This window comes from Lepidochelys kempii, chromosome 1 (assembly GCF_965140285.1).
Source record: "Lepidochelys kempii isolate rLepKem1 chromosome 1, rLepKem1.hap1, whole genome shotgun sequence".
In the NCBI taxonomy this organism is placed as follows: Eukaryota; Metazoa; Chordata; order Testudines; family Cheloniidae; genus Lepidochelys; species Lepidochelys kempii.
This window is the reverse complement of record NC_136380.1, coordinates 20978377-21122555: the sequence shown is the minus strand read 5'-3', so window position 1 is coordinate 21122555 and position 144179 is coordinate 20978377. Positions and strand designations below refer to the sequence as shown.

The window sequence follows — 144179 nt, the reverse complement described above, 5'->3', positions numbered from 1 at the left end:
AATGTAGTGCCAATCTTTAAAAAAGGGAAGAAGGAGGATCCTGGGAACTACAGGCCAGTCAGCCTCACCTCAGTCCCTGGAAAAATCATGGAGCAGGTCCTCAAAGAATCAATACTGAAGCACTTGCATGAGAGGAAAGTGATCAGGAACAGCCAGCATGGATTCACCAAGGGAAGGTCATGCCTGACTAATCTAATCGCCTTTTATGATGAGATTACTGGTTCTGTGGATGAAGGGAAAGCAGTGGATGTATTGTTTCTTGACTTTAGCAAAGCTTTTGACACGGTCTCCCACAGTATTCTTGTCAGCAAGTTAAGGAAGTATGGGCTGGATGAATGCACTATAAGGTGGGTAGAAAGCTGGCTAGATTGTCGGGCTCAATGGGTAGTGATCAATGGCTCCATGTCTAGTTGGCAGCCGGTATCAAGTGGAGTACCCCAAGGGTCGGTCCTGGGGCCGGTTTTGTTCAATATCTTCATAAATGATCTGGAGGATGGTGTGGATTGCACTCTCAGCAAATTTGCGGATGATACTAAACTGGGAGGAGTGGTAGATACGCTGGAGGGGAGGGATAGGATACAGAAGGACCTAGACAAATTGGAGGATTGGGCCAAAAGAAATCTGATGAGGTTCAATAAGGATAAGTGCAGGGTCCTGCACTTAGGACGGAAGAACCCAATGCACAGCTACAGACTAGGGACCGAATGGCTAGGCAGCAGTTCTGCGGAAAAGGACCTAGGGGTGACAGTGGACGAGAAGCTGGATATGAGTCAGCAGTGTGCCCTTGTTGCCAAGAAGGCCAATGGCATTTTGGGATGTATAAGTAGGGGCATAGCGAGCAGATCGAGGGACGTGATCGTTCCCCTCTATTCAACATTGGTGAGGCCTCATCTGGAGTACTGTGTCCAGTTTTGGGCCCCACACTTCAAGAAGGATGTGGATAAATTGGAGAGAGTCCAGCGAAGGGCAACAAAAATGATTAGGGGTCTAGAACACATGACTTATGAGGAGAGGCTGAGGGAGCTGGGATTGTTTAGCCTGCAGAAGAGAAGAATGGGGGGGGGGGATTTGATAGCTGCTTTCAACTACCTGAAAGGTGGTTCCAAAGAGGATGGCTCTAGACTGTTCTCAATGGTAACAGATGACAGAACGAGGAGTAATGGTCTCAAGTTGCAGTGGGGGAGGTTTAGATTGGATATTAGGAAAAACTTTTTCACTAAGAGGGTGGTGAAACACTGGAATGCGTTACCTAGGGAGGTGGTTGAATCTCCTTCCTTAGAGGTTTTTAAGGTCAGGCTTGACAAAGCCCTGGCTGGGATGATTTAACTGGGAATTGGTCCTGCTTCGAGCAGGGGGTTGGACTAGATGACCTTCTGGGGTCCCTTCCAACCCTGATATTCTATGATACCTGAGGGACCGTCTCCACCGCTCCTAGGGCGAGAAGAACCTGAACCTTCTGGATGAGGAGTTGCTCATGAGAGGGGTCCCTGAAGAGAGACAGGAAAGGGGGTGGGAAGGTGGGGAAGAACAGAATTGGATAGAATATCCTGCCTCTACCATGTGGAGCACCCATCGGTCTGACATAATAAGGGACCACCATGGTAGAAGTGGGATAGACCATTCAAAAACGGAGAAGAGGCAACCAGGGAGTCGACTGGTATTCCATCCTTGGGTGCACCTTCAAAACGGGTGTTTGGGGCCCAACGGGGGCTTGGGCTGCCCTTGGCTCTGCCCAGATGGAGGGCGAGATGGCTTGCGCAGGCTGTATCTGCTTCTCCTACGCGAGACGTCCTGTCTGGGCTAAGGCAGGAAGGACCACTGCTGAGTGGTCTGCGGTTTAAAGGGCTTTCTTTGAGTCGCTGGAGTGTGCATGCTGAGGGACTTCACTGTATTCCGGGAGTCCTTTAGGCTATGCAGCCTATAATTTGTCTGTTCGGCAAACAGACCCTGCCCATCAAAGGGGAGGTCCTGTAAGGTCTGTCTCCTGGACCTCTAGGGAAAGGCCAGGGAACTGGAGCTAAGCATTGCATCTCATCACTATCCCCGACGCCAGAGTACATGGTGCAGAGTCCACGGCATCAAGGGAGCCTTGGAGGGAAGTCCAGATGACTGCTTTACCCTCTTCTGCAATGGCTCCAAACTCCAATCACAACTCGGATGAAAGGAGCTCCTTGAATTTAAGGATTGAGGACCAGGCATTATAATTGTACCTACTCAGAATTGTGAGCTGGTTTGTGATCCTGAGAGAAAGATCCCTGTGGAATAAATCTTCCTGCCAAACAAATCTAGGCATTTTGCATCCCTTCATTTGGGTGCGGGAGCCTGTTGACCTTGCCTTTCCTTTTCAGTCACTGCCTCTACTACAAGAGAGTGGGGGAGGGAGGGGAAATGGGTGAAAAGGTACTCATATCCCTTGGTGGGAACAAAGTGTTTACATTCAGCACCCTTGGCCATAGTGGGGATGGAGGCAGGCGATTGCCATATGGTCTTCGCATTGGACTGGATGGTCTTTATGATGGTTAAGGCTACCCTAGAGGGGCCCTCTGGTGCCAAGATGTCCACCATTGGGTCCTCCTGTTCAACCACTTCCTCCACCTGAAGGTTCATATTTAGGGCTACTCAACGGAGGAGGTCCTGCAGCATCCTATAATCCATGGGTGGGGGCCCAGATGTTGAGGTGACTGCCACTACCTCATCAGGGGACGACGAGGAAGCTACTGGTAGCATCAGTTACATAATAACCACTTGTTCCTTAGGGGTTGGGTCCTCATGGGTACCAGGTGTAGCCTTGGTCGGTGAATGTGGTGCTGGAGCTGGGTTTTGCGAAAAGTCTGGGGTGGGCAGCTGAGAGTTGCCTCTGGGAGGCGAGATCCTGATCGGGGTGGTGGAGGGATTCCCGATGGGGCACCCTGGGACTGATGGTATGCACATGGTGTCCAAAACTGCCATTCTGGTGGCCATTGGGGTGCTGAGTGTCCTGCCTTAAACTCCCCGGCCCTGATCTGGGTGTCTCAGATGCCCCCAATGACCTGCCTGAATGAAAGTAGGGCAACCTTGAACGGGACGGCCAAGGGGGAGCGGCATGAGACTGCACTGGAGGTACATCCTCCTGAGGGGGGAGTGACGGCTGTCTGATTGCCATGAACAGTAGCGGTGCCGTGATGTAGAGCGGTGCCACATTGGGGAATGATGCCAGGGTGTGGAGCGGTGCCGCAATGTAGGATGGTGCCAAGAGTGAGAGTGGTGCTGCGGTGAGGAGCGGTGCGGTCAACCGTGCGATGCCTGGAAGCTGAGCAGTGCGTGGGCTGAAGTCGGTGCTGGGACTGGTGCTGTGAGGTCACAGAGCGGGACCTGGAGCTCGAACGGGACCACTACCTATATGCCAAAGACCACCTCGAGCGGGAACAGCTCCGAGGGTCGGGGCTATGGGACCAGCGCCGTGAGTCGGACCCATGGGAACAGAGTAAAATGCAATAGAATTATAATTTGAAAGTATCATATAAATTAAAGTGGTGCAGCAAAATAAGACACAGACTACATAGGATATCTTAACACATACGAGAAATACAGTGGTTTCAATGTAACAAGCACATAGAGGTTCCGTACGTACAAAGGCTTTTAGTCTTAATGTTAGAATTTAACCCCATACTTAATGCAATGTAGTTAGTATACGTGGCCTCCATAGACACATATAAGAAATCATCACTGTGTTCACAAATTAAAAATAAAACATTTACTTAACACTAATATTTAACATTTAACATCCTGTGAATGATCGGCCAGTCGCAGGATGGGTAGGAGAGATTTCACTCAAGACGCAGGCATCCAGTTTTATTGACAGACACACCCAAGCATTTCTTAATAAGAGATGGAAAAATTAGGCTTACACTCTCTTCGCAATCCCTCTGATTCCTCTATAGAAAGGGATACTTCTGCTCTGTCACAGAAAAGCTGGTGTCAGTGTTGTCTCAGAGGGTTGTGGCTTCTGCAGCCATTATCTGCCAGATCTGAGGTGTTTAGCTGCTTGTTCATTGCTGCTACTAAGGTAGCTTGCTGGCAGGCAGTTGCTCATTGCTACGGCAACCTTAGAATTCTGCCCCTGCTGCTGCTGCTGCTGCTTTTCCAGGTAGCTGCTGCTTCTTGCAGGTATCTTCCAACTTCTGTTTTCCACAAAACCCCAAACCCCTACAAGTTCAGCCTGCTGGCTGTTGGCCTTATATACTGGTTGCTCTCTCAGGGTCAGCCAATCAGCTTGCAGAAATTAGCATATTTCTGGATCTTTCCCAGTTTATTAGCATATGTCACTCCTAGGAGTGCTCCTCCCCCATGTCATCATCCTTATTTTTAGGTAAGAGAGCCCCACCCCTGACACCATCTTGGATTCTAGAATTTTCTACTACCAAAATTTAGACTTCATCATCCTCGTCACCACCATTTTGGTCAGCCATGTTGGATTTTCTAAATTTAAACTATCATTAATTTCTACTTAATTAAAGCCCCAATCTTAAAACTACTTACTATTTTATGCAAACCAAAGTGTCCTGATACTGTCACCACCCTAAGTATGTCAATTGGGGAAAGTGAATATTTGCAATATATAAACCCCTTGTGAGGTTTTTCTGTAAGCCTTTATTAAGGTGCTGCAAGGTATTTCAGAACATTCAGAGCAAAAATCTCTCATCACAGAGAGACAATGACAAGTTGTGACCTGCAGGATACAAGCATTGTCCTGGGTGCAATAATCCCCTTCTAAAGCTCTATGATCACTGAATCTTGTTGATTTCACCGCAATTCTCCAATTTGTCAAGGGCATTGAATTCTAATCCTGTGCTCCAAAGTGCTTGGTGTCATCTACAAATGTGATAAACATACTGTCCACTCCATCATCTAAATCATTAATGAAAATATCAAATAGTGCTGGACCCAGACTGACAGCTGCAGAACCCCACTAGATACACTCTTTCATTTTGACAGCCAAACATTGGTAAACGTACTCTTTGAGTATGATCTTTCATCCAGTTCTGCACCCACATTATAATAATTTCATCTAGGTCACATTTCCCCAATTTGTTTATGAGACTGCCACGTGGGACTGTGTCAAAACCCTTATTAACATCAAGCTATATCATGTCTATTGCTTCCCCGCATCCAGTAGACCAGTTACCCTGACAAAGAGGGAAATAGGGTTGTTTTGGAATGATTTCTTCTTGACAAATCCATCTTACTAGTCCTTATAACCCTAGGTGCTTACAAACTGATTGTTTAATGATTTGTTCCGGTATCCTTCAAGGTATCAAAGTGAGGCTTGACTAGTCTGTATGTCCCAGGGTCCTTTTTGTTCCCCTTTTTAAACATAGATACTATCTTGTTAATGGATATGACGATATTCTTTTTCTAGGATCTCAGAAGAGAACTGGTGTACAGCACCTGGTTTGTTAAGGAAACAAACACTGAGCCAGGAACCAGTGGTTAAAATTTGTCCCCAACCATTTCTTGTTTCTTTAGACAAGACATTTTAGCAAATTTTACAATGCCTTGGCACTCAGCACACCTTGAAACTACCCTTTCTCCTCCACAAAGTGCTTTAATGCCTATTATCTCACCCAGACTCACTACGGCCAGGAGTTAAGAGAAGTGTCCCTCTTCCCATTGGACAGATTGGGATCCTGAAGTACAGAGAAGGGAGATGACCTACCCCAGGTCACACAGCAAGGTGATGGCAGAGCCAGAGAGAAAAGCCAACAGTTCTCACTCTTGCTCTAACCAACAGACAACGAACTCTGCAGAGGAAGGGATAGAGCCGAGGAATTGAGATGGTGGGAAAATTTTCATCAAAACAGTTTTCTGTTCGAAAATCCCATTAAGATTAAATAAATAAGTTGCAGTGGGGGAGGTTTAGATTGGATATTAGGAAAAACTTTTTCACTAAGAGGGTGGTGAAACACTGGAATGCGTTACCTAGGGAGGTGGTAGAATCTCCTTCCTTAGAGGTTTTTAAGGTCAGGCTTGACAAAGCCCTGGCTGGGATGATTTAACTGGGAATTGGTCCTGCTTTGAGCAGGGGGTTGGACTAGATGACCTTCTGGGGTCCCTTCCAACCCTGATATTCTATGATTCTATGAAATAGGTTTTTTTGAAATCATAAATTGATTTGGATGTAAATTCTTTGCAAAAAATTTTTTTGCAAAACAAAAGCATCTCCTGTTTGTCACATACTGTTAAATTGTCTCATCGCACACAAAGAGGAGACACTTTGATCTAGAAAACTAGATGAGATGATTCAGTCTGGGCTAAGTAGTTGCTCCTCTTAGAGATTTAAAAATAATAAAATACAAATAAAATAGAATATTTCAGCTATTATACAGCAGAATCCCGTTTATTGAATCTAATTGGACCTGGGGCCAGATCAGATTAATCAAAAATTCGGATAATCTGGAGAATAGGAAGGTGTGAGACTGAAGCGTCATCTAGTGGCCACAGGAGAAATCGCCTGATTCTGGACCTGTGTGCACTGGTTATTCAGTTAATATGGAAAGCTGGATAATGGAGGGTTGAATGAACGGGGTTCTACTGCATTACATCAAAATCTGCCATGACTCAACGTGATAAAACATCTCATATTATACACTGCTACTAATGACATTCTCAAATGGATCTTCACAGCTTCCCAACCTCCACTCACCATGAGGTAGGTATAAGAGGATTGTTATCCCTAATTGACAGAGGAAAAAACTAAAGTTGAGAAAAGTGAAGGGACTTGTCTTATGTCACGCTGCCAGTGGCAGAGTTAGGAATAGGACCCAGTAGTCCTGACTTTGAAACTAACCATCAATTTTGAATTTCATGCACTGAATGATCAGAATAAAGTGATCTCAAATGAGATTCAGACCATCAACTGTTCACAGTTATTATTCAGCAAGTATTTTAGAGGAACTAGAATATTAGACAGACTCATGAACTGCTCAGAGACAATTAATGGAGAAAAGCAGCAACATTCATCAAGCATCTGATTGATTATGGCTTATTTGCTTGATCTTAAAAGAGAACAATGAAGTCCTGAGTGTAGAAGTGAGAAGCAGGAGGCTGAGGGTTCTCACCAGATGGCCCAAAGGATGGCCAAGGCCACCAATGGGAATCACTGTCAGAGCACTCTTCCAGCCCCGGCTCTCTCTGAGGGCCTCCCAGAATGAGGGCTGGAGAACAACCCCCTTCTCGCTAGTGGCGGGAGGGAAGAAGGGAAAAGGGAAACCAAAAAAGACAAACCCCAGTGTTCCCAGTGATTCTAAGGGACAATGGCCTATGTGGGGGAAAAAATTCTCCCACCTTCACCTGGTGTTTTCCATGCTGGCCAGCACCAGATGGATCAGGCTAAATAGCTATCAGACTTCTCTGAGGCTCTTACCTTCTCAGCAGGGATGTCTGTTTTCTAGCAAAATTAGTAGTAGGAAAGGGAAAAACTCCGAAGGGGCTCCTCCTTGTGCTCACATACGTGCACCTGAATTCTCTCTCAGTCCTCAAGGAGAGACCTTGAGAAGGAGACATGCTGCAGCAAAGCCACAGGGGTCTCTGAGATTGCCCCTGCCCTGCAGCCTGTCCTGCCTAGCCGTTGTCAGGTTCTCTCTGTGAGGTCACCACCTCCCATACTATTTTGACCAATAAGCTGAGGCCCTACAAAAGGCCCTTGTGATGTCACTGCCACACCCACCCCGCCCTGCAGGGCTCACATATTGCCCCTGGCCAGTCCCTTTGGATGTTTGAGCTGCTTCCCCGTATCATCCCACTCACTCGCTGTTAGTTCTGGGGAGCAAGCAGGCTACACGTGAAAATATGCTGCTCAACATGCCATGCTCAGTTTTTCAAAGACTTGTACACTTTAAGACCAGAAGAGACCATTAGATCATCTAATCTGACCCTCTGCACATCACAGGCGCCCGTTATAGCCCAGGAGCTAGTTTTTGACCAAAGCACATTCCAGAAAGGCATTAAGTCTTCATTGGAAGACATCAAGGGATGTAAAACCACCGCTTCCCTTGGTAATTTTTAAGAAACTGGTGCAGTGAGGGGAAGAGAATTGACCTCAAGGCCACACTTGTGAGTCTTAATACATCCATGCACAATAGAACTGCACTAAGGTGGTACAAGCAACCTTAATTCTGGTGTTTCCTAACATGTAAAGGCCTGCTCTACACATCGTTCTTTATACGTATATAGCTATTTTGGGTAGGGATGCATTCATGTATTTATTTTTAACCTAAATAGTTGTCCCGGCACAACCTCTAGTGTGGACACATATACATCTTTATAAAAGTGCCTTACACCAATATATAGCTTATTCCCCTGTCTGTACTAGAATAGCTATACTGGTACAAAGCACTTTTACACTGACATGACTGTGTCCATAGTAGGGGGATTGTACTGCTTTAACTACACGAGTAGAGCTCAAGCCGTACAACTTTCTAGTGGGAACAAGCCCTTGCTCACCAACACACGTGCACCTTTATGCTGAATTAAAACAAAAAAGTAAAGCTCTTAAGAGAGAGGAGACATTGCCTCTCACAGGAAAAATGACACTCAGACACTTCGCCCTCAGATACTATGGTGATGGAGATCAACTGAAAAACCTAGATAAATAGCTCCCGTATTCTATGTAGACTAATGAATGCCAGCGCAGAGGTGTCATGGGGTTGCTGGCCCCTTTAAGGGGAGCCAGGGCTCAGGCTACATGTGGGAAGCTAATTGAAAAGGAAAGAGCCCATGTAGGCAGTTGATTGTCTATCAAGCACCTGACTTTGACCAAAGGCCATCAGGTCTCAGTTGCAAGGAGGTGCTCTTGGGGACAGGAGCTCTATGTTGCTGCAGGAGAAGGAGACCTACAGCCTGTAAAACACTCTAAGCTGTCAGGTAAAATGATGCAGTAGAAAGGGTACAGCTTTAGCCCCCAGCTCAGCCAATCAGCATTGAGACTCTGAGGGGCAGGAAGCGGAGGGCTCTCACCAGTAAGTCAAATCATCAGAAGATCTGATCATTAAATGAACATATCATGGATGGATTAGCTTTGGCTGTAACGCTAGCATTTAGATGCATCATTTATAAGCACAATAATCAGATCTGTATATACTTCAAAGGACTTAGTATTATCTACTGAGCTGCATTCACTATAGTTAGTTTATGTTGCTTTCCGGACTTCTCTTCTCCTTATTTGTGGTTTAAATTAAAAGGTCAGACAGCCCAAGTTTTAAAAAGCTGTAGTCCTGGCTGCTGTAGCCCATTGGTTATCCTACTCTGAATTGCATTTTGGAATGATTCATTCCCTAAAGATATTATGATCATTTTTCAGCTACAACCACTATTCATTCATTTTCTCTGGAGACTCCTTGGTCCACTTTCAGCCTATCAAGTACACATAGAAACATAGAATATCAGGGTTGGAAGGAACCTCAGGAGGTCATCTAGTCCAACCCCCTGCTCAAAGCAGGACCAATCCCCAATTTTTGCCCCAGATCCCTAAATGGCCCCCTCAAGGATTGAACTCACAACCCTGGGTTTAGCAGGCCAATGCTCAAACCACTGAGCTATCCCTCCCCCCAAAAGGGACATGTGAGATCCCATTTCAAAGAGGCATGTATCCCTGAAATTCTTCTGCAGACTTTTCATCTACTAATTGTAAGCAGGGAACTAGTTCTCTTTTTTCAAACAAAGCCACAATTTTAAAATCTTCCCTGAGTTTAGCTGTGGTTATAGAACCATATAGTGCATTAATTGTGAGAGGTAGCAAACTGTGTCACATTTTGCTACCTCAACCAGAAAATGGGAAAGGTGAGAGGTAGCAAATTGTGACAGAGCAGCAAAAGAGAGCATACCTAGGTGTCAGTAACTGTTTCTGGAAGCAAACCCTGTCAGTGGTAGGTTTTGACATCACACCCTGGCACCTGGCAGGAGGCGATGGTTTTCAAACTGTGGGGTGTGTGTCCCCCAAGGGAGGCACACCCCTCATTTGAAAACTGTGCTAAATGGAAGGCAGAAATCTGGGGAGGTACATGCCCCCACAAGCCCCCCATGCATTACCTCTAGGGGGCACAAATATACTTGCTTGCTTGGGCGCTAAAATGCTCTGGTCATATGCACTTACATCACACTGAATGACAGACTTCATCTATGCACCAGCCATGGGAAGTTGAAATCTGTACATATACCTAACAGTCATCACATAGACATGAGGGTACAAATCCCAGAGAAGTCCTCTCATCATTAAATTGGTGGAAAAACCCTCTCCAGTATGCAAAGGAGTAGAATTTTTCCTGCCTTCCGTGACATTGGATGGGGTGCTTGCCTAGACCATCTTCAGACTCAAGGTGTCTAGACTCCCAAAGACACCTGCCTTCACATAAATGTCCTAGAACATAAGAATGGCCATACTGGGTCAGACCAAAGGTCCATCCAGCCAAGTATCCTGTCTACTGACAGTGGCCAATGCCAGGTGCCCCAAAGGGAGTGAACCTAACAGATAATGATCTAGTGATCTCTCTCCTGCCATCCATCTCCACCCTCTGACAAACAGAGGCTAGGGACACCATTCCTTACCCATCCTGGCTAATAGCCATTAATGGACTTAACCTCCATGAATTTATCCAATTCTCTTTTAAACCCTGTTATTGTTCTAGCCTTCATAACCTCCTCAGGCAAGGAGTTCCACAGGTTGACTGTGCACTGTGTGAAGAAGAACTTCCTTTTATTTGTTTTAAACCTGCTGCCCATTAATTTCATTTGGTGGCCCCTAGTTCTTATATTATGGGAACAAATAAATAACTTTTCCTTATTCACTTTCTCCACACCACTCATGATTTATATACCTTTCTCATATCCCCCTTTAGTCTCCTCTTTTCCAAGCTGAAAAGTCCTAGCCACTTTAATCTCTCCTCATATGGGACCCGTTCCAAACCCCTAACCATTTTAGTTGCCCTTTTCTGAACCTTTTCTAATGCCAGTGTATCTTTTTTGAACTCAGAGCTATTCATCTAGCCTGCACAGCAACTCTTTCCATGTTACACAGACTAACAGTCCAGGTCACGTGAGACAACACAACAGCAAGGTTTTATGTCAACAGACAGGAGCACGTTCACCCCACCTTTTGCCAAGAAGCTGTTAGTTTCTGGAACTGGTGTGATCATCACCAAATCACACCAGTAGCTCTGCAGGTATACAGCATGTCCATGTGGACCAGCTCAGCAGGCAATTGTCAAGTAACCATGAACGGACCACCAGGGATACAGTTCCACACGTGGGTTTCCCACAGTAAACCAATTCACTATAGACTGGAACAAGAAGCATCAAATGTTCCATTCCATTCTCTGGCAGATGTTTTCCTCATCTTGTAGATTCCAAGGATAACACATGCTTGTCTACCAATCCTGTTTATGCTGTGGGTCTTGAGGAGACTCAGGACTCATCAATAATGATCATGCTAGCACCAGCTTGTCCCGCAGTTCTTGTACTCAGACCTGATTTACCTGTCAACTTAGCCCCCAATAACACATTACCTGCCTTAGCCAATGCGATCTCCCAGAATGAAGATCAGATGCTTTATCTAGACTCAGCATTGTTGCATTTGACAACATGGATAGCAACATGGCTACCACAACACTGCAAACAACATGGACAGTGGCGAGTTATCTACTGTTGGTAGATGCTGCTCAGCCGACATCCACTATATATTAGTGCACAATAGGTAGGACTCTACTAGGCTGCCCTACGTAACTAAATGAAAAGTCCTCTGTTTGGACAACACACCACCACTCGTCTTCCTTAGAAACTCCAAATTCCTCTTATTTTGGACTATCTGCTATCCCTCAAGAATTCAGGATGATCAGTAAGCTCCATAAGGGTAACCTTGTCCGCAATACCACTACATCATCAGGATTACACCATCTGATCCCTCCCTACAGTTTCTAGTTTCCTCAAGGTCCTCGTTCATGTGTTTCCCCCAGTTCAGGAGTCCCCTCTTCCTTGAAATACTAATATAGTTTTTAGCCAGGTTAATGGGCCCTCTTCTTGAGCCCCTTCCTCATTGCTACATCTGTCAACGAAGACAGCCTTTTTAGTAGCTAGAACCTCAACCCAAAAGGTACGAGAAATACAGGCACTTCTGGCTGATCACCTTACATCGTGTTCCATAAGGACAAGTTGATCTCATAGGTCTCACCCTAGATTTTTACCTAAGATTGTTTTGAATTTTCTTACCCTAGCCCCATTCCAACCCGGGGGGCGGGGGGGGGAAGAGAGGGAGAGGAGAGAGAAACTGCACATCCTTGAGGTAGTTACAGCTCTTTTGTGTTACCTTGACAGCATATTGTCTTTTGAGAACTGCCCTATGCTGTTAGTAGCGTTTGCAGATACAGTAAAAGGCCAGGCAGTACTTACCCAAAGACTATCTAAATGGCTTTCTAGTTGAATTAAATCATGCTAGATTGGATTCACGCAAGCTGGTTAGAGCCGACTCCACCAGAGCTCAGGCAGCCTCTGAAGCAAGAGTCATACCCATTGCAGAATTCTGCAGAACAGCTGTATAGGGATCAGTCCACACTTTCACCCAGCACTATTCCCTCTACAAAGCTTCCATATCTGACAGCTGCTTTGGCAGAGCAATAACTGAACAGGTCCAACCTCCTGATTATGAGGTCACTGTTTGCTCGTCACCAGAAGTGGAATACATGTGGACAGGCTCTAGTTAGTTACTCAACAGTAACTGTGGTTGTTTGAGGTGTGTTGGCCATGTGTATTTCACAATCTAGTCTCCTTCCCTGCTCCTGCAGTCTTAGAATACCTAGATTCTGTATTGGTAAAGGAACTGAGCAAAGGTTGGGCCCACTCCATTTATACCTTCAGGTGAGGTGTTGGGATGGGCATCAAGGACACTGACATGGCCCCAACTGGCACTGCTTGCCAAAAGAATCCAATTGTGTGGATGGGGCTGGAATACAGGTGGACAATTACTCAAAAATGAAATACCTAAGCACCCTAAATACATCCATGGTCAATTACCCACTGTCAGGGTTCCCTCCCCACTCTGAACTCTAGGGTACAGATGTGGCGACCCGCATGAAAGACCCCCGAAGCTTATTTCTACCAGCTTAGGTTAAAAACTTCCCCAAGGCACAAATCCTTCCTTGTCCTTGGGTGAGTACTGCTGCCACCACCAAGTGAGTTAGACAAAGATTCTGGAAAAGGACCACTTGGAGTTCCTGTTTCGCCAAAGTATTCCCCCAAGCCTCTTAACCCGCCTTTCCTGAGGAGGCTTGAGAATAATCTACCAACCAGATAGGTAAACAAGGTGAGCACAGACCCAAAGACTAAACAGAACTTATTATAAAGAAGAAAAAAAGTAAAAGAAGCACCTCTGTAAAATCAGGATGGAAGATAATTTTACAGGGTAATAAGACTTAAAACACAGAGGATTCCCCCCTAGGCAAAACTTCAAAGTTACAACAAACAGGGATAAACCTCCCTCTTAGCACAGGGAAAATTCACAAGCTAAAACAAAAGATACTCTAACACATTTCCTTGCTATTACTTACTATTTCTGTAATATTAGATGTATCATTTCAGTAGGAACTGGATTACTTGCTTTGTCTCTGTCTCAGAGAGAACACAAACAGAGCACAAAAACAAAGCCTGTCCACCCCCACCCCCCAGATTTGAAAGTATCTTCTTTCCCCATTGATCCTTCTGGTCAGGTGCCAACCCGGTTAATTGAACTGATTAATCCCTTACAAGGGGATTCTGTACCTCTGGCCAAGAGGGATTTTATTTTACTGCATACATAAAGGTTGTTACCCTTCCCTTTATATTTATGACACCCACTATGTAACAGAGGCACATCAGATGTTGAAGAGGTTTTTGAGAGGGGTTTTCAATCCAGAAAGGTTGTCTAGATCTGGAATTGATAACCTCCATTAGTAATTGTACCAGTTCATATTATGGTTTAGTAATATGCTGGTAGTGTCTTTTGTCCCTAGTGATTAATACAAGTGACCATGAATAGACTGGTCTCCATGGGAAAAAAAATGTTTTTAAATGTTCACAAGTCAAACAGTGATTTGTAGACTTAAAAATTCCAAGCACTTCTACAGTTTTGATGTCACTTATATCTTTATGTACCTAGGAAAGCCTCATGTCAAGGGTTCCTTTTAAATAATGAAAAACATCACCTCAAACTCAAAGGGATTAAGGGGGCAGTGGTGCTAATCAAAGGTGGCAAGGATCATGACCTCAAGAGTTGAAAGAGGTTACCCCCCTCTTAAAAGTTGTAAAAACACTAATCCCTGTTTCACTTAACAAAACATTCCCCGCTCCCCCTCCCCAAAATGTTTTAAATGCAGCTGAAATTGTGACTAACAGCTTCAACACTGGGTTCTAGAACAGTAGAAGCTTAATTTCTCCACAGTGGAATGTACTAGTTCTCCAAACCCAATGGGGGGAATTATGTCCCCCAAGTCTCAGAAATATCCTTTTTTGCAAGGCAAATTCACTAGGACTTTGCAAAGTAAACCTGAATTTGGCCATTAGTGTTTAAGCCTAGCTTAACAGTTTTAAAAGCATGCAGTGTAAGTTCCTTAATAAATAATTCCTTAAGATGTAAAATACTTCAATTTCCACTCTCACACAGGTTTCAGAGTAACAGCCATGTTAGTCTGTATTCGCAAAAAGAAAAGGAGGACTTGTGGCACCTTAGAGACTAACCAATTTATTTGAGCATAAGCTTTCGTGAGCTACAGCTCACTTCATCGGATGCATACTGTGGAAACTGCAGCAGACTTTATATACACACAGAGAATATGAAACAATACCTCCTCCCACCCCACTGTCCTGCTGGTAATAGCTTATCTAAAATGATCATCAAGTTGGGCCATTTCCAGCACAAATCCAGGTTTTCTCACCCTCCACCCCCCCACACAAATTCACTCTCCTGCTGGTGACTCTCACACAGTCAAATTAGGTAGATGTGGTATATCTTGACTTCAGTAAAGCTTTTGATATGGTCTCATATGACTTTCTCATAAACAAACTAGGGATGCAACCTAGATGGAGCTACTATAAGGAGGGTGCAAGATCCCGACGGGGGTGAAGAGTTGCCCGGCCTGGGACCTTGCTCGCACGCAGTCTTATCCTTTCCTTTGTGAGAGGTTGGAGATCGACCTAACACTGTCTTCTTGGGCTTCTTGGTTGGAGCCGTATGGGGACCGGTGCTGGCCAGTGGATGGTCCCGGTGGGGCACTGTGTACTGAGGTCACAGTGCTTGGCATCAAGTGGGAGCATTGCTCTGGTGCCAGGGTGAGGGCCAACTCCATAAGGAGCACTCCAACGAATATCACGCTCCTTAGTCCTTGGCTTGAAGGACTTGCGAATTTTGCACTTTTGACTAATGTGCCCTTTGCCCAAGCAACGCAAACAACTGCTGTGTGGATCACTAATGGGCATGGGCCTCTTGCAGCAATCACAGGGCTTAAAGCCTGGGGACCAAGGCATGCCCCGTCCCAAGGCAAAGTCCCGTTCAGGACCTATAAAGCCTCTTAACTATAGCTAAGGGATTTACAAATACTAACAGAAAACTATATACACTATAATTCAAGAATTAACTAGTTCGTACAAACGAGCAGCAACAGCACTAGCTGAAGCAGCAACGGTTCCAGCACCATCACTGGCAGCAAGAAGGAACTGAGGGTGGGGCGAGCCCAATGGCGCCCTATATACCGCAGCATGTGAGCACCACTCCAGGGGGCGCCGGAGTTAGTCCCCTACAAATACTGCTGAGGAAAAAACTTCTGGCAAGGGTGCATATGGCAAGCACACCTAAGTTGAATGGACATGAGCAAGCACTCAAAGAAGAAATTGGGTTTATTTAGTCTGGAAAAGAGAAGACAGAGGGGACATGATAACAGTTCTCAAGTATTTGAAAGGTTGTTACAAGGAGGAGGAAGAAGGAAAAACGTTTGCTTAACCTCTGAGAATAGGGGACAAGAAGCGATGGGCTTAAATTGCAGCAAGGGAGGTTTAGGCTGGACATTAGGAAAAACTTCCTCTCCGGGTGGTTAACCTCTTCCTTCTCTGGGTGGAATAAATTGCCCAGGGAGGTTGTGGAATCTCTGTCATTGGAGATTTTTTAGAGCAGGTTAGACAAACTGTCAGGGATGGTCTAGTCCTGCCCCAAGTGCAGGGGACTGGACTAGATGACCTCTCGAAGTCCCTTTCAGTCATTTGATTACCCCAAAGCCCCTCATGAAATAAAGAGATTCAAACTCAAATATGCTTCATTCTATTTATTACATGTTAGAAATATTAACATCTCATGGTATCCGGTTTACCATCTAAATCCAGTCATAACCAACAAAAGAAAAATGTTAACCATGTTTCAAAATGAGCACTCTTACATTCATTTTCTCCCCTGTAACTTAAAGAAAAAATTGTTCAGCTGTACTAAATTCTTACGTTTGACTATTTGAAAAAAGGCATTAAAAATCTGCTTTAACAAGCAAGTATACTGGTTTGTTAATCAAATGTATGTTGGCAGTTGTAACCACAATCAAGCCCACAGGTTGTTTTACTAATTTTCCCTTCTATCCAAAACTGTCTTTTTGGTTACTTTTATTTTTATATCTGGTTATGTATGCAAGTTTGTTCAACTAAATTTAAATAGAAAAGAAATGTAGGGTTTGCTGTTTGAGAAAGTTCCTGCATTGTTTTCCTTATAACCCTCCTATGAACCCAAATAACTTCCTTCAGTTATTTTATATTTCAGAATCCTACTTAGCTAGAAGTCTAAATTGAGGTCTCTGTTTAATTCCACTTAAGCTGAAAAAAGTACAGAAACTCTTCATTCGATGGTGTGCATAAACATTACACTCCATATATAGCAAAAATATCTTTTATTTATAATTTACATTTCCACAAGTGAAAATTGTACATTTTTTTTTACATATACAATTCCATTCCATTAAATTTGCACGCATCTACAGAACTTTCACACAATCGACACCTGAAACTGTGCAGGCAATAAGAAATTCAAATACAAAAATGTATTTATTAACCAAATAATAGCTGGGGCCCTGCCCCATGAGAACATTTTATTTATATAAAAAGTATTTGCCTTCTAGAGTCAACACAGCAGCTCTTCTGTTCTGTAAAAAAAAATCATACCTCTCAGTTTAGTTAAACTGGTTCAACCTTATCAGTTTCTGTTTTAATATCTGTAGATGCAGGTGTGCTCTCTTCCATACAAGTAGCAGGGGTGTCGACAGGTTCTTCTTTGACTTTAGGACTGTTACAGGGCTCCTGTATTTCTTGTTTGACAATGTTCAACATAATATTTAGTGGGTTTTCCACAGGGGTCTTGCTGGGAGATGGTGTACAATCAAATGATGATGTCTGCCAAATGAAAATTAACAATAAATATACAGTTTTACATATCACTAAGACAGTTATTTCCTTTGTGACTAAAGGAGAGGGAGAAAAGTTATAAATGTTGCTTCACAGGATGTGTTAATCTGGTTATTGAAAATGCAAGTTTCCCCCCTCACCAAGATTCTTAGAGAGCTGGTTTGTTCTGTAACATTCTTACCTTAGCAAATATAGTTTAAAAACAAACCTAATGCTCCCTAAATTAGAATTATTACATCAAACAAATAAGGGACAAACATGTAGTACAGTGATTTTCACTCAAAGATCTGCAGACTATATCTAAGGGGTCTAAAAAAGGTTGTCATTACCATATAACAGTGGTTTTCAACCTGTGATAAGCAGACCCCTGGGGTTCATAGACTATGCCTAAGATTTCCAAAGGGGTTCACACATCCGTTTGAAATTTTTTACAGGTCCATGAACAAAAAAAGATTGAAAGCCATTAATGTAATATACTGCCATAAACCACAGTACACTCCTCACTAACCCCAACGCAACAATTTGAATTCCTAAATTCGTAAACAGCTAATGGAAGTTAGAAACTAAAAACACATCAGTATCAATTTACTCCATTCAGCAAATTCTTCAGATTTAAAAGCTTTAACCCCATATACTTGACCTATATATTCTACTTATGGCTTCTATTTACTGCTGTCTGATATGCAAGATGATATGCTATGTCACAACATCAGAAATAAGCAATAAGCTTCCCAGCTAGTTCTGAATTATAACTTTTCCATTACCATCATTCTTGCAGTTCCTTGTCTAGCCACATGTGACAGAAATGGGTAGCATGCTCTGAATACATTCTCTCAGTACAAAACTATATATCACTCAACACAAAAATCAACGTCACAATAAAATATTTGAGCAGAAATAAAAATAGAGATGCACTTGCCTTTTGGTAATCTTCATAACATGATGGATGGTAAATCTAAAAAAAGAAAGACCATGTGACTTCTCTACATATTTGCACACACAAATGCATATTTTTTAGCAGTTCTACAGGTTATGAAATTAGGTTTGCAGAACAGTTTTGATTATGCACTTCATTGACTCATCCCCTAGCTTCCCTAAACATTCACTTTTGAACTAAAGTCTTCCATGCTTGGCTTCTAATGCCCCAAGGTAATCTGAGCAAAATATATTTTGTCCTTAATGCTGACCATAAATGTAATTTCTCAACCAAAACTTAATGGTAAGGTTATTAGATTGTATCTTCCACCAACACAAGGCAAAAACAGCAAGGAATGCAGTTTAAGCTGTGAATTCTCAAGACCCCAACTCCACTTATGAGCACCCCTTCTCAGCCTCAACTATCTCCCTTCCCCCATCCGGAGACTCAGAAAGTTATAATGATTAATACAGGGTTGGTGTGACTTTCATATGTTCTAACTACATATAAATTTAACTTAAGAATGGCCATACTGGGTCACACTAAAGGTCCATCTAGCCCAGTATCCTGTCTTCTGACAGTGGCCAATGCCAGGTCCTTCAGAGGAAATGAACCGAACAGGTAATTATCAAGTGATCCCGTCGCCCATTCCCAGCTTCTGGCAAACAGAGGCTCGGGACGCTACCATTGATGGACCAATCCTCCAGGAACTTATCTAGTTCTTTTTTGAACTGTTATAGTCTTGGCCTTCACAACATGCTCTGGCAAAGAGCTCCCCAGACTGACTGTGCATTGTGTGAAGAAATACTTCCTTTTGTTTGTTTTAAACCTGCTGCCTATTAATTTCATTTGGAGACCCCCCCTTTTTTGTGTTACGAGTAAATAACACTTCATTATTTACTTTCTCCACACCATTCAGGATTTTATAAACCTCTATGATATCCTCTCTTAGTCATCTCTATTCCAAGCTGAAAACTCCCAGTCTTATTAATCTCGCCTCATACAGAAGCTGTTCCATACCCCCAGTCATTTTTGTTGCCCTTTTCTGTACCTTTTCCAATTCCAATATATCTTTTTTAAGATGGAGTGACCACATCTGCACACAGTATTCAAGATGTGGGTATACCATGGATTTATATAGAGGCAATATGATTTTCTGTCTTATTATCTCTCTCTTTCCTAATGATTCCCAACATTTTGTTAGCTTTTTTGACTACCACTGCACATTGAGTGGATGTTTTCAGAGAACTATCCACAATGATCCCAAGATCTCTTTCTTGAGTGTTATCAGCTAATTTAGACCCCATCGTTTTATATGTATAGTTGGGATCATGTTTTCCAATGTGCATTACTTTGTATTTATCAACATTGAATTTCATCTGCCATTTTGTTGCCCAGTCACCCAGTTTTGTGAAGTCCCTTTGTAGCTCTTCGCAGTCTGCTTTGGACTTAACTATCTTGAATAGTTTTGTATCATCTACAAATTTTGCCACCTCACTGTTTACCCCTTTTCCCAGATCATTTATGAATATGTTGAACAGTTCTGGACATGGATTTATATCCTGGTGTAAGTGAGGTATGGTGTCAAAATATAAATGGTGACTGGATTTTTTTCATAATGTTTAGGAAAATTTATATAAAGGACTAAACTATGTTAGTGGTTATTGTAAACTAGTTACAATTTTTTATGTATAAGTTACTGAACTTATGTCTACATGTATTTTATTTATGGTGCTGCTGCATGGTGTGCTGAAGCCAAGTATATTTGTGCTAACATATCAGCACTTTAAGAGTACCCCCTATGGTGCTGATGTTTTGGTGCACCATGGAACCTAAAAAGCAGCAGAGTAAACTCTTCAAGAGTGAAGACAGAGTGGGCTGCCCTCCACCACATGCCCCTTTGCATATTCATGCTATTTCCTCATCTACCCTGGCTTTTAGTAACCCCAAAATGTCACACGTAAAAAAGTAATATGCTCAGAATACCTTTTCCTCTACCCTAATAGCATTCTTTAGATGCCACTCTTCCTCTTCCTCATCCCAATATTGTTCAAATTGCTCTTGGCAAATTTCACAGCTCTGAAAGATGGAAAAGACACAGTTATGTAAATTTACAAACACTTATATAACACTTTTGTGCTTACCAGTTTCTAGAGAAGCAGTTAACTACAATTTACTAAGAAAAGGGGACTTTTTAACAATCAAGGTAAATATACTGGAATACACTGCATTCCTATGTATGCACTGTAGAGTTAAAAGGGTAACATAAATGGACACTATTTACTAATTTAATTGCAATTTGCGAACCGTGGACTAATTGTAACTGACAACTAGATTCCACATTCTTGATTTACTGTTAGCATCACACAAAGTTACTATGTTTTCTAAATTAAAAAACCAAATCTCCAAGTTTATAAAGGCTTTCATTCAGGGGAAGGGTAGCCATCACAACAGTTTTCTGCAAGTCCTGTATGCACCCGGTAGCCAACTGTTATGAAATTCAACAGTGTCAGCTAATCCAGGTAACAAACTTTTGTCCATCTTTCTATTTTGCCAATTAAAACAGCTCATATTTGATTACATAACTTCCCTCCCTAAATAGAATTCAGAGATGTTTGTCATGATTTTGTTGCTATTCGGTTAGAGTCATAGGATATCAGGGTTGGAAGGGACCTCAGGAGGTCATCTAGTCCAACCCCCTGCTCAAACGCTTAGGTACTTAGTTCTTCTTACTCGGCCCTTAATAAGGCCAATTTCTATTGGCCTCAATGGAAATTTCTCCAAGTAAGACCTGAACGAAAACACAAGTTAGAGAGCTTGTGCTTTGGCAGACTGAGAATGTTTTTGGTTTGTTTGCCTCTATCATCTCTTCTACTGCAAGTCTGCTAAATACAAGCTTCAGCTTCCACACCGGTACATTTCTAATCTGTATTTGTTAGATATAAGGATGAAACTTTACAGTTTACATAAAATACTTAGGGATAAAAAGAAAAACTGCAAGATTGCTCAGAAATTAGACCATTCCCCTTATGTAAGCTAATCAAAGACAGTTTAAATGTGCAAATTTACCTCATCTACTCCTGCTGGTCCAGCAGGAACACTTTGAAACTCTTTTTCTTTAGCAGCTTCTTGTGTCTTCAATACAACTTCTTCATGTACTTTTTCAAAGAACTGGCTCTTTGCACGTTCCTCTAGATCAGCTATTTCTTCAAATTCTATCCAGTCCTAAGGAAGTTAACAAAAATAACATTCAAGCCTTCTTCTCATTAATCATAACTTTTACACATTTAAAAATACAATTCCCCAAATTTGATATTTGAGAAGGTGAGAGACCATTTTTAATAAAAGGTGTCAGTTTGACTGGACTGGAAACTGAAGCTCTCTCATTACAGATACAGCATGACAAGTAGCAGTGTAAGTTTCCCACACTGCTCCATTGTGCTTCAAGCCTATTCTAAAGGGACCACCCTTCAGAGCAACAGTGTAGTTCAACATCCATCCCATTCCAATCACTGCTCTCTTCTGAGATTATCAAAAAAGCTGTCAACGGTTTTAGACTATATTAGTTCCCCCTATACCTTTCTTTTATGTTCTTATAGCCACTGTCAGAAAAAAGAGGAGGGAGAAATCGGAGAGGGTTAACTACCAAAGGCCGAATTCTGTGCTGATTTACATTCCATGCAACACAACTGAATTCAGTGCAATTGCACAGGGAATAATTTTGCCTTCTATTCATTCAGGCACATACAGAGAAAGATATTATTGAATTACTTACTGTTAAACTGTAGTACCACCTTCTGTGAGTAACTTTTCTGCTAATGTCCTTTTCAGTGCGATTTTGTCGGTAATGCCAGTCCAAATGATCTGCATATACATCCGTCTGTGAAGTTGTAAACCTCATTCCACAGGAGTAACACTGAATACCAGTGTACAGTCGATTTATAACACTATCATAACGCCTACAAGAGAAAAAAAAGCAAATTGACACGAATGCTAAAAATATTTGGCCCAAATCTGCAAACCTTTGTGCACATGAACAGTTCCACTGACTTTGATGTGCATTTAAAAATATTTGGTCCAATTAAAAAAATATGCATCTTGTCGAAGAATTAAATGTTTATAAATATATTTCACATGGAAGTTTTTATGCAAATGATATGACATTAATGAATACAATGATGAAACTGACAGTTGTATCCCTTCTCCCTCCTTACTCTATCGTGATGTCTCACAATCTTGTACAATTAAGTTCTCAAGTTGTCTTGAAACAAAGACAATTAAACTACCTACATATTAGTGTCATGATCACCCATAGTGCACATTGAGCACCCATTAGTACACGTACTGTTTTAGTTCTTCAACTGTAAAGTTAGTGAGGTCTGGGATGTCTTGATCCTCACTCTGCTCCTGGTCATCCTCCTCCTCCTCAGGAGCTGGCTGGGTAGAAGTTTCATTCACTTCTAGAATATACAGATGGAACACTGTCAGTTTCCCAAGATGTCATTCTGAAACAGTTCCACTTATTCAAATAATAAAATGAACATGATAACGCCAAATACAGCATTAACCAATTCAACCCGGTGCTGTAACAGCTTAAAACAAAGGTACACAAATTAATAACTAGGTGTACAATTTGAATTTGGGCAAGCGGTTTTCAAGTGACTTCTCTAATTCATCCTAACCCTTGGTTTGGAAAGTAATCTATGAAAGCTAAAGCAATTTCAAACACTGACATATTTTTAAAAAATTGTTTTGATTAAAGCAAACAATTGGGGGATGGCACCAAGGACAGACAGACTGATGCATCTGCAAGTCTGGCTATATTAGTCAGCTAAAATCTACAAATTAAACTGGTCAATAGCGGAAATTTTAAAAGGAAGTTACCAAACAAAGTTCACTTCATCATGTGCACCAAGATGGTCACTCCCAAATTATGGGACTTCATATAAACACAAAAGAAGTTCTTGGTTTTATTTGCCATAAAAAAATCATTAAAACACCTATTACATAGAAAATTAGAGTACTTGTATATAAAGATTTTTACTGGGAGTTTTTCACTGCACTTTTGTGTTAAAATGGACGGTAAGAGGATAAATGCTACACATACGTGCTGAAGTGGAATCAGTAGTTTTTGACACTTTGAGGATTCCTGTTGAAAGCAGTTTAGAGAACAACTCATTTACATCAAGCTGGCCAAGGTGATTATCAGGATATGAAAGTGGAAGGGATCCTAAGGGAAGAAAAACAGTAATGCTACATTATTTCTGATGCATTTGAGAAAATCAAGCCTTAATATATGCCATCCTGTTTATTTTAATGATACTCATTTAAAATATTTTTTTTGAAAAGTTAATGCTTTAAAGAAAATAGAAGTTGCTAAATACAATTCTCTGTTGTTCATTTCTGACTCAACTATATTCCATTCTATACATCACCACCAAGAATATTTTATCACCCAAGCCATTCGCTGAGAGAAAAGAGTAGCCCTCAGATAGAATGGCAAAATAGAGGTGCTTCTATTTGTCTCATCTTTTTCTCTCCCCTCACTGCTCCCCCCATTTTTCAGCTTTTCATTTACCGAATTGTTTCCCTGTCTCTCCTCCTTTTGTTTTGTGCCTTCTTGGTCCTTTTTTGTTAGTCAGCTTTCCTTTGCAGTCCCTCCCTCCCTCCCCTCATAGTATTAAGCTTTCAAAGTGTTGATCTGTCTACCACCCAAGGTACAACCATGCATACATGCTCTACAGGTTTCTGGAATGTGTTATTTTCTTAGTCTGAATCAAGTAAATATTTACGCTTCATTATTTGACTTTGTTCATTTATTACATTCTGGAAGCCTTTCATTTTGGGCTCTGATTTGCAGGGATGAATTGCACAACTTGGCATATGCAAATCAGCACTATGGTGTTTCCATTTGTCTTCTCATACCCACACAAAGGCAGACCATTTTCAGCATCATAGCATACCAAAAAACATGTGGTTACATAAACTAATCAGGACTGGGCCTGACTGATACTTGAATGTGAGACCGCCAAAAGAATTAAAGTATTCAGAAATTTTGTATTTATTACAGCATTATAGAAAAGTATTACTGAAAAATTGTATTTATTAACAATTAAATGGCAATCTTTCTTGAGTTTGTACTGAACCAAGGCCCCAGAATAGTGCTAAGTGGCAACATGCTGTTGAAAGTAATGTGCTGTCCTTTAGATGAGATGTGGACAACCTGAGTAGCTAAATTCTGTGGTTTCTGATTAACAAAGTTTGAACACTAGTTTAAAATAGCCAGCACACAATTTCCGTACATACCTGCTTGAGTCTGAACAAAGCTTCCAGGATTTTGTGCAAGTACTGGTAAATATGTTTGTCCTTGACTGTAAGGTCCAGGTTGAGAAGACACAGATAGACCAGGAACCTGTAAAAGTAAAAAGTTATGTACTTATTTCATAGCTATTGGAATTATAAATTCTTCTTACATTTTACTATTAACTCCTAAAGTGTCCCCAGTATACAACAGAAATGTAGGACTGGAAAGGACCTTGAGAGATCATCTAGTCCAGTTCCCTGCCCTGAGGATGGACTAAGTATTATCTAGACCATCCCTGACAGATATTTGTCCAACCTGTTCTTAAAAACATCAAAGGACAGAGATTCCACAACCTCCCCACGTAATTTGTTCCAGTGCTTAACTACCCTGACAGTTAGAAAGTTTTCATAATGCTCAACCTAAATCTCCTTTGCTGCAATTTAAGCCCGTTATGCCAGTAGTCCCCAAACTTTTTACCTCACGCCCACCTCTTACCTCTGTTTACCCTAGCTGGGGGCAGGAGCAAGGCCATGGCTCTGGGAGGGGAGGACATGGACGGGGTAAGGGGCTGAGGCTGGGGCCAGGGCTGGCAGCCAGGGTGCGGGGCTGGCAGCCGGGGCCAGGAGTGGAGTTGAGTGGCACTCACACCCTGCCCTCCATAGGGGCTGCCCCAGGTCCCAGCTGCCCCCCCACACCCCGAACATTGCACTCCACAGTTTGGGAACCTCTGCATTATGCATTTACCTATTTATATCCATGAAGGGGGAATGCCTCCGTACGTTTTTGAAGGCTCCTTGTAGTTTGACAACACAGCATTTCAAACTATATTTTTATTGCCAAGCATATGGGGAGGGGGGACACACAACTTAATGAAATGCAAAGGTCCTTCCATGCTTACTTGTTTAATAAGGGATACTTGTTTCTTTTAGCCATCAGGCCTGCACATTTTAAATTCATTTTCCAATACTGACTCACCATTGCTCTTTTAAATTGTTCCTTTTCACCCAAATTGGACATTAAAATATAGGTGAATGCCTACCCATCTAACTTTCAAGTAAACTCCAATATGAAGTAAATATAATCGGATTTTTAGCTGAAAATGTAAATGGTACCAGTTATACCAAAAAATAATGGAATCCAGGATGCCTCCAAAAAAGCAGTAAATGCTACTGAATTTCAGAGGGGAAAAGTAATTTTAATAATTACTTCCGCTATAACTGCCTTCTGCAATCTGATTAATAATTTCCTTCAGCATATATTTTTGGATTCATGCCTGTTGGTTTTGGTGTTCTTCTTTAAAATTTTACCACTGTAAGTGGTATGAGGACACCTAACTACTGATATTCATTTAATTAGTAATTCTTCATATCACATTCAATTTATATCCTGAGAATGAAGAACGCTTGTAGAATTCAAATTTTCTAATCAATTTGTTATAGATGGCTTTGTTATAGATGTTTGACACCAACTCCAACTACTGAAGAGAATTTTTGCAAGACAATCATCAATACTGAAGCCAACTGACCACACCCACAGATGAAAGATGTCTGCTAAACAAGCACATTTTGTCCAACAAATAGTTTGAGCGTGCCAAAATCCTGTATTTCCTAACAACCTCCCTCATGAGGGCACTAAATTTTACAGCACTAATAGGGCTAGCTGAAATAACCCTGTGTGCACTATATGCCCTACATGTATCCACACCAGCTTTGTCCTACTTATCTACACCTGTTAAGTACCATTTGGCCTTTACTTCTCTTGCAGAAAGACCAGAAGTGTTTATATGTACCTAAGTTTAATGTTTTCCATGGAATTCATTTTGTGCAAAGGGTAGTTAAAATACTGTATGTGATTTATAACTCCAATCATAGCTATTTTTGCATTCAAGTGGGTAGTGGAAATAGACCAGTTTCATTATTGTTTTGATCAGGTTACACTTTCAGGTAACACTGCAGGGGAACTTTTAAAACATGCTTGGAAATACGTGAACCTATAAAAAAAACAAAATTTTTCTTAATAGATTAGGATGTTTCTCTAAAAAAACCAATCGGGAACCAAAATTATCAGACTATGTCCCTTTAAAATTATGACTGTAGACAATTACTGATACACCTCTACCCTGATATAACGCTGTCCTCGGGAGCCAAAAACTCTTACCGCAGGTATAGGTGAAACCGCATTATATAGAACTTGCTTTGATCCGCCGGAGCGCTGCTTTACCGCATTATATCGGGTCACGTTATATCGGGGTAGAGATGTATATTCAAATTAAGATTTTTTAAATTTGAAACCATCTGTAGGGTTCCTGTCTCCTAAACCCTCTTAAAGTCATAAAATTTTGCTATACAGATGTAGACAAGTTTAATGCTAAACAATCTTACCTGCTGTGGTTGCTGAGTATTTCCTACTGACATAGAATTAGGCAAAGTATTAAAGTTTCCATATTGAGGACCCTGAAGATTCTTGTCATCAAAATAATGTCCAGATGCTCTGTTAAGTGGATTGGGAAAGTTCTGTGCTCCAGGGCCAGGTGGCCCATTAAAATTTGGTCCTTGAGAGGCATCAAACATTTCAGGTCTCTGGAACTGCATACCATGGGATGGTCCGTTGTAAGTCTGATTGGGATGTTCACTGTATGGACCAGTTTGCCCGTAAGATTCCAGTCTTGAGGCAGGAGGGTTAGCTACATTTTCAAACCTTGGACCTTGAAGACCAAGGGGCATTGCAAACCTTGAACCTGGCTGGTGTTGAGGACCATCAAATCTTTGAGGTATTGGTGTATCGAATCGTGGCTGCTGACCAGGTGGTCCATCAAACCTAGGAGGTGTCTGTTGACCAGGTGCCCTTTCAAATCTTGGGCCAGGTTGTCCATGTAAACCATCAAATCTTTGCAAAAGGGATAGCTGACCAGGTTGACTATCAAATCTGGACGAATGACAGCCATCGAATCTTGGACCAGTCTGACCCAAAGGCCCTTCAAATCTAAGTCCACCCCCCGTCTGGACTGATGGACCCTCAAACCTAGGACCAAGTCCTGGCTGGACGTGTGGACCTTCAAACCTGAGACCACCCCCTCCCTGGACATGTGGCCCTACCGACTGACCATGGGGCCCCTCAAAACGCAGACTTCCTCCCGGTTGACCATGTGGCCCCACAGGCGGACCATGTGGCCCCTCAAAACGGAGCCCACTCCCTGGTTGACCATGGTGCCCCATTGGCTGGATATGTGGCCCCTCAAACCTGAGCCCACTCCCTGGTTGACCACGAGGCCCCATAGGCTGACCATGGGGTCCCTCAAATCTGAGTCCACCCGCTGGCTGGCCATGAGGCCCCATAGGTTGACCATGGGGTCCCTCAAACCTGAGACCACCCGATGGCTGACCATGAGGCCCCTCAAATCTGAGACCACCCATAGTCTGGCCTACAGGCCCCTCTAACCTGCGACCACCCACAGGCCCCTCAAACCTTAAAGCACCCCCTACTTGCCCCAGCGGGCTTTCAAACCTTAGTGCACCCCCTGCACCTACTTGCCCAAGGGGCCCCTCAAACCTGAGGGTGCCTATCTGCCCTGGTGGCCCATCAAACCTCAGGGCACCCCCTCCCGCTGCCTGTCCCAGTGGCCCATCAAACTGAGAGGCAGGTCCTCCTCCCACCTGACCTAGTGGCCCTTCAAACCTCAAAGCAGCCTGTGCAGGTGGCCCTTCAATTCTAGGGCTTGAATTATTAGAAGGCCCATCAACAAAATGACCAGCTTGTCCATCTCCCCCTCCCCTTGCAGCAGGCTGTCTAGGTGAGCCATCAAATAGTGGTCTGTCTTCCATGAGTGCACCTAATCTCTTCTTTACGTCAATGCCTGCAAATCTTGATCCTGGACTCTCTATAAATGGTGTTTTCTCTGGATCTTCATATCTAGGTCTCTTGAAACGTTCACTGAATGGGGATCTCGGCTCCTCTCGAACACCTAAAATTTAAAAAAATAGTTACTTACTGAAATTCTGCAAGATACTTAACCTCAAGAATATAAAAATAAAATATGTACCACTCTGTCCAACCATCTGTCTTTCTTCACGATTATCAAATTTGCAGAATCCATCTCCGTCAATTTTCTGAAATTCTGGTATACTTTTCCCTTGTTGCCTGAGTGCATCTCTAAATTCATCTGATTCTCCCCAGCTATCGTAAGGATCGAAGTTTTTAGAACTTCTTGTTCCTTTTGACGGATTTTGCTCATCATGTCTTCGCCGGCTCTCAAGTGGTGAAAGATCATCAGCATAAGGTCTACTGCCACTTATAGGAGAATGCCGTCTTGACCTTTCTCCAAATTGCTCTTTTCTGTCAAATTGTCCTCCACGTTTACCTTTTGTTTGCTCACATTCTATTCCAGAAAGCAATGCATCAGTCAAATCATACCCTAAAATATCATCAGGATCTAACAGATCAAGTCTTGGAAATGAATGCTGAACTTGTGTTCTTTTCAGTTTAGCTTTATGTTCATAATACGTTAATTCAGCATCAGACAGAAGGGGTTTCTTCTTCATACCACATTTTTCTTCTGTAGGACTATCCCACACATTGCATCTGTGCTTTCCTTCCTGATATTGGAACAGTTGACGAATCTGATGAGCCACAACAAGGAACTCATCTTGTGTTATTTCCCCAGATGTCAAACGTTCATTTGCCTACAATGTACAAAAAATGTAAACAAATTTTAGATTTAAAAAACTTTTTTTTTTAATATAACTACACAAAACAGGTCTAACAAATGAAATGGTGTGGCATTACACATCAAGAATATAAAAACTTATTCTGAGGTACAGAAGGTGGTGAGAGGTAGACAGCTGAAAGTCTCCGTGTGTAAAGATAAAAGGGAGAAAAATTAGTGATGTCATGGAAGCAGTCTACTATAGACCACCAATGTAGGAAGAGGAGGTAGATGAAGCATTTCTAGAACAAACAGATATCCAACACTCAACACCAGACATCTGTTGAAAAAGTAATATGGCAAACACAAAATTTCCAGTAAGTTCTTGGAATGTCTTGGAATTAATTTCAAAAAGTAGGGCAAGTAAACAAAGGGAGAGCCATTTTAGACTTAATTCTGACCAACAGTTAAAATGGTGGTAAGTATGAAGGTGGTAGGCAATATGTGTGGAAGTGATCATAAAATAATAGATCCAGAGGAAAGAAGGCACGAGAGCAGCAGAAAAAGGACAATGGACTTTAAAAAAAAAATAAATCAAACTTTAACAAACTCGCAGAACTGGTAGATAAGGTCCCCTGGGAAGAAAATCTAAGGGAAAAAGTTGTTCAGGAGAGCTGGCAGTTTCTTTAAGAAACAATACAGGTGCAACAGCAAACTACCCCAATGAGAAGAAAAGACAGGAAGAATATTAAGGAGTCAATATGGCTCCATCTGGAGCTCTTTAATGACCTAAAGAATAGGAATAAATTGTCAGTTTTTAGAATGGAGAGAAGTAAATACAGGTGTCCCCCAGGGTCTGTACTGGAACTAGTACTAATCAACATATACATAAATGATCTTGAAAAAGAGGTAAACAGCGAGGTGGCAAAATTTGCAGATGATAAAAAACTACTCAAGATAGTTAAGTCCAAAGCAGACTGTGAAGAGTTACAAAGGGACCTCACAAAACTGGGTGACGGCAACAAAACGGCAGATGAAATTCAATTTTGATACATACTAAGTAATACACACTGGAAAACATAATCCCAACTATACATATAAAATGATGGGGTCTAAATTAGCTCTTACCACTCAAGAAAGATCTTGGCGTCAATATGGACAGGTCTCTAAAAACATCCATTCAATGCGCAGCGGCACTCAAAAAAGCTAACAAAGTTGGGAATCATTAGGAAAGGGATAGATAATAACATAGAAAATACCATATTGCTTCTGTATAAATCTATGGTAAGCCCACATCTTGAATACAGCATGCAGATGTGGCTACCCCATCTCAAAAAAGAAATACTGGAATTGAAAAGGTACAGAAAAGGGCAACAAAAATCACTGAGGTATGGAACAGCTTCCATATTAGGAGAGATTAGTAAAACTGGGAGTTTTCAGCTTGGAAAAGACGACGACTAAGGGGGGATATGATAGAGGTCTATAAAATCATGACTAGTGTGGAGAAAGTAAATAATGAAGTGTTATTTACTCTTTTTCATAACATGAGAACCAGGGGTCACCCAATGAAATTAATAGGTAGCAGGTTTAAAACAAAAGGAAGTATTTCTTCACACAACGCACAGTCAACCTGTGGAACTCTTTGTCAGAGGATGTTGTGAAAGCCAAGACTATAACAGGGTTCAAAAAAGAACTAGATAAGTTCTTGGAGGATAGGTCCTTCGATGGTTATTAGCCTGGATGGGCAGGGATGGTGTCCTGAGCCTCTGTTTGCCAGAAGCTGTGAATAGGCAACAGGGGATGGATCACTTGATGATGATCTGTTCTGTTCATTCCCTCTGAAGCACCTGGCATTAGCCACTGTCAGAAGACAGGATACTGGGCTAGATGGAGCTTTGGTCTGACCCAGTACGGCCATTCTTAAGAGGTTCCTAAAATATATTAGAAGAAAGAGAAAAACGAAGGAAAGTGCAGGTCCTCTACTTAGCGGGGAAGGAAAGCTAATAACTGGTGACATCAAGAAGGTTGAGATGTTTAATGCCTATTTTGCTTCAGTGTTCACTAAAAAGGTTAATGGTGACCAGATATTCAACACAATTAATATTAACAAGAGAGAAGGAACACAAGCCAAAATAGGGAAAGAACAAGTTAAAGAATTTTAGATAAGTTTGATGTATTCAAGTCAGCACAGCCTGACGAAATTCAGCATGGGATACTTAAGGAACGAGCTACAACAATCTCAGAAATGTTAGCTATTGTCTTCAAGAATTCGTGGAAGATGGTTGAGGTCCCAAATCACCAGAGAAAGGCAAACACAGCATCTATCTTTAAAAAGGGGAACAGACAGGACCCTGGGAATTATAGACCAATCAGCCTAACTTAGATACATAGAAAAATACTGGAATAAAAGTATTAAACAATCAATTTGTAAGCACCTAGAGGATAATAGGGTTATAAAGAAAAACCAGCATTGCTTTCTCAAGAACAAATTATGCCAAACCAGCCTAATTTCATTCTCTGACAGTGCTAATGGCCTAGCTAGTGGATGGGCGGGAAGCAGCAGATGTGCTATATCTTGACTTTAGTAAGGCTTTTAACAGTCCCAGATGACATTCTCATAAACCAATTAGGGACATGTGACAAATGAAATTACTGTAAAGTGGGTGTACAACTAGTTGAAAGACAGTAAGTACTCCAAGAGTAGTTATCAATGGTTCACTGGCATATCAAGTGGAGTTGCACAGGGATAAGTCCTGGATCCGGTACTATTTAATATTTTCATTAATAACTTGGATTATGGAGTGGAGAGGATACATATAAGATGTGCAGATGACAACAAGCTGGGAGGGGGTTGCAAGCACTTTGGAGGACAGGATTAGAATTCAAAACAACCTTGACAAATTGGAGAATTGGTCTGAAATCAACAGGATGAAATTCAATAAAGACAAATGCAAAGTACAACACTTAAGAATGAAAAAATCAAATGCAAAACTACAAAAGGGGGAATAATTGAATAGCGTACAGTACTGCAGAAAAGGATCTGAGGATTATAATGGATCACTAATTGAACAGAAGTAACAACGTGATGCAGTTCCAAAAAAAGGCTAATATCTGGAATGTATTAATAGGAGCGTTATATGAAAGACAAGGGAAGTAACTGTTCCTCCTTATTTGGCACTGGCGAGGCCTCAGTTGGAGTACTAAGTCCAGTTTTGGGTACCGCATTTTCAGAAAGATATGAACAAACTGGAGAGAGTCCAGAGGAGAGTAACAAAAGTGATAAAAGGTTTAGAAAACCTGACCTATTAAAAAACTGAGAAAATTTAGTCCTGAGAAAAGATGACCCAGGAGGAACCTGAAAATAGTCTTCAAATAACTGTTACAAAGAGTACAAGGATCAATTGTTCTCCATGTTCACTGAAGGTAGGACAAGAAGTAACCGACTTAATCTGCGGCAATGAAAATTAGATTAGATATTAGAAAAAGATGTTAACTATAGGGTTAGTTAAAATCTGGAATAGGCTTCCAAGGCTGGTTGTGGAATCCCCATCACTGGAGGTTTTAAAGAACTGACTGGACAAATGATCTAAGTTTACTTGGTCCTGTCTCAACATGGAGGGCTGGACTTAACCTGTTAAGGTCCTTCCAGCCCTACATATGATACTAATTATAACGTTACCTTTTTAAGTAGCTCTCGTTTGCTTGCAGAAGTCAATTCTTTGGGAATCTGCAAATTGGCATCCACACTTAATCGATGCTGTTGCTTTGGGGCTCGAGGTGACAAAATTCCTTTACTGGCCGCCCAGATCTCCCTGTGCCTCTGATGAGGAGATTTACTAGATACTTGATGTTCGTCATTCTGCTGTGGACTGAAAATAATAAAATCAGGTTACTTAAAATATACATTGTTTCTTTATACAAGAAACATTATTTATTACATTCACATTAGAACTGATTCCATCTAGATCTGATGTGCTACAGCCACAACAGAAACTCAGCATCAATGATTACACTAGTTTGCCAGTAAAAATGTTTAAAGGCCCCCGTTGCTTTGATATCTGAATATTGCACGCCAATCCTGCTTCTACTAGAGTCAATAGCAAAACTCCCACTGATTTCATCAGCAGGATCAAGCTCAAAATCAGTAACTTACTTTTTACTTTCCTCCCAACCAGATTTCCATCTTTTGCTTGATTTGGAACTTTGCCAATTTTCCACATTCTCCTTTGGTTCTGGAGTGGACTTTGTAGAATGCTGATTTGCAGTTTCCTGTGGTCTGTCTTCTTGAGTTTTTTTCAATCTCCTTGGATCTCGTGTATCCTGTTTAAGGTTCCTCTTATTAGAATTTCTTTCTTCCCTTGTAGTTAGTGTAAACTCTTCAACATGAGATTGCTTAGGCCCTGACTGACGGAGCTTTCCAATTTTAGGAGTTGAGGAAGTAGGAGACAAACTCCTCAGTCTTCTTTTGGGTGATCTCCTCTCTCTTCTCTTTGGTGAATGGGTAGATGGCGATCGAGACTTAGGAGAGCGTGATCGGGACCTTTTTCTATTACTTGATCTCCCAAGTTTTCCACCCTGTTTTTCTGACTCTTCTGTAATAGAGTCCTGTTTTTGAACAATACCATTAATTACTTTATTTCTGCTGCCAACAGGTCTGTGTTCAGATGTCTTATGTTCCTCTTTTTCTTTTCGCTCCATACTTTTCCTCTTTTCCTTTGTGTCATCATCTTTACCATCTGGCTTCTCCTGAAGATGCTTTTTTAATCTTGGATCTCTTTTACTAATTTCAGATACTTTTATACCCTCACATTCTTGGCTTTTAGCATCTTTAGTATGGGATAACTTGCTTTTCAAAGGGGATGGTGATTTAGATTTTGCATCTAACTGATCAAGTTCTTTCTTCTGTGTTTTCTCACTTGATTTTAACTTTTCTTGCTTTGACAAATTTTGTTTTTCAGCCTGCAGTGTTTTGTTTGCCTTGATATCAGACTGACTTGTGGTAGACAGAAATTCTTTCCTATGACTTTGATCTTTAACATGAGAAGAATGTTGAGCCATCCTATTAAGACGAGGATCTCTGTTTACTACTTTGATATCATGAAACTGAGAAGATGGAGATGGTCTGTTTTTTTCAGATTGCACAGAAGTCTGGTGAGGAGCTTTGACTGTCATATGAGGAGTCTGTGAAACATGTTGTTTGGAAGATGCTTGAACTGTACCCATGGTGGTTGCCCCTTGTTGAACACTAAGAGAAACTGCCTAAAATGGGGGGAAAAAAGAGTTAGCATGTAAAATATAAGCCCTAAACCAGTGTTACTCAGCCGCACTGCACCTTGAAAATCAACTACAGAAGAAAAAGCTTCGAAAGTTAATGATTAAACCAGTTAAATACAAAATAATCACGCCTAGGACCAGTCCTCTAAGCACTTGTACTGAAATGCAGTAGCATTACAGAAAACAGAAATGAAGATCAAGTGGAAAAACAATGCAATATCAATGCTACATAAAAGACTACTTATATATATATATATATATCTTTCAAAACGTGATGTAAAGTTTTTCACTATTGTATTTCAGGGTTTTTCCATCTGATCCCAAGAAATCATGAAAAAGTAGAAATTCAGGATACGAACACATGATAGGCATGGTAAGACTGACACATTTGCCTTTTGGGAGACAAACCTGACATGTGTGTTGAAAATATTTATATAGGCTTCCTGCTCCAGTCTATGTTAGAAACAAATGTTTTGTTTTCAAAAAACGACTGGGATAAAAATTGCTGAAAATACATGGTTTGTGTGCTTTTAACATGTATATAGTATAGTGACTACTACAAAAATGGGAGGGTTGGCTCTGTGTTGCCAGACATATATCACTTTGGGAACGCAAAAACAACAAAAATTGTAAATTGTAATAAAAAGTCAAGTTGCAATAAAAAGCCTTCCATCACTCCAGTTTTGAATAAAAAAACCACTAAGATATTTGGAAGTAATACATATTTAATCCTAAAACCCCTAATTTTACAATTAGCTCCACGTTGGAAAATACCACTGCAGGAACATGGCCTTATTCTACGACAACTTGGCTTTCCCAAAAGAGAGAAAACTGCCATACTCCACTACATATACAGCGAACAGTACAGCCAAGATATTGTTTTATAAATACTTCAAACAACAAAAAATTTCCATTTGTTTTGTTCAATGTATGACAAAACTAATTCCCTACTCACCAACTGGGCTTTAGTCTGTTCCAGCTCCAGCTCTAATTTTTTCTGTTGAAGTTCCAACAACTGTTTTTGCTTTGCCAGCAGTTGTTGTCTTATTAGTTGCTCTTGGGTCAAATTCTTCTGAATTTCAGGAACAGCTGGAGGAGTTGAGGTACCAGATGAACTGACTGTAGAAGTAGGTGCAGGAGATTCCTCAGCCTACAAAGAAAAATAATTTGAAGGACATTACAACTCTTGGAGGGAGAAACAAGTGGAAGAGGTTCAAAATTGTAACCGAATCTCATTTAACTGCTGTATGGATACTTTATTTCATTTGTATTACAATTTACCAACTATAAATTAGTTTTTAAATTTCATGAAAAAAATCATTAGAACATTTTAAAATGTTGCGCAATTCAAATTTTCAAACAGTGATTGCTTAAAAACTATCATTTAATACAATTTATAAATAGGCAATGAATATTCAGCATTTTAGTTAAACTCCAATTTTGACATGTGAAAGATAAACCCAATTAATCTTTAAATAATTGAGAACTGTGTCTTACCTGGCTGCCTATACAGATCATCTACTTCTTCAAAATTCTTTAATAATGGCTTACAAAGTGTCAGCAAAATGGGACACGTAAACAATAAAAACTGTGTATCACCATCTGCTCATGCAGAAATCACATTAAAACTTACCGATTTATTTAAAAACTTAGGATTCACATGGATGCTAGAAGTATTCACATTTGGGGGTAGAGGTTTAATTGGCCAAGCAGGATCTAATGAGTTGACTCTGACATCAAGGGCATACAGTTTCTTCAAAGGGAAAATTTCATCCCATGTGGAGCGTAATTTAAATAAACTTTTCCTAGTATTTTCATCCACCTAAAAACAACAGAACAATTCTATGGCTTGTTAAGTTAATATAAAACAACTTTAGCACATGCTTAAAAAAAGATTATAATTTCAGATATTTTATTCTATACCTGCACTAACTTAGAAACTTTATCCTTTCATAAAATCTTTAATGAACACAGCTGAGTATTTAGAACTAAGCAAATTGTTCTAAGAAACATACAAATATACCAACAGAACCAAGTACAGCACCTGTCCAATGTAGGTTTTAATTGAAGAGCATATGTCAGTTATTCTATGAAAACCTTAAAACAGCACAAATGTATATGTGGATTTGCTGCTTGAAAGGCATTTGAGGGTTTCATAGCATGTTACCATCCTCCTTAACAGGCTTTTCATTTTGTATATCAAGATGCTCAAATTTCTTAATTTTGCCCAATTTCTGTAAAAAAAAAATTTAAATACTGACAGCCAAAAAACTATACAATATATAAATCTATAGCTATTGACAAAGTGGAAACTGCTAGCAAATCAGAGAACTGCCTTCTAAATATTCTGATTTACTGAGCTTTCACATCATTATTTAGACATTTGGCTTGTACATCACAACGTTTTGACTCTGTTTTTACTCAACTACAACATATCATTGGGAAACAATTTGAATAAATGTAGCAAAAATAAAATTACCTAGAAGTCAATTAAAGTTTTTTTTCAATTGTATAAGGACATGGATCCATAAACTAGAGTGCTAAATCTCTAGTGTATCTATCTTTTTATAAACGCTTTCAATAGTTTCAAATATCCTATCATGAGGTGAATTAGAAATTTATATTAAAAATATTCAACTCTTATTTGCTTTATTAATAAATGCTTATAATATGAAGACCCTTAACTCAATGTACCTCAACAGCTGTCCATAGTTCATGTTATTTAAGCCAATAAATTTTTGTTTAGACAATTTTTACTGCAGTGCTAAATTTATCAATACAAATTGATAAAAAACATACTATAATTTGAAGTTTCAAACTAAATTGAAGCATTCCAAAGAATTCCCATCAATAGTGTGCTCTGTAATCCTTAAAGGAAAGATCTACCTATTTTTTCTTAAATACAGTAGTTTGAAATTCACAGCAAAAATAGCTGCAAGGATTGAACTGAAAATCTGACTACTCTTGCTAGTGACCATCTTACTAATAAGCAAGATTTATAACAATAACAACACTGGAATCCAAGACAGTATCAACTGGCTTCTATCCATTTTAATGCCAATTTAACTATTAAACGTGACATCCATTTAGTATTTAGGTATTAAATAAGCATTAAAACAGAATATAATTGGGAGTGGTTCAAAGTAAGGGATGGTAAACCTATGAAGCTCAGAAATGTCAATTATAATCCACAGTTCTAGATCCTGTTGCACTGGAAAAGCATGGACAGAGCTTTTACTGGTCACCTGTTATCATGATTTAATTCACAAGGCTTTACAGAACATGGAAATGTTCCTTTAAATAGTCTACGTTCATCAATTCAATCTATTCAACAACTATTCACAAAGTAAAAATTAACATTTAAAAAGATACATATGAATTGAAGTGTTAAAAGAAACATTGAGATCCTTAATGGGATGTAAAACCTGAACAGAAAATGCTAAATATCCACCAAAAATTTTAATTAATTTTATCTGCTAAATTTATGGGATGATATTTTATCTTGATATACAGAAAATTACATAAGGTAACTCATTTCCAGTTTGATTTAAATCCATTAAGACCCAATCCTTCAAAAACTTTACTCAGGTTTGCCTTTTTTCCTTGGAAGAATAGTCCCAATTATTTCTTGTGATTAAGGATGACAAACATGAACAAAGAGTTTGCAGCTCTGGACCCATAACTTGATCACAACATTGAAACAAAACACTCATGTGTAACATGCTAGTTTTACTTTCTTAGAAAGCCTTTCACCATAGGCCACTAAATGAATGTCAGCGTGTCACTGACTTGCATTCTTCATAGTTAAGCACTCATTTTTGCCACTCCAGGTGCAAAAAATTTAAAATGAACAACAAAGTCAACTTCAGCTACAAAAGGCAAAAATAATCGCCCTCTCAAAAAGAGAGAGAGAGAATAATGTCCAAGTACTTTCTTTGCATAAAGGGCATTCACTATCTTTAAAAAAACAAAATAAAAACAACCACCATTTAAAATAGATTAACCTGTACCACAGCAATAGATCTTACCAGGTAAGTGTTATATTACATGACAGAAAAAATGCTAATATGAACTTCTTTAGTGAGATATACTACAGAAGTATGTTAATTTAGCAAAACTTCACTTCATAATCACCATGATCTGATAACCTCTCTCTTAGGTACTTCTAACAGCTTTTCTTTTATATGTAACAGTGTAGTAAAAGACAAATTAAAAAACATATTCATTGTTATACTTCACCATGCAAGAAAACCCAACACTGAAAGGCAAATATTTATTTATACAGGAGACAACTTTGATTAGACTACAGAACTTTCTGAAAGCATATGTACCTTTTCAAATACACAAATAAATGTTGCAACTAGGTTTTTAGTAAATGCAGTAAGATACTCTCTTCCAACGTTCTTGACAATGGAATCCATAAGGTACATAACAGGAAGCTTCTCTGTAGAAGGAGCCTGAAGTAATAAGAAGAAACTGAGAAGTTTAGTATTACAAACACATTTGAACATTTTTAAGATTAAAGGATAACCAATCCCAAAAATACAGGTCTCTATTTTTGGCTGACATTACAAAACAAAGGATTATTTTGTACAACTGAACTTGGGAAGTTTATTATCAACAAGTACCGTGCTGTGTGTCTACCAAACAAAAACACAAACAGTTTAGTTATTTGTTTTAAGTTTGTGTATGAAATGACTTTGGCAAAAAAAATTAGCACACCAGACAGTGTTACTATTAAGTGTTTGAACGTAACTGTTTCAGGTACATTTGAAAGATTTTAAATTAACATGAAACCACTATTAGTTAGTGCTGGAACTTCTAATAATTGTGACTTGTAACTTAAAGCTGTTTATCTAAATTTCAAGTTAACAGAATTCAGACTTCTGGCAGAAAGGCCCCAAAAATGTAACTCTGTAGATGTAGATTATATGTTGAATACGACAGTCTTTTTGTAACCTACATTTGGAATAAAGTTACGTCACCGCAATCCAAACGAACGAGGAGTCTCGGCCTCCTATAGCAGTTGTAGTTATTCAGTCAGATTTTCAAGCTGTATGCAAAACATGCAGCTAAAACAAGAAGTTCTAAACCCAAACAAAATTCAACTATGAGGTTGGTCATGGGAGTATGGATGAGCTTGTCTGGAAACCAAGATTTTCACTCAAGGTAGTCTTCAAACTCCGGACTCTCCATTGTCAAAGGAGCAGGAATTTTTTTTTAAGTTCATACACAAGACTGTTACTTAGTTTGTGCAGTAGGACTAGTGTGGTTGTGTTGAGACTGGTACAGCAACTTCCAAAGCAAATGAAGCCTTGTTGGCCTAACCCCCCAAAATGAATTTTAATGTCTACTATTGGCTTTCACAAGCAGAAGGCACAGCAAACTTCCAGAAAGCATCAGCAGGTACACAGACTTGTTGAAAGGACAACGTAAAAGGCACATGTTGTGTTAACTTTCCTCCTCTTCCACAGGAACATCCATTGATAAAACTTTCCCCATCTACCATCCCACAAGTCCATGTATAAATGTCAGTACATTTACTCATAGCTAAGTTTAGACGGGGTTATCCAGTGGGTCCATAAATCATTCGACACCTCACTTCACAAAACCCATTGTCCAGACAAGCGTGTGGAAGTGCTCTTGCTTTACAGTTTTATATTTAGTACCTTTCCCGTTAGAGTGGCTTAAGAAAACTGCAGACAAAATTAATATAGGTCATTTTGAGTCTACAAGTCTTGTATGTGGGTAAATCAGAGCCAAACTATGTTGTGTTTTCACTCTTAAATGTATTTTTATTTATAACATTTTCAAACCATTCCACTACCATGACCTGAAGCTTGCTCAAAGAGGCAAATAAGGGGTAATTTCTTCTTAAACATTAAATCTGGTAGCAGCCTAAAGTAATTTGTATACATACTGAAAAATTAAATTAGTATATGGCATGTCTTAATATGTAATAGGAAGGTGCAGTTAAAATATAAAAACTAATTGTGGTAAATGCACAATATGGCTTACATCATCAGTACACTCTCTCATCTGGGTATTGAAAATGTGCATATTTTAACACTATTGTGTGAAACAGATACACCTCTGGCCGTAGTAAGCCAAAGACTAAGTGTCCAATGCTGCTGGATATTAAAATGGCTGGGATGGTTTTGGTTTCTTCTTAAGGTAGCTTATTAAAAACCTTTTTAAATTCTGAATGGCTTGTTTAAAAAAAACAGGAAGATTATAATAATCAAAGTCAGATTTCAGTGAAACACACACAGCTGTCTGACCAGCCCTTATTCCCAAGAGCTACTTATACAGTAGGAGCTATACATTTTTCCATTTCATCACTGAGTGTGTTTGCACACAGGCTCAGTATACTCAGCTACGCTAAAGTCTGAGATCTTCTGGATCCTTTTAACTAATAAAGTCATTTTAAAAAGTGTCACTTGCATTACACACCAGGTTGTGAAGTAATCACACGTGGAAGTACTTCAATCTGGTAAGGAAGTCAGCCTGTTTTAGCATTGACTCATGTAATTTAAAAGACTTATATAGAAAACCCAACGCTGAATACTTCAGTCATTCAGGTATTATATTTTAAGAACCAAGGCTTAGATAAGGCTGGAATTTTTAAGTCTTCATTTCCGGAAGTGTTTATTAGGTCAATATAGTTATCAAGTTCTCCATTAACCACAAGAGTGAATCCTAGTTTGGAATGTACTATGGTTTTCAGATGCCAATACAGTTAGAATACAGCACAGAACTCTTTCTATTAGCTGAAAGATACCCACAAGACACTACCCAAAAGCCAGGGGAGTGCAGCATAATAACCAGAACATTGAAGAATACTAACTATAAGCTTGTTTGCACAGTGGGGTTTGGCCTTCATTAGAGAACGCTTGCTGTTCTCTTTCAATGAATGTATGAAATTTGTTGCTGAAGATGTGCGTCTCTGTGGGGTTTTTTTTATTAGTTTTCTGAAGAATATGAACCTTAAACTCATTTTGATATCTGAACCCCCAGCCATGTCACTTTTAAACACTTAACAAATAACCATGTAAATAATATTGATTTTGGAAACAGATTCTGCACTAAACAATGGTAAATAAAAAGACAAATACATATTTCACACGTTTTATTTACAAATTTTATAATACCAGTCACACAGTTCAAAACCATTTATTAAAATGTAAAGCAAACCACTCAGTTTTACACTGAACAGAAACTGTCTCCAGGCAACACTTTTTTTTTTTTTTAAAGTGGCTTAGTAAAGGAGGTCAATTTCCCAGGAAGAACTAAAAACTTGCCTTATGTAACCAGTCACTAACAGTAACTAGGCAAAACTAACCATAGATACAGGATTTAAAACATCTTTAAAAAAACAGGGAGGCTCTAAAACCACCCAAAAAGGAAAAAATTCACAGCATTGGTATTTATGACAAATTATTTAATATGCACATCCATTGCCCCGTATTAGAAATAATGATGAAATCTATCAGATTGAGAAAGCACCCCCCCAAAGAAAAGGCAAAGCCCAGCCCCTGAAGACATTTAGAACTAGTCTGGACAACGGTCTGGAGAACCCACCGTAGGTAGCCATCCTGCTCTGACTGTAAGATAAATAACTTTAGAGGCCTTTCCCTCCCCATCTAAATTTTACAATTTTCCCTATGATAAACCTCAATTTAAAGCCACAATACAAAAGCCCTAGACCACCTAATAGCAGAAGGAACAGGGGAGAAAGAGTCGGTTGTGTTGATGGGGGCGGGGATGAAAAGGAGCTATTTTACTGGAATTAAATTCAGGGCTAGTTAAAATCCTCTGCTTAAAAAAATGTAATAAACCCCCATGTGCCCATGGCTGACTGATGTCAGCAACTGCCTGGATTGGGCTTTGAGGAAGCATCCTCTTTCCCCTTTGTATCATGTGCTCTCAGGCGCCATGTTAGGATCCTACAAGCTGCATTTCTTCTCCCCTGCCCCGACCAATAAGCTTCTCTAACCAAGTTAGATTACACACACCCACCACACTAAGCTTCTAGTGAAGCAGATAGTCTATAGCCTGAACAGACTCCCCACACCAAAATAAACTTCTCTAAGGAAACAACCCCATCACCACCACTGGAACTTCTCTAACCAGAACAGATGTTCGCCCTCGCTCTGCCTAAATAAACTTTTCCTCATCAGAGCAGATTCTGCCCCAGCCCCACCCCACGGATGTCTTCAAAAAGAAGCAGGGGAAATAGTCCTGTCTTTCAAACTATGAGGGAGTTTCATTTAGAAACTAAGAAACGGGAAATCTTTCTTCTACAAAATTCCGATTTATTTTCATTTATTTAAACTACCCAGAAAAAAGCTACGATTTTGTGTCCCCCGCTCCACCCGCCCCAGAACGTGGTTATAATTGCACTACAAATGACTGAACTGATGGGTTTAAGCGTCAAAACAGAGCCACTGAGTATCATCCCCACAGCCAGGGGACCCCGGCTGCCGGGCGAGGTGGTCCTATGGCCCCGTCACTGCCAGGCCGCCATGTTGTCTCTCGGATTTACACGGGCCTTCGTTCCCAATATCTATGGTCCGCTCGGAGCGGCTCCGGGGGCCGATTCCCGACACCTCCCCGGACGCCAGATTCCCTGTCACAATTATCCCCGTGCTCGACAGCACGCTAGTGTCGGGGCGGGGGCGGGGGGCTACTCCTCCCCTGCCTGCAAGGGGCCTACACTCGGTGTGGAGAAGATGAATCCCCGGTGCCTCGCTCCCTGCCCGCGTTTGGCACTATGGCTCCCCGCCTGCCTGCTCTGGGCCCGTCCTTCCTCCCTCCCCGAGCTCCCCTGATGCTGGCCCCGGAACCCTTCCCCAGCCCCCCCCCCCAAGCCGCCCCCCCGCCCCCTCCGATCCGTCCCTTCCTCAAATCCCCAGTCCTCCTGCCTGCCCCCACCTCCGTGGGCAGTCACCTGCCTCTAGCGCCCCGCCACCCCCCGCGTCCTGCTATCCCCGCCTCCCTGCCTTCGCCTAGTCCCCCTCCCCCGGCTCCGCCAGCCCCCCGCCCCGGGCTCCCCGGGCTCCCCTCCACACACACAGGCGCCCCCCACGCCCCGGCCTGCCTCGCCCCTGCCCGGCCTGTCCCCCCAGCAGTATAGGTAGGAGTAGTAGTCGGTGGAATATAAAAACCTTGGCGATTTGCGCCTCGATCAGGGAGACGATGTCCTTGGCGAAGGGCACGTTCTCCTCGGCCAGGATGGTCAGCATGTTGATGTGCGGCTTGCTGTTGAACGTCAGGTCCTCCAGCGACGACTGGTAATCGCGGCACGCGTCCTCCCGGGCCTCGGCGCCGCCTGCGCTGCTCTCCGGGCCCGACATCCTCCTCGGACCGGGGCCAGCGACAGGACCCGACCCACCGACCGAGAGCCCCCTCCCCGCGATCCCCCGCCGCTGCCGCCGCCGCCGCCGAGCGATGCCGCCCCTCGCCGATGCCTTCGGGATCTTCTACCGCATCCTCCGGGCCGGGGCTCCCGCTGCTGATGGTGCCGCCGCCGCCGCTGGTACTACTGCCGCCTCCCCAGCCGCCGCCGTCTCAATCTTACACACACAAAATGGCGGCGGCCGCGACTCGCGAATTTCTTCTTCCTCCAACCGTTGCGTCATGTGAAATTGTTCTAAGGGGAGGGGGGCGGGCCCTTGGGAAGCCCCTTTTGTTCCCTTACTGTGTTCTGGTTGGCTCAATGTTAGACCTCGCTTTTTCTGATTGGCTCCCTGGTAACGTAGCTACTTGTGATTGGCTATTTTTTCACGTGATTGGTTCTCGCACTAAACCCCGGGTCCTCTTCGCCGCTCTGTGTTACAATTGGTTGGTTTGTTTCTTCCCTCATTCCTGATTCGTTGTGGCTTTTAATCCCGCCTCTCTTTACTGGTTTAAATTTTGATTGGTTCTCTCTTGTAAACCCGCCCTTCCCCGAAGTTCTAAATTATGATTGCTTCTTCCACGTAACTCCACCGCCTACACCCGTACTTTTCTTCAGCTGCCTCGTCAAGCGCTGTGTACCATCCGAGACCTAGTTTCCTATTGGCCAGTCCGTTCGCTCAGCTGTTGGCATGGCAACTCGGGCTGGTCTGAGGCCTACTTAACCACCCTGAAGCCTGGTGGCTTGCAAACAACGCCAATAAAGGCAGCCAAGTTTGTGCTAGACGCTCTGTTGTCCTCACAACATCCTGCGTGGTGTCAGACACCAGTGCTAAGGGAGACCCAGACTATACAGCCTGCTCTGTCCTGTTGTTCTTTCAGAGCCCAAGCAGGCTGGGCTGGCGCCTGTACTGCTTCCATGTGGCACTAAGCACAACTCCTTCTTCCATCCTCATTCACGCCTTCCCAACAGCCCCTCAGGCTGGCCAGAGGTGCTGCACACGCCCTGCAGTTGTCCCTGTTTCAGATGGACAATCTGTTTTTCAGATCATCTTTTACTATAATAACTAAGCACTGTAAACGATCGTCTTTTACTGTAATAACTAAGCACTGTAAATGATTGTAAAAAACTATGAGAACAGCCCATAAATGAATCAATTCTCATACAACTCTTGACCCCTCTCATTTTGAACATAGTTTTGAGCTACACTATTAAATCATCTGATGAAGTGAGCTGTAGCTCACTGTCATAAATATAAAGGGAAGGGTAAACCCCTTTGAAATCCCTCCTGGCCAGGGGAAAGCTCCTCTCACCTGTAAAGGGTTAAGAAGCTAAAGGTAACCTCGCTGGCACCTGACCAAAATGACCAATGAGGAGACAAGATACTTTCAAAAGCTGGGAGGAGGGAGAGAAACAAAGGGTCTGTGTCTGTCTGTAGTCGTCTTGGCCGGGGATAGACCAGGAATGGAGTCTTAGAACTTTTAGTAAGTAATCTAGCTAGGTATGTGTTAAATTATGATTTCTTTAAATGGCTGAGAAAAGAATTGTGCTGAATAGAATAACTATTTCTGTCTGTGTATCTTTTTTGTAACTTAAGGTTTTGCCTAGAGGGGTTCTCTATGTTTTTGAATCTAATTACCCTGTAAGATATCTACCATCCTGATTTTACAGGGGGGATTTCTTTATTTCTATTTACTTCTATTTTTTATTAAAAGTCTTCTTGTAAAACACTGAATGCTTTTTCATTGTTCTCAGATCCAAGGGTTTGGGTCTGTGGTCACCTATGCAAATTGGTGAGGCTTTTTATCCCACATTTCCCAGGAAAGGGGGGGGGTGCAAGTGTTGGGAGGATTGTTCATTATTCTTAAGATCCAAGGGTCTGGGTCTGTAGTCACCTAGGCAAATTGGTGAGGCTTTTTACCAAACCTTGTCCAGGAAGTGGGGTGCAAGGTTTTGGGAAGTATTTTGGGGGGAAGGACGCGTCCAAACAGCTCTTCCCCCAGTAACCAGTATTAGTTTGGTGGTGGTAGCGGCCAGTCCAAGGTGTAATATTTTGTACCTTGGGGAAGTTTTGACCTAAGCTGGTAAAGATAAGCTTAGGAGGTTTTTCATGCAGGTCCCCACATCTGTACCCTAGAGTTCAGAGTGGGGGAGGAACCGTGACACTCACGAAAGCTTATGCTCAAATAAATTGGTTAGTCTCTAAGGTGCCACAAGTACTCCTTTTCTTTTTGTGAATACAGACTAACACGGCTGCTACTCTAAAAACTATTAAAGTTATACAGCTATAACTTGGACCGTGTCTACACGAGCACTATACTGTAATGAGGTGGGTGAAACCTTGTTATGGGTTGAGTTAAAACCTCCTTCAGGGGCAGGCAGATGTATGAACGAATCCTCCATTTAAGATAGTTGTAAGAGACAGTTACGAACATAAGAATGACCATACTGGGTCAGACCAATAGTCCAGCTAGCCCAGTATCCTGTCTTCCGACAGTGGCCAATGCCACATGCTTCAAAGGGAATGAACAGAACAGGGCAATCATTATGTGATCCATCCCCTGTCGTCCACTCCTAACTTCTGGCAGTCAGAGGCTAGGGACACCCAGAGTATGGGGTTGCATCACTCATGGACTTAAACAAAGCCTAATAGAGACTGCCCAGAAACTAGCATCATAGGAGCAGACTCAGGGTTCAATGTGTATTGTGACCAGGAGGGTGTGGGTGTGTGATAGAACACACAGAAAAGAAGCTGGGAACACACAGGACTGTCTGGGAGAGGTAAAAAGGCAAGAAAGCCAAGCACCAGCATGTGAGCATGGTGTGACCCTGGAAAAACCCAGAGACTGAGGGCTTGTCTACACTTGAAATGCTACAGTGCAACAGCTCTTGGCTATAGTGCTTAAGTGTAGAAACTACCTACGCTGAGGGGAGGGTTTCTCTCATTGGTGTAGGTAATCCACCTCTCCAAGAGGTGGTAGCTAAGTCATTGGAACAATTCTACATGGGGATTTAGGTTATCTTAACTACGGCACTCTGGGGTGTGGATTTTTCTATGGATTTTTCACCTGGCCAACATACTTAAACCAACCTAATTTTCTAGTGTTGACCAGACCAGTATTACATTAAAGTTCACTGAGGCTATGTCTACTCTACCACTTATGTCGGTATAATTTATGTTGCTCAGAGGTGTAAATAAGCCACCCCCTGAGAAACATAAGTTACACCAACCTAAGCTTCTCCCGCCAACATAGCTACTGCCACTCGTTGGGGGTGGATTAATTAAATCAATGGGAGAGCTCTCTCCCATCAGTTTAGAGCGCCTACACTGGAGTGTTTACATCTGCAGCTGTGGTGCTGTAAACTTTCTGGTGTAGCCATAGCCTAGGAACCTTCAGTCCTTAACAGCAGGATCTGCACATGGAGGGGGGGAGGGTAAATTTAAAGTGGATTAATTAAACCTCATTAAACCCCTGCGTGTTTAATGTGGTTTAACTAATCCAATTCAAAAATTAGTTTGTATTAATTTTCCTGAGTGTCCATGTAGTATAGACAAGCAAGTGTGTCAACACTAGGAAGTAGCATATTAATCCAAAATTGGTGTGCTGACTAGTTCTGTGAGAGCACTGCATCGGTTTGTTCATAGTCTGAAGTTCAGCTTTGCAAGCAGATGTATTAGACATTTATTTTTAAAAAGAAAACTAACATTCTGTAGGAAACGTCAGAGATACCAAAAATTAAATCTTCAGACTGCAAAGAAATTGCTGATTTCTGGTTATGAATGATTCGTCTTTACAAGAAGAGGCAGACAGATAGCCTTCAACCTTGGGTCATGGTTGTTGGCAAACAAAATCCCAGATGGGAAAAGACCAGTTGGATTCACTTGTCCATGCTCTTGTCAGTCCAGAATTGTCAGTCCTACTGTATATTCTCTTCTCCAATCTCAGAACACTTAACATCCCTTTTTATTATTTCTGTCTTCACTGCTATGTGTTATATCTCTCAATTTAGCACCATCTGTTTGTTTAATTACTGTGCTATTTGCATTGTCGTCCAGATTGTTAATAGAAATATTCGTAAAATATGGTCTGAAAGTGATCTCTCTGAAACCTCACTGTACATCTTCCTTCTTGAATCCAAAGCAGCCCATCATTCATCTTTAATCACTTCTTTTTGGCTCTTGAGAGGATGGGGAGGGGGTCAAGCCAACATACATTTTCCCTTGGGACTTCTATGGAACTCCCAGCTGTGCATGTAAATATTTTTGGCTTTTCTGCATTACCTATGACAAGTCAGATGACATTTTGCTGGGCAAGGATCTGTGTTGCTACAGAAACTGTCTTTACAAATCCATTCGATCAAACGAGGTTCTACTAACACCACTCATGCTTTCAGCAAGAAGGCATAAATAATTCACATTTTCCCTGAGCCGCTCTTCTCTTCACATTGAGGTTAAAGCCTTAGAGGAAAACACCAGTGGTTAGATGGGCACAGGACAGAACAGGTATGCACCACAGTAGTCTACCCTGTATTTATTGAAGACGCTTTTGGCTCACTTTCTAACTGTGAGACTGCAAACTTCAAAACAGTGCTTTGGGACACAGGAATCCAGGGGGCCTTGAGTGAGCTATTGCTGTTGCAAGGGGAAGAGTTGTCCTCCAAGATGTGAGGAAGGGCTATCAGGAGTGGAGAGGGTGGCATGGGTTAGGAATGAATAAATATTTTGGGTGGACTGAAAAAAGGGCCACATTGGAAGCATCTCAAAGTTACATAGAGGGAACACCATTTTGAACTTCTGCTTTGGGGGATCTTGAATGTTGAGTATGCTACTGAGTCAAAATGGAAAGGTATCAAGTTTGTAAAAAATTTTGCCAGGAAATAGTCAAAAGATTTCATTTTCCCACTCATTTTTATAATGTTGAAACACTTAGTGTTGATAAGGTAAAAAACTGTTGTTTCAGCTTAATTCTTTAGATCATTTTCATTTCTACTTTTACACCATATTAAAATATATTAATACATTATGCTTATTTTATATAATACATTATATGTAATATTTTACATTGTAACATTTCAACATTCCTGAAACAAATCATTTTTACATTATTGAAATGAAAAGATTTGACACTGAAACAAAATCTTTAATTAGAAATTTTGACATTTCAACTTTCCCATGGAACAGAAATTCCATTTTCTGATCATCTCTAGTCCTTACCTTTTTCTTATTTCTATCTATCATAGGCTGGTTGTCCCTTTAAGGCATACCTATTAATTTAATCAGGTGGCCTCTGGTTACGTGAAGGGGTAAATAACACTTCCCTATTCACTTTACTTTCAACATAATATTCATGATTGTATAGACCTCTCTCATATACCCCCTTAGTCATCTCTTTTCTAAACTGAACAGTCCCGTTCTTTTTAATTTCACCTCATATGGAAGCTGTTCCCTACCCCATATCATTTCTGTTGCCCTTCTCCATACCTTTTCCAATTCTAATATATCTTTTTTGAGATGTGGTAACCAGAACTGCATCTAGTATTCCAGGCATGGGCATACTATGGATTTATATAGTGGCATTATGATATTTTCTATTTTAGTATCTATCCCTTTCTGAATGGTTCCTAACAGTCTGTTAGCTTTTTTTGGTTGTCACTGCACATTGAGCGGATGTTTTCAGAAACCTATCCAGGATGTCTCCCAGATCTCCTTCTTAAATGGTAACTGCTAATTTAGATCCCATCATTTTATATGTGTAGTTGGGATTATTTTTTCCAATGTGCATTAATTTGCACTTATCAGCATTGACGTTCATCTGCCATTTTGTGGCCCAGTTTTGTAAGATCCCTTTGTAACTCTTTGCAGTCAGCTTTGGACTGCACTATTTTGGGTATTTTTGCATTGTCTGCAAATTTTGGAATCTTGCTGTTCACCCCCTTTTCCAGATCATTTCTGAATATGCTGAGCAGCATAGGTCCAAGTAGAGATCTTTGGGGGACCCAGCTATTTACCTCTCTCCAGTCATAGCTTTGTGGAATCAGGGCTCTGTGTAATTTCAGGAGGTATAGCTGAAGAGCAACTACTCTTCGTGTCATTCTGCCTTTCAGAACTTGTGGATATCCAAGCAGACATCTATGCCTAAATTAATGCTCCTATGAGCAACTTTAACTTAGTCTCTGTGTCTGCACCCTGCCCTTTCAGAGAATAGAGTTTTACACAGGCCTGGTGTGGGTGGCCAATGGGAAAGAGGTCAGGTTATGGCCAAGGGGAGGAGAGGAGCCAATGCAGGCCTGGAGCTTCTCTTTCCCACAGATCCCCGGTATTCTGTGACATTGGCAAGCCACACCTCCTAACTTTACTGTCATTCAGTTAGTTTGGAATGAAACTATGGGGAGAACCTGATATTCCCTCATGGACATTTCTGTGGGAAGGTTCACTATGGCTCTTGGTTAGACATTCTTCCCCTCAGTGCATGTACTCCTGGGAGAGCTAATTACAGGGTCCTGTCGACACTACTGAAATAACCATATCTACATGAGATGGTGAAACAGGTTTGTGAGTGTGCTATGTTCTAAGAACTTTCAACCCTGTTAGAACAGACTCTGTTGTGGAGGTGGAGGACTATATTTTAACTCTTAACTATATTTTAACTATATAAGCATGGTGGAGGACTATATTTTAACTCTCATTTTCCGCACATGATTATAACACACTTTCTTTCCTGTCCACACAGCCAAGAAAAACCCATGCTTGGGCCATAACCATGGATTATGACACTGTTGAAACACGTTTACTTTTGTAAAGGCCTGTGTCTGTGTAGGCATTAAGCAAACTGTTTATTATCTCAGTAGTATAAGAGCTTCTAAGAAACCTGATCCCGTATTGGGCCTACTTCTCTGCCAAGAGCCCTGATGATTCAAATTCTGCTGCTATTTACACATGGGTCACCCTATTAAAGGCACAGATGTAACTGAAGGCAGAATGTCTCTGTGCTGTCCCTCCCCTTGTTTTCCAGGATGGGATATTTACTTATTCATTCTTCAAAACAAGAGTTTCCTGTTACTCTGCCTATGCTGGAGGATTTAAGCACAGTCTGACTCTTCCTATTGCTCTGATTGCAGTCGTCTATCATGGATGCAGAGACATATTTTTTCCAGATGAAACAGGATCAGACTCAATGACCTCCATGGAACCAATGGTCTTATTACAGGTCCTACTGGAAAAGCGGCCATATTACAAAAAAATCACTACACTAAAAAACATTTTTGACTCATCTATTTTGGATCTTTTAAGAAGATTTAAAAAGTCAAACAAAAAGAAGTTGGACTTTACCTGAAATGGTGAAATAATCTGTGACCTTTTTAGTAATAGGCTTGTGGCATATAACTTAGTCTTCATAGAATCAAAGAAGGTAGAAACATCAAGTAAGGATAATTGGCCAAGCTTATAGGGCTTACCCTCAACTCAATGGCATTCCTCTGTCTGTCTGTCTGTAATGCAATAACTTTTACTTGCTGCACTGATCCGTTCCAAAATTTCAGGGAATATTCTAGGCAACAATGGCCAGAACCCTATTCAGGGGACAATTGGAACATTGACAGAGGTAAAATGGGGGACACCTGGAGCCACTATCATCTGTTGATGGCACCCATTCACATTTTGCAGCATAACAATACCTCCACTCATCCTCCCAATAGAATGTAACAGGTTGACACTCTGAATGACCCAAGAAAAATAACAAGGAGTACTTGTAAAAAGAAAAGGAGGACTTGTGGCACCTTAGAGACTAACCAATTTATTAGAGCATAAGCTTTCGTGAGCTACAGCTCACTTCTTCAGATGCATGAAGTACTTGTGGCACCTTAGAGACTAACAAATTTAGTGATCTTGTTATAGTGTGTATGGAAACACCCATTTTTTCATGTTCTCTGTGTGTGTATGTATATATATATATATATATATATATATATATATACACAATCTTCCTGCTGTATTTTCCACTGCATGCATCCGATGCAGCGGGTTTTAGCCCATGAAAACTTATGCTCAAATAAATTTGTTAGTCTCTAAGGTGCCACAAGTAATCCTCATTCTTTTTGCTGATACAGACTAACACGGCTACCACTCTGAAACCTGTCACCAAGAAAAATAATTGGTCTCCCTACTGGGAGCCTTGGGGCAGTTACTCACTAGCAGGAGCAGCCGGAAGGAGAGGAGAGAGAAGCTTCATGTATTCCTTCTTCTTTCATAACATTCTGTTTTCTTAAAGCCTGCTCTAGCTGGGGAAGAGAGGGCACCAGCCACCTGCCCTTTCCAATCTGGGGAGAAGAAAAGTACTTTGGTGGAGCATGGAGGAAGAATGCACACCACCTTTGGCATGCTATGGGGAATTGGGGACACTAGTGTGGGGAGAAGAGAAATGTGAGAGGAACAAAGCCTCTGGCATGACAGGGAGAATGGGGGATCCTGCTGTGAAGAGAGGAGGGAAGTGGAAGGAACAGAGCCCTTGGTATGGTGAGTAGAAAATAGGACCCTGACATGCAGGGAGAAGGGCATCCAAAACTAGCAGTGTGGGTTGAGGGGCCCTTGTACAGGGGATGGGGAAAGAGGGGCATGTGAGGCACCTTTAGTGGTGGTGGGAACTGGGGACCCTGGAAGTGGGGAATGGGGGCATACAGAACCCCTGGTAGGGAGTGGAGACTGAGGAGAGTTCCAGGGAGACTCTGAAATAGAGGGTAATGGGAACATTGCACGCAGGTATCTTGTGGGGTGGAATGGAGGCATGCAAGCAGCCCTGGGTGTGCTCAGTAAATTTAGCAGCCTGCAGAAGCTATGAAGTATGCACCTGCCTGCTAATAATCCCTAGTATGATGAATTATAGAATAGCTTTAATTACATTAGGATCATCGGATGAATCTGAATACATTATTATAATCATAGTATGGATACATTCTAAATGAGATGGGATCTGGATACATTCCTAGCCGGATCCTGAGTATTTGCTACTTTGAGTACGTAGGGTTTATACTTGACCATATTTTATTTGGGTAGTTTGGGTTAACTTTTAATGTACGTGAGTGAAGGATAAAATGGGAATTCCATCTGGTCTCTAATGAACCACTTCAGTGCTGTGGAACTTGCTAGGAGCCGTCCATGGAGCAAAATCTGCCCCCCATTGGTACCACATGCACATTACTACTGGAGAGCTTTTGGAGGATTTTTGATGCTTTAGTGGAACTCATCGGCAAAGCAATCACCTTACTATATTTTTAAAACTTAATCTCTTAATGTTGTCAATAGCTGGCTCTTCCTTTGGTTTACAGAAACTCTTGATTCTCCTTTTTACACTTTTTATTTTTACCTGTTTCTATTTTGATGCTGCCAAACAGAGATAAGCAAGTGCAGATATTTGGTCCACCCACACTATGTGGAACATGCACAAGTGAGGTACAAATACATTAGTAAATACATGGACAAGTACTATATTTGGCATCTTTGGGATCATCACGTGTAATAATGGGTCTAGTACCACACTTAACTTCCACAGGGACTTTGAATAAAGACTGCTGGATATAGCCCATTAACAGTAGGTAGCACTTATATAGCTTTATAAACATGTTTCTCCTCTGTCTTGCATCTTTTATAATCTTTTACACCTGTGCAAAGTGCATATAAATCCAAATGATAATGTTTCATGTTCTACAACTATTCTGCAGCACCAGTCTGTGACTACACAAGGTATAAGGCAGTGGCAAACCAGGCCCTACATTTTCAAATATTAACTAACTAGTCCTCACAACATCCTTATGAGGCAATTAAGGACAGGACAGGTCATTTTGCAGGTAGCATATCGGTACTTTATGGATATAGGTGGATGTTTGGTATATTTGATGTGTATACATATAACACTTTAGACAGGTAAATATAAGCATGCAGCTCTGTATGTATCACACAGTACAAGGGTATAATACAAATATATAACTGATAGATAAATCTTTAGTATTGCAAGAGGGATATACTATCTTTGTATCGTTTGTGATCAGTGATGGGTTTGTATATATTGTTATGGTAGGCTAGTCTTCCAACTTCTTTTCTTAGTGTGAGCAAATGTTCAGTCTTGAGATGACATATGGAGTTATTATTAATTTTTGGGAAGAGGGAGCTGTGTGAGCTGCAAGAGAGTTTGTTCTCTTCCTTGACCTCTAATTGGAGTCAGTTGTTGGGGAAGAGTTGCTCCATAGGAACCAGGCACTGGCCTTGGGCTGAGAGTCCTGAAAGATGAGATCGCTCTGCATGCTGCATAAGATCACCACTGTTCCAGGACTTGTATATGTGTGTAAATAAAACAAATTACACTTAGAGCATATCCAAACTCTATGTGACTGATTTCTCCTCCACTTGGAAGACAATCTGCAAGGCCCCGCACATCTGCTAATGTTCATTATATAGGAAACTATATTTTAGATGTGTTTGTCATGTCACTATGTGTTTTTTCTCTCTTTTATTTTAGCAACTTTCATATGTGTATTGGTTGTTTTGCCCAAAGTCTATAATAGCTGAAAAGATCTATTGCAGAAGAGTACTTGAAAATCAGTTAATAACAAATGATCATTAGAATACTGAGAGACAAGGTGGGTGAAGTAATATCTTTTATTAGACCAACTTCAGTTGGTGAAAGAGACAAGCTTTCGAGCTACACAGAGCTCTTTGTCAGGTGACCTGTGTGTAACCTGCAAGCTTGTCTCTTACATCAAAAAAAGTTGGTCCAATAAAAGGTATCATCTCACCCACCTGGTCCCTCTAATACCATGGGACCAACATGGCTACAACAACACTGCAAACATTAGAATCCTGGTTTGTTGCATTGGGTGTTTTAGCTCTGTAATATAAAACTATTGGATTATAAAATATACACCTATAAGACATTTCTGGTTTGGTAAGTCCTCATGTGAAAGGCCAAGAAAAAGAGAAACATCTTAATTTTGAGGAAAAGGCATCAGCAGAGAGCATGAGAGAAGGGTAAAACTTGTTTTGGGGGTAACGTGGATAACAAATTCATTTTCTAAGCAGAACTAGCCCTTCCAAAATTCTATTCTATTATGTCATAAATCCCCTATTGCTAAAACTCACTCTTATGACTCCTTCCTCACTGACTTTGGCAGCAAGTTTCTCCAATCAAGTAAGATCCTGCTGTGAAAGTTGAACGTGGCTTTTAAAAAGAAAAAGCACCATGTCATATGCCTATTTCCCGTTGTCAATGACGCTGAAACTTCCACATTTCAATAAAGTAATTTTGAACTAAACTAAACTAAATGAATTTACATAGGGTTTTGCACAAATTTAACTAAACTTTTTAAAACTTATTTAATTAAACTGTTGCAACTTTCTCACATAGACAAGTCCTTAGGCTTGCTCCAAATTGGTTTATAATAGATGACATGATGTTGACAACTGTCAGTGGCTGGTGACTCACCTGTACTTCCAGTGTTGCTAATAGTGGTACAGCTGATATCAACTATCAGTGTTATCAACTATAGGAATTTTTTCAAATGTTTCCCTGGTGCAGACAAGGCCTTAGTGAAATGAAAGCCCTATACAAGGATCTGAAGTCATCTGGAACTTGCATCCCATTTTCCCTTTATCCAAATTAATTATTAGTAATGGATTCCACAGGATTCAAGTATGGGCAAAATAAACTGTCACTGGAAATGAGATAGTGTGAGGTCCTGCACACTGCCAGGAGATCTAAGTACATGACTGAAGCGATCTTTCCAGGTGCTCTTAGCTGCTGTGCAGGTCTCCACAGGTGAATTGGCTATGTTGAATAGAAGGGTCAAGATATTACACTGCATTATAAAACAATGCAGTTTGTCTATGCAGATGGTACAAAGTCATGTTATAATCATGTTTTAGGGTTGGATTTCAATCCTAAGAGCAAGTTCATCATTGATATAACTCCACTGATTTGAATGAGTTTAGTTCTAATCTTTACAGGCCTGTAATACAATTCTGAGTCATAATTCCCACATTTAGCTTTAGCCCTGTCTACCAAGCCAAGACAATCTGTGCTAACATGATTGAGGTGCTAGAACACAATTCCCTGACACACTCAATCTGGCTGTGTAGAGGGATCTATGATTCCATGACAAAACTAAAACAACATCTGTAAACAAGAGTCTGCCTCCTGAAAGAAAGGGGAAAAGATAAAACAGTGGCATCATTTAACTTTGCTTGGAAAACTAAAGACCAGAGCTTGTAATGAACGCAAGTAATTAGTCACAAGAATTTAGTAATTCAAACCAAACTGCACACAGCTCATTTCTAAGCAATTTATTATAGTTAAAATCAACAGTAGTGTAACCCATACAATTTTTCCTGGGAAAAGGCAATCATTCATTCCAAATTCATAACACTGTGGCTTATTCAAGAAAAAAATTGTGGTCCATCATCATTGAATCAAATGTTATAGGTCTTAATGTACATAAGGAACAACCTGAACAGGGAGAACTAACGGGTTCAGAATTGACCATATAAGTCACTTCATAATTGCCAATGAAAAGCAGGAATTTTATAAATCACAGACCAGCTCAATAATCTGAAAGTTGATGTATATTAGCAAATCATCAGGGCGAGGGCACACAGAGAATATCCTCCAGCTTATGAACAGGGAACAAAAACAAAGCGCAGAACCAGTTAAAATATTAAATGAATACTGTAAATACTGCTGCTTATTTTCCATAGGTCTCTTTGGAAAACAATTCTGGAGGGGTCATTGCAAATTTGGAAGCAAATTATACCCAGTGTATCCCTGTCACACGCACTTGTCTCTACTATAACCTTGATCTCCTGTCTCCTGGTCCTCCCATTTGTCTATTTATTCACATTTTGTATTTTGTTGTCTAAATCTTTGATTGTGAGCTTTGTGGAGTGGATCTGTCTTTGTGTAATTTGTTTCATACAATGAGGCCCTAACCATTGATTGGGGTCACTACAACAACAGATATGAATGATCAGCCAGTTATTTTCCTAGCTTACCTCTGCTTCCCATGTAACCATCTGTATCCCTATGTTCATCCTTTTTACAAGACTATGATACATTTTGTACAAAGTGTGCCTTGCGAGGTATCATTTGAAAACTCATCATTTGCTGATCATTATTGTCCTGGTAAAATATGTGTGGCAACACTGTATATAAAGTTATAAAATACTTTTGTATAACATTATTGAGACATGCTCCAAATTTAGAAAAGCAGCCATAAACCAGTTCCTTAGAGACAAAAGGCAAATTGACACCTCAGCCAGTCAACAAAATCAAATGGATCATCACCTTTTTAAGTGGCCATTTGTTGGCAGGAAAAACAGTCTGAGTAAGAAATCTACATTTTGGCACAGAAAAAGCTGGCAGTTTCCATTGTCACAGACTTGCTGTCTCCTGAACCCCAGCTGGAGATGATTCTCAAAGAAGAGGGAAGGATATACAAATGTGGAACAGATGCCCCAAATCACTCAGTGCTCACAGGATCAAAAACATCAGAAGGACAAGGAAATTAACACCAAATTGGGGGAGGGATCCTGGCTGAAAGGAGTACAGCCAGTAAGACTGCTAAAGCATGTGGTGAGAGAAACCTTTTCTTTGAATTCATTTAACTGTTAAGTTAGATATAAATTGCATTTTATCTTTTATTTTCTAGTAACCAATTCTGACTTCTATGCCTTATTACTTGTAATCACTTAAAATCTATCTTTCTGTAGTTAATAAATTTGTTTTATTATTTTATCTAAACCAGTGTGTTTGGATTGAAGTGTTTGGGAAACTTCATTTGGGATAACAAGATTTGTGCATATCATTTTCTATTAATGAAATGACGGACTTTATATGAGCTTGTATTGTCCAGGAGGGTGCTAGGCACTATAAGATACACGTATCTGGATGACAGTCTAGGATTGGGAGTTTGCGGGTGTTGTCCGACAGTGTAATTCATGGCTGGCTGGCTATCGCACCATAAAATAGAGCTGGGAGTGATTTACATGCTGAATGTTGGGTGTGTGTGAGCTGACCAGGAGTGGTTGCTGTCACAGTGAAGCAGTGTAAAAGGCACCCCAGAGTGGAGAATTGAGGGGACACTGCTGTTCAACAGTCCAGATTGTACCCTGGGGAATATCACAACCCACAATCCCAAATTGTGGTCCACTAACCATTGGCAGCTTGTGGAGCATTCACTGATGGTTGGCAGAAAACTAGGTAGTCACATGGGGCTGGCTTCTCCTCCTTGTTTCAGCTGCTTTTACAGGTGTCTGCTGTCTTTAGTGCAAAGACATCCCTGAGAAGAATGCAGGTCTTACCTGCACTATTTCTACCTGGTGCACTCTGTCTGTACAGATCTTCAACTTGCATATGAACCAGCAGTAGGAAGCAAGCAGAGCAACTGGGCTGCTGAAAAGATACAGCACAGGATGGCAGAGAGTGGAATGAAATGGAGACCTAGTGGGAGATTATTTCCAGTTACTGTGAATGAGATGCTGCCAGTACACAGAAGCAATGGGAAACTGGGTGCAAAGGGGTAGAAATCCACTGAAGAGGGAAAGCAGTGACTGCATAGCTTGCTTCCTTTGAAATCCCATCCTTGTATAAGCAGTTGATGCTCCTCATGTGCTCTGTCTCTGCATGTGGAATGCAGAGACAGAGCACATCTGCTGTATGCAACTAATGTGGAGGGGGCATTGTCGTCTCCAGTACGGTGCCTGAACTCTCTGTGTTGACGGACCTATTCCTGACAACTGATGTGAATGTGATCTGCTACAGGAAGCTTAATGTTAAGGGCCAATTTTTGCTGCTATTATAACCGAGTCCATAGTAGTTGCACACAATGGGAACCACTGGATGCTCAGCCCTTTTGAAAATTAGGCTGCTTATTTAGATACCTAAATATGGATTTAGGAGCCTAACTTCTTGTATGCAGTTTTGAACACCTTGGCCTCAGCTCTTTGGGTAAGCATGCCAATCTTACAGCTTCTTCTGCCCCCAATTATAATGGATTTTAATGACCACAGTTGGTATCTAGTATGGAAAATTCTGCAAATTTATTGTCCCTTCCATGCTGGTGACTAATAACTAAAGTGAAATGTGGTGTAGGTATCTTTGAATCTTTGCTTGAACTTTATTAAAATACTTAAATTTTGTGGAGAAAAATCCTCAGTGGAACATAATACATTATATGTGATAAATTCTCCAGCAATGTTTCCTAATATAAAATGCTTTAAAACAGAAAACCCAACTTTCTAACAGCTCACTAGCCACAAGGAGCCAAATCCTAGAAACAGTGACTCATGCATGTGCAGTTACATCCTTCTGGAATCCCACTGATTTCAAAGGTGAATAATAGCAATATGGGCATGAGTAACTGTATGGAGGACTGGGCCCTTGCATGATAAATCTGGCCTCAGAAGATGATTTTAACAGTACTTCCTCTTGGACTACAGTAACAATGAAAAAGTATTTATGGTGATAGATCACCCAATATTATTGATATTATAGATGGGCTGTGTGTATAAATGATTTAATAATAAAGTACTAGTATCTAAGTTTCATTTCCTTATGAGCTGGAATACTGAAGATTTATTTCTTTGTTGCATGGACATATGTCATTCAGTTGTTAGCCCTGCAATAAAATAACTGATGAACTATATCACTGATCTCTCAACAATCTCTTTCTAAATTTTCAAGTCTAAAATGTTTAACTTGAGAAAGTTTCTATTCTTAGCTTAAAATGTTACTGTAACCATAAAGTCAAAAGTAACATGAACATTAGAAAAAACAACACTAAAATGTTACTTAGAAATAATTTTTTTTCCTTTAAAAGAATAAGTAAGGTAATGTGCAAAAACTTAATACATCCTTACAGCTCCACTCCGACAATCATCCGCTGGTGTAAAGTCCCAAAGGGACCATATACCAGTGGTGTAAGTTACAGCAACCACTAGACTATTCTCATGTCAGGGCTGGCTTAGGCTGGCTCCCTGATACCCGCTTCCATCCCTTGCACTGATCAGAACTCAGATGCAGGAAAGAAACTAGCATCATCAGTTTTAAAACCTAATGACACATCTCTGGGATGTGCTTTGGCCTGGGGAGTTGTAAAGCTCTATGGGAAGATATTAAAAAGAAGATTTATGACTCTTAAAATGATCCATGTGCTCTTTGCTCTGTGAGGCTGGAGCTGGTTCCTTGCCACTCTGTTAAGCAAAACAAATTTAATAGTAAACAACAGCCCTGGCCTTAGAGCACTGGCCTTGTAAACTAGTGGTCACAAGGTCAAACCTTCATCTTACTTGAAAATGCATCACCAGCATCCCTAGCTTTAAAATGTCAGGGCACATTTTACGAATCTTACTGCATCTTTTTAAGACCCCAGATTTAACAAATGGTGTGAAGCTATGCTATGCCTGTTCTCATACTAAAAGTCACATTCATAGTCATTGTCTATAGAAAATGAATTTTATGGGGCTAGGTCCTGTGTCTCAATTGTTGGTTAACTTTTTATTTTGGTGAGGAAAAACACCATTGATCAAATTCATCCCAGGCCAGTGTGTCCATTGACTTCCCTGTAGTTACCCCAGGGGTGAATTTGGCTCTGGGGGGACATGAGCTGACTAATGAAGACGTTGACAATTGAGAGAAGGATGATACAACAATTTTAAGACCTTGAAAAAGCAAACACTATGTCTGTAGTGGTGCCACAAGCCCGCTCTGAAAATAGATCTCTGGCTAGTTAAAACTGTGACATTACAGGAAAGCCCATGCAATACAATTCTTATTTGGGGGAATGGGATTGCTTCATGATAAACTTTTAATAAAAGGAGGAGCTGTAGTCATGTACTCTCATTACTGCATTACGATAATACCCAGTCATTTTATTATTTTAATTCCCTTCTCTTGGCAAATTATTTGAAAACATTTGTAAGGACTGCAGTTTTTATTCCTAATGTTGTTTGCCTGAGCCCACATTAAAGAGAAGCAACTATTAAAAGCAAGGCAGAATTTGTACAGTCTAGTGAAAACTGACGCACTGCATTGCAGCATCTATGGTTGGTGAGTTCCCAGCAAAGGTAGTTATACTGGATCTTGACATTATAAACAAAGGTTTACAAATCCTTTTTAATCAAGTATATGTAATATGTCATCTTCTTTCCTTTTTGGGCTGGTGGAGTAGGAATGCGTAGAATAGAATTTTGATCTTGCCATGTGTTTTAGTGGCATATTCATGCTTCATCTTTGGTAGAAAACCAGGCATCCAAAACCTAAATCTGAAATAATTACTCCCATTGTATCAAAAAAACCCCACCCAGACCTTATTCAGCAAAGGTTGCCTCAGCATAGCTTTAGAAAAAGAACATTTAAATCTCTATAAACTGCCACTGATGATCAAGTGTGAAACTAGCTCTGAAATATAAGGCCAATTAAAATTCTCATGGTCTATGCAGAGAAAAGAAGCCAAGTGAACATTAGACAAGAAATATTGTCTTCTAGAAAAGTGGGAGAATGATTGAAGTATTTATAGTGGATGTGTTATGCCTCTGGACACTGGAGTGATTGTTCTACTTCGTGTTTGTCTTTCCTTACATGAAGCATTTGAAACAAATGGCACCAGAGTTCTATTTAACTTCAAGAAAACAAGCTGCTTCTCCTCACACAGGTATCTCCACTTAAAAAGCTGGAGATGCTGTCAAGGTTCCTCCCCCACTCTGAACTCTAGGGTACAGATGTGGGGACCTGCATGAAAAACCTCCTAAGCTTATCTTTACCAGCTTAGGTCAAAACTTCCCCAAGGTACAAAATATTACCCCCGTTATCCTTGGAATGGCCGCTACCACCACCAAACTAATACTGGTTACTGGGGAAGAGCTGTTTGGACGCGTCCTTCCCCCCAAAATACTTCCCAAAACCTTGCACCCCACTTCCTGGACAAGGTTTGGTAAAAAGCCTCACCAATTTGCCTAGGTGACTACAGACCCAGACCCTTGGATCTTAAGAACAATGAACAATCCTCCCAACACTTGCACCCCCCCCTTTCCTGGGAAATGTTGGATAAAAAGCCTCACCAATTTGCATAGGTGACCACAAACCCAAACCCTTGGATCTGAGAACAATGAAAAAGCATTCAGTGTTTTACAAGAAGACTTTTAATAAAAAATAGAAGTAAATAGAAATAAAGAAATCCCCCCTGTAAAATCAGGATGGTATATATCTTACAGGGTAATTAGATTCAAAAACATAGAGAACCCCTCTAGGCAAAACCTTAAGTTACAAAAAAGATACACAGACAGAAATAGTTATTCTATTCAGCACAATTCTTTTCTCAGCCATTTAAAGAAATCATAATCTAACACATACCTAGTTAGATTACTTACTAAAAGTTCTAAGACTCCATTCCTGTTCTGTCCCCGGCCAAGACGACTACAGACAGACACACAAACCCTTTGTTTCTCTCCCTCCTCCCAGCTTTTGAAAGTATCTTGTCTCCTCATTGGTCATTTTGGTCAGGTGCCAGCGAGGTTACCTTTAGCTTCTTAACCCTTTACAGGTGAGAGGAGCTTTCCCCTGGCCAGGAGGGATTTCAAAGGGGTTTACCCTTCCCTTTATATTTATGACAGATGCCACTATGGAATGTTTTTGATAGCCTGATACCAAAGATGCAAGGTCTTAAGATACTCAAGTCCTGGTCTACACTACAAACCTATGTCGGTATAACTACGTCACTTAAGAGGCGTGGATTTTCCACACCCTGAACAATGCAGTCATACTGACCAAACTCCCAGTTTAGACAGCGCGACATCGACAGGAGGGCTTTTCCCATCAACATAGCTACCATCTCTTGGAGAGCTAGAATACCTATACTGATGGGAAAAGGTCTCCCATCGACGCAGGTAGCGTCTTCACTAAGCACTACCATAGCAGAGCTGCACAAGCCCTTAGCACATACATAGCACTTTTCATCTCCAAGTTTTTTCAATGTTTAAGCACTATTAGATCCAGTTTACAGAGAGGGTTAATGAAACCCAGAAGCCAAATTCTTCCATTAGAGAGACAGGTGCAAACTTGGAATAAAACAACTGAGTTCAACAGAGTAACTCTGGCTTTACATCAGTGTCACCAAGAGCAAAATTTGACCCAGCAAGGTTTAAAGGACTTGCCCATAGTTATTCTATGACAGTTGGGAATTGAATCCAGTTCTGATTACTCTCAGCTTTGCACTTCACTGCTCCTGTAATAGGAATGTTCAGTATCCAATTAGCCCTGATCAAAACTACAAATTTATGTTAGTATAACATCGCTCAGGCATGTGGAAAATCCACACCCCTGAGCAACACAGTTATACCAATCGAACTCTGTGTATACTACGCTGTGTTGATGGGAGGGCTTCTCCCACTGACATAGCCACCATCTTGGGGAGGTGGAGTACCAACATCAATGGGAGTTCTCCGATTGGCATAGGTAGCATCTTAGCTGTGATATAGAACATGAAACAAAAATGCCTAACTACTCAAAAAATCAAAAATATTATACAAACCCATTTGCATGAAAATAGCCATGTGGCAGGGTAAACCAGGCCATGGGGGCCCCTGCTGATGGCCTCACTGTCCTGCCACACCCTGCCCCAGAAAAGGGCAGTGGAAAGGGTCCTCCAAGCTTCCTAGAGTGGCTTTGTGGAACATAGCCAATCAGAAAAGGGTGGCAAGGAGCAACCAGTAAGAGCCTAGCTGGCCTATATAAAAGGAGTTGCAGGGGCAGTGTGAGATCAATACCTTGCTAGAGTTGGAGGAATATGAATGATGTGCCTGGCTGAGGGAGCCACAGGTTCTCAGACAGCAGTGTTGGCGGAGATTGAAGGGAGCAAGAAGGAGCTCTGGGCTGGTGGCAGGAACTCAACCAGGACAAAGCCCTGAGGTAAGGGTGAAGAATGCCCTGGGACTGTAGGGAAGTGGCCCAGGAAATCATAGCAACAATGTGCTTGGTTAAATGAAAATGGCAGATGGTTGCATCTTTAGGTTTCCTGGGCTTGGACCTGGAGTAGAGGGTGGGCCCAGGTCCTGTCCCTCCAGCCTCTGGGAAAGTGACCTGAATTTGGATGCACCCTAGAAGTAGAATTGAACTTTTAGTGGTGCAGCAAGACAGCTGGGGCTTGAAAGGGCCAGAGCAGGTGAGGACTCCAGGGAGGGAGTGATGGAGTATTGCTCAATAACAGGGCTGAGACTATTTTAAAGCCTGCCAGACTAATTAAGGGCCTGAACCCTGGAGGCCTACAGGGAAAGAAAGGCCAACTGAGGGGTACTGGGATAGGACTCCGGTCAGACTTTCCTTGGAAAGGGTTTTTATTTCACATACAATGTGTGGCTCAACTGGAGGTCTGAGTCACTGAAGACCCACCACAAACAGACAGTGCATGTAGGCACACACTCTGATGGGGGTACTCATGAAGTGAGTGTTTCCTGATTACAGGTTATAATATATTTGTAGAGCATGTAGAATTTATATTCCTTATAACATTTATAGTCTATAGGAGTCTCTTGGAGGAAATTAGTTAGCTGAAACTTTGGGAAATTTGTTCATTTAAAAAAAACAAACAAGTCTGGACATGGGTCAAAACCAAGCCCTCAAATTGAAACACCCCTTTGGGGACACTTGGATTCCAATTGAGATTCAAGCTCATTTCTGGCTTATTCATTGTCTAGTTTCACAAAGTGCTATCTAATCAGTCTTGTTTTGAAACAGGAATTACCCACCTTAGGTTTGCTATGGTTGGAACTACTTGGGGAATTTTATTGTCACTTCTTGCTATTATTCAAGAGTCTAGCAATTTAAGACTTTCTTCCACCCATCAAGCATTGGTTAGCAAAAGGAACTACTAACTGTTTATTGGATTTGTCTTACACAATGCCACTGCCCCAACACAAAGTCTACTCCCAAGGAAAACTGCACCAGTTTTATCTAGCACTGTACTACTTAAAGTTCATATAGATAAAAATCAGTGTGTGCTGTGTTCATATTTAATTACACAATAAGGCAAAAGGCCTGATTGTTACACCCCTTACCTCAGGGTAAAATAGGGTTAGCTCACCTGAACAAAACAGATGAATCAGGCTCAATTTTTTAAAATTACAATGGGTATCTATGCCCCTTAACCTCTGGAGACTAGGGGCAGATCTACCCTACAAATAACCATACCCCTAACCAATATGTCTATGCTGGTGCAAAAAACAAACCCTGTATAGATTCAGCTATTACAGCAACACAGCCTTGAGCATAGTTTGTCATACAGGGGAGGTGGTTTAACTACATCCGCAAAATAACTTGTTTTGCCAGTACGTGTTCTCTTCGCTAGAGGGCTTTGGCTATCTGGCTATACTGGAATAGCTGTACCAGCAAAACCTTTGTAGTGTAGAATAGTCCTAGCGCTCATATCCCACTTCAGACAAGAGTGAAGCTCTTCTGGTTGGCCGAGGTCTTGTCCTCGGTCAACATTTTTCTGTCAGAGAATTACCCTACAATTTGGCAAAATTGTCAGTCTCTTCCTGTTTTGGACTGGGACTTTAATACATTGGAGTGTGGGAATGCCTACACAACACAAGCCTGCCTGAACTACAACTTTGTCCAGTACCCACTTAACTTTTTAAGATTTAATTGTTCCTAAATGGAAGGCTTTTCACAACCCAGTCATTTAGCAGAGAAGTAAAATGCACAGTAAAATTGGATTATCCAGTTACCGTCAGAACAATATGTTAAATGTATAGTCAAAATACATAAAGAGACTAACAACCTTAATTCCACTACCTGCCAACACTTCAGCCTCTTAAGAGACACATTTTTCTGAACCAGAGTCATAAGCTCCAGCTGGCAATCTGATACTGAGGGGCCAAGACTTTTTTATCCAACCCCTGGTGGCAAGCATTTTTGGAGTAGACTTTCACAGCTTTCCTTTTACAAAAAGGAGTAAAAAGTGGACAGTGGCCCTTTGTCTACAACTTCACTAGACAATGGGGAGAAGCAGGTGAAGAGAAATAATACTTCTCAAACTCAGGTCAACTAACCCCTTCCACTCTTGGCCTTTCTGTGCCTGTCTTTTACATTATAAATTCCTTAGGAAAGCAACTGTGTAATAACAAATATCACTTAACACAATGATAATATGCTGCAAATTTTACAGTTTTAATAGTGTGCTTCAAATGGATAATTTCATAACTTAGTTAGGCCTAAACTTGGACCAAACAATGTTATAAATGCATTAAGGAACTATGCTGTAGGGGTATGCATTTAAAGCCCAGTTTGGTCCCATCATCTACAAAGTCAATCCATGTTGTAAGATGGCAGCAATACTGCTATAGTTAAATACAGTACCATTTAGCACAGATGGGGCATAAGAATGGATGAAGATATTTCTTAGGGCCTGTCCACTCTAATGTCTTTGTAACCAGTTTAGGGCAAACTCATCTGACCCAAATTACAACAAGCACAATTTTGTTCACATGGCAGGCTTTCCCACAGCAGTCATATAACACACCTAATCAGGTAGTGCACAAGGACTGACCTAGGATCTTTGGATCTAAAGGCATGTACCTCTGCCTGAGCTCAACAATCCGGTCCATTAGCACAAAGCCAGTAGCAAACTCGAACTTCTCTGAGGCCTAGCTACAAGAGAAGGACAAAAAGCTACACTGATAGTCTGGATTACATGTTCACAAACCAATTTTGTAAGTTTGTAGCCCATGGGTAAATGTTACATCCCCTTTGTGCCCAATTCACAGAGGATATGAGTAATTAAAAGCCCCTAATTACAGAACTTTAGCTCTATCTGGAGCAGCTCATGCTTTTAGTGCTGAAGTTCCCTGGTTCCATGCCTGGTGTCTCAGCTAAGGGGATATCCATCACATGGCCACAATTACATAGCTGCTGAATTATGTTTCTATCAGTGCATTGAGGAAAAATCTGGGCAGTTGTGCCATAACGCCTCAGAAAGATACAGACTGCCTGGAGGACATGTCCGCAAAGCAACATCAATAGCCTATGGTTCAATGGATTCTGGGAAGACCTGCTGCACCTGAGAGCTGGGAGGAAAGAGGACTAGGCAAACTGGTTACACAAAAATGAGGGGGTCCAGTTTGTACAGCAAATTAGCAGTATTATGAACTAGTTTCAGGAAGATAATCGTATTCTAGTCCAGGACTCTAGAAAGGCATACCATGTAGCTACCAAGGCCAGTAACAGAGTATTCACCATGTTGCATGTAAATCCAAACATATTACTTAGCAGTACTAGTAAGCTTAGTAGTACAGACAGAACCTAAGTAGTTCAGACATAGATTGCATTTAGAGCTTGACTGGAACTTTACTATCTCTCCTGAATAAAGGGCAGGGTGTAGCCGCTCCGCTACGGGAGCAGACCTGAGCACAAACCATGACTCCTGATTTCTCCCTCCCCTTGCTCTGGGGAAGGAGTAAGCTAATTCAATTCTTTTCATAGAGCCCTTGGTTCCTCCCTAGCTGCCTAAGTAGCAAAGGGTGGGGGTGGAGCCAACTCCAGGCTTCCTCTCCAGCTACCTGTTTGCAGCAGGTTGTCTCACACCAGTAGCCATGGTGCTCCCCAGAGAGTGACAATTTGAGCAGGCTTAAGCAAGAGATTGAGAAGGGCCCTGTACCATTTTGCTCCCAAGAGGCCTAGTAAGGGCTGTGACCAATGTTCCCTCTAACTTTTGATGGGCTGTGTGAGCAAAAAATTTGTGCTTCTGTGCAAATTTTTATGCATAGTGTTTTGCTGTTTGCGTGGGGCTTAGGATCTGTGTGCACGCGCACAGCTTAGAGGGAACAGTGGCTGTGACTACATAACCTTTGGTGCACAGTTACTCTAATTGATGCTCACTAAAATAGTAAAAGCAATTCCAAAGAATTTTATGTGTTTCATTCTGAAGCTGCTACGGCCACAGATCTGTATTTCCTCAGCACACTTGTTTTGCCAGACAGCTTAATTAAAGGAGTGTTCAAAACTCACCAATGTTAGAACCTGGGGGAGGCAAAATAATATTTGCTCTGTAAGTTCACAGGTAGAATCCTTCACACAAAGATGTAGCCCTTTGCCCATCTTTCTTTACATGTGACATTTCTTCTCCTCCCACCCCCACACTTGTGCAAATTCACTCTCTCATCAGGTGGAAAGTTACAGTTGCACAGAACCTAGAGGAAACAAAATACATAAAACTGTACTGAGGCCACAACACCTACACTCTACCTTGCTCATTCTGTAGATCTCTGGGCATATCTACACTGCAGCCCTAAGTTGACCAATGGTAGGTTGACTTACAGCCACCACAGTAAGTGATGTCCACACTACCCTCCCTCCTTCTGTCAGTGGTGCGCGTCCTCACTAGGAGCACTTCCACTGATTGAAGAGGGGCAGTGTGGGGGGCTGAGAGCTCATCTGCCCCCTAGCTTTCACATCTCCTGCCAACAGCACTGTCCACACCAGCGTTTTGTTGGCAAAACTTATGTTGGTTGGGGGGGAGAACCCTCCTCCCCCGACAAGTTTTTACTTTAAAGTGCTAGTATAAACCAAGGGTTCTAAAACTGGGGATCTCAGGGGGTTGCAAAGTTATGTGGGGTCATGAGCACATGCCAGCCAGCTAGCTAGCAAGTCTGCTGTGAAAAGTGCTCTTAACAAATATAACTGTTAAATGTAAAAAAAGTTTAATTTATAAACAGAGGCTTGCTGTGTGAAAGCAGTTGCCAGTACAAAAAGTCTGAGAACCACTGGTGTAGACAAAGCCTTAAGTAATAGTTTCTACACACTGCATCACCCTCATTACATTGACATAAGCCCTACAACTCTTGTGGAGGTGGTGGACTTATGGCTGTGTAGTAAGGCACTTACATCGTCAGGACAAGGATATATTGTACACTAACCTAACTAAATAGAAGCAAGCTGCCTCAGGTCAACTTGTGTAGTGTAGACCAGGCCTCAGACACCTTAATTTGGTAATGAAGTGCCTGTAAGTTCTCACCTAGTTATCTGCCTTTAATAGAGCTGGAGTACTTGTGGCACCTTAGAGACTGACCAATTTATTTGAGCATGAGCTTTTGTGAGCTTCATCGGATGAAGTGAGCTGTAGCTCACAAAAGCTTATGCTCAAATAAACTGGTTAGTCGCTGAGGTGCCACAAGTACTCCTTTTCTTTTTGCGAATACAGACTAATACAGCTGCTACTCTGAAACCTTTAATAGAGCTGTAGCCAGCAGCCTCCAACACTGCTTGCAGACTCAATTTTAAAAGGTGTAATTGCAGGCTTGAAAACCACCTGCTGGAAAAATGCTGCCAAACAGTCCACTGGCTCATGAGTCAGACTTACAAGATGAGCATTAATGAGCCAAGGATGGGTAAAATGTTACCTAGGGTAGGGCAAGCTCTCCTTTGCCCCTCCTCCAGAGAGAGGTTTCTAAACCCTGGTCTAAACTAGAAAATTAGGTTGGTTTAATTGTGTCCATCAGACTGTGAAAAATCCATGATTAAGATGACCCAAATCCCTGTGTGGAGAGTGTTGTGTTGATGGAAAAACTCTTGTCAACCTAACTCCTACCTCTGGGGGAGGTAGATTATCTACACCAATGGACGAATTCCTCCCATTGGCAGAGGCAGTACCTACACTGAAGTGCTACAGCAGCATATGTTAAGTGTAGACAAACGCTAAGTAAATATCCATCAGCATAACCCTACCAAGCAGCAGAGTTCAGTAGCTGTTCCAGTGTTTGCTCACGTAAAGGAGACTGTCACAGGTACAGAACAGCATTTTGCTGTAACCAAAAATCAATTTACCACACAAAAATAGGGTTGTGAGAATTACATACAGCCTGCACTCCTTGAATAAGCACATGGCAAGAATAGCCATTTAGCTCTCTGCTCAAACTGTTAAGTGTTTCTTAGATTGGGAGAAAAAAAAATCCTCTACTAATGTTGATCAAAAGGCTAGTGCCCTAAGCCATACTTTTTTTTTCACTTCTGAAACTTTTTTTAAATTGCACGCTGTTTAAAAGTGTCAAAGCTTTACTCTTTTTAAAAAATGGTATATCTGCTAAAGGGCAGAACAGAAATAAAGGACCATTGTGCCTCAAAACATTGAGAACACCCCCGCATAGTATGAAAGCCTAGCCAAAACAGTTGAGAATCAACCCACATCATTGGCCTCCCTAGCATACACAGCCAACTCCTTCCCTCCCAACCTAGTGGAAGGTCTTCCTAGGGAAGGAGAGAATTGAGAATTTCTAAATCCCCTGCTGCAATGAGATGTGTGTGTGTGTGTGTGTGTGTGTGTGTGTATATCTAGCTCCTGACTGCTATCAGGGCCTGATTTTAAAGCTCATTGGAAAGACTCCCATTCATTTTAATGCACTTTGGACCCAATGCTTAGATGGAGGAATAGCACGACACAAAAAATTCTAGGTCCTGCTGCTCAAGTGTGAGAATATAAGGTCACCTTAGATCTGGTAAACTATGGCTTTAAAACAGAGTTGGGATATTAGCTTGAGTAGGCCCAAAACATGTGACCAAAAAGAGACCAGGAGAACGTTAAACTTAGTGACCCTTCAGAATACCAGTGTTATCTATCTTGAGGTTTGGCCTGAAGTAACAATTGGATACCAGGTGCAATAAATGACTATATAAAACTCCCATCTGATCTTAGCTAACACCTGATAATTGGCAATGAAATTACTTGTCTGTTTAAAGGATATAAAAAGCTCAAATTAATTCCTAGCACTGATCTGATCAAGTTGGAGCTGACCAAAATGGATCTAAGCAGCCCTGACTTTACCCAATTTAAGTATCCTGATCAAATGCTTGTTATATTACTGTTGAGGTAATTACCTTTTTGGGGATATTTAGAGCAATTGTATAAATAACCATAAATTCCTTTATTAAATCCAAAGGCTAAATGGTAAACTAGTGTCATGGTAATATTCTGTATAAATTCCAAAATCAAGAGGTGGGGTAAATAAGCAATCCAGTTACTTCTCTCCCACCCTGTATTTTTTTTTTTTCAAATCTTTGCAAGGGCAGAACAGTAGCCCTCTACATAGAGGTAGTGCAAACTGAAACCAACTATTGTTAAGAGTAACTACTGGATAATATCCCTGTTATGTGATAGCAGCATGACCACATGTAAAAGTGACTGAAGTGAACTGGTGCCAGGAATTAGCCTCTTACTCACACTCCTCTAGGTTACATGCTATTACATGGTATAACACTGCCAAATGAAACCACCTGAACTCCTCAGCCTGGAAGGGAAGCTGGCAGAGAACCCAAGGTAGTGTCAGCAGTGCTTCCAAGCTTTCCTGGAAGCAAGGTTTTTATAAAGACTGGTGTGCAAAGAATCAAGCAAGGGAAGGAAGCAGAAGTGGAATGGTGGGAAATAAAGGAGTGCACAAAAGTAGAGACAATGACATGACTCATAGAAGTCCTGTCTCCCTAGTCCCCTATAATGCAGAACACTAGAAGGTAAACGGAAGGGATGCACAGGACCAGCAACTATGTGTATCAGCCTCTTTCTGCAACCCCCCCATTGCCTTTCACTCGCTAGCTCCCACTCTTACACACATCCCACAGATATACTGAAGCCTGCCAGAAACCCACCTATTTTTTTCAATCTTACCTTTAGGGAGGTGGGTGTTTTTTGCAATTTAAAAAAAAATCACTTTAAGTTAATGGCCTGACTGTCACAGGTGCTAGGATTCTGCAGCTCCCATGATCATTAGTGGGATCTGAGGGCAGACAGGACTTCTGTAAATCAGACCATAGATGTGTAGTGAAGGTACCTAATCTTATCAGGTACATGTTTTTTCTCAGTGTAATGTGCTGCTGGAGTTGAGCAACAGCAGACAGGTGTTATGTAATATGAGTTATGGTATTTTATGTAAGTGTATGGAGAGCATGCAAGTTTAAAGCTATAGCATATAGCAAGAAGCATATGCAGTTTAGTGGATTTTTTTTAAAACATGTTGAGACCTGTGGCCTTAATCTGGCAACTGGACCTGACTAGGCTGAGCAATATGGAAGCTAATGGAACTTTGGCAGAGCCTGTGCTCTCCAAATGCAGATAAAGGATTCTTAGACTATATGGAAAGTTAATCCCTCGAATAGGAAATAGGATTAAATTTTTGCCTTTTTGTATACGGCTATCTTCCCCTTTACATGAATATCTTTGCAAATTTCAGGGAGCTGAGTTAAGTTCAGTGGGCAGTAGAGGAAGACTTGCACGGTAGTAGTAAAATGATTAGCTCTCAACAGTTCATTTCCAGACTAAAACATTTGGCTTTAAGTTGTGTGTGTGTGGGGGGGGTTGTTAACTGGAGTTCCATGGGTTACTTTCAACCTTCTTCAAAATAGCTTTGTGTTTAGGAAGTGTTTTGGGCTTGAAAATATTCTCAGCATATCAAAACCACGGAATAGTTATAAGGTGCTAGCTCAGGCTGTATCCATATCATCTTGTGTGATCAGACTGTTAAAGAGTAAAAAAAGCTCTGGAGAGTAACACTAGATTACTGCTTGGCTAGGGGACCTTTCTAGATCACAGTCAACTCCAAGAAATGTTGACCAGTCAGCATTTGGCACTCTTCCTGCTGCTTCAGATCATCTGGCTTGGAATTAAGGGAGGTAGAGTACAGATAAAGATAAGCCATGGGTCACATGCTGCTATTTTTTCCTGAGGGCACACGTTAACTAATCATGAAGCCTGCCCTCACTTTTAGAAGTTACATATCACCTGTATTACTCTCCCTGAAGTGTTTATTGGATAACATTGTAAGGAGCTGACTTGCATGTGCTCTGTTTGCTAGAGGGAAAGTAACTTCACTCTACAGGATAATTCCTCTACTACAAACATTCTCCTCTAGCTAAAGTGAGAGGGGCTTGAGTTCTAGATCAGGAAGATCTCCGTTGTATCCCCACTGCTGCCAGGAAGTTCCTAGTAAGGGTCTGCTGCAGCAGCAATAGGATTTCTAGGAACTTAATGGCTAAGATTTGCAGTATATTTTACTTCCTGTTCTGTCATGTAACTGGTATTGAACTGAGGAGAAAGACGTCCATGATACATGAAGAGATTCTTCTGTAGTTAAAGCACTGTGGTATCCTTAAGCTGAAAGACACAAGATAATTAGTTCAATTCCAGCAGCTGACAACTATAGTTAAATTTAAACAGAACATGGATTTTTCCCATGCAAGATAACTATAGTTAGTCAGAAACCAAAGCTTTTTCTGAAGTTTTACTTCAAAAATGATGCCATTTTTCATTGACTTAAAATGTCATAGTTCCATTTTTTTGTCACGTATTCAGTATTCCCTTCTTCCACGCTAGAAAAAAGGGGGCAGGGGAGAGATGACAGGGAAGAGGCAGCAGCTAAAGAAGTTTGTTAGGATACCTCTTCTCAGTTTTACAACTGGAAAAGCAGTGTTGGGTTTGTTCTCTTCCCTGCCTTTTTCAGTTTCCAAAAACCAAACTGTCAGCTCAGGTTGATTTTAAAACTTTGCTTCAAAATTTCCAGGTGAGAAAACTGACACATTGTCCCTTGAACATTTTCCAATTTAAAATGTTATGGAAAAAATTGAGCAGTTCTAACTCCAAGTTCTATGTTCCTTTGATATCTGGGACTCTGCACTTTAGACTTGGCACACAAATGAGCTGATTGTATGTGGGTTTTTTAAAGTAGTTGTACCTGTATTTTTTTAAACCTTTCATATACCTTACAGCTGTATCTACCATGACCATGTTATAATTCAAGTAGGAACCACATCTCTGAATTTTCTATTTTTGTGCACAAAGTCTCATGTGTGAGCTATTGTTACATTGGGTGTGGATTTGCTTCCATTACATGAGCCTGCAGTGAATTGTTACAATTCACAAAACAAGAATTTCCTGAAAGACAGACAATAAGGCTTTCATTCTGAAGAGCTGCAGTCTCATACTTGCATTTCTACAGATGAACTTGGTTATGTAGATTTCTGCTTACTTTTTCATCTTAACCTAAATACTGTAAAGCCTGGAAGGAAAAGATTATACATGTTCAAATACCTTTGTTTCCTTCCCAGAAAGGGTCTACCTCCACACAGACCATTCTGTTCTATTAAGAACAGAGTATGCTCACCAGAAACTTAAGTTTTATTTTCAAGGACACTTTTTCTTCAGCTGCTCAGTCGGATGAAAGATATGGACTACCACAGTGGTTTTCAAAGTTCAGGTCACAACCCAGTCCTGAGTCACAGAATGCAAGGTAGCCTTGTTCAGCACCCAGGGACCCCAGTGGCTGGCCAGTAAAAACTAGTAGTCCTTACCTGTTCTGACACCATGCTGTGCTCTGGAAGCAGCCAGCAGGTCCAGCTTGTAGGCAGGTGGGCCACAGAGCTCCGTGTGCTGCCCAAGCACCAGCTCTGCACTCCCACTGTTCCCAGAGGTGGGGATGGGGGGAGAGCAGGCAGGGAGTGCCTGCAGGTGAGAGCCAGACAGAGCCACTTGTTCCTCTGCCTAGGACCTGGAGCTGCTGGCTACTTCCAGGGCGCAGCATGGTCTGCGGTGCCAGGACAGGTGGGAAGCCTGTCTCTGCACCCCAGCTGTGCTGCTGACCAGGAGCCACCAGAGGCAAGCCTGTATCCCAAACCCAGAGCCCCTCATCCCCAGGCCAGAGCCCTGACCCCCTTCTGCACCCATCATCTCCAGTCCCACCTGAGCCTGCACCACCAGCCCACAGCCCTGACCTCCTTCCCACACCCCAACCCTCTGCCCCAGCCCTGAGCCCCCTCCCATGTCCCAAACCCCTCATCCCCAGCTCTGCTGGGTCATGGGCATCAATTTTCTTCAACTGGGTTCCTAGAAAAAAGTTTGAAAACCACTGGACTTAGTCATTTTCACAATTGTGACAATCTAAAGTGTCTTCCTGTCATAAAAGGTTAGATTACACTAACAGTGCAAGTACAGGCAAATGTAACAGGGGCTGAGGTGTTTAGACACTGGAGTGCGTTTACTGACAAAAGCGGTATTAGACTAAACAAAGGATTCACCTCATTTTGAGAAGTGTCAAGCTCCATCTTCAACTACAGCACCTGAAAACTTTTAGCATGTTTACCAAAATGACAGCATTTCCACTATTACAGCACCATCTCTTGCAACACTAGGGTCAGCACTACAGTGTCCACATGTGAGCCTGTTGTGTAACTTGAAATTATACCCAGTGTTTGAAAACCTAGAAATTACTTCACAGATTCACAGTATGACAAAGTGAAACTTCTGAAGGCCATGGCAAATTGTGATTAATGAACATCAGATGGCAGCAGATTGACAGTAATAAAGATTGGAAAGCTCCATGGGCGAGGGGGGGTGAATTATGTAATACAACAATCTATTCTATACCACTTCTTATGCACCAGACTTACAAGCCAACTTGATGTTGCAACTGCCCCCTGCTTTAAGTTAGCCTTCCCTGGCAACTGCTGTGACAAGAGCATCAACCTTCTTTGTCTTCATGGGAAGAAGAAACCTATTTTCTTTAGGCAACCAAAACATTGGAATCAAAGTAAAACTGTGTATTCCTAAAAATAGGGGACAGCCATGAAGGTGTACAAAGCAGCTTCCCACACATCATCCATTGAAGAAAGTGGTTTCCAGAATCTCCACACCACACTTCACTGTTTGCTGGTCAGGAAGCCTGTCTTAAAGATGAAAAAGCAGTCTGATTCATCTCTGACAACCCTGTTCTGTATGTTATCTGCTAAAATCTTTTACAGAAGGAAAAAACAAACATTTAAGTACTCCATCAAAATACTTACCACTTTTGCCTTATATGAAGAGGTTCCAGCTGCACAGATCTAGGCCAGATTTAATTTGAAAAGCTTAGACAGCTGTTCTTCAATTATATATCCCAACCCTCTTAAAAAAACCCTTTTTTCTCCTCCTTAGCACAAATTATTCCAGCAGATACTGACTCAGGCAGTGAAGAAACTAGGAAAAGACTGCTGCACTTGGTAAAACTGCTTTTTTGTAACATCCACATACATCTGAAAGAGGAACCATGAGGTGTAAGACATTTTTGCCATTTTGATCCAACAACATACACCATCATTTACCTTTTCTTCAGTGACTAACATGGCAATATTTTTATTTGACTCCAGCTAAAAGAAGGCCTAAAGTACATCCTCTCCATCAATCCCAACTGGTAGTTTTGTAGGAGGAGGGAGAAGGCAGAGTGTTGGCTCAAAACTCTGATCATGGGTACCTGCAGCTTAAAAAGAGGGGCAGGGAAGGAACAGTTGCATTCCATTTCCTCAATATCCGTATATCCTGAAAGAGAACAAATGTAATAAGTGCCTGATAAAGTTACTCAAGAAATCTGTTTTGTACCAAGACTTCTCACCATACCCAGTCCCTCCCACTGTAGTGCTCACACTGTGGCAAACAGACAAGATAAAACTACCAGTTGCTACCATGAAGGCCTGTCTTAAACAGATGCTTGATGTACTCTATCTACTTCCAAGGGCAGCCCGAGTGTTCTTCTGCCCCCCCCCCCACTTTTTTTTTTTTAAGCACTTTAACACCACTTTACATGGTTTGGTATGCCAACCTAAGAAGGGATTATGAATAATTTACAGGAGACCTCTACAACTGCCTCCCGCACCCCCACTTGCTGTGAGAAAGCATAGAGATCACCTGCATCCCTTATGGCCTCTTCATCCACCAAGAACCAGCTGAGAGCAGGACCCAAAACTACTATTATTCCTTTCAGGAATTAGACAATCACATGTCATCACGAGTCTAAGTGCAGACAGGGCCTCCTTCCTGCATGGTAAAAACAAAGAACAGCCTGGACCCCTAACTAACAGATGCTATAAACCCTGCCTTTGAGGGGAAGGAGCACTATCCACCCTAAAGCCTGCAACAGTGGGCCTAATATTAGAAGGAACCTGTGCTTGAAGCAGGAAGTCTCACAAATTACTACCCAACATCTAACTTCCCTTTCCTAAGCAAGCTAATAAAGAAGTCTCCCAACAATGCCCAACTGCAATCACCACCTGGATGAAGAAGAGCTGAATCCAGCCAAGACTGAGAGAATGCTGGAAGAAAGAGGGGAAAGTCTTCAGGGATCTGATCACACGCACAGCCTGGGGAGCCTCTGGCCTCAGATGACGTTGTCCATTGCCTTGGGGTCTTGAGGGACTCCTGAGTGCTACTAAATGCCCACACAGGTACGGTGGGAAAACACCTACTTCCGTGGACGAAGGGCAGGAACAGTCCTACGGGACACAGGCCTAGCCACGCGTCTGTGAACCCCGAGCTCGATTAGTGCCGCTCCTCAGACGCCAGTGGAGCCGCGCCCCCCGAACGCAGCAGCCCCGAACCACCGCTTGCCGTGCGCCCCGGCCCCAGCTCGAGGTTTCTGCCCCCACGGCCACAGCGGGCGCCCCCTGGAAAAGCCCCCCCCGCAGCCCGGCGCCCCAGGAGCACGGTCACGCGGGCGAGGCCCGGCGCCCGAGCGGGACGAAAGCCTGGGCCCGACTCCCGCCTCGCAGCGACCCACGCGCAGCTCGCGCGCCTTGGCCGGCCTGCAGACCGGCCGTTACGCTTCTTCCCGCTCCGCCACGCGGGCACCACCCTCCGGCGCTCCGCGTCGGGCCGCTGGGAGCCCCCGCGCGCCACCCTCCCAGCCCCGCCCAGCGGGGGCAGCCCTGGGGCTTGCGGGGGGGGGGGTCTCCCACGCCGCTCGCTCGCTCGCTCGCTCACCCGCGGGCCTCGCTCTGATGGGCCAGAGGCCTCGCGCCGCTGCCGTCCGCGGGGCAGAGGGAGCCGGGCGCAACTAGGGCTCCGTCCGGGCCGTTCCGCGCACGCTCCTACTCGGCAACCGCCCCCCTCCCCCTTCACCACGGTTGACCCCTCGCGGGGGGGGGGGGATTTAAGCACGCCGCACCGTCAAGGCTGGGGGAGCGGGTGATAACCGAACGCACTGCGCGGTCTACTGGCCGCCGCGCCCACCCGTCCGTCTGGAGGGAGAGAAGCGGCGCGACCCCCTCGCTGTTTCCTCCCTTTCCTTACTCGACCCTGAGCACTCAGCTCCCGCCCTCCCCTTGCCGACATTTTAATCCGATTTCCCCGGCCTTTCCTCCGCCCGAACGGCAAACCCAACACCACCAACATGGCCGCCCAGCGCCCCCTCTCCGTCTCTCCCCACCCCGTTTTCTCTGCGGCTGCGCGGCGCAGAACCTTATAGGAGTTGTAGTTCTTCGTGCGCCCGGGGCCTGCTGCGAGGCATGGGAGCGAACTACAAATTCCAGAATGCCGCACCGCCGATCTAAAGGGGCCAATGGGAGGCTTCCCCCCCTTCCCTCCCACCCTGGCCATAGGGATGATGTCATTGCAAAACAGGCAGGGGAGGTTTCTGCACTGCAATTCATTGTGCTACGCTGTAGCCTCCTCCCCCTGCTGCTGAAGCGCTCGGGCAGCGACTAAATCCCAAGCAAAGGGGAGGGGGACCATATAGACATCCCAAGGGAGGTGCAAGCCCTGCCCCATGTCTAGGTGATTGAATCCCACGTTGCGTCTTGTTTTATGGTTTCGCAGGGGAAGGGGGGAAAATCCCAAATCCAGGTGAGTTCTGTGATTTCTTGCTATCAACTTGTCTGTAATATGTATTTTTAAGTCAGAAAAGTGCAATTGATGGGGGAGGTTCTGTGCAGGGCTATTTGGGGGGGGGCAGGGGTACCACTGGGGGGGAAAAATAAACCTTTTTTTTTTTCTGTGCATTGAGTTGTCTATAAACTGGATTATTATTTGTTAGAGGGGCGGTTGCGTGTGGAAAATCCTTACAGAGCTAGACTTGCCTGCAGAACGATTATCAGACAGTGTTGATTCCCGTTCGTATACAGATGTTGGAGGGGTTGTGTGTCTGGTGTGGAGAGGAAGAAGCAATTGAGATGCGGATTTATTCTACTTTCAAGCCTTTTTATAAAAATGCTTGATGCATTTCAAAAGAGCTGATTTATAGGGGAATAAAGTAGTGACTTAAATTTAGTTTTGGAATACTTTATTGCCTTTTTTTCTTGTGTTTAAAAGAACAAATGGGTGATATATTTTAAATAGCAGACTTACTACTGATACGAAATGCTTTCTTTCCCTTTCTCTACACCTTCAGGATAACATATTAGAAATAGCCACAGTAGTAGGCTCAATCATGTTAAAATGTGTGTGTAAAAATAAAAGCACAACACACACTTCACATTTCTGTGTCAGTATTCTTTTTAGCCAGTCACAGGACGTTTAAGTCTGACTTGTTTTTATTAAGAATATTCTCTTTTTAAAATATGGTTAATTTTGAGTGTTTGAAAAAGTGAACATCTGTCGATTTTTTTTAAAATTTTTTTTAAAACTCTGTTGCAACTTTAAGCACACAGTAATAAATAAGTAGTCATTTGATTATACTTCCCTAGGATACCGTTTTTAGTAACAAATAACTGGAGGGAATCCTGGTACAATTTGCCATCTCAATGTTGAAAATAGCAGCAAATGGGATTGACCTTAATTTGCTATTGCTTAATGGTGCCAAGGTGCTATGAGATAGGAGTGTTTCTGGTTGGTGAGGGACATGGGACTGGTGATGGAAAAGGGAAAAAATATTTGGGGGGGGGGCCCTGGGGCTATTGTGTGTGCATTGTGGATTTTTGTTAGATCTATTCCTTGTCTCTTTCAGGGGAAAAAGTCACTTGAAGTGTGTGACTGGCTCTTAGCTATTTCAGCTTTTTCAGATTTATTTTTGAGTAGTGTGAGTGAATATATACTTTTAAACCAACAGCTGGACTAAATGCTATAAAATTAACTCTAGAATCCAACACAGTTTCACAATGCAGTCCTCACTTTCTTTGGAGACGGTGCAGTGAAGAGTACAGGATTTGGGGGTGAGGGATCTGGGTTCTTTTCCCAGTTCTCTCCTTAGCTCTGTGGGGAAAGTCACTTGCTTCAGTTTCCACATCTGTAAAATGGGGTTAATGCCTGCTTTTGTTACGTGCTTTGAGATGTTTGCATGAATAGTGCTACCATAACAAGTTGCAATATATTATTTATTCTTTTCTAAAACTATATCATCACTGCAATTACAAGTATACTCCAGAGAAATCTACTTTCTTTTGTATAACACTATATTAGCAGCACACACACAGTTTTGCGTCACTGCAGCATTTGCAGCATCTCCCGTCTGGGTCCCTTCAAAGTTTATCTACTCCAGTGACTGAAACCCCCCCCCCCCGCATATTTGCTTCTGCGTTACTCTTGTGTAACTGTGACTGTTTTGTCCTTTGGCAGACTTTCCTTGGAATTGCAATGCTAAGGGATGTGTGACATGAGTGCAATGTGGACAATGAAACTCCCTGTATCTTTTGATTAAAGTGGTTGTAAACACTAACACAATGGTTGTGGAGTCAATGTGTAATGCAGAACATTTCATGTGATCTTATCTTGCAACTAAATTCCTGAGGGGTAAACATTCCTCAGCTAAATCAAATCTCATATTTTTTTTATCTCTTCTTTTTCCTTTCTTCCTTGTTGTTGCTAAGTTAAAGGAGAGGAACAGCAGTGCATGCAGTCCAGTTGCCTTTTATTTTTTAGACTTTTATTTCCTGGAATGGCGTCCCTCTCCCCCTCTTTTTTTGGTCAAGGGAGTGAGTGCGTAATTTAATATACGACTTCTCCTGTTGGCTGTAAGAGAGGAGCCTTTACAGCAGTGATTTTGTAGGCTATGAAGAGCAAGCGCTGGAACTGCAGTTTGAAAGTGTATTTGGTAAATTAATGATATGCGAAACCTATATAGTAGGGGATTCATTGGGGGGGATGGTGGTCCCTAATCTAATTACTGTGCCTGTATATTTATGCCCATCTTGCAGTCTTATTCATTGTTTTCACATATGCTTGTTTAATCATGTTGCTGAATTAATGAATTTCTCTAAATAATAATGAGTTTGTCTAAAGTGTTAGCATTCTGGTCCTATATAATAAAATAGCAATAATTAGAGTTAAAATGTACTTTAGAAATTCAGACACCAAGTAGCATGCAGGCAAATGCAATATTTACCAGGATGTGTTGTAGTTTTTGCCTTGGAGTAACAGAAATGTAAAAAGACTTAAAAGTTGGGCATTCAGGAGGTCATCTGTCACCATAAATGAGAAACAAGGTGAGTGAGGTAATATCTCTTATGGACCATCTTCTGTCGGTGAGAGAGACAAGCTTTCAAGCTTGATCCGGTAAAAGATATTACCTCACTCACCTTGTCTCTCTAATATCCTGGGGCTGACACTGCTACAACTACACTGCATGCAACCATGAATAAGCAAAGTCAAGAACTATCGGGTCACTCCTTCTAAATAGCTGGTTTGTAGAAACTTCACGTTTATTTAGTAACTTACATCCTGATCCTACAAAGACTTAGGTGTCTGCATTTACTCATGCAAATAATCCCACTAGATTTAATAGGACTACTTGTGTGAACAAAGTTATGCACAAGTCCACATAATTGCAAGATCAAGGCCTTATTTGCTAAGCATCAGCAATGAGGTATACACTGTATTGGAGGCAAAGTAAGATGGTCCTTCACCTGCAAGTGCTTTGGGACAGGGAAGGTCCCAGTCCCACACTGGGATCTACTGAATCCTACCCTGATATGGAATTGGGGTCTAAAATACAGACACAAATAAGAGAAAGCAGACTTGGAGACCCAAGGAAAGTGCTGAAATAGATTTGTTTCAAGTTTTGCTCTCTCCATCTTCTCCTCTGCTACAGTGCTGGGTGAGAGAAGTTATTTGACTCACTTGGGGTGACGGGGGACGACTTGTGGGAGACATGAGCCTTTAGGAAAGATTTGAATAAAGACAACTTGGTGCCCTGGGACTTAAGTGGTCATCCATATAGGGGCAACTTGGAAGAAGATAAGAAATCAGGAGTGGGAGAAAAATGAAGAGGGTGCTGAGTCTGGCATACCTGGTGTGCCCTTTTCTATTGTTTCTCCCATTAAACAGGTTTTTCCTCTTTTTTTTTTTTTTTGACCAGTGTAACTCACTTGTGCATGTGTATTACATCCCCCCCCCCAGTTCACATGAAATGAGTCATGTATGGCTTGAGTGAGGGAGCCTTGCCTCTTTAACTCAAGCAGTAGCAACTCCTGCTCTTTGTTCTGGAGGTCCCCAGTTCTGTCTTCACTGTGTTAATCAAGATGGCATCTGTCATTGAGAACTTCAGTCATCTAGTGTAACTGTAAGTTGTGGTCTGTCTTACGCAGATTTATCTGTAGCTGTATTGTTTGTGTGCCAGGGAACTGCTTTTTTTTTTTTTTTCGTAAAATAAAATTAAATGAACAGTTACAACAGGCCTGATTCTACAGTCGAGATTTGGGTACAATCCTTTTTGTTTTTAGGGAAAGATTTGCTTTTTTAGTAAATGGGTCCTAAAATTTGAAAGCAAATGTTGCTGCTAATAGTTGCAGAAATGGCAGTCAGGAAACGTGTCTGAACCTAGCTGGCTTGCACAGGTGTGGTTTGTTTTTCTGTGTGTCCAGATTACATAGATGTATGTGGCAATGTGAAAGTTAGAGAAAGTATGCATCATAATATAAGTGTATTGATTATAGTAGGACAGGAATTGCATAGGATGGTACAAGGTAGGTTAAAACTGGGAGTAATGGGATAACATTTAAATCAGGGAAAATTGGGACTGGATATCAGGCAAAACCTCTGAGAGTAATACTTTTTTAGATTATTCCAGTCTCGTAAATGGTGACAGCTCCATTACTAAATCACTAACTCAGTTGGAGAAAGCATGAAAAGTAGATTATAGGAACCATTCTGCATTGGTTGGGGGGCATGAACTAGATGACCTAAAAGATCCTTTTTTTAGTGTCCAATTTCTATGATATCATCCTGCAGTAAATAAGTTAGTCAATTATTGACATAATTGGTGAGAGAAATTGTGTTGGTTTTTAATGCATGTTTTATAGTATGAAAAATTGTTCTGTCACGTTTGTGATCTAAATGTTTCCTGGACTGTGATGCCTTTCAATTGGACCATGCTTTAAATTTAGGTGAAATCGAACAAATCGAGGCAAATACATCCCTGATAGAACTCCATTTAATTCGTTACAATTACATGAGCAATCAGTTTGGCCCATTAAACTCAATGTTACTATTTAAACATAATTAGGCTTGGAAGGCTTTGATTTTTATTGGTAAATGTTGGTAGATGTAGACTTAAACCCCCCCCCATTTCCATTGATAATTTAAATTTACAAATAGGCAAAATAAGAAAAATGGTGCTTGTGAACTTAGTTTGATTTAAGGCTATTTTCTTTGTGTATTGTGACATGATGTTGACAATATGTGTTTTTTTTAATGATTATGAAATTTTAACGTCTTAAATCTCACTGTCATTAGATTATCTGACTCCTTCTGTTTGACCCCTCCATAATTTTCCATAATTGTGAACATTTATATTGATAAAAATCAAAATAAATGCTTACAAATAAACATTGATATTATCCATCAAATTTTATGTAAAAAAAAATCACATTCTGCCAAGCTCAGATGTAACTGAGAGCAAATTGAAGTGTATCTTTATTTCAGTTGGTTCTTCACTGCTCCTCATCTACGCTACTAAAAACTGTTTATACAGCATGTCTACACTGGAGCTGAAGATGTGTTTTCCAGCTGGGATATACATATCCACACTAGCTGTGATTGAGCCAGCATACTAAAAATAGAAGTGCATCCATGGCAGCACAAGCAGCAGGATGAGCAAGCGGCTCCGAGTATGTGCCTATGGTTTCACAAGGGATCATACTCTGAACAGCTAGCTTATCCTGCTGCTTTGTTTTGCCATGGTTCTGCTTCTGCTTTTCCATGCAAGCTCAATCAGAGCTAGCACGGGTATGTCTGCCTGAGCTGGAGATTACACCTCCATCTCCAGTGTAGACATACCCACAAATTTGGGGCCTGTGCAAACTAAGTGCCTGGGGATTGTGTTGTAATGTGACTTGGCCTTGCCTGTGTAGGTGGGACCACATGGTGGGATTAACAATGAACTGTGATACTCAGTCATGCTTCGGTCCTTTTAAAGTTGTGGGTAGCATACATCTAGTTTGTGTACTTTGCCTGTAGCAGAAATATTTTCCTCTAGCTTATTGAGTTTAGTCCTATTAAATGCAACAATAAGTTTCCTTGCATAATGACAGGTTTCAGAGTAGCAGCCGTGTTAGTCTGTATTCGCAAAAAGAAAAGGAGTACTCGTGGCACCTTAGAGACTAACCAATTTCTTTGGGCATAAGCTTTCGTGAGCTACAGCTCACTTCACGAAAGCTTATGCTCAAAGAAATTGGTTGGTTAGTCTCTAAGGTGCCACAAGTACTCCTTTTCTTTTTGCGAATGTTCCCTGTACTGAGACCCCTTTTTTCCTTGGAAGTTGAGGGGATTGGGGAAAGCTGTGTTGGCTTGGAAAGAAATGATCTTGCATGTGGCTTTTGAAGAGACTGTCTGTCTCCCACAGAATGAGCGCTGTGCAGGTAAAAAATAGCATCTTAGACACAAACATGTACAAGAGTCAAATAGGCCTCCAGTAACTCTGTCCTAATTAAAGGCAATTGCAGAATGGAGCATTGATGCAAGCCCCTTGTAGTTGAAGCCATCAATGAACGTGTTTCAATTACAAAGTCACAGGCCCATTCAGGAAAATTTTATAAAGTCCTTGTTAGTGCAGAATATGTACTGTGTGAAAAAGTCACTAATCCAAAGTGCAATGTGCATATATAAAAAGGGAGCAGAGTCTATCAATGTGAATTCATCTCTCCTGCATGGAAGCACCAAAGAATCCCAAGACCCTATAGAATAGTAATAGGCCTTGACTTAACTTCATTTGTGAATACTGAAGAAAATCTTGTCTTATGTATTTACCACCCCCACCTGATACTGGATAGGGATGACTGTGTAACAGCCTCCTGTATGAACATTCTGTGAAGCTTGAAACTCAGACCTTCAGAGCCATAGAACAGACCATTATCACTTGAGCTAAAGGAGTTAACTCCATTAACTGGTTGCAATAGTTAGGTGTTTATTGACCAGCCACAGGGTGGGGGATGTGACACATGCTGTGTCAATGTGTTACACCTTGATTTCCATTCTGTTTCTCTACCTTGCTTTGCAGTAAAGAAGCACTTTCCTATTTTCCTCTTAAATATTAACATTCAAGTAGCCAGATAATTTAAAATGTACTGGGGGCTGTGTTACAGAATCCTGAGAGAGGTCATGGAAAGGGACTTCTGGTTGAATATGTTTGAGTTAGGAGTGAGGATTGTGACAAAAATATACCATTTTAATCCCTCACCCCCCTGAAATACTGCTACTGAACCATATTGCTGCACTAATCTGGGGTGCAGTGAGGCAGCTGCCTGGGGTAATAAGACTGTCATGTAGGGTGCCACATCTGAGGAGTCACTGTTGGAACAGCATCATCCAAAATAGCTGAGAGGCCAGTATCAAACTGCTCCCTCCCTGTAGTGGAGTTTCACCTTCGTGATTCTTTCTTGTCCCCATTCTACTATAGTGTCATTGTTTATATAGTGATGTGTCTCAGGCTCCTTTGGGGCCTCAGATACTGGGTGCAAATGATTCTGTGTCACATTAGGAAATGAATGAGCATAAATGGAGACATCAGTCTGGAGGTAGAAGTAACACTAATAAGGAATAGGACGGGTTGCTGGAAAAAAGGAAATAATATCTGACTAAAGAGCCGGTGCACCTATGCACTGCCCGATGGGTAATGAAATTAAGGCATAACGTCTTGGCAGGCACTCCGCTCCTGCTGTCAAACTCCCTTGGATTCTGCAGAACTATGGAAGAGATCCTTATTCAGGTGTTAGACTAGCAACTACAATTTAAAGGTGAATTCCTTTCTTCAAATAGACACATGTTCAAAGAGTTAGTGATCGAGACCCTGTCAGGTTAAAAGTCATGATTTTATTTAAAAGCAGATTCTCTTAAAACCTAGGTTCTAAATAACCTCTTGGATTATAAAATTGGAAAATTAATAAAGAAAACTTACACGTCATTACATTATATCATTTATCCATTTTTGAGCTTGAATAATGAAATAAATCAATTAGTTTAATATTTTGTTTTAGGGTAAAGTGTAACCATTAATTTTATAGTACAAATCCAATTTCAATCCTAACTTGGGATAGGGTCAGATTCAGTGCTCTCTATAGTGGTACTCAGCTTTTGGGTTCTGGTACTCAGTGCTATAACTAGGTTGCAAAGATATTTTTAGTAAATATCTATGTAAATTTAAGGGTGCGGGGAGTGGAGAGGTAAGGCAAAAATTCTGTGGGTCTTATAAAAGTTTTCTTATAAAACCTGAGTTCTGGGATAGTGACCTAATGGAATCCCTTCATAGGTCTCCTGCAAAGATAAAATATTGGGTTTACCTTCTCTTTTGCTGCTTTCTAGTGAGTGAAGAGAGGTTTAAATTCAGTTTCTTTTTTCACACTAGAACTTCAGGCTTTGTCTACCCTGAAACACTGTAGATGACAGGAGAACTGATAGGATTGTGACATCTCAGACGTCCTAAAATCTCTTTAATCTGAATAATCAACAGGTGAAATGACTTTTTCTCTTTAGATGGTTTAAAATTGTATCTTGTGAGGGTTTTTTGTTTTTCTTTTCTTTATTTTTTTTTTGCTAACTGCTGTTTAAGACCTGAATAATAAATGGTTGGGCTGAAAAAGCTTTCCTTACACATATTAGATCTTCAGTAGACCTTCCAGCAGAAGCTGTTGATTCCTGCTTTGACATTGCTGATACTTCAAGGTGAAAATCAAGCATGGTTTTTGTTTTTAAAATGTGAATTCAGGAGATAAATATTTCAGACTTTTGGTACCTCGTGAGAAAAAGTAGGAGAAATAACATTTCCCTTTTCTTTTGCAGCTCCTCTTTAAGTGCATGCTCATGTGTGTCTTCATAGGAAAAAAGATGCTGGCTAAAATGAGGTAAAATCCTAGTGAAGACAAGGCAGTTGTCGTCGTTTTCACAAGTTGACAGGTTGAGATGAAGGGTCTGAGGGAATCTAGAGTTTACTTTGATCTGCTAACTCATGTTAAAAACTACAAACTTGTCTTTACTAGTATTTTACCTCATGTTAATTACCACTTGTTGGTAAGAACACTCCAACTGCCGCCTCCCCCCCCCGCCTTACCCCCCGCCCATTGAAGACAATGCCCTGTAGGTTGTATTTCTCAATAGTGCAACAATGGGCTAATTCTTGACTCCAGATCTTCTTAGAATCATAGAATATCAGGGTTGGAAGGGACCTCGGGAGGTCATCTAGTCCAACCCCCTGCTCAAAGCAGGACCAATCCCCAACTAAATCATCCCAGCCAGGGCTTTGTCAAGCCTGATCTTAAAAAATATCTAAGGAAGGAGATTCCACCACCTCCCTAGGTAATGTATTCCAGTGTTTCACCAACCTCCTAGTGGAAAAAGATTTTCCTAATATCCAACCTAAACCTCCCCCACTGCAACTTGAGACCATTACTCCTTGTTCTGTCATCTGCTACCACTGAGAACAGTCTAGATCCATCCTCTTTGGAACCCCCTTTCAGGTAGTTGAAAGTAGCTATCAAATCCCCCCTCATTCTTCTCTTCCGCAGACTAAACAATCCCAGTTCCCTCAGCCTCTCCTCATAAGTCATGTGTTCCAGTCCCCTAATAATTTTTGTTGCCCTCCTGGACGTTTTCCAATTTTTCCACATCCTTTTTGTAGTGTGGGGCCCAAAACTGGACACAGTACTCCAGATGAGGCCTCACCAATGTCGACTAGAGAGGAACGATCACGTCCCTCGATCTGCTGGCAATGCCCCTACTTGTACATCCCAGAACGCCATTGTCCTTCTTGGCAACAATGGCACACTGTTGACTCATATCCAACTTCCCGTCCACTGTAATCCCTAGGTCCTTTTCTGCAGAACTGCTGCCTAGCCATTCGGTCCCTAGTCTGTAGCGGTGCATGGGATTCTTCCGTCCTAAGTGCAGAACTCTGCACTTGTCCTTGTTGAACCTCATCAGATTTGTTTTGGCCCAATCCTCCAATTTGTCTAGGTCCGTCTGTATCCTATCCCTACTCTCCAGCATATCTACCTCTCCTCCCAGTTTAGTGTCATCTGCAGACTTGCTGAGGGTGCAATCCACACCATCCTCCAGATCATTAATGAAGATATTGAACAAAACCGGCCCCAGGACCGACCCCTCGGGCACTCCACTTGATACTGGCTGCCAACTAGACATGGAGCCATTAATCACTACCCATTGAGCCCAACAATCTAGCCAGCTTTCTATCCACCTTATAGTCCATTCATCCAGCCCATACTTCTTTAACTTGCTGACAAGAATACTGTGGGAGACCGTGTCAAAAGCTTTGCTAAAGTCGAGGAACAACAAGTCCACTGCTTTCCCCTCATCCACAGAGCCAGTTATCTTGTCATAGAAGGCAATTAGATGAGTCAGGCATGACTTGCCCTTGGTGAATCCATGCTGACTTTTCCTGATCACTTTCCTCTCCTCTAAGTGCTTCAGAATAGATTCCTTGAGGACCTGCTCCATGATTTTTCCAGGGACTGAGGTTAGGCTGACTGGTCTGTAGTTCCCAGGATCCTCCTTCTTCCCTTTTTCAAAGATAGGCTAATGTAGTGCCCTTTTCCAGTCGTCCGGGACCTCCTCCGATAGCCATGAGTTTTCAAAGATAATGGCCAATGGGTCTGCAATCACATCCGCCAACTCCTTTAGCACTCTTGGATGCAGCGCATCTGGCCCCATGGACTTGTGCTCGTCCAGCTTTTCTAAATAGTCCCAAACCGCTTCTTTCTCCACAGAGGGCTGGTCACCTCCTCCCCATGCTGTGCTGCCCAGTGCAGCAGTCTGGGAGCTGACCTTGTTCGTGAAGACAGGCAAAAAAAGCATTGAATACATTAGTTTTTTCCACATCCTCTGTCACTAGGTTGTCTCCCTCATTCAGTAAGGGGCCCAAACTTTCCTTGACTTTCTTCTTGTTGCTAACATACCTGAAGAAACCCTTCTTGTTACTCTTAACATCTCTTGCTAGCTGCAACTCCAGGTATGATTTGGCCTTCCTGATTTCACTCCTGCATGCCCGAACAATATTTTTATACTCTTCCCTGGTCATTTGTCCAGTCTTCCATTTCTTGTGAGCTTCTTTTTTGTATTTAAGATCAGCAAGGATTTCACTGTTAAGCCAAGCTGGTCGCCTGCCATATTTACTATTCTTTCTACATATTGGGATGGTTTGTCCCTATAACCTAAATAAGGATTCTTTAAAATACAGCCGGTTCTCCTGGATTCCTTTCCCTCTCTTGTTGTTCTCCGAGGGGATCCTGCCCATCAGTTCCTTGAGATTGTCAAAGTCTGCTTTTCTGAAGTCCAGGATTCATATTCTGCTGCTGTCCTTTCTTCCTTGCGTCAGGATCCTGAACTCGACCATCTCATGGCCACTGCCTCCCAAGTTCCCATCCACTTTTGCTTCCCCTACTAATTCTTCCCGGTTTGTGAGCAGCAGATCAAGAAGAGCTCTGCCCCTAGTTGGTTCCTCCAGCACTTGCACCAGGAAATTGTCCCCTACATTTTCCAAAAACTTCCTGGATTGTCTGTGCACCGCTGTATTGCTCTCCCAGCAGATATCAGGGTGATTGAAGTCTCCCATGAGAACCAGGGCCTGCAATCTAGTAACTTCCATTAGTTGCCGGAAGAAAGCCTCATCCCCCTGGTCCAGTGGTCTATAGCAGACTCCCACCACGGCATCACCCTTCAGTCATGCCTCCCATGTTTCTGATAGTGGAACTTCAGAAGGGGAAGTGCTTTCACTAAAAAGGGGTTATTTTCACCTGCTAACAGAAAACGGCTTAAGTGAAGCAAATTTCAGCAGCATCAGTTATTTCTTCCCTTAGGTGGAATAACTCTGTCTCTCTAGCCTTGTCACATGGTAGCAAGTAGGGAGACAACTGGGTGCCTGTAACTTTTACATATATATCTGGAATGTAAAATTCCCCAATGAAAATATTGGTGCTTGAGAACATTATGTAGATTTAGGGCATTTCCTGGAGGATTTTGGATCTGTACACAAAAAATTACTTTGGTGCATTGAGACTGTGTCTGTGCTGCACATCCAAGAAGCCTGAGATTTCAAGAGTTGGCCTATACATTTTGTTTAAAAAAAAAAAAAAAAGTGTAATGTATGTTTAAAGGGGAACTGTGCTCATTTTCTTTATCCAAGCATTTTTTCACATTTCCAAATCATGGTAATATCTTTCAGCATGAATAGAGGGGTGTGTGTGTGTGTGCGTGCATACAAAAATTTGCATTAACTATCGAACTTTCAGACTAATGAACAGAATGAGTAGAAATTTCTGCTAACTGTCTTGCAAAGAAAAGTTTGAACACCTAACCAAATGGAAATTGCTGTATCTGAACTGAGAGACCGGAGTTGCTGCTTGTGATGTGATTTGTTGTAATATGTGACTTGTGTTTAAAACACTTTTATACCCCATGCTCATCTCTTAAAGGATAATTGCTCCCATGTTAATTCCTGACTCTCTCAATGTGAGGTACATTGTGGGTCTGGGTAATTAATCACCCCCAAATTGTATTTAAAAATAGCATTGGGGAGAAACTGCCAGGGCTCCACTTCTCTCCACCTGAACCCTGCTTCAGTATAATAACTTAAGTACAGACTTAAACAATAGATCCATATTCAGGTGTTGCAAAACTCCCCCTATACCTTCAAACCCAAAGACGAAACTTCTTAGCGTGGGCCTTGTCTGCGCTAGCAAGTTGTAACAGTAAAAAATTCTGTTTTCATAGTGCCACCACAAACCTCGTTCAGCAGAGCACATATGCAGTTGGCCACTTGTGTGGGCATATTGTGCCCACACGGTCTCAAAATGTATCAGCAAAACTGTTGCTGATAGGTTGCTGTTGTGGGTCGGCATCTAGTGTCCTACGCCCTGCCTCCAGGTCCACGACCTTGTGGGAAATCACCACTGTGTATAGTGGGGCAGCCGCTGTTTAATGTCAGATACCCCACTGTCCTCTCAGGGAATTGTGGATCAAAAGCCCACAATTCCCTCTCTTCTATCTTAGAATCAGCTACTCTTATGTACCATTTACAAACTTGTCCCATGAATAGCATGAGCAACAGCACTAAAAAATACTGTGCTGCCATCAGAAATAACTGACCCTCAACCTTCTGCCCCTTTCTCACGCCTCCCATGTGAATCGGTTTTATCTCCTTGTCCTTTTTTTGCAGTGTTCCTCTTCTCAGCCTGCTCCCCAGGCTTTCTGCTTGCCCTTGTGAAGAGGGTTTTCAAGCCATGCACATTTTGGACCATTAAAGAGCCTCACTTTATTACAAAGGGCTGGATTTTCTCCTTGCAATCCAGCCTGAGTTCAGGGCAACACTTAGCCACGCTGCCCAGGGCTGGATTTACATCCTACACGCTTCTAGGCACAGCATCTTCAGTGACCCCGCTGCCTACAGCTGACCTTGTTTTCCGTAAGACATGACACTTTTAACCCATTTTTAACTGTTAGGTGCCCCATGGCACATGTCTACTGTCCCTAATTGGAATTCCACCCCTGACACTGCCCCAGGTACAGGGCAGGGAAACAGATTGTGACTGAGGACCCACTTCTGCAAAGCACCTAAGCAGGTGCTCAGCTTTAAGTACGTGAGTGGTTTTGACAGGTATTTAAACTAAAAACTATTGCTTCCTGAACTAATATGCAGTTATGAAGAGAGACAGTGGAAGTAATGCACTGGCAATCATAAAAAGGTAGAACGTCACCTTAAGCATGGAAGAAAATAAACCTTATTCAAAAATGGAGTAGTTTTAATTATTCTCCTTGTTGCAAGTTTCAAAATTGGAATGATTAAATCCAAAATAAATTGAGCACAGACTCCCACAACACAGCCAACTAACAGAAAACAAACAACAAAAATCCAGCCAAAAATCCATAATCACTTTGGCTAAGATAAATGAGGATGATGTCTAAATAAATATTAAACGCAGTCTCTCCTTAAGGTCTGCATTTCTGCTGAATTGGTCTCTGAAGCAAAATAACAAAACCGGCATTAATTGTTGTTTACTTTGACTGTTGCTCATCATATCAGTAAGTCTATTACATCAATTCCAAAAGTAGCTATTAAATAATCAGGTCAGCATGTTAAATGTCAGACTCTGTTCTGAAAATTAAAATTAAATTTAAAACTTAAAATGTAAATGACTTCTTCTTTTTGACCTGTTAATATTCCTTTTGATAATGCTCTTCATTTAGCCTCATGACTGATCTTCTGTGGGCTTGGTTCTGCAAACAGATGTGCCTGGAGTTCCATTATCACTGGGCTAGTTGAGACCTCTGCAGTCAGAGGTGACTCCTTTGTGAGTTATACAGTTACTGTCTATTTGCAAAATACGTATTTTGTTAAAATGTGCTTTTGGCCAAGCTGTAGCTTATTGGGTAAGAGCATGTTTTTGGCTTGCTAGAATAGCGTGAATAAAAGATTCACTCCGTTCTAATTTTTGGTATTCTAGGTACAGAGAATTCAGGCATCAAGAAAAACAAATGCTTTTTCTCATTTAAAAATACATTGACAACCAATGGCTAAACTAATGCTGAATTTTCAGCGCATATTTTTCAGCATCTGACTCTTGCTCATTTATTATTGTAATTGATTCCTACCAGAAAGATTATGATTTATTTCTTTAAAAGTTGTTTTTCAAACATTACTGTGACATGTACAACCAACCAGTCCCATTCTAATCCTTTTATTATTTGTGCTTATGACTTTAATTGTGTGTCCTTTCAAGTAGGAACTGTTATTTGTGCAGTGAATGAAATATTGGTGTGAACTTTCCATGTACATGTTAATGAAGCTTTGCCTAGTAAGGTGTTACTGGGACTTGTGATAACTTAATCTAATGCTAATATGTTGGGACACATATGCTGATGAGGAGCACATTGTTTTGGAAAATGTTGCATTCTGAAGCTGGCTATGGTTATCAAAGTGGTATGATTCCTGTCTTGCAGGGAATACAAGTTACTTGCGAGGTACAGTAACCAGAGTTGAGTACCGATGTGCAGGATCTTCTCATAGTCTATGCTCAGCATTTTAAGATTCAGTATTTTACTTTCTATTTGTTCTGCTACCACTTTTAACAGATCTCTCTCAAAATCTTATCTGACTGCCAGATGCTGAGACTGGATGCCAGGGGATGGATCACTTGGTGATTGATACTGGGCTAGATGGACCTTTGGTCTGACCTAGCATGGCCATTTTTAAGTTAGTCAGTTTTTACAGAATGACAGACTGAGGCTTTGGTTTGCCCAGGAGACTGGTTAGGAGTAGAAAGATAAATCTGTGAGTCCTCAGTATATTTGTGAATGAGATCACCTACAGAGTGTGTGTGTAGAGGGAGAAGAGGAGGGGGCTAGGTGTAGGACCCCCCTGAAGAAGATCCTGTAAATGAAATGTTGAGGGAATGATTGGAAGTTGGAGGAGAGCTAGGAGAGGATGGAGTTATGAAAGTTGACAAAGGACAAAATTGCCAGAGGGAAAAAGCATAGTGGCCTGTGGGGTGAGTTGGAAGATTTCCTGGGTAGGTGCCATCAGCTTCTTGAGAAACTAAGCTTTTATTTAAAACCAAACAAAAAAAACATCTAGTGGCTATGGCTGTGAAAGCCTTCCAAATAGAGTGAAAACCAATGCAGTACTGCCTTCCAAAGCCTGCAGACAGCTCCAGCTGCCTCTGCTGTTCAGAACTTTCCCAAGCTATAGTACAGGAAAAACTGACTAGCATCTTTCCCTTCATCTGCTGCTATTCAGAATCCTGTAGACAGCAGTGGGGCTAAGAGTCGGAACAGTCTCACTTTGGTGCTGTGTGGAGAAGGAAATGGCACTATAGTTATTCACTACAAAGGAGGATTCAAACTGCAGCTGAGTTATGAGTAGAATCGTGGAGATGTGTGACACTTTTTGGGGTGACCCTAGGTGTCTGGGGTTAATTTCTACCACCTGCTCACAGTGGGAAGTAGCCTGTCTGTGCTTGCTAGGGGAAACACTCTCCAGTTACTGGCAACACAGGAGCTCCACTCCAGGCTCTGCAAGCCCTGCTCTTTCCCTCTGCAGACTAGGAATTTACATGCCCCATTTTGTTCAACTTGAGTGCCCAGTCCCTTAATCGTCTGGATGCTCACAATGCACATAGATCCACTGCCTCAGAGAAAGCAGTGCACCCAAGTGGACAGGTTTCATCTCTGTTCAGCATTCTCCTTAGCACAAGGCACTTAAATAGGTTTATAGTCAAACCAGATTGAAGTTTATTTACCAGAGCTTGAGTTGAAGATTCAATGAAAAGCATGTATAAGGGTTTGGAAACAGAAGGTTACAGATAAAAGAAGGATATAACGTGCAGTTGATAGCCTATACTTATTCACAAATTACTTTTCCTGTCTAATGAGATCTCTCACATGAAGGTCATTCCTTGCAAAATGGCCCAAATTTTCATGATAGCCCCATGCTGTTGGAGTCCCTGCTCCTATAATGGGGAGGAATTCTCTTATACAATTCCAGCCCATTGTCCCCTGGGATGGTGCATGCCCCATCTCGATCAGAAGACTAACCAGCTCCTCTGGGCTCCAACCCATAGGCGCTGACTCTGTGGGTGCTCCAGGGCAGGAGCACCCATGGGGAAAAATTAGTGGGTGCTCTGGACCCACCAGCAGCCAAGCTCCCCTCACCACCGCCTCCTCCCCTGAGAGCACTGCGTCCCTGCTTCTCTGCCTACCTCCCTGTGTTTGCTGCCGTGAAACAAGCTCCAGGGGGGAGGAGTGGGAGTTCCGCGTGCTTAGGGGAAGAGGCAGGGCTGGGGCAGGGATGTGGGGGAGGAGTCCAATGGGGCAGGGAGGGGGCAGAGTTGGGGCGGGGACTTTGGGGAAGGGGTTGGGATGGTTGCGGGTCAGGGGTAGAGTTGGGGAGGGGGGCAGGGGGCAGAGTGGGTCAAGCACCCACTGGCACCAGCAGAAGTTGGCGCCTATGGCTCAACCAGTACTAAATAGGCACACCTATAGAGCCTGCTTCAGCTTAAACTTAAAAATGAGAGCTGGTCACAGGAAGGGGCAACCAAGAGGAAAGGCGCTGTGCCTCAGAAGTAGCTGATTCTTGCTACAGAGCCACTGAGTGAGAAACCGCTGACCATGGACAAGCTTATCGCTGCAGGGCAGGGGTTAAAATCAACCCTGACTGGGTCAGCCAAACCAGACCTTTATAAGGGGACGTTCAGTCTGAGTCTCCTTATAAAGTGGAAAGGCTGGAGTAAAGTTCCCAAGTGGGGAAAGGGAATGAGACTCTGAAACTGCCTATCACATCCCCCGACATGGGGTATCCTGTTCAGAGATTTTTATTGGGGGTTCTTTTGTCTTTGCAAATGCTGAAGCCTGCATCTTACTCAGTCACTGGGGTCTGTCTCCACAGATGTTCATTATTCTTACGTTGGTTGAGTCAGCGCTCAGACTGCCTCCTCTCAGGTGATAGGTTTGACTCCGGACAGCTTTGGAACATAATATCCTACATGTTACATAACTCTAGAACTGACTTTCTATACAAACATCTCCCAATAACCATGATAATCAGGTACACTTTACCTTTCCTCAGAAACCACATACAACCCCCTTTGGTGAAACACTGAGAAGATGGACTGACACAGGGCCTGTCTGTCATGAAGTGAGCTGTAGCTCACGAAAGCTTATGCTCAAATAAATTTGTTAGTCTCTAAGGTGCCACAAGTACTCCTTTTCTTTTTGCGAATACAGACTTACACGCCTCTCTGGGTTTGTCTGTGTCGTAACATGCACTGCCTACCTCTTGAGGCAGCCAGAAAACAGATGGAGTGCTACAGAATGGTGAATACTTCCCCACCTCCCATTCTCATCCTGTTGCCTCCTACCTCCTGGCATGGGAAGTGAAGAGAATTTTCCTTCTCCATTCCAGCAGCTATAACTTCATCTGGCACTTACAAGTCAAAATACAAAAGCTGGATCCCCTGATCAGGGTCCAGGGACAACATTCGAAAAGGAATCCCATCCCCTGTGCCTTTCCTGGCAGTGCGGAAGAGGTGGGAGAATAAAAGAGGCCAACTATAGAGGAGGAGGTAGAAGATGTAGTACAAGGACTGGGCATCACAACATGGGGAGTAGATGGCCAGCCCTCTGTGGAGAAAGAGGTGGTTAGGGACTATTTAGAAAAGCTGGACGTGCACAAGTCCATGGGGCCGGATGAGTTGCATCCGAGAGTGCTAAAGGAACTGGCGGCTGTGATTGCAGAGCCATTGGCCATTATCTTTGAAAACTCGTGGCGAATGGGGGAAGTCCCGGATGACTGGAAAAAGGCTAATGTAGTGCCAATCTTTAAAAAAGGGAAGAAGGAGGATCCTGGGAACTACAGGCCAGTGAGCCACACTTCAGTCCCTGGAAAAATCATGGAGCAGGTCCTCAAAGAATCAATCCTGAAGCACTTACATGAGAGGAAAGTGATCAGGAGCAGTCAGTATGGATTCACCAAGGGAAGGTCATGCCTGACTAATCTAATCGCCTTCTATGATGAGATTACTGGTTCTGTGGATGAAGGGAAAGCAATGGATGTATTGTATCTTGACTTTAGCAAAGCTTTTGACACAGTCTCCCACAGTATTCTTGTCAGCAAGATAAAGAAGTATGGGCTGGATGAATGCACTATAAGGTGGGTAGAAAGTTGGCTTGTCGGGCTCAACGAGTAGTGATCAATGGCTCCATGTCTAGTTGGCAGCCGGTGTCAAGTGGAGTGCCCGAGGGGTCGGTCCTGGGGCCGGTTTTGTTCAATATCTTCATTAATGATCTGGAGGATGGTGTGGATTGCACCCTCAGCAAGTCTGCAGATGACACTAAACTGGGAGGAGTGGTAGATACACTGAAGGGCAGGGATAGGATACAGACGGACCTAGACAAATTGGAGGATTGGGCCAAAAGAAATCTGATGAGGTTCAATAAGGATAAGTGCAGGGTCCTGCACTTAGGACGGAAGAACCCAATGCACAGCTACAGACTAGGGACCGAATGGCTAGGCAGCAGTTCTGCGGAAAAGGACCTAGGGGTGACAGTGGACGAGAAGCTGGATATGAGTCAGCAGTGTGCCCTTGTTGCCAAGAAGGCCAATGGCATTTTGGGATGTATAAGTAGGGGCATAGTGAGCAGATCGAGGGACGTGATCGTCCCCCTCTATTCGACATTGGTGAGGCCTCATCTGGAGTACTGTGTCCAGTTTTGGGCCCCACACTACAAGAAGGATGTGGATAAATTGGAGAGAGTCCAGCGAAGGGCAACAAAAATGATTAGGGGACTGGAACACATGACTTCTGAGGAGAGGCTGAGGGAACTGGGATTGTTTAGTCCGCGGAAGAGAAGAATGAGGGGGGATTTGATAGCTGCTTTCAACTACCTGAGAGGTGGTTCCAGAGAGGATGGTTCTAGACTATTCTCAGTGGTGGAAGAGGACAGGACAAGGAGTTATGGTCTCAAGTTGCAGTGGGGGAGGTTTAGGTTGGATATTAGGAAAAACTTTTTCACTAGGCGGGTGGTGAAACACTGGAATGCGTTGCCTAGGGAGGTGGTGGAATCTCCTTCCTTAGAAGTTTTTAAGGTCAGGCTTGACAAAGCCCTGGCTGGGATGATTTAATTGGGGATGGGTCCTGCTTTTGAGCAGGGGGTTGGACTAGATGACCTCCTGAGGTCCCTTCCAACCCTGATATTCTATGACTGAGGGAAATAGATATGAGGGGGCTGAGATGGACCCGTGAAAGTGCACATTATGAGGCAGGAAAAAAGTGAAATAGAGCCAGGAAGAAAAGGGAGTGGTCTAGTGGAAAGAGCACTGAAGTGTAGGGGACAGGAGACGTGGATTGCTATTTCCACCTCTGCCAACAACCAACTCTGTGACCTCAGCAAGTCCCTTTCACCTCTGTTTCCTCTCTTTCTCTGTTTTGCCTATTTGGATTATAACTGCTGTGTGTGGCAGATATTGACTCTCGCTATAAAACATAGGATGATACAGACCCTTCCTCTATGAGCTTACAGTAACTTCACCGATCATGCCTGCACTGTGTAAGTACTTATGCAGCCCTTGGTATATTCCTCAAAATCTGCAGATCAGGTGTTCCACCTCAGTAGTCTCTTTCCATGGTTGCTCCAGTTTTAGTCAGGAATCTGCAGGGAAGTTATTACTTGCCAACAAAAGATATGCAAACCAATTTCAATGAGAATTTGGGAGCCACCAGCTTCACCCGTAGGCGGTATCGAGGCTACTACAGAGAAGCCCTAGTCAACCAAAGGAGCAGGTTAATGAACAGATAGCAAGAACTTTTTCTTCAGTAGAGATGAGGTTTTCCATCCCTACGATTACAAAAATGCCTTTTTCATGTGGAGAGTTCATTTGGGCTTCATTAGGTAGGCTTATGGCAAATATTGTATTTAAACCTGTCCTCTGTTATCACTACATAAGCAAGGCTCTAACATGAGGAATATAAAAGTCAACTGGGATGCAAAATATCTGTGACACTTGACATTTAAACAATATATTTCCATGACTCATCGTCTCTTCACTGTGACTATCCTATGATGTTTCCTAAACTCAATGGTGAATCCAAAGGCTATGTGTAGTCGATAAAAGGATGTTTTGTTTCACAGTGTGTGTATGAGATAAAATATTTTTATGTATTATGGAGGCGTTGGTAGTGACTCCCTTGTCGAGGTTGCATTGAGATTTGTATTAAAATCTTTCTGATTCATGCTTTAATAATTGAATTGTCTCCTGGCTTTAGCACAATTATTCTTCAGAAGATGACTGAATTTTAAAATATGCACTAACTTTGTGCAGAAACAACACTTTTTTTAAAAATGTTCTTTTGAAGTTTTATACTCTTTTTGCTTGCTTTCCAATACCTTGGACATAAGCCAGGTCAAGTATAGCCATAGAAAATAGTTTGCACTAGTCTACCCTGCATTCTGTTCTTCAGCCTCTGCTCACTCTCCCATTATTACCTTCTGTCCCTTGCTACTCCACACAGTTTATACCCTCCCAACTCACTACCCTTGGCTCATCACTTGCTGCCCCCAACATCCCCTCCATAGTCACCACTACCCCAAACGTTCCCCTGTCTTCCCATCCTATATCCTTTATTGCACCCCACTGCCTGACATGTTTTTTAAAAAAAACTAGGAAATTCCTATATGAAAAATTTTAAGTTTGAGGTAAGGCTGTAAAAGTGTTTCTTTTCAACACAATCCAATAAAAATGAAGGAATCACCAGTTAAGACTAAGTGAACACCCAAAAAAACCCTCAGTTCACCAGTTCACAACCTACATCTTGTCATGCCATCATGCACTCTTGGACTCCAGGATAAATGATAAAACAGAACCATTGAGGAGTATTTTGTTTTATCACATGAAGATGACTTGTGATAAATTTTGATATAAAATTCTGCTGTAGTTATTGTGCATAGTATTATAGAATGCAGTTTAAAATTGCATTGTACCCTTCTTGGATAAATACTATTACTTTGTTTATTTTAGTACCATTATTTCATATAAATGAATTCAATGCATAAGGATGTTGCACTCTGAAGTTTTTCTTCGGGAAAACAGCTAGTTGTGGAAAACTCTTTCAGAAATGTGTGTGTGTGTGAATGTTTTAAGAAGCTGCTGCTGCTATTTGTATTATCAGAGTGTCTAGGAGCCTTGGTCATGGACCACGACTCCACTGTGCTTGGTGTGGTACTTACAATTTGTGTTAACATGTTGTTTTTGTGATTCATGCAGTTAAAAGCTATTTCAGCATTTTGTCTGAGTATAACTGACCCATATTAGCCTGAGGATTAAGTAGGGTTACCATACGTCCGTATTTTCCCAGACGTGTCCAGCTTTTTGGTTTTTATATCGCTGTCTGGGAGGAATTTTTAAATATCTAAAAACATCTGGGATTTTGCCATTATTGTTTTTCCCCAGAGAAGAGTTGATCATTCAAGAAAGAGAGAATGTCGATCATTCGAGAGAGTGCCCACTTTTTCTCCCAGCGCTTGTTCTGCAAAACGACTGTTTCACGCAGTTGGAAGGGAGGGGGGAGGAGGGGGAAAGCGGCGCACTCAGGGGAGGAGTGGGGGGCTGGGGAAGAGGTCCAATGGGGCAGGGAGGAGGCAAAGTTGGGACTTTGGGGAAGGGGTTGGAATGGGGGGCGGGGAAGGGGTGGAGTTGGAGCGGGCCTGGGGGGTGGGGGCACAAGCAAATACCACCCCCCTTGGAGTGTCCTCTTTTTTGAATGTTCAAATATGGTAACCCGAGATTAAGTCTACTAGCCAGGGTGAAAAATAGTTGTTCTGCCACGTCACCTGTACAGTAATTTAAAGGAATAGAATAGTTGTGTGACGTTTACGCTGGACAGCAACGTTGTCAATGGAGTGCTCTAATGAGGTAACAACACTAATCTCTCTTTTGGTTTTGTCCCCTTCTTCACCTGGCTTCATTTCCTTTCTTTCTCTCTCTGTATCAGAGATCACAATATATTTTCCTCCTCCCTTGCCATTTCTCTTTCTCCATCCCCATTCTTCCCTGTCCATCCCCAGAATCTCTAACAGTTCCTCACCCCCCAACAATGCATCTGCTCAGGTAGGTAAAATGCACCAGACACCACACCGCCAGAGGACTAAATGTACTAGCCAAAGACTTGTGTGGAGGAGGATGGTGTACTCTCCTGGGGCCACACCTAGGGAAGAAGTCAAGCCCACCCTCCCCTGTTGATAAGGGAAGGTTTGGGGATTCCTATCAGCTTCTGTCTTTGGACCCTCCATGGGGACTCAGTCTTCTGTAGCCTTTGACTAGCAAGTGTCCAAAGCCCCCCACCTCAACCTCCTCTGAGCCTAACCCTTTCTGTCCTTCCAGTATCCATTCTCTCAAGTCTCTGCTTCTCCCCTCTGTCTCCTGACCCCCCACCTCTCTTTGCTGCCTTCCTTACCATCTGTGTTTAGATCCTTCCCCCAGTGAATCTTCACAGTCTGCCTCTGTTGCTTTCCCAAGTGACAGCTGTGTGAAACTGACAGATTTTGAGTAGCAGCAGTGAAAACTGGCAAGGATCTGGTAAAAGTTCTGAACAGCAGTAGAGTCCCTGGAAATTTCCTGGCTGCAGACTCTGGCAGAGAGCTCTGCATTAATTTACACTTGGTTCCACAGATTTTAAGACCAGAAAGGGACCGTTGTGGGCAAACAATATGATTTCTGCTATAACACTGTCCATAGAACTTTGATCCAATAAATTACAGGCCACATAATTTATGGATGAACTAGAGGTGGTCTTCTAGAAAAGACATCCGGTCTTGATTCAAAAGACTTCGACTGGTGGAGAATCCACTCTTCCAGTGGTTAATTACCCTTGCTAAAAAAAAAAGGGGGAAATATTTTTAGTTGGAATTTTTCTAGCTTCATGTTCTAGCCATTTTATATTTCAGAGTAGCAGCCGTGTTAGTCTGTATTCGCAAAAAGAAAAGGAGTACTTGTGGCACCTTAGAGACTAACCAATTTATTTGACAATAAATATATTGTTATGCATTTGTCTGCTATATCAGATTGTTCAACTATCAGAAATCTTCTCCCTTGCTTAGGGATTTATAGATCATGATCAAGTCTCCTCTTAAACTTCTCTTGGACAAGCTATAATGATTGAGCTCCTTAAACCTTTTTTGTTTGTTTCTTTTGTATTCTCATCTTTTGAAGATTACTGATTAATTTCTCAGTTACTATGTGATCTGAAGAGTCAGTAAAGCTCTCTGGGCCTTAGTTTCATTATCTATACAATAGGGATAATATTACTACTTGATCTCACTGGTGTTGTGAAAATTAATTAATGTTTTCGAAGTGTGGAATGTGCTGTAAAATGCGTTTTAATACTTGATCTGTTTGTTGCAAGAATGCTATGACTCGGGAGACGTATGCAAGTCATTTTGTAATCGCTTTGGCTGGTAGGACTCTTTTTTGTTTTGCTTTTAAATTTTCATAATGGGCTTGGAATTGAATTTATGCTGTAACTCCTGGTTTTCTGAACCCTGCAGTAATCTGGCAGGACTCTGCATTTGTATCTCTCCTTCCCCACACCCTCTTTATAGTAGATATAAAAACACTGATGCTATAAGGCCTTATTTATAAGGAAGAAAAAAATCTTATGTAGAAAAAACAGAGCATAATAAAATGGGCATATAAGGTTTGACTTGGAGATTCAGGATATTTCATGCAAGTGCAAAAAGCCTTTTGTCCCAAGGAATCCCAAAATTTATTTGTGAACTGTATACAGAGAGTAAGTAGCACTGAAATGTAGTAAACGGGATGCCCAACAAGAGATAAAATTTTGGTCAAGAAAACAAGGTTCAAAGCCTACTTGCTCCCTCCAAAATTCCCAAAGGATTTTGAATGTCCGTGTAGAGCAGGAAGGAGGACCTTGTGTGTTTTTGTTGTGGGTGTTTTTTTGTTTGTTTTTTTTAAACGATCTCATGGTAAGCTGCATGTTACCTATTTTATCTCTGTTAGGATGAAGGGCCGAGTTTTGACATAGCCAAGGTTTGCAGCTATAGTCTCAGGAAGTCTAGGGATTCCAAATTTATCTGAGATCCTCCAAGTCAGTAATGGTTGCAGATGGGAAAGGGGGTCACATATAAGGCCCTACCAAATTCGTGGCCATGAAAAATGCTTCACGGATCATGAAATCTGGTCTCCCCCTGTGACATCTGGTCTCTTGTGTGCTTTTACCCTATACTATGCAGATTTGACAGGGGAGACCAGCATTTCTCAACTTGGGGGTCCTGCCCAAAAATGCATTGCAGGGGAGGTCAAAGGTTATTTTAGGGGGGGTTGTGGTATTGCCACCCTTACTTCTGCGCTTCCTTCCGATCTTGGTGGCTGGAGAGCGGAGGCTGCTGATGGAGGTCCCAGCTCTGCAGGCAGCGGCGCAGAAGTAAGGGAGGCAATGCCATGCCAGGCCCTCCGTCCTTCTGCGCTGCTGCTGGCGGCGGCTCTGCCTTCAGAGCTGGGCTCCCGGCCAGCAGCCGCCGCTCTCCAGCTCCCCTGCTCTGAAGGCAGCACCGCTGCCCGCAACAGCACAGAAGTAAGGGTAGCAGTACTGCAACCTCCCTACAATAAACTTGCAACCCCCCCACCCCCCCCAGCTCCTTTTTGGGTCAGAACCCCTGCGTTTACAACACTCTTGTACGAAATTTCAGATTTAAATAGCTGAAATTGTGAAATTTATGATTTTTAAAATCCCGTGACCGTGAAATTGACCAAGATGGGCCATGAATTTGGTAGGGCCCTACCCATGTACAAGGACTAGAATAGGATTCAGTGTGGCTTTACACTGGAAAAAGATTGTGCAGAAATTTTTTTTTTTTCACGGAGCTTCATATTTATTACTAGGTGACTCGAGATCAAATGTGCTCACTTTGCAAGGGAAACAGTGGTTCTAAGAAGCAGGCCTGCTAACACCGGTTAGGCCCTGAGAGCCTAGCAGGGCGGGCTCTTTCCGTTTTTGTGCATCATCACAAGTAATAAAAGGTCACCAGGCCCAGTTATGCTGTTAATTCTAGCTGTGGAACCCATTGTCTTCAGCACCAAGTGTACCTGATTGGAACTTAGTAAAGAATTTTGTGTTCAATAAGGAATAGAATACAGCTGGCTTTCTCTAGTTAAGTGAGCTCTGCAGGACTAGCAGGAATGTATAGCAGTAAATGCTTACCCTTGGTTATTCAGGTCTACAGAGAGGATCCTAAATGCATGCACAGAGCAGATCTGCTAAGTGAGATGGTGCTGTTTTGTACATAGTTGCTTGTCACTGCACTTTAAGTGGAGGAGCTTGTGTTTCTCATTAAAGCACTGATTCTTTCCAGCCAATTGTGCATGTGTGTGGTTGTGAAACTTCTGCTGGTCTCACACGTGCAATAAAGAGGGGGTGGGGACACTTGCCTGAAGGAGAAAATTAACCATCCAGAGGAGGAGGAGTATTGGCGACTCCATCATATAATAAACATTATTCCTTAGGGCTTTGTTGTTCCATCAAGACAAAAGGCCTTGAATTTAAGCCCAGTAGTGGAGAGAAGGTTCGCAGAGGGGGCAGGGCGGAGAATGAAAACAACTGAGTACGTCCTTGTGGTGCAATCACTGACATAAATCTGTCTTTTGTGAATATCCTGAACTTCCCATGCATTCAGTCTGCAGCCAAGGAACAAAAGGCCAGGCAGTTTCATTGGAAATAATCAGCTCTCTAGACACCTGCAGATGAAGTTATATCCCAGTTATCTCAAACATCTAATCTGAAGGTCTGTGCTGGGGAAGATGTACAGATATTTACCATTCTTACACTATTTTCTATTGCCACTGCCATTCTAGTGCAAGTAGGGTTGCAGGGCAGAGTAAAGGAGCAATGGCAGCAGGGAAAGCTGCATGTCCCCACATCTGCCCCACCCCTCAACTGGAAAAGTCTTCCTGCAGCTGCAAGTAAAGGGAAAAGCAGCCAACAGTGGGAATGGCTCACGCGGACAGGGCTGCGGGCTCAGGCAGCAGCAGCAAAATGACGAACAAAGCCTCTTGTCTTGTCTCTGCTTTCATGGCTTTCCGTTCTGTTGCAAAAGCATCATGTGGGCCTGGCTCCATGGCACCACCAATGGACCAGTCTCCCACTGTATGGGGAGTAGAGGAGGCCACCAGAGGATTGGGGAGCAAAGCAGATAAAAGTAGAAATTCACAAATAAGATAAAACCAGAAAGAACAACAGACAAAAGGGAGGGAGAGGAGAAAATAGCGCAGTGGTGGGCGGCCTGCAGGCCACACGCGGCTCATCAGGGTAATCCACTGGCAGGCTGCGAGACAGTTTGTTTACATTGACCGCCCTCCACTCCCAGTGGCTGCAGTTCACCGTACTCAGCCAATAGAAGCTGCGGGAAGCGGCGCAGGCCGCAGGGACATGCTGGGAGCTGTGGGTGGCCGTGCCTGCGGACGGTCAATGTAAACAAACGGTCTCACGCCTGCCAGCGGGTTACCCTGATGGGCTGCGTGTGGCCCACGGGCCACAGGTTTCCCACCACTGAAATAGAAGGTAGTAACTGTACCTGGAGGTAGGACACTGAGTAGCTTCCATTGCAGGGCATGTGAAGGGCTTCTGACTTTCGTTTTTAAGCGATAAATACTGATTTGGGGGTGTTTTAATAAGAGAGAGAAATCTGTGTTTATCCAACAAACATTGGAATTGATTACTTGTGTCTAAGAGCTTGTCTACACGGAGCAGTAATGTAAACTGCGGGAATGTGATTTCTAAAGTGCGCTAATATGTTGCACATTAACTGGTCCATGTAGACCCTGCTGTGCACACTAAAGGTTCCCTAGTGCTCTTTAACATAGCGCTGTTTGAAACAGTACTATGTTAAAGCGCACTAGGGAACATTACAAAGAATTTACTCATTACAGCAGTGCATATTGTATGTATTCTAAATTACTCATTACAGTATATACAAGGAGAGAGCCCTGAAAATCCCCAATTTCTGGAAATCTATATAAAACTCAAATTACTAAAAATAAACCCTGAAAAATGAAATTAATAATTCCCCCTCCCCCCCCAAAACCAGAAGCCCTAGACGGATGCCAGGAACATATGGGGAACACTGCATTAATACACTGACTTCATGTGGGTGTATTAGTGATTCATGCAATGTATTGGAATGTGAAATAACACTTATAGATCACCATCTCTCTTGGTGGTACTGTCTCATCAGCTCCTTTGGTCATCCAGTGATATAGCCCTAATGTAGCATAGGTCCGTCTGATTAATTCAGCACAGTCTTTCTTGATTTCCATTACCACTGCCTGAATGTCTGCTCACGCTGAATAGCCTATATTCCCGGACTCTCAAATAGTCATTATTAAGTCAATCAGAGAGAATATGAACATTTTCATATGGAAGGTGCAGGGTTTTTTTGTAAACTATCTGGTGGTTTCACCAGCCGTTATTAGGAAATGTTCCCCTCTAGTCCATGAAAAGAGGTATTTTGTTCTGTCTCTCTCTCTCTCTCTCTCTCTCCAGAACATACACATTTGAGAGCGAGGGATTTTCATTTACCATGACAACCAAAGAAACTGCAGAACCATGTGGTTGCTTTGTCCTTCATATGATTTATTCTTTTATTTTAAAAATTCATATTGCTGATTGAGTTAGGAAACCTCAGTGGTTTTTTCACCCCCTCTCATGAATTATATCCCTGTCTTATCTACATGGTATTTTGTAGGGAGCCGTAGAAAACTTGGTAATGCTAATATTTTCATGATCCCTTTTAAGAAAGTGATCTTACCTAATAACCATAGAACAACAACAACAACAAAGTATCACACTGAAATAACAATCTTAGCACAGAGCCTAGCACAATGGAGTTCTGTCCCAATATAAATAATAGATGGTAATAACAATGAATCACATTAATCTTGTTTAACAATCAGAGTCATAATGACTCCAGCATGGGAGGTAATAGTCTTTTAGTTCATGGTTTCCCCCCACCTCATACAGCAGTGATACTCAGACTGAGGTTTGGGAGCTGCAAGTGGCTCTTCAATGTCTCCCCTGCAGCTCTTTGCAGCACATGATATTAAAACACCATGCCATTTAATTATTAACCAGTCAGGATGCTTTTACTATATTAACCAATTGTAGAATACTTGCACAGTCATTTTGCTGTGAGAATATATAAATAGTAAATGGAACAATGAATTCACACTGCTGTGGCTCTTTTGGGTAATATTGATCTCTAATTTGGCTCCTGGACTACTGAGGTCTGAGTGTCACTGTTATAGACTGGTGTTTCTATAGAATCTTAGTGGCCAAGAGATAGAAAGATCTGTTGGGTCATAAAGCCTATTCCCATGCCAGGGCAGACTCTAGCAAAGACAGAAGATAGTGCTCTTGGTAGGGCCTGCTCCCATTGAAATCCGTGGTAGAGCTCCCATTGACTTCAGCGAGAGAAGGCTCAGGCCTTCAATCTTAGCTGAAAGGCAAGAAGAAGCACTGATACTGTCAGCCTGTGTATAGCACCAGTATTAATCCTGCCTCTGAAAAATTGCTGTAATCTTAAAACAAAAACAAAATCAAACACTTCTCGGTTATTAAGGCATAACAATAAATGGCCACCGGTATGGTGCTGACGCGCCAACTTCCACCTGTAAAGCTGTGTATGGGCTCCCTCTCTAGCTCCGTAGCTGAACTGTCACGATTCCCAGAGTTGTGCGCCGCATGCTGACATCAGTGCTCGTGCCGGGGAGAGGAATGAATTGGGTAATGTTGGCTGTTTGGGTTAAGTAAACAAGATGGAACCATTTAATTTTGGCCAGGCAGCTCTATAAATGCTGACAAATGTTTCCCAATCTGGTGTAGGCTACTCTAAAGAATGCGGAATTAGTAAAGGGAAAAGTCTATATAAATGAGGCTGTGATGTTCTATTTATGTAATGCTCTTCATCCAGGAAAATCCCTAATACCTCAATATGCATAATGTGTATTTGGACACCCAGTTCCGTCTCCTATCTAATGAGAATTGGGCTTCCAAATCCGATGGCTTAGAAAGCCTCAGCCCTAGTTCATAAGGCCAAATATTGGCACATTGTGAGGACCACATAACATGGGTGAATTTCAGTGCCATGAAAGCAGAGCTATTGTGCCCCTGTGTTCCTGCCAGCAACACCCATAAGTAGACTTTTATATGTATAAATTAATCCTACCAGGAGTGTAAATTAATCTCTGTGTATGGAAATGCATAATAGCTGAGCTAAGAGTATAAATGCACAAACGTGAAGATGTGACTTACTTAGATTGTACAGCCTCTAGGGTAGAGATTATCCTTACGTGTGTTGTGTGTGTGTGTGTGCACATACAGTGCCTAGTGCAGGGGGGCCTCGATCCCCGATTGGGGCCTGTGAGTGCTACTGCAGCACAAATCCTAAATAATAAAAATGATCGCTGCCCCATAGGCCCTACCCTGGAACATCTTTCCTCTACTCCTCTTATGAGAGTCTATAGAGTAAGATTTCTGCAGCGAGTTGGACCCAGAGTGGAAAGCTTCCACCCTGTGCTCCCTCTTTGCCCTCAAATTTTCTCATGTGCACAAAGGCAACCAGACTTTGACCCATAAGATACGCTGAAATGCAGCCATCTCTGAGCTGAAGCAGGACAGCTGTTTCACAGCACACAGCAGCACTACATGAGTAACAGCACAGTGGGTTAGGACAGAGTGAAGAAGGACCATAGCAAAGTGAAATTATAAGGGGGGATTTAAAATAACACAAATATAATTACCTGAGCTGAAATTTGACTAGAACATGAGGAGGTTGGGTTAACTTCCTTTTGCTGTTGTGAAATGAGCCCTAGCATCTTTTATAACTAGCACCGTTAGATATCGCCTCCCACAGTAACTGTGATATGTAATAACTGTAACAGAAGTATTAAATATAAAATTCTGGGACACAGTAGTGTAGATCAGAAAATGCAAAGTCAGGTATGACTCTGGCTCAAATCCTGCTCTGGATTTACTCCCACTGAAGACAGTGAAGTCACTCTGGATTTACACTGGTATAACTGAGAGCAGAATCTTCTCTCAACCTCCATAATTTACACTATTTGTAAAATTAACATATATGGATACAATATGACTTATGGATCAAGACTCTGCTTCAGCGTTTAATTTCCTAGTTTTTCAGTTTGCATTGCACCCAGTCTATTGGGTATCATTCAGTTACTCTTTCTCATTTTAATTTGGTTTTTTTGGAAGACTATACAGCGTGTGCTTATTTGAGAGATACTGACAATTGCAGTTCTCTGGCTAAATATGTGCTTAGATAGAGCTTTGAAAAAAGTGGCTACTCAAATATTCACTGGCAACTCAATTTCTATAAGAAATGCTGGCTTATTGCCAATAAAGGCTTTCCTTTCAAATAAGACCTTTGGATATAAAATATAGTCTCCTCTCTGCTAGTAGCAGATTTTAGAAGTAGAAGAAAATCTGCTTCTTGTTGAGGGAGAAATCAGTGGTGAGGAGTTTGGAGATTATCTTGGTGTGTAAATACGAGTTTGACCAGTCCTTGAACAGAAGTGGTCACAAACAGCACCCAGGTAATCCCCTCTTTCAAGGATTTCAGCCAAATACCAGTGCCTGGTTCCCGAGGAGTAACTAGTTAGAATAAGGCAGTGATCAAACTTGCTTGCAACAGCTCTACCCCTTGAAAAAGCGCATCACAAAACGAACAATGCATACTTTTTTTCAAAGACTGAACAGTGCTAAAACACTCAGAAAAAGATCTTGGAAACTGTAACTGTGCTATATAGTGACTCACCATAACTATAGAGTGGGGGGGGGGGAGAGAGAGAGAGAGAAAAGAGAGGGGGGGGGGAAAGAAGACCTTTTTATGGTTATTGAAGGCTTCATAGTTCTTGCTGTGCTCCACAAAATAGCTAGTTGGAATGCCATGGTGACAGCACAGACAGAACTCAGGTCCTCCTGCTCTAAAAACACAGGCCCTTCCCACTTGAGTTAATGGAGCATGCTCGTTGCAGTTAGCAGTAAAAGGCTGACGACACCCAAAAGTCCATATTGCAACCAGTAGAGGAGAATGGTGCACGTGCACCAACCAGTTCTTTGAATGTATTATTTCTCGCTCGCTCTCTCTAAATTCCGAGAACTAATCTGACCATTTACGTGTTTGTCAAGAATAGTCTAAGAGAGGCCAATAGGCCATTTTAACGCACAGCGTGAGGCTGCTCTCCTTTTCGTCATTGACAACTGATTCCAGTACGCAGTGTGGTCTGCAAGTCCCAGCTGTAAATTCCTCTCATCTCTTGAAAAACATTGTGCTAGCAGACTTGACTAAGCATATTTTAACTAGTGTGATGTTAAACACAGTTTTACCCTTCGTGTAGGCAGAGACATTTAAACACAATGATTTGTGTTTAAAATCGTTAAGGTTAACCATGGCCTGCTAATGTTTTTAAATACAACTGTCCCTATTTACCCAAAGGGCAAAATTGTGTTTAACATCGCATTAGTTAAATGTGTTTAGTTAACACGTTTGCTAGCATGACACTTTCCCCCAGCATAGACATGGCCCAGATGCTGCAAAGGTGGGCAGGGGATGGATATGCTGCTCCATTTCCAGAGGAATGTAATGATTGGCACCCATCTCTTCATAATAACCCTTCTTTGCCATTATTGAGCAGCCTTGATATGTTATGTAAAAGGAATTCAGTGCTTGATGGATGCCCATGATGCAGCCTTGCATCTGCTCAACAGAATGTGAGTCTGAACACAACACTGTTCTTGGAACTTGAGTTCAAATCCCATCTGTTACAATGATGCTCTGTGACCTTGACCAGTTCAGTTAATCTCCTTGCCTCTGATGATGATATGGGTTGGGGTGCTAGTACCTATTATTTGTTAGGTTTAATTTATTATTTGTATTTCACTAAGTGTGTGGGGTGGGGGGGCTAATGAAGGATCAGAGACCTGTTGTGCTAGATACTCGGTAAAAAGACAGTCCTTTCTCCAAAGGAGCTTGTAGACTAGGTTATAAGAAAACACAACAGGTGAATGATACAGACACACACAGGGCTGCAGAAAGGAGAGGATAAGTTAATAATAAAGTGAGCAAATTACCATTCAACCAAGTATCATTCAGTTACTCCATTTGCCTCTGCTTCAATTTCTAAATGCAGGAATTTGAATGCCTCCTTCCCTTACAGGGGGGTTATGAGGCTGAATTAGAACTTCAATAGCTTTTCTCATCTTGGAAGCACTTTACATTGTCAGTTGTATTCTTCTCCGAACCCAGAGTGATGTAGGAGAGCTCTCATCGCTGAGAGAGAAACCTAGCTATGAAAAATACCTAAATATAGAACAGAGGTTGAACAAAGCCCTGGCTGGGATGATTTAGTTGGGGATTGGTCCTGCTTTGAGCAGGAGGTTGGACTAGATGACCTCCTGAGGTCCCTTCCAACCCTGATATTCTATGATTCCTTTTTACAGGATGAATGAACTATGTGCTATAAATTGCCATCCCTCCTATCCCAATTGCAAGGAGATGGCCTATAATTATGGTTGGCTAATTTCCTATAGTTGCACTGAGGGAGGCTCTTGTGTTAAAACATAGCCTTGTATCTCTGTTTCCTCACACAAGAGAATAAGGCAGTGATTTCCCTACCATTACTGCCTCGACACGGCATGTTGTATGCACACCTGAATTATAGTATTTAACTAGTAATAGCATACATGAAGCTTGCTTTTTCCTTCTTGTACAAACTGTAAAAGCAGATACAAACAAAATATAGAAACAAGTTTGAGCGATTTTTAAAAGTGAAGTACATCTTGAACTAGTCACTATTGTTCTCTGTCCACTGTAGTAACCTTGGACCAGCCCACCTTGCAGATTAAATATTTTGCATCTCCATAGTGTCTGCCATTTAGGAATCTCAGAGAATTCTACAAACATCCTTATCATTTACCAAGCTGTAAAACCATTGTTGTTCATGGATGGATTATCAAAGTTCAGAGCAGTTTCCCAAGGTTATGAAGTGAGTCAGTGGCAGGACTTGTGTCCTTATTTCCCGTTCCTGTTGTTCCCACCAGATGTTCCTTCTGTACATGCAAATGCAAGAGCCTGTGGTTCTCCGTGTTCCTTGTGTCAGAATGCACTCGCATTGACACCTGTGCTAGTGAACGCTGTGCTGATCCAGAGAGAGAATTTCCCAGAGGGCTTGTCTTGGAAAGGAGTCATTGCTGCACTTCAGGCTATGTTATAAAATGTATGTGAGTGCTGCTAATTAAGGGGTCCAGTTCTGCTCTCACTGAAGCCAATCACATAATCAGACTGAACATTTCAAAATAAAATGGCTTTTTTATTGTACAGTGCACCTATGGTTCTTACAGCTGTAGCATCTTGGCTTTTGCAGTTTCGACTTTGATTTTTGTTTCTGGAAGAAAACTTAACACACGTGCATGTAATCCTCTAATAAGGCAACCTAGGAACTCTATTAAAGCCAATGTCTATTTCTCTTTGGAGAACTAAAGATGCAGGAAATCAGGCCGCATTTGGTGTCAGTGAATAAGAGGTATTCTGGCTACTCTTCAGGAGGTGCAGCTGTCTAGACACTCTTGTTATTAGCAAGATCAAATAAGGAGATAAGATGTCGTCTGGAAGAATCAGTTACAACGTCCAGAAGGGTGTTTTAAGGCAGGGATGCCTCCTTTTACCTTGCCTGTTCACTCTCCTCCTTACCAGGGGCCACAGGTTTGTAGAAATTTTGGTGGTGCCCAGAAACTCCCCCCCCCCCCCCCAAACTCCGCACACACACCAGCCTAAGGCTCTGGGAGGGAGTTTGGGTGGGGGAGAGGGTCTGGGGTTCAGGTGATTGGGGTGCACGAGGGGGTGGGGATGCATGCTCTGGGAGGGAGTTTGGGTGCAGAGGGTGTGAGGGGTCGGGCTCTGGGAGGGAGTTTGGTGGGGATGGGGTCTGGGGTGCAGGCTCTGGAAGGGAATTTGGGTGCAGAAGGGGTGAGAGGTCAGGCTCTGGGAGAGAGTTTGGGTGTGTGGGGGGGTCTGGAGTGCAAGCTCTGGGAACAAGTTTGGGTGCTGGGTGCAGGCTCTGGGCAGGGGGTGGGGGTGCAGGAGGGAGTGGGGGTGCAGGCTCTGGGAGGGAGTTTGGGGAGAAAAGTAGCTGCAGGAGAGGGGTGGGAGTGCAAGAGGGAGTTAGGGGCGGAGGGGGTGCAGGGTGCAGGAGGGGGTGAGGGGTGCAGCCTTTGGGAGGGAGTTCGGGTGCCAAAGGGTGCGTTTGCGGAGTGGGTGTGGGTGCAGGCTCTGGAAATGGATGCGTGGGTTCGATGCTTACCTGGGGCACCCCCTCTGGCAGCGGCTCCTAGGCGGGGCAGGCCGGGAGGTCTCCTCCCGTTGCTGTCTCCAGGTACCACCCCAGTAGCTTCCCATTGGCCACAGGGGCGTTCAGGGCGGGGGCAGCGCGCAGCGGCACAACCCCCTCACACGGGCTGCAAGGACCTGCCAGCAGGCAAGTGGAACGAGCGCGCAGGAAGCCGCTCAGCCCTGCTGCACTGCTGGGTGGTGGCGGGAGCCCCAGGGCTGTTTTAAATCGCCCGGGAGCAGCAGGTGGGGCCAGGGGGAGTGTGTGTGTGTGGGGGGGGGGGGGGGAGTGGGAAACGTTGCTGGAGCCGGGCCCCTGGGACAGGAATATTCCTGGTGCCCAGGCATCACGGGCCCATAGAACTTGCCGCCCGTGCTCCTAGCTGTTATTGCTAAAACTAGCCAGTAATGTTTGTCAGGCAGGCTCCAACCTACAGTCTGTGAAAAGTAACTTCTTTGGTTTAGCAGGCCTGAGAGCAAACTGATGAGCCTCAGCCAGGACCTATTTTGGTTTTTTTGTTTTGTTTTTCTGCCACTGCTCCTGTTGCTCATTTTGAACAAATGGCTTCTCACCTTAATATAGCAGCTGTGAATTTTAACCTCTCGGCCCATATAAAAAGGGCAGATTGATTGCTGGTCTCCACCTGGCCATCCATTTGCTGATGCTGAATTTTTAGTCTATGACTAAAAGATCACAGTGGTGCCGCATTTTAACTGCTGTCAGAGAGTTGCAGCGGTGATGGTGAAATCTTCCCCCTGAATTACCAAAGGTCAGTGAAGTTAACTGCAAAGACCATGGCCGTCCTACTGCTCCAAGGCTGGTGTTTGTGTAACTCACTGTTCAGTGTCTGTGTCTGTCCCGCTATGTGCCCAATCCACAGATACCTGCTACAGAGTGTAGTCCTTTAGCTCCAGTTGTAGAGGGTGACGCTGTTTGTTCTGGAAGTCCCTGGCTCAATGCCTGTTGTCATGACCAAGATGGTGGCCATGCTATCCATCTGACTTCAGGAATCTGATGTTCTGTCTCTGGAAGACCGATACCTTCCGCATGCATTGCCTTGTGGGCCAAATTTCTCAAGGGCATACGCTCCATTGACATCAGCTCCTTCTTCTGTGGGGTGAATTTGGCCTTATGCCAATGTTTGTGGTTAGTGCTTGCTATTAAGTTCTGTTCCTGATCTTCGGAAAACCCCGTTGTACTGAGCTGGGTGCATTATCTAATTGAGACCTCCCAAAGAGAGTCTGCCATGGTCAGCTATGATGGTCCTCATCGACACAGGAACAAACCACCTTCACTCGGAAGAGAGTCTGGAGTGTTGTTTTTGTTTTGTTTGTTTTTGTTTTTTAAAGATGTGAATGCTGCCTCAAACAGCCAGCAAGACCCCAGCAGCTACTGGAGTTGAAAGGAGGATTGTAGTCAGAAAAGGAACGTCCATCTTGGAAGAGACCAGATGCGAGAATCTCAGGCAGAAGGAGATTTTTGTTCATGTTTGGGCATGCCCGTATCCTTTTCCATCCCCTTTGTGCCATGCCTAGTAGAACTATAGCACAAAGGGGTGTTTCAGTCCAGTGTATCTTGGAGGCAGTGGACTTTGAGTAGCTCCTGTGACATACTTCCCAAATACCAATAGGGGAATGGAATCGAGAGACTGAGGAGATAACAGTAGTAAGCAATGGCCGTTTCTCTGGCTCATTTACGTGGGGCAGCATGATAGCCCGTATTCAGAAATCTACAGCTTTTTAACGGAAATTTTACTATTTGTTGAAGAGCTGCCCACATGAGATTCTGCTGGCTTTCCACACAAGAGACATTCCAGTTAGCTTATGCTCAAATAAATTGGTTAGTCTCTAAGGTGCCACAAGTACTTCTTTTCTTTTTGCGAATACAGACTAACACGGCTGCTACTCTGAAACCATTCCAGTTAGTGTTTTTGGCTGTAGTTTTTGAAACTCTCAATTTTTTTCCTTTGGGGAGGAGGGGACAGCTTTTGAGTAGATTAAAAGCCATTTTTGGCTGGCGTTTGGCAACACAGTTTTTCCACAATTTTAAGGTCTGTCCTTCTGACATATGGGTTGGTTTTTTAACCCTTTGCTATATTGCTGTACAGCGTACAGCCTTGTGACTGTATTTTTGTTTGTGTACTGTACATGAGTTGGGTATTCTGAAAAGTCTCACTAAAATTCCCACATTTGTGACCATCTACCCAAGGGCATCATATCCGGAGTAGGGACTGAACCCTGGATCCAAAAGCATGAGCCTGTTCTCCCTGAGCTAAAAGCCAGTTCTGATAACTCAAAGGCCTTACTGACTTATGACCCTGTATATGGTCAAGCCACTAGAGGGGGACAGAGTCACACTGTGTAGGGTTACATAAATAACAGTTATTGCTGGTTCAAGACTTCTGGAAGTGCTGGCTCCTGACCACTTTGCATTCTGCCACACTGAACAATAGTAATTTACTTGTATTACTAGTAGCTGAAAGCTCATGTTGTCAGACAGTTGTAGCAGTTGGACCAAGTAACCCACCATCTGTGCAGTCTCCCTCATATAACCAGTGAAATCGTTGCATGCGAATTAGCTGTTGCCTAAGGGTGGTGATTGGTTGAGTTACCTCTGATATCACAACGGGACTCTTGGCATGGCATAAATACATGCTATACTCTAGCTGAAAGCCAGTAATGTTGCACAGGTGTAATTTATAAAGTCAAAATGGCTGAGAATGTAAAAATTGGATGGTAACAGACAGTAAATCCCAGTGATGGTTGAATCTGGTGATATTCTAAACAAAAAGAGCTCTGAACCGTGCTGGTAACTGTTTTGATCGCTTCACACTGACTCAACAGATATTTTAGGCTTCAGAGTGACACACAGAAGGTGACAGTCCTGGAATTTTATTATATAGATGCTAGAACCTAGAGGCTTTTGTCATGGATCAGGGGCCCATTGCACACGGTACTGTGCATAACAGGAATAGTAATAATAGTGCTTTCCCTCAGTAGATCTCAAAATGCTTTACGCGGGAGGTTAGTATCACCCCCATCTGTAAAATGGGGTTAATTGAGGCATAGAGAGAGGAAGTGACTTACCCATGGTCACTCAGCAGGTCAGTGGCAGAGCTAGGAATGGAAGCTAGGTCTCCTGAGTCCTTCTCCAGTACTCTGTCCCCTACAGACCCCACACTGTCTCCCATAAATATAAATAAATGCATTTGATTTTATATATCCGATGAAGTGAGCTGTAGCTCACGAAAGCTTATGCTCAAATAAATTGGTTAGTCTCTAAGGTGCCACAAGTACTCCTTTTCTTTTTGCAAATACAGACTAACACGGCTGTTACTCTGAAACCTATATACAAGTGCTATCAAATACATAAGTTAAAGAAACTGGTGCAGGGAAACAAGAAAATGTTTGTTCTAATCTTTCTTATAATGATATTAGGTTTCATTTGTTATAATAATGGAGAAAAATTTTCAGGTAGAAGTTAGATTCTTCCCCTCCATCCCTCACTGTATTGCTTTTATAATTTTTTTTTTTGTATATATATAGGGTTTTGAAAAAGTTGGCAGTTCTCCTTAAAAAGATTTAATAAGTTGTAAAGCAAAACATCTGTGCTCCAGAGCGGAGATTTGAAACACCAAGTTGCTGCCTGGAACTAGTGTTGATTGAATTACATCTTCCTCAATGTAGTGGGGGTTCTAATGGAACTGCCAACACAGCATTTGACTGCTATAATAGAAGAAAAAGGGTGTGTGTATCAAGAGGAGGGTGTGCATTGACATGCAGAGAAATGGGTGCTGATATGGCAAACGCTTCGGCACGCACTTAACTTTGTTCACATGCATAGCCCTGTTGAAGCTGGACTCCATGTAGGAGTGATTGCTGTTGTTTTTTGATACAGATACTTAAACATTCTGTGACTAGATTGTAATTGTGTTCCAACTAGAAGGTCAAATTTTGTCCTCCCAATTAGTGAGGTTTTCTGTAGTCAATACATATAGTCTACAGTGTATTATTATAAACCCTTGAAGTCCCTTCTGATCCTATGGTTCTATGATTCTAATATTGGACAGATATAATGTAAATGTGCATCTATAACCTTTTAATTTATATTGTCTATCTGTTTAGCTGTGCTGTGTTGTTCAGCCCTTTGTCAGTGGTGGGGGATGTTTAATAAAATTACTTACCCATGACACTTCTGTCAATAGGACCTCTTAATACTATTTAACGGACTCTGAAGAGTGATATTTATCTTTTTCCTGCCCTTTGCCTGGCAGTGCCTCCCTCCTCTTGTAGGCTGTGCACCATCACCACCCTCTTTCAGATCTCCCTTCATAACTCACTATCTCTGTGCTACAGCTGTGCCATCTACTCTACTCCAGCACCTAATCATCTAAAAGCCAATGTTACAAAAAGGTACTAAATAAAATAAAACAGCTAGTATGATTGGCTGGGCCCACAAGGAACAGCCCTCCTCAAAGCTGTGACAAAGCGGCCTTTGGCAGGACACTACTGAGAGTATCAATTCAGGACAAATTGCTTAGAGCAGGGCAGTCTTTCACTACTAGGATGCACCAAACCAGCCAAACAGAGAGGACTGCGGTTTTACCCCACTGGCTAACCAGAAGTCATACAAGCAATTCCCTCAGACACTCCAGTTTCCCAGTATCACCACCAGCACCACTCCTTATGGGGATGAATGGTTATGAAAACCAATACCCCAGTAAAAGAAAAAAGGTTCTCCTGATCCCAAAGGACTAAGCCCCAGATCCAGGTCAATATACAAGTCGGATCTTACCCACAAATTAAGCTGTTGCCAATCCTTTAGAATCTAAAATCTAAAGAAGAAAAGGAGTACTTGTGGCACCTTAGAGACTAACCAATTTATTAGAGCATAAGCTTTCGTGAGCTACAGCTCACTTCCTCAGATGCATATCGTGGAAACTGCAGCAGGCTTTATATATACACAGAGAATATGAAACAATACCTATTCCCACCCCACTATCCTGCTGGTAATTTGTGCAGGAAATAGCCCAACTTGATTGTCATGCACATTGTGTAAAGAGTTGTCACTTTGGATGGGCTATCACCAGCAGGAGAGTGAATTTGTGTGGGGGGGTGGAGGGTGAGAAAACCTGGATTTGTGCTGGAAATGGCCCACCTGATGATCACTTTAGATAAGCTATTACCAGCAGGACAGTGGGGTGGGAATAGGTATTGTTTCATATTCTCTGTGTATATATAAAGCCTGCTGCAGTTTCCACGATATGCATCTGAGGAAGTGAGCTGTAGCTCACGAAAGCTTATGCTCTAATAAATTGGTTAGTCTCTAAGGTGCCACAAGTACTCCTTTTCTTTTTGCGAATACAGACTAACACAGCTGTTACTCTGAAACCTAAAATCTAAAGGTTTATTAATAAAAAGAGAAATATAGACGAGAGTGAAAATTGGTTAAATGGAATCAAATACATACAAGAATTGCAAAGTTCTTAGTTCAGGCTTGTTTGAGGCTTGATGGGATTACTGCTGATTTAAACCAATCAAGTCTCTAGAGTATAAACATCCCATCTTGGATGGGTTGTTCAGTCCTTTGTTCAGAGCTTCAGTTTCAAGCACAGTTCCTCCAGAGGTCAGAAGCAGGATTGAAGACAAAATGGGGACGTCCCCCAGGGGCATTTATATAGTTTCTCCCATGTGGAGGATCACCATTGTTCTTACTGTGGAAAATCACAGGAGCAAGATGGCGTTTGGAGTCACATGGGCAAGTCACCTGTCCATACGTGACTGACTTTGCAGGTAGAGCAGCCATTGCTCACATGCTGCCTTGAACGTTCCCAGGAAGGCTCCTCAGATGTGGATTGGAGTCTCCCACGAATCTCAGTTAAGCGATTCTTGATTGGGCACTTAATCTGAAAAATCCTTTCTCAAGAAGCTGACCAAATACTTCATTAATGCTACTTAAAATCAAACACATTGAGATACAAGTACATAGCCAATATTTATAACTTCAAATACAAAAATGATACATGCACACAGACAGCATCATCTTAAGCAGCGAATTACAACCTTTTTATAGACACCTCACTTGACCTCCATTGTACAAGATTTGGTGCAACTATAGGACCTTGGTTGCAACAATGATCTGTACAGTCACAGTTCAGGTGAGTAACGTCACAAAAGCTCAGTATTCCCTTCCTTTTGTTTTCCAGTGTATTTGCGCACTCTCTCCTGCAATTCCTTTACCCATCCTGGAGATGGATCTGTAGTTCAAGAACTACAGATTATTATGTTGTCTAAGGCACCCCAATCCAGCAGAGTGATCCATGCATGTTGATTCTTAAGCTTAGGTTGAATCCTATGGATTTTAATTATTCTCTATGTTGGCAGATCTCTCTGCAGGATCAGGGCTTAGTTTTTGGGACCCAAATCTTTAGCAGTTGAAATATTATACATTTTTTGATTGAGGCCCATGGGAATTTTGCTATTGAAGCTCTTTAGGACAGAGACCTATTTTATTGTCTTGTCTTAAAGCTCTGAGAACATTGTTATTGAGGACAAGTTCATTGTTATTGAGGACACACTCTGTCTTGATTCCTGGGGAAAATTTTATTGCCTGATCTCCAGAGTGTGTAAAGCTTAGGATAACTCCTCTTCTGGCTGATCTGAGAAATGCCTGGCCTTTGAACCTTGGTGTATTCTCTTGAGGCTTCCTTGGGAAGAGTAGTGGGTGCAAATCATTGCCAGTGTACATGCTTACACCAGGTCTGAATTTGGCCTCAAATATAAACCCTGCCCCAAGCAGAGTTGCTGTACCTCAGAGAGGGAGAAGAGCCAGAGGCTCCATGACGTCTATTCGGGACCCTACCCTTGCCTTACCCATTTTGCATGGGAGGTGCTCAGGTACTACAAAGATCAAAAATTGGTGTTACCATAAAACTCTAGGATAGGAAGATAATGTGAAAAGCCCATGGGGCAAATACGTGAGTGTGAGGGCATGTCATGCTTGCAACGTCACTCCTTTTAAAACGAGAACTCAATTGCCCAAAGCAATTAACATTTCCCAGCTGGCTTTTGAATCGTTACCCTGAACTTACGGTGCTTGTTCTGTTACCCTGAGTGACTGCACATTGTATGTTCAGTCGTCAGGATGTCAAAGATGAGGAGGAATCTTCTGTCTGCACTGCTCTTCCATGTGTCTGTTTGGATGCGAAGAGCAGATAAAAGAAACTATCCAGGTTGTAGGAAGCACAATGGAAAACTACTAGAGTGGGAAACCAGGCTCAGCTTGGGAGAGCTAGTATTTGAAGTGAGTCAGATTTAGGGAGAATAAAACTCACTTGGAAAGAAACTAAATAAAACTGGAAATTAAATCCCCTGGGGAATAAATCCCAGGGCACTTACATACTGCAGATAAATTCTTTGCCCATAGCACATGCCGAACAAAATACGAACCCAGAAAAATATCTTAATCATCCACAAACTCTGCTGTGCCTCATGCAGACTATGTGGGGGGGCAGAGGAGATTCTGCTGGCTTTACTCCCATGAATAAGTCCCACTGAGGTTCCTGGCAACAGTACCAAGCACAGAACTTCCCACAGGAGGTGGGCAGTAGGTCTCTGTCAGAAGGGAGCAGTCTGGGGGGCAAGCACACCATGCTATCCCACTAATATGTTTCGGAGACGATAGAGCTGCCTGTGGCCCCTTGTGCTGGGGTACCCCCTTTAAGATATTTCTTTGGGAAGTGGAGGATCTGGTTTGGAGAGGGTGCATGGAGGGTGTTGAAAAGAGATGCATGCACTGGTACTTAAAGCGAGGAGGCCCATAGATTTCCCCCGCCCTCTTTCCCCCCCAGGCATTCCCCTACACCCAACCAGCAGCCTGACCCCCTTGATCCATGAGCCCCTACACACACCCTCTCCAAATTTCAGTGAGTGGCGTTGCGACTTGGTGCATGGGGTCCTAGTGCCACTCATGTTTGGCTAGATTCAAAAGTGGTTGGATTATGGTCCAAGTGGTACCTCTGCTCCCAGCTTCATGGCTCTGGCTATCTGTAGATAACCCAAGGGTCCAAATGTGCTTCTTTGGGAAGAAATAAAGTCTCTCTCTCTCTCTGATTTGTGGGGCTTTTTTCTTCCCTTTGTGCCTCTTCTGGATTTCACTATGGGTGAGTGTGATCCAACTCCTACTTATTAATTTTAAGTAATAATGCTTAGCAGATCACAAGTGAATAATGGGGAGTTATGTTACTCTGAATCAGTATTTGTTTAGTTACTAAGTGCCGTGTCAAAGTTCCTCTGAGATCCACTATTCCCTGGCCAGTGAGAACAACAATTATAGTGGTTAAAATACACTTGCTCAGTTAAGAGAGAAAGAAGAAAGAAAAATTTATTAATATGCGACTGAGTCATCCGAAAAAGTCCCTTGGCTAAAAGTTGCAGAAGCAAGAAAACTTTATAAGAGTAATGTCACTTTTTGATTAGTCCAGTGCGGACAGTTTTAGGATCTGTGCTCTGTGTTTATATATAATGTGCATAATCGAAGGCCCCAGTCCTGCCAGGAGCTCTGTGCAGGTGACACCCCACACCATGGGGACCCCGCTGACTTCAGGGAGATTTGGTGCAGAGGTCTGCATTCAGAGCTCATTGAAGGTTGTGGGGGTTGGAATTACTTAAGGCCGTGCCTCGGCACAAAAGCTGTTGTACTACTTTAACGAGTTCAGTATCGTTAAATGGTACAACTTCCCTAGTGTGGCTGCAGCTGTTCTGCTATAAAGGTGCTTCGACTGGTATTGCTTACACCTGTAAGGGAACAGGATTAAGCTATACCAGTATTTTACCTCAGTACAACTGTGTCCACACTAGGGGTTGTACGAGTATAACTATTCTGGTAAATCATACTCGTAACCAACATAGTTATACGGTACAAAACTATGTATAGACCAGACCTAAGTGAGTTAGGAGTACAAATCCCATTGACTTGTTTTCTTAATAAAACTTGTGCTCCTAACTCATTGAGGCACTTTAGAAAATTCCACCTAGGGCCTAAAAGTTAGTCAAGTTGAATTCAGGACACACTGGGAAACCTAGAGGTGCCCTTCTGATTTTTATAAGTGGGAAATGAATGAAGAGAGAAATGGTTTGATAAACTGAGAGAAGGCCAAGATTTTTAACTCCTCACGTTTTGCTCAATCCATTTTATTTTTTCTGTATTTCTTGCTTGTTCCATCCTTGCTTATTCACACCCTTTATGTTTAGTTTTAGTTCTGGTATTTAATTTCTTTGTTTTGTTTGTATATGGCTTTGGCAACTGGCTTGTCGTCTTGTTTCAGTTTTGGGTCATTATCTCATACGATTAGTCCTGGAGTCTAACAAAAAGGATCAGACATAACTCTAGGGTATGTCTGAGCTATTGAGCATTCATAAATGTAAACACGAGAAAGCTACAAACAAGTTTAAGTTTCCTGAGAAGTTAAGTTTGAATGTTGGATGGCTTCGGGGAACTGGCAATGGGCGTCAGATGGGACTGGGTGAAAGTATATCCCAGGTTTTGAAGGACCACAGAGATCTCTGGTCCAGAACCAGTGCTAAGGAAGTTTTTACTGGTCCGAAAAGAACTTGCATTGGTTGACCAAAGTTTTCTAGCTTTGGCAAGTCATGAAGCATGAAACATTTTAACAGTGGTGTCACTCATTTAATTTTAAGAGGGATGTCAGTTTTTCTTGGTTTTGTTGCTGTTTGTGACGGGGTCTGCTTACCCTGCACTAGGCCAGACAGGGTTAAGCCCATACTATTGACAGCGGAAGTCCCGCTTCCCAGGCAGGACTGGGCCTGCTCTAGCAGTATAAAGGGAGGGAGCCCAGCTCATTCTGGGCTGGAGGCTGCAGGGGAAGGACCTGTCTGAGAAGCTCCTGCAGAGGACCAGCCACAGCCCCTGACTGTGCCGGGAACCAGAGCCTCCCTGGGCCTGCCTGTGACCCCTGTGACCAGAGGAGACACAGGAGGCGACCGGCACAACAGACCATGGAGAATCCGAAGCCTCGTGGGAGACATCAACGCGGATACTGATAGGAAGTGACCCAGGAAGGGTGACGGAATGGTACCTCCCACTTGGGAAACCTCAGTGTGTTTTGTTGGGATACCCCGCACCACTAATGAGTGGCAAATTGCTCTGCCATTGTTAGGGCCCTGAGTCGGGGCCTGATGAAGTCGGGTGGGCCCGGGCCCCCCTACCAGGGCCACCAGACCCCTTGGTGGGTGTGCCCCCCCATTGAACTCTGGCCGCTAGGCCACTTGCCCTGCACCCCATACTGCATTTGTTTTTTGACTCAGCCCCTCCTCTGGGTCCACCCATCCAGGCCATATATAAGCGTTGCTATTTCTACCTGCATAATGTTTCTAATAGTCAAGCTCTTCCACCTGTCCAGATTCCCAAGATTCTTGTTCAGACCTGCATCTCATGCCTTGATTGCTGTAATGTCCTCTTCTGCTGCCTTGATGCCGACCATGTTATCCACTGAAAAAGTAGGGGCAAGAATCCTCTTCCTGTCTCATTACTCTGGCCACATCACCCTCCTGTTTGCATCCCTCCACTGGTTCCTCCTCCTACCCCACCAGATACCATTTAAGGATGCTTATAAGGCCTCTCCCTATTTGGCCAATGCAGTCTCTGCTCTACTAGCTTATTAGGCTGCCAGCGTTGCCTTCCCCTTGCCGGCTTGATTGTTGGCTTCTTTGCTGATTCCCACTGTCCCCTGTGCCTGGGGAAACTCCCTGACAAACATAAGAAGCCATCCGTCCTATCCTGTTTTTAAAACCCTCTTTTAAAATGTTTCCCCAGCCATAGTGCCACCAAGTTGCTACCTTCTGGAATTACTTAGGCAGGTTGTGAGCTAAGATTTTGGTTTTATGCCAAACCATGTTCATTTTATTGTGAGGTCATTTTCCTATTTACTAATCCCCCCGCCGCCGCCACATTCTCCCATTTTTTTTTTCCCATTTCATCCACTTGTTACATCCTGCCAGACGCAGATAATGCACTCCATGGGGCGGGGACACCTCCTGTGCCATTGGTCTGCACAGCACCTAGCACAATGGGGCCCCGTTATCAGAATATGAACATTAACATGTTCTCTTTAGAAAGAGAAAATTAGTGGCTTAGTCCAAACCAGATGCATTGGGAGCAAAATGTTTAATGAAACCTAGGACCGGTCTCTCCAAGGCTTATGACGTAGTACGTATAAGGCTCCTTACGGAAACTGAGCAAGGCAGGCTCATAAACCAACATTTGTAATTCAGTCCAGTTGGCAGCCTGAACACTGAGGACCTCATTGAATGGAATTAAAGTCCACACTCAGTCATCTTTTTACAATAGATTTTTTTTTTGCCAGGCAGGATGGCAAAGGTTGAATTGGCTCTGCGGGCTTGTGGTCAGGTTTGTGAGCATGCAAAAGGCCTTTGTGTCAGGAAGATAGGAGTTCTCTCACCTTTGTAAGTGCAATTCCCTTATCTTATCAGCAGTGCAAACTCTGTAATGACCTTTGTCCTGAGTATTTGGAGAAGTAAAGTTCAGCAGTAACTAAACTGATCCCAAAGGTGAGTACTGGTTTCCCTGTTGCAAGGGAATCTGAAAAACGCATTGATTTGTTAGTGGTGCCCTGCAGAAATATCACATGCTGGGCTCTTGAGAGTAAAGCGACAATGCAGAGCTAACACTCTTACCAGCTGGTTGAACCTCAGCTGATGCTTCCCCTTTGGCTTATTTATATTTCTCTTTCCCTTGCAGCTGTGTAAATGAGTATGGAAGATTATGATTTTCTGTTCAAAATTGTTTTAATTGGCAACGCTGGCGTGGGGAAAACCTGCTTAGTCCGACGCTTCACTCAGGTAGGATGTTTCTTCTCTTAATGGGGAAAATGCTTCTGTGCATATTGGGGAAGTTTTTGGTTCGTGTGTGTAAATCCATTTGAACTAGTAGCTGTCTCTAAAATAGCTTGGAATCTGTAGCTATGAACTGAGGTGCACGCCCACAACGCAGATCAGCTAAAGCACTTTGTTGTGATATCAACATCCCCAGCATAAGTCCTAGTGCTGTAAGTGTACCTGCAAGGGGTGATGTCCTGCAAAACTAGCCCCCTTGTTGGCAGATCTAGCTGAGAGAAAAACGAGGAGACTATAGATGGGCATGATTTTGATGGGCTCTGGATCAGGCCTGAATGGGTCACAGAGACTGAAGTACCCTCTTGCTGCATCCTGTCCCTCTTCTACCCTGAACCCTGCAGAGGGCTGGGAAGCTTTTAAAGCTGCTGGAAACTGCTATCTGGATAGAGAAATTCAATGTCTGGGGTTGTCAATGCAGCACCTTCCATCACACTCCCTTTAAAAATTAGGCTTTGCAAGCGTTCTAAAGACCATTTAATGATGACTTAAAAAGACGGGGGAATGAGACCATGTGTTGCTCAGCAAACCTCTCAACCTCCTGCTTTTGTTTTCTTCTGTGACCCATACAGCTAAATCCTTAAAATAGAAATGGGGGTTGGGCAAGTCCCTGCTTGCCTTGCAGAAAATTAAATTACAAGTGTTGGGCACTTAATCTGCACTTTTCTGCGCAATGATACTGGGGAAAAGGAGGAGCAGGATTTCTGTAACCGAGGTAAAGGGGAAGTTTGCATGATACTGTATGTAACACAAGTTATGGTTTCTGGGCAAGTTTCACTTTAAAGTCTCAGCACTTTTTCTCTGTGATTGGTTTTAAAATCAAGCCTCTGGAAATCTTAAAACTCTCTCTTTTCCTCCCACTCCAGCAGCAAGCAAATAGCTGGCAGCACTAGAGCTAAACCCAAGGGGCTAAACTGTAAAATCGGCAGCCAATTCTGCTGCTTTCCAAGCTTTGGCTTGCTGCTACTGGTAGCAGAGGCAGATATGGCCAGAAATCAATGTGGCTTTGTGTAGGTCTACAGGCCTGGAAACCAATAATTGAAAAGCTATTATTATTTTATTGTTGCTTGGGTCCCTCTATTTAACTATACCAAGATATAATACTACCACGAAACGTGAGTTGAAGCCTCTTGACGTTGCTACTGTCAAGATAACAGCTGACTGTCTGTTCGCTCACAGAAACCTTTGTACAAGAATGTGAGAGGATTGCTTGGAAAGTGGCTTTCAGAGAGTTACACAACAGTGTTGGGGAAATGGAAAGCTGTGATGACAAAATGTTCTCTTCTAATGAATGTTCCTAAAGCTTTTGCCACCACTCACTCCTAGGAACTGAGAAATTTGACATAGTGAATCAGCTAAATGGCCAATCTAGTCCAGTGCCCTGTCTCTGACATCAGTCAATACCAGATGCTTCAGAGAAGGGTATAAACATCTATAGTTCTTTTTTCTTTTCTTCCTCCTCTTTCTCGATCCCCCTTTTCCTCTTGTTTGCCCTCCCCACCCCTGCCTCACAAGTCCAGTTGTCACATTCCTTACTCTATGGAAAACAACTGGAGTTGAACTGGAGACACCTTTGTACAACAAGAGACATGATCAGTTGTTCTTTTGTCCCAGGTAACGTAAGAGTTGATTTTGCTGCCACTCCAAGCATTGGATTCCCAGTGCAATCAATTGGAGCTTTGTATATGGAGTGGGTGAAGAGTCCAGTCCTCCATGAGCTAGGGCAACAGAACAATTGATTGCATTTCCTGTGGTACAGAGATCTCTATGAATTCATAGATCATAGATTCTAAGGCTAGACTGACCTGTATAGCATGGGCCATAGAGCTTCCCCAAAATAATTCCTTCAGCATGTCTTTAAAAAAATCTATCCAATCTTGATTTAAAAACTGCCAATGATGGACAATCCACAGCAACCCTTGATTATATTGTTCCAGTGGTAATTACCCTCATTGTTAAAAAGTTGCACAATATTTTCATTTTGAATTTGTCTAGCTTCAACTTCCAGCCATTGGACTGTGTTAGTCCTTTCTTTGCTAGATTGAAGAGTCCATTATTAAATATTTATCCTCCATGTGGGTACTTATGGACTGTGATCAAATCACCCTAAATTGACTCTGAGTTGTTTCCCCATCTATTGATACTTCTCTCTGATGGGAGAACAACTGTTTTGGGGAGAGGGGAGTAGAATTAGAGGAAGCAGGATGGGACAAAAGCCTGGAGGGGATTCATCAGCAGGTGAAATCTTCTTTCTCATCTTACTGCAGAATCTGCTTTAACCAAACTGCTTTCTTTGTAGGGGCTTTTCCCACCAGGTCAAGGAGCCACTATTGGAGTTGACTTTATGATTAAGACTGTGGAGATAAATGGTGAAAAAGTGAAGGTAGGAAACTACCAACTTGCTTTGTTGTGTTCAGGAGCGGATTTACCATGAAACAAATCATGCAGTGGCACAGGGCCCCAGAATGCAGAACAAATCTCATCTGACACCCTGCACCTAGTCCTGGCCCCGGTGACACAGCAGGGCTCAGGCAGGCTGCCTGCATGCCATGGCCGGTGGCCCCACACTACTCCCGGAAGCGGCCAGCTGCTGGCACATCTCTGCACGCCCCTGGTGGGGGGGAGGCAGCTCCGTGTGCTGCCCCCTCGGGCAGTGCATGGAGACCCGCTGCCTCCTCCCCCTAAAGGGCGCGAAGAGACGTGCCAGCAGCAAGGCTAAGGCGGCTCCCTGCCCACTCTGCTTTCTTCCTGGGAGTGGCACATCGCAGAGGAAGCGGCTGGCATATCCCTGTGGCCCCTGGGGGAGGTGTGTCTCTGCGCGCTGCCCCCGCCCCAAGCACCAACTCTGCACCTCCCATTGGCCGGGAACTGCGGCCAATGGGAGCTGCAGGGGCAAAATCTGCGGGCAGTGGCATGTGGCGACCCCCTGGCCCTCCCCGCCTAGGAGCCGCTGCCAGAGGGCTGAGTATGCCAGTCACTTTGGGAGCTGCGCTGCCTGAGGTAAGCACTGCCCCCCTCCCGCACCCCAGCCTCCTGCCCCAGCTCAGAGCCCGCACCCAAACGTCCTCCCAGAGCCCGACCCCTCCCTCACCCAAACTCCCTCCCAGAGCCCAGCTCCTGCACCCCAACCCTCTACCCCAATCAAGGTACCTCACCTTTTCATTTACTTCCCATTACTTCTAATATAGGAGGGGGATGAAGGAAAAAAAGAATGAAAAATTGCGGGGGGGGAGATAAGAGAGAATGTTCTTTTTCTTGGCTGGGTCCCAAGGGGGGGCCCCCAAAAATGAAGCTGTGCACAGGGCCCCACTAACTCTAAATCTGCCACTGGTTGTGCTACTGTCCAGGTTTCGGTGAATTAGTGTTAATTTTTCTCTTTATAATCTGTGATGGAAGCAATTGTTGGGTGTTTGAAGCTCTGTGATGACATATAGGAGAGAGAGAGCGTGCTTGTAGCCTTCTTGCCTGGAAAAGTCTGGACTCTTGAGTCCTATTCCTGGCTCTGACTTGTTTAGACCTTGGGCATATCATTTCAGTGCTGTGCCTCTGTTCATCTGTGAGGATAATAATAGTCTACCTTTGAAGAAGGGTGTTGCAAAACTCAATCCATATTTGTACAGTGCTTGTGTATTAGGGTTTATGGATGTGCAAAGAACTATTTCAGTTCAACCTCCATTTACTGAACTCCTGTTAATTCGGAGGTGGAATGCTGTCTCCTCCGCCAGCTGTAGTCATTGCAGCTCTGTCCCTACAGAGCTCCTAAGGTTCACTGGTGTAGACCTGCAGGCTTGTGGAGTTCTGCAGGACTGAAGGGCCCTAGAAATACCTCCAGTTTTGGTTGAGCTGGCCGGCCTTGGAGAAACTGGATGACTCTAGTGTGACAAGGTGGGTGGGAAGTGTGGTGATCCGTGCATTCAGTGCTGTGAAAGTTTCAGTTGACCCGTGAAGTTTTCCTAGAATTCAATTCCCTGCTATACTAGTACAAGCTCACAGATGGAAATGAAAAACTAGTTGATTTCTCTTCTCTCCCTTCTGGTATTCTAGTGGGTACTCCGATGAGAGAGCCACGGTGGTGCAAATTACTTGCTGTGTGGATTAAACACACAAGGCAATATTTTCAAATGTGGGTGCCTGAAGTCGGGTACCTAAATCTATTTAGGTGATGAAAAGTGGCCTGATTTTTATCAGATATTCTGAGAACCTGCAGCTCCCTTGGGGTCCTCGGGTCATCTGAGAAAATCAGGCTATAGTTTGCCTATATAGGGATTTAGGCACCTAATGATTGACTTTTTTTAATTATAGGAGTGTCTAGAGTCCCCAGCCACATTGTAGTAGGGCTTGTACAAATCTGTAGTAAGAGACTGTCCCTGGTATAGGAGCTTACAATCTCTACAGACAAAGGGTGAGAGAAAGGAAGTAGAATTGTATTATCTCCATTTTATAAACTGGGAAAGGAATTGCAAAAAGACTAAATGAGTTTGCCCAAGGTCACACAGTCGGTCTGTGGCAGAGCTGGGATTTGAGCCCGGACCCCTGAAGTCTGATGCAGTGTGCATCAGCCACAAGACAATCCTTCCTTCCTTAGTTTGAAAAGTTTTGGCCTTGATGTCCTGTCTGCTCTCTAGAGGGATTACAGTTCTCATGGCACATTTTAGAAAGAGGAAGGGCATTTTACCACTCACCTCCTACCATGCAGAGGTGTCTTCATTCCTACCCTCAAACTATGGGTGGCTGCAGGCCAGTGGTGGTCTATGTGTATAATTTGTGATTTGGGTTCTTCATAGGGGTGCTGTATACATGTACATTCATCCTCTTAGAGAGACACAGAATTCATGAGTGGGGCTGAGTAGACTCTTTGCTCATATAAGGTGAAGGAAAAAATGGAAATCCACAGGAGCAGCGATCAGAAAAATCAATTGATATACTTGGGGAAGGGGCACCAGGCAGCTCTTACTCATATAGCTTGTACTTCTGTGTCAATAAGCCCAGCACGCACTGACCTTGGCTGCATTAGAAGGGACATAACCTTTATGGCAAGATAACATATGGGAAGGAGTTGTTTGCAGACCACACAGAAAGAGGGGTTTTTCTTCCACTTTAATTCTCCCAAGGACAATTCCAGGCCAAAATTTTCTTAAAGTGGGAGTCTAATGTTAGGCTGCTAATGCAATATTTAGGCATCTAAATAAATGGCCTGCTTGGAATAGAAATGCTGGCTGCTTAGCTCTCTTGAAAATCATACCAGTTATGGATGCAGGAGCCTAGTTTTAGGCAACAGATTTTGAAAATCTTGGGCCCATTCTTCTCTAACTTGGGAGTTTTCTGTTTCTCTCTTCCAACTTCTTTTTATACTGGAAAGTCACTCTGAAGGTTGTCAGTGAGGTGCTCGTGCAAACCTGTATCTTGTGGAGGTTCTTTAGTAAATACTAGGCAGCTGATGATAGCAAAATATGATCTGAGCACAGGCTTGAGAACCAGCAATCTCCAGAGTGCTAATTCTGGCCTTGGTGACGCCCCCATTTTGTGGCCTTGATCAAGTGACTGTCCCTTTTTGTCTCCATTTTTCTATCCTTAAATGGGGATAACACTTACTTACCATAACAAAAAGAAAAGGAGTACTTGTGGCACCTTAGAGAGTCTCTAAGGTGCCACAAGTACTCCTTTTCTTTTTGCGAATACAGACTAACACGGCTGCTACTCTGTTACCATAACAAGTGCGTTACCACCAGGATTAACTCAATGTTGCGCACAGTGCTTTGAAGCTAGGGAGGGAGCAACAGGAGAGAAAGCATTACGTACTAAGGTCTTGCCTGCATTTGGGATTTTTGCACCCTGGGTTAAGTCACACAATCCTTGCTTTATACCAGTTTGGCACACTGTTGCAAAAATCCTTTAACGTAGACCAGCCCTAAGTAGCCACCATTGTACAGTGCAGAAGGCTTATAGGCCGAGAATCTTTACAAAGCAGACACAGCCCTGTCTATCCAGATAGGGTCACCTGAAACATTTGAATGTGTGCGTGTGAGTGTGTGTGAGAGAGAGCGCTATCTATCTATCTAATCAATCAACCCTTATTTCAAGCAGCCTACAATTAGATAGGGTTGTATTATATTTAGCAGTGCTATTGACAGGTGACATTTAGGAGTGAAGAATTTTCATGTTCATTCTCTATATCAGTGGTTCTCAACCTAAGGCCACCGCTTGTTTAGGGAAAGCCCCTGGCGGGCCGGGCCGGTTTGTTTACCTGCTGCATCCACAGTTTCGGCCGATTTGCAGCTCCCACTGGCCGCGGTTCGCTGCCGCAGGAAGTGGCATGGGCTCAGGGATGTGCTGGCCACCCTTCCTGCAGCCCCCATTGGCCTGGCATGGCGAACCGCGGCCAGTGGGAGCTGCGATTAGCCGAACCCGCGGACGCGGCAGGTAAACAAACCGGTCCGGCCCGCCAGGGGCTTTCCCTGAACAAGCGGTGGCCCTAGTTTGAGAACCACTGCTCTATATGGTCCTGATCCAAAGATGCTGAGCCAGATTCTTCTCTCACACTGGTGTAAATCAAGAACAACTACGTTTAAGTCAGTCAGTGAAGTTAAACCAATGTGAAACTTGTGTAAGTGAGAGGGAAAATGGGCCCTGCAGATTTAACTGCCAGTCACTACTTGGGGTCTGAAAGTCAAGCTGGGTTCTTTCTGCCTCTTGCATCAGCACTGGTGGTGAGAGATTCTGCAATCGGAACCTAATTGATTTTTCTTGATGTGTGAGGCAGAATAGAATCCACCTTACTCTCCCACAGGTGTATTTGCTCAACAGTGCTAACAGGAGTAAATACTTGTATATTAGCAAGCAGGTGTGACTCAGGCATGCAAAGTTGAGATATCAAAATGACCTGTCACTCAAACTAGGGACTTCTCTGCCTATAAACTCATTGCAAAGTTCCCACATGGTGACTCCATCCACTCCACCCACCGCCTGCACCATGGTTAAGGGCTAAGATGAGAGAGCAGCACTATTTATGGAGTAGTTCTTGGTATTCAAGACTGCTTGGGAAAATGTCCTTAGAGCTTTTAGGATTGCATTCCAAAATCTATGCAGACAGACTTGCTAATGTGAGACGTCTTTGCAAGTCATCTCCGTTTGAAGAATAGTGAAGAAAACTCAGGGAGAGACCTCAGTGTAAAAATCAAGACAAGAAAGTTCTGAATCTCTTCATATCCTTTTGCATGATACAGCATATGAAATTCTGTGTGATCCAGGGCTAGTTTTTTGGTCTGCTTGATCTTTTCTGACAAAATCAAAATTAAAAAAACACTCAAGCCACAGCTACTCTATGTAGATCTGATTAATGCTGTCATAAATATAAAGGTTTCAGAGTATAAATGTAAAGGGAAGGGTAAACACCTTTAAAATCCCTCCTGGCCAGAGGAAAAACCCTTTCACCTGTAAAGGGTTAAGAAGCTAGGATAACCTTGCTGGCACCTGACCAAAATGACCAGTGAAAAGACAAGATACTTTCAAAAGGTGGGGGGAGGGAGAAACAAAGCCTCTCTGTCTGTCTGTGTGATGCTTTTGCTGGGGACAGAACAGGAATGGAGTCTTAGAATTTAGTAAATAATCTAGCTAGATATGCTTAGATTCTGATTTCTTTAAATGGCTGAGAAAATAAGCTGTGCTGAATGGAATGGATATTCCTGTTTTTGTGCCTTTTTGCAATTTAAGGTTTTGCCTAGAGGGATTCTCTGTGTTTTGAATCTAATTACCCTGTAAGGTATTTACCATCCTGATTTTACAGAGGTGATTCTTTTTCTTCTATTAAAATTCTTCTTTTGAATGCTTTTTCATTGTTCTTAAGATCCAAGGGTTTGGGTCTGTGGTCACCTATGCAAATTAGTAAGGATTTTTATCAAGCCTTTCCCAGGAAAGGGGGTGTAAAGGTAAGGGAGGATTTTGGGGGAAAAGACGTTTCCAAACGGGCTCTTTCGCTGCTGCCACCAAACGTCTAACCGGTATTATTATTATTATTAGGAAAGTCCAAGGGCAAAGGGTAAAATAGTTTGTACCTTGGGGAAGTTTTAACCTAAGCTGGTAAAAGTAAGCTTAGGGGGTTTTTATGCAGGTCCCCCCATCTGTACCCTAGCGTTCAGAGTGGGGAAGGAACCTTGAGAAATGCCTAAAAGGTTACAAAAATAAATTCAAGCTAAGTGGATAGCAGTTGAAGGGGTAATCGGACATAATCCCAATCCTGCAATCGTTTAAGGATGTGCTTAACTTTACGCACAGGGGTGGTCTCATTGAACTCAACAGAATTATTCCTATGTATGAAGTTAGAGATTGAGGCCTGTAGCAGAGGTGCCGACTTCCCCAATTCCAAGGGGGTGCTCGACTCCTGCTCCGCCCCAGATCCCGCCCCCACTCCACCCCTGCCTTTTCCCACCCCGTTCTGCCCCCTCCCCCACCTTTTCCTGACCCTGTTCCACCCCCCTCTCCCCGCCCCAAGCACCTCCTGTATGCTGCTGAACAGCTGATTGCAGAGGGTGGGAGGCGCTGGGAGGGAGGAGGAGGAGCTGATCAGTGTGGCCCAGCAGGAGGGCTTGTGGGGATGAAGGAGCTGATCCACGGGGCTGCCGGTGGGTGCTGAGCACCCACAGTTTTTTTCCTGTAGGTGCTCCAGCCCCAGAGCACCCACAGAGTCAGTGCCTACAGCCTGTAGGATAAAAGAAAAGGAGGACTTGTGGCACCTTAGAGACTAAGAAATTTATTTGAGCATAAGCTTTCGTGAGCTACAGCTCACTTCATCGGATGCATTCATGATGAAGTGAGCTGTAGCTCACGAAAGCTTATGCTCAAATAAATTCCTTAGTCTCTAAGGTGCCACAAGTACTCCTTTTCTTTTTGTGAATACAGACTAACACGGCTGCTACTCTGAAACCAGCCTGTAGGATATTTCCCCAAGAAATAACATCCAGGTAACTTTGTGTTCTCATGTGTAAGTCAGGCAACATCCTTTGACTTCCCTGGGAAGACCATAAAATGGAAAAGTATAGATGGTAAATTCACTTACTTTGGCAGAGAGAAGCTGAACTGTGATTAAAAACAGACACACACTTTGTCTGAAAGCATATCTTTATCAATTAACACAAATTCTAGGGCTTTTCTTCTGACTTAAATATCCAGCAAGTGGGTTGAATGACAGCTAAATCCAATCACAGAAGCTTCTGTCCTGTTGTTCCCCAAAGCAGTTTCTTCCAATTTCAAAGTTCATCATGTTGGTGTGATAGAACATCCTCATCAAAAAGCCATTTTGAGTCCAGCGAGATCATCCCTAGAATATCCTGCAGAAATACAAAGTGTGTACACATCAGTAAACCATTATTAAAGTAACAGAAACATCAAACCCACAGAAACAAAAACAAATTACAGAGACCCTGATTTTTAAAGTAGATTCAACCTGACACCTGACTTGCACCCACAAGGAATTGTGCTTACTATTTTGCAGTTCTAAATACTTAACCATCTAAACACCATGTGCCAACAGATCAGGCAGTGTGATGCCTGAGTTCTGGGAACTGATACCACAATTAATTTTCTCTCCACAAAATCAGAGGCAGCTTTTCAAAGTCGGACCCTAAGGCCTGGAATCAGATAATGGGCTAAGTGGGGCTCTCATCTCTCGGAAGCTAATATAATATAGATTACCTGTAATGTCATGATTGACACAATTTAACTTTCATGTTCCCCTTGAGCTAGAATATTTTAAGTTTTGTTCACTCTGTCGTGATCTGCTGAGAACAGGGAAAATTCCCATTGACTTTAACCTTTCCACCAAAGGTTGCCAAAATGTAGTAGTTCTTTCTAATCAGATTTCAACCATTCAGATAGGCACTTTAAAAACCAAAGCCTGAAATAGAGAAGTGCCCCTTTTGAGTTAAAATATTGAAATTTGAGACATTCCTTCATTATGAATCATTGACCACATTTTAACAAAATTGTCTTTTATTCTAGATGACCAAAAGTTCATCATTTTAACAACCGACAAAAGTTTTATACATTTTTGTTTCATGCAGCAGTTGTATTTAGGCATGAGACCAATGATTTGGAGAATTTTTAAGGTCATCTGATATCTCTAGATGTACTTATTAGAATTTAGTCAAGAAATGTGTTGTAGGTGGTAGACAAATGTGCTGCAAAGGCAGATGTTGATGGCCAATTCCATCCAAAGGATATCCTGTAATCTCAGTATATACAGCAGAAAAGAGCCCACTGTGGGCTAGGGGTGGCAAACAACCAATGCGCAGTACCCTGCACACCAGTGGCGGAAAGGAAATATGGCCATTAGCACCCTGGCACTACTTCTATGAAAAGTGGCAGGAGATCATCCTTGTTTGTGTAGGGCGGACAGGACTTCCAGTGTTTTACGTCTCTTTGCAGGAGAACATACTATAATCGTGATTTCTACAGGGCCTACAACGTCTCTTCTTTCAGTAATAATGTGGCTTTGCTAATGTAACCCTTCTGCCAGGCCGAGTTGATAACAGCAAGGGCCGGGTTCAGTACATAGGGGTTCCCTCTCAACAAAGCAAATGCAAAACCGGCTCGAGTCCCCACCCAGTGACCTGGGAAAATCTTACACACACCCCTGGGCGCCTCAAAGTGGCAATACTTCCCCTCGCACAAGCACAGAGTCTCGGTATAGTAGAAAATCTTTAATAACATGAGGTAAATGACATCAGCATTAAATTGGGAAAACACCACAACTAGGGTTCATCAACCAAACCATGAGCAAAGACCCACCCCAGCAAATTGAGCCATGTCCTTTCCCTTTGGTTCTTGAGTCCAACAATCCAAAGGTCTCTTGAGTCCAAAGTCCCAAAAGTCTAACAACCCAAAAGTCCAGCCCTAGAGTTCAAAAGTTCATCTGCAGAGTGTTACTCCCCAGTCTGGGTGAAAATGGAGTGTGGGGGGGAAAGAGGTAAAGGACACCTTACATGATCCAAAGCCGACTGCCCCGCCTCTCCATGGGGCTTCACTCCGATCCGATCCACCAGCTGCTCCGCTTCGCCAGCTGTCCCGCAAGCTGCTCCAGCCGTCCCGCGAACTGCTCCACTTGGCCAGCCGGTCCGCTCCGCCAGCTGCCCAGCCATATATCTTCAGGCTCCCCACTACTTAACACAGTGCTCAGTGATTTCAGCTCTTAGTAATTTTTAGCTCTTTAGTGATTTCAGCTTGTAGTAGTAAGAGCCTCAGTGCTCATGCACTGTAAGCGCAAAGCAAATTCCGCTCAGCACCTGTAACTAGATTCCTAATAGACCCAAAATTAGCTCTGATATTCCACAGTGGTGAGAGAAGGAGGTGCAACTGATGATTCAGGCCCTTACAAAGGGCCCACACCACCAGGTACAACTTAAATAATTTTTTCACTTCAAGGTGTAAGAGACACAGACAAGGTTTTCATCTCAAGGCCAAAAGACCCAAAACATCAAGACACTTGATCACAGCCTTAGATAGGCCAAGAGACTACCTACACTTGATACCTGTCCCAAGCCTCTCTCAATTCACTGAGTTTTGGAACCCATGTCCCTTGCCTAGCGAGTGCTACTTAGTTGATGGCGAGTCCCTCCATCATAATAAAAGGCCAAGTACAGTTCCACTGTCCTTGATTCACATAATCAGGATAACAATTTATTCTTCCTGCCCCAATAACAGAGAAACTGGGGATCCCACAGCAGCCAAAGTGACCATTTGGGCAGCTATGGGCTCATCCTAGGTGGGGTGGGTTTGCCTATGCAAATGAGATCAGCCCCTGAAGTTCTTTTCCACTTGCCACAACTCACCACCAGATGTCAGGGTGGAGTTCATCCTGACTCTGCTTACACTAACAAAACCTTCCTAAATTTCTGCTAAGCCATAGGAAATTCTTTGTAGCTCTGGCTGCATCTACCATTCCACACGTACTTGTTTGTTTTTTTTGAGCTCCTTCTTGCCAATGGCATCTTGCTACAGAGCACTTAAGAATTCAGAATCTTAAAAGCTTTGCATAGAGTGGAGAAGTAACTTACCCCAAACTTCAGACTGGTTTGAACGCTGGTTCAGCTGTAGGCTGTATTGATTGGTACCATTTTGATTAGACTGGCATTTCAGCAGATTTACTAAACCTCTGTGAAAATGGTTCTGTCATCTGAGCCATGTTTACATACCTTTCCCCCAATTTAATACCAGATTAGCTGAACCACAAGTTAGAACGATTTTGAAATTGTTGGTTAATTCTCCCAGTGTAAACATGGGCTGCAGTGTGTCCTTTTTGGTCATGTTCCAGTTAAGCACTTCTCTGTTTTAGTATGGATTGAGGTCACTTGTTATCTTTGTAACTAATCTGAAATGCCATTGACCAGCGAACATGATTTTAGGGACCCAATCCTGTAGTGATTTCTATGTAGGCAGATGCGTGGTCGGACACAGAACTCCCTACAGGATCAGGGCCAATGTTATTTTAAAAGCTCTCTCTCCTCCCGCACCCCTGATATGATGGTGTAAATGATAGTACTTTGCACTTCTACTCTATATTGCCTTTCAAGATCTCAAACAGCTTTAACAATCCCTTTGATGTTGGTAAGTGGGTATGTACCCTTCCTTACAGTTCCAGACTGGGGACAGAGAGCAGTGAGGTGACCTGTGCAAGGCTATGCAGAGCAAGAACCTTGAGATGCTTGGCTGAAAGTTCACACACAAGTCCAAGCTGTTGATTCTTTCTTATGGTTTCTCTCCCCACCCTCCTCCCTCGCACTCTTCATTTGAAACAGGGTAACTTCATTTGCAGCTGGGGGAGATGTTTTGTCGTCGTTTTTCAGCTGATGTCATTGTCCTCAATGCCCGGGGCATTTGTTTTCTCCCTGTAATGCCAGCATTAGAATTCCAAGCCAGCATGGCTTACTTCTTCCACTGCTGATTGAAATGCTCAGTCACATGAAAGCTTACAGGCCTGCTGCTTCCAGGGAAATCAGCTGGAATGCCAGCTGACTTAGTGCCTTGAATTTAAATCTTTAGATGCAAGAAGAGAAACAAAACTGGGGGGTGGGGTGGAAGAGGGAGCCAACGGGATTAAAAGTTACCTGATTTCCCACCATTGGGTTTCCCCTGAAAGCATTTAGGTGCTGCCCTGATGCTAAGTAAAGGATGGTTTTTATGGGGTTTTTTTTTAATATGTATTTTCTCCTCCCCTTTCTCCCCTTCCTGTTGTGCCAAAAGCTGCAGATCTGGGACACGGCAGGGCAGGAGAGATTCCGGTCCATTACGCAGAGTTATTATCGCAGCGCTAATGCATTAATATTGACCTATGACATAACCTGTGAAGAATCCTTCCGATGCCTTCCCGAATGGCTGCGAGAAATAGAACAGTATGCCAGCAATAAGGTCATAACTGTGCTAGTGGGTAAGTGAGGACTGTGCTTTTATAAGAGCTCATTTCTCCAAGAGAGAATAATCAGCCATGTCCATCTGGAGTTTGACTAGGGTCATTGGCAGATAGAGGCATTAGCAATGGAAAATACTGCATTTATTTTATCTCATAGTGTCAGGATCTCCTTCAAATATGCTGGACTGGACACCCCTTGATGCCAGTAGGTTCTGAACCTATATCTCTGTAGCATCTTACCACAAAGCCATTCATCTAAGTGAAATTGTCAAGACAAAGACTGTGTCTGAATGACTCCTCCAATACATAAAGCCAATGCACTAAAACACAACTCAGAATAGCAACTGCTGCTTCTCAAAGTGTTGGCCATCTTAAGCCATGTAAGGTTGTTCAGCATGGAGGGCCGTATTTAGGTAGAAAGCCCAAACAAACCAGGAACCATTTAATGATTGTTTCACTTTCCCTTCCACTGAATGAATTATGTATTTGGTTATTTAGCCCCATGGCTTTGACTGTGCAGTTGCAGTTTAGAAAGAGTAACTGGAGCTTTACACCTCTAGGTTCCCAGTTCATATCTAGATCAGGTTGGTAGTGGCTGAAAGTTATTATGCTTTGATGGCCTCAGTCCTGTTGCAGTGGCATGTGTCAGCATCACAAAAACTAGTTGGCATTCCAGTTGGCATTCTCAGCAGAGAGGTCAAGGACTCAGTGGGCATATGGAGCCTGGAGTGTCTTCCTCCTCTCCCTCATTAATAGGCACAGTGCAGGGCCGTGGAGAAGATCATCTGCTGCAGTCTGTATCATCCCTGTCCTGTGAATAAACAGAAGGTTTCTGTCTCCAGGGCCATGAGGCTACACCTTTCACTGGTACTAAATCAGAATTTCACATGGATTTTTAGAGAATTAAAAAATATTTAAATGAAGAAAATGCCACGTTGAGTAATGTCCTTTGCTTGAGATGAAGCAAATCCAGCCATCAGTTTGCTACCAGAAGAGTGCACCAAGGTATACACAGTGATGAGGCCCATTAGCATTCTGCAATGGTGGACTTTGTTTTCCAAATCGGGTAGTCAAAACATCACTTTTCAGGGACTTGGTCAAGGGACTAGGTCTCAGCATAGTCGAAGAATGATGGACACATAATTTGAGGAAAGCGTTAGTCAGATGGTTATTCAACAGAAAGATCTCTCTCTCGCTCTCTCTCTCTCTCTTTTAAATAGCTTAATATTTAAAGAGTAGATAGTACAATTCTACAGAAGAATCTGGTGTATTTAGTCTTTATTTGGATTTTAAAATTAAAAAGACCCTTATCCCAGACTCTAGGTGCCCTAATGCACACTAACAATGCAATCTAAAATGCTTAGAGGTTCTGTGACAAGAAACCATTCACACTGTAGATTAAAGGTACAGTATATTTTATAAATAGTTTATAAAAGATTAATAAACAATAATGTGCTAATAAATTGCTAGAATCCAGTAGGTTGCTTATAACCATCTGTAGCACCTTCTACTGATGTGCTTCTTACCAAGTTATAGATGGTTATATGCTTCTATACTCCAATAATTGCTTATTAACTTTCTATAAATCTAACTTCATATAGAGTATGTTCATGAACCATTACATTGTAAAGGAGAGGTTGTTGGATGGAAATGATGGCAGTGGAAAGGGATCCTTTTCTCAACTCCCACTTCTTCCCAAACCAACTGCAGTTAATATCAGATTAATCATTAGTCGGTTTATTCCCTACACAAATGTTGATCTGTTCTGCCATAAGCTGAAAATGACATCTCCCTATGGGGGAGGGTTCCTCACCTCACCTAGTTCTATCAGCTTTCTTACACCCATTCATTCCCCGTGTTCAGTAACCATATAATGAACAAAAACATGTAATTAAAACTGGAGAGCAGGTTTCTTTTTAAAGCTCATAATTATGTGAAAAAAATATTGTATTTGGCGCCCCCACATGCAATAATTGACATTTTAAGTGCTCCTTGGAGCAAGAACCAATGATTGTTCAATAGACATTAAAAGGGAAATCCTTTAATGCCAATTGATATTAAACAGGTGCATTAGCACAAAATTAATGCTAAATGGCTTGCATGTTCATGGGGAAAATTCCATTAAGCGAGCTAATATTAAAAAGCCTTGGTTATCTATCAGAGAATCCACTTTTTGGGGGGACAGGAGAGTGAGCATTTAGTTTTGTAGCTTTATAAGATGAATAGTTTGTTTAAAATAAAGAACCTAACGCGAGACACATGGTGACAAATGGTTCCTTTCTTCCAGATCAATTTCTGTTGGTTTTGTTTTACAAGTCAAATTAATTCCCTTTCTTAAAATATTTTATTGATGCAGGTAATAAGATTGATTTAGCCGAGAAAAGAGAAGTCTCCAAACAAAGAGCTGAAGAATTTTCAGAGGCCCAAAACATGTACTATCTGGAAACTTCTGCTAAAGAATCGGATAATGTGGAAAAACTCTTTCTGGACTTAGCTTGCCGGCTGATCAGTGAGGCAAGACAGAATACGCTTGTGAACAATGTGGCATCCCCGTTACCAGGAGAGGGGAAAAGTATCAGCTATTTGACTTGCTGCAATTTCAATTAAGGGCTGGCCCAAGATCCACCCCAAATGGGCCAAGAGGTTTTTTGCAGAGATGTATCTCAGTGAAGGCAATTCCTGCCACTTTGACCCATCTGACTCACACCTAAGTCAGGTTCCCGATCTTAAAGCATGGCAGGCTGGCCGCTCCACCTGCAGGTCAACATAGCAGAATATAATATGGTTTAATCTTTTTTGCAATCTCTGGAGTTGGTTAGCAAAAATAGTTTGCACAAGGCGCTCATTCAAATCCAGAGCATGGGCTGCTACATCACTTTCCGTTGGAGACTAGAACAGCCTCCCTGGATGATACAGAAGAATGCAGGATCTCTTTTGCAGCACGCCTTTAGTCCTTTTGAAAAAAGATGAACTTTAAGCCTTGGACTATACAGTACTGGCATTGTTCCAGGCTGCCAGCCAAATGAATGCTTAGGATGTGTATATGCCCACAGCATCCTGATGCAGGACTCAATTGTATGTTTTGAATTAGTGTTATATCTCTCATCTGCAGGCACTTTCATGAACTTGGAATTAAAAACGTATATATCAACGTTTCCAAACAAACAACAATTTGAAAAAAGATATGGATACTGGCTTAGTCACTCCGTTTGGTGCTAGCACTCTGGCTGAATATTTCATAGACCAAACCTAGTTTTATTACATTACTGTCCTCTGAATGTGTAACTTAGAGTAAGTAGTGAAAGTATGCTAATAAGCACTGTCCATAAAATATCATTACCTCTTTTTCTCAGCCTGAACATAGTGGGTAAGGACTGTGCTTCTTTGATGTCAATTGTGGGGTGCAAAGACTTTTTTTCTTGAGTCATAAAAGCTCTGTAAACAGTAATTTCCTAGTGTAATGAACTAGCTTTGAGAATACTGACTGATGGAGTTCTAAACAGATCAGATCTGACCAAAATATTGTGTTTGCACTGATCATGTATAAGGGTTCAAAGGCAGAGCACAGTTTTAGATGGCAGTCCAGTGTGTTTGAGTAATGAAAGCTTGTAGTTACAGGTCTTACTTGAGAAGCAAGCATACAATTTTGTATGTTTTTTTTTAAGCTTAAGTGAAAATGGCAGCAAGTGTTGTTATGAATCATTTTGTGTCTTACTCATCCAATGATCATCTTATGAACCTGTACCTTGGAGAAGCAATTCAAGGTACCAGTTTGGCATTGACTGTATTCTAATAGCTTTTGGATCCATGACCATAGATTCATTTAATTTTCTTGTTACTTTGTACTCTTAAGTCTCAGACACCAATGTATGTATAATTATTTGCTTAGGTAATTTCTTTATATAAAACCTCTAATGTGGAAGCACTATGGTATTTGTTATATTACACCTCTAGTGCCATGTTCTAATAATACATTGGACTTTGCACACTGATGTTAAAGCAAAATTGGAAAAAGAGGTTGGACGCATACGTAGAAAATCATTCTTAAATGTTTGGTATCCGTTTTATTGACCTGAATGAGGCTAAAACTCTTGGTAACTTTGTGGCTGTGATACATTGTAACTTAGCATTAATCAGCTCGATATCATGTATTATTTGCTGAAGATGTTGACTGGCCTTTTGTATTAACATGAAAAAAGCTGCCAATAAGTAAATATTGAAAATAAAAATGGCCTTTTAAAATGCTTTGTCACATTTTCCTAAACAGATTTTGGGGTCTCTCTTACTGTGCCTTTGATTTTCAGTGGGAAGTGTGTGTGTTGTGGATCAAGAGTGTAATATAGCCACTTTGTAATACATATTTCCTGCCGTAGCATGTCAGTTTTTTCCCTTAGAACGGGAAAATTTTGTTTGACTCAGCGGTTTCTCTTGTGCTTGGTAATACAGTGAAGCCAGCACTAAGGAGCATCTCCACTACGGAGGATTTCTTTCTTAACTGACTTCCTTTAAAAATACCCCTTAAATTTCCAGTACAGTTTTGTTTGACCTCTTAAAGACCATTCAGCTCCTACATAGCTGATTTTGCAGGTCACTTAGGTATTGTGGTAAATGCCTTGTGGGATAATGCTGCCATCTCACTAAAATATCATAATATTTTTAAAAAATATTCTTACTCTTCAGGTCCTGGATTTTTCTACATAGTATATCAGTTGCTAAGGTAGAGGTACTCGGTAAAGTTGCCAGGAGGAGTGGAGTAATGAAGGGCTACATGTGCCACATTACGCTTGTTTTTCATTTCCTGTAGTCAAGGATGAAATGCTCAAGCATTTTCCTCAAACCTCTCTTTTACATGGCAAGTCATAACCAGTGCACTTTTTATTGGATGATGTTAAGGGTCGGGGAAAATTTTATTTTCATGCACTGAACACATTCTGACCAGGTAAACCCCAAAGTCACTACTGGGAAGAGAAGTATTTACTGTGTCTGTAAAGGGCTTTTTTGTTAAAAATTAAAAAAAAAAAAAAAAGTTTTCACCATCAAATTGAACAACATCAGAGCCAGTTGAGAAAGGAGCTGGGAACAAATTACTTAGGTCTTTCTGTGGATGCCCTTAACAGTCTGCTCATCTTTAAGTGGCCAGAATCAAGGATAATTGAAAGTAAATTAGGAAGTGTTATTTACTCCTTCTCATAACACAAGAAAAAGGGGTCACCAAATGAAATTAATAGGCAGCAGATTTAAAAGAAACAGAAGGAAGTATTTTTTCACACAACGCACAGTCAACCTGTGGAACTCCTTGCCAGAGGATGTTGTGAAGGCCAAAACTATAACAGGGTTCAAAAAAGATCTAGATAAGTTCATGGAGGATAGGTCCATCTGTGGCTATTAGCCAGGATAGGTAGGGATGGTATCCCTTGCCTCTGTTTGCCAGAAGCTGGGAATGGGCAACAGGGGATGGATCATTTGATGATTACCTGTTCTGTTCATTCCCTCTGGGACATCTGGCATTGACCACTGTCAGAAGACAGGATACTGGGCTAGATGGACCTTTGGTGTGACCCAGTGTGGCTGTTCTTATTATAAGTTTCTACTATTTAGGAAACACATGTTTTAAAAGTGAGTTAAGAACTTCTGTTTTCTAAGCCATCTGCATGTTCTGGAGGTTTCAGGCTCTAGAGAATAGCCAGCTTATGATACAGTCCTGGCTTGTAGATCCAGCAGGTTTTGAAATCCTTA

General features: G+C 42.4%; 2 protein-coding genes and 1 long non-coding RNA gene across 8 annotated transcripts; 1 reads left to right on the top strand and 2 right to left on the bottom strand.

The window, feature by feature from the left end:
* Window positions 1-16902: 16902 nt before the first annotated feature.
* PCF11 (PCF11 cleavage and polyadenylation factor subunit) lies at window positions 16903-44214 on the bottom strand. Of its 2 annotated transcripts, XM_073335929.2 has the most exons (16): window positions 43734-44214; window positions 38898-39023; window positions 36200-36388; window positions 35522-35716; window positions 33446-34551; window positions 32972-33161; window positions 28690-29329; window positions 27032-28611; window positions 24653-24758; window positions 23454-23576; window positions 22692-22806; window positions 22122-22305; window positions 21416-21571; window positions 20333-20425; window positions 18350-18385; window positions 16903-17418 (listed from the first exon to the last, which is right to left on the bottom strand). In XM_073335929.2, the coding sequence occupies exons 1-16, from the start codon at window positions 43920-43922 to the stop codon at window positions 17203-17205; spliced, it is 5244 nt and encodes a 1747-aa protein (XP_073192030.1). In that variant the 5' UTR covers window positions 43923-44214; the 3' UTR covers window positions 16903-17202. The 2 variants fall into 2 exon arrangements, with proteins under 2 accessions (XP_073192030.1, XP_073192040.1); XM_073335939.2 differs by lacking the exon at window positions 36200-36388.
* Window positions 44215-69194: 24980 nt separating this feature from the next.
* On the bottom strand, window positions 69195-78332 carry LOC140908549 (uncharacterized). Of its 3 annotated transcripts, XR_012157909.2 has the most exons (3): window positions 77759-78332; window positions 75418-77091; window positions 69195-73129 (listed from the first exon to the last, which is right to left on the bottom strand). It is a non-coding gene; the product is annotated as an uncharacterized LOC140908549 (long non-coding RNA). The 3 variants fall into 3 exon arrangements; XR_012157908.2 differs by lacking the exon at window positions 77759-78332 and having other exon boundaries at window positions 75418-77752; XR_012157910.2 differs by lacking the exon at window positions 77759-78332 and having other exon boundaries at window positions 76108-77752.
* RAB30 (RAB30, member RAS oncogene family) lies at window positions 77951-143773 on the top strand. Of its 3 annotated transcripts, XM_073335888.2 has the most exons (7): window positions 77951-78619; window positions 114464-114615; window positions 124628-124702; window positions 124893-124993; window positions 127344-127427; window positions 138278-138461; window positions 140800-143773. In XM_073335888.2, exons 4-7 carry the CDS (start codon window positions 124901-124903, stop codon window positions 141048-141050), a joined length of 612 nt encoding a protein of 203 aa, XP_073191989.1. In that variant the 5' UTR covers window positions 77951-78619; window positions 114464-114615; window positions 124628-124702; window positions 124893-124900; the 3' UTR covers window positions 141051-143773. The 3 variants fall into 3 exon arrangements, with proteins under 3 accessions (XP_073191989.1, XP_073191978.1, XP_073191999.1); XM_073335877.2 differs by lacking the exons at window positions 114464-114615; window positions 124628-124702 and having other exon boundaries at window positions 77954-78619; XM_073335898.2 differs by lacking the exons at window positions 77951-78619; window positions 114464-114615 and having other exon boundaries at window positions 123653-124702.
* The last annotated feature ends 406 nt before the right edge of the window (window positions 143774-144179 follow it).

Coding starts and splice junctions, on each gene's coding strand:
- RAB30 (XM_073335888.2), top strand. CDS start 124,901: ATGAGTATGGAAGATTATGATTTTCTGTTCAAAATTGTTTTAATTGGC. Junction 124,994..127,343: donor TAGTCCGACGCTTCACTCAG/GTAGGATGTTTC, acceptor CTTTCTTTGTAG/GGGCTTTTCCCACCAGGTCA. Junction 138,462..140,799: donor GGTCATAACTGTGCTAGTGG/GTAAGTGAGGAC, acceptor TTATTGATGCAG/GTAATAAGATTGATTTAGCC.
- PCF11 (XM_073335929.2), bottom strand. CDS start 43,922: ATGTCGGGCCCGGAGAGCAGCGCAGGCGGCGCCGAGGCCCGGGAGGAC. Junction 34,552..35,521: donor AACAGACTAAAGCCCAGTTG/GTGAGTAGGGAA, acceptor CCCCCATTTTAG/GCAGTTTCTCTTAGTGTTCA. Junction 17,419..18,349: donor GTTATGAAGATTACCAAAAG/GCAAGTGCATCT, acceptor TTCATTTGGCAG/ACATCATCATTTGATTGTAC.